Genomic DNA, 128,301 nt, shown 5'->3' with positions numbered 1-128,301 from the left:
AAAATAAAGAGGGGACTGTCCTCAAAGAGTGTGCCAAATTTCACAACTTTTTATCATACGGTTCTAGGGGCTGCCATAGACTCCAATGGGAGAGGAAGATGATTAATAATAATAATAAATATAGCTGCAAGCAGCAATGAGGTGGCCAAGCAGTCATATGACTGATAAAACTTTTTAGACATCCTTAGAACAGGGTTCCGAGTCCATATACCAAGTTTGGTATGAATCCATCAAAGATTTGCTGAGATACGACCCAACTTCCTGTTTGATGGCTTAACTTCACAATTTGATTGGCTGTAACAGGAAAAAGGTTTCGAAAATCAAAAAAACATATGATGGGCGTTGTGAGGCTTGGTCTGAAGATAATCTCTGCCAAATTTGGTGAAGATTGGACAACATTTGTAGGAGGAGTAGAGACAAAACGTTTTTTCAGAAATTCAAAATGGCGGACGCATCAATTCGGCTCTTATCACAAATGATGATGGGTCACACACGGGACATCCCAAGATATCATGAGACAAAGGAATCACTTCATAAAGGCAAACAAATCAACATTTATTGGCCAAAACACATTTTTGCTTCCTGCGGCCACGCCCACTGATCACATGACACCACATTGTTTGGACATCCTCAGAAGAGGGTTCCTAGTCATCATACCAAGTTTGGTATTGATCTCTCAAGGATTTGCTGAGATATGACCCAACTTCCTGTTTGGTGTCTTTGCTGCCGATTTTGATTGGCTGTACCGGACAAACGGTTTTGAAAATCAAAAATCCTTTCGAAATTTTTAGTGAGGGTTGCTTTGACGATGATGTGTGCCAATTCTGGGGAAGATTTGACAGAAATTGAAGGAGGAGAAGCGAAAATACTTTTTTTCACAAAATTCAAAATGGCGGAAAATCTATATAACCGGAAATTGGCGTCATATGGTGTGTTGAACTCGTCTTGATCCTGGGAATCCAACGGTACCTCATTTTTGAAAATCGGTCATACGGTTCAAAAGTTACGTGTGTAAACACAAGTCCAACTTTGACCGGTTGGTGGCGCTAGAGTGCTCGAATGGGAGACATGAAACTTGGTGAAAATAAAGAGGGGGCTGTCCTCAAAGAGTGTGCCAATTTTCACAAATTTTTACCACACAGTTCTAGGGGCTGCCATAGACTCCAATGGGAGAAGTGTAATAATAACTAGAGAGGGTACAATTTCTGGGGAAATTGTAGGGTGTGCTTGCTTGCGTCGGTTGCACAGGGGTCCGTTTTTGGATGACATTTTTACAACTGATATTTCTGTATATTTTATATAAAAATGCATACTTGTTATTTATAAAGATTACATAGATTTAAAAGAATTTTTTTGCTCCTCATTTACAACTGAAAATACGAGTGAAGTGTTGAATGAAATAGATGTCTTCTCATTTCCCCTGCAAGAGGCAGCCTCATCGTTGAATCAAAACGAATAAATTTATTTGGCAGACCGGTGTAAAAATTGACCTAATCTCTATGACTTAAACGTCCTTTTAAGTTTTTCCCTTCTCGTGATATTTTAAGGCATTTAGCCTACTCATATTGCATTCATTCATGAATAAAGAACCCCCTTTGAAGATTATTCTACGACGTTACCGGCAGTAGAAGATGGAATCGCGATTCAAACAGTACCATCTGCTAACTGAAAATATGCCCCCAAAAACGTAAATAAGCTTGACATTTATTTAGTGAAAAATCGCTTTCATAAAAAGCTCACTGGTAGCGATCATTGTCAGTAACAACGCGATAACAGTGCGATATAGCCCTGTGTGGCGAAGCTGCCCCGGTAAATTGTACTACTACAGTACAGTACTACTAGTACAAGACAAACCTTTTGACACCGCCATTGTGTATGTAGTCCAAATATTGACTGATCCTTAGGGGGGCGAAAATAAACAATAATAAATAATATATATGTGAGAGAACAAAGGTTGTGCCCTTGCCTAAGTCAAAGCACACCCAATTATAGGTTACTGAAATGGACGTAAATGACCAATAGATGGCAGCAAAATCACATAGTAATCACCATTATTATGCTGTCATTAGCAATTGGTTGTGTCTGAGATATGTTTATATTAAGCCTGTATGTGAATGTTATGTATGCATACTAATTGGGTGTGCTCAAGCCTTCGGCGAGAGCACAACCTTTGTTCTCTCACATATATATTTATTAGTGTGTTTGCTGCAAGCAAAAACACTATTGTTATTCTGCATACTTATTTAATTTTTTCCGTCGCCTACTGCTTTCACACCGTTTAAGATAGAACCACCGTTCAAACTTCATTTGATAAAGTAAAGAGATTAGGTCAATTTTTACACCGGTCTGCCAAATGTATTCGTTTTGATTCAGCTATGAGGCTGCCTCTTGCAGGGGAAATGAGAATATATCATATTTCATTCTACACTTCACTCGTATTTTCATCTTTATAAATAATAAGTAGGCCCTATGCATTTTTATATAAAATATACAGAAATATCAGTTGTAAAAATGTCATTAAAAAACGGACCCCTGTGCCACCGACGCAAGCAAGCACACCCTACAATTTCCCCAGAAATTGTACCCTCTCTAGTTATAACTATGTTAGTAACGAGCATCTTTGCGGTTGGAATAGAATACTCATTCACATTACTAATAATAATACCCAAAAACTTACACATATTACACAAGTCTAACATACTCACAAACGTCAATAACAGTTCACCTAAACTACGTTTAGAGTAGCCAGACATACAGCTAACGTCTTCACATACTAACGAACTCTACATGCTAGCTCCTAACTAAACCAACGTCATTACAGTCCTGAATTCTCGCGTACATTGACATAACAGAAAAGAACGACTTACGTTTTGTCAGTGACGCACAAACATGTCCGAGAACAGGTAACACAATTTAACTACTTTATATGGGAACAACCGAACCAGCACCGTGCAGACTCCTCTGGTGTTCTTTGCCGCGAACTTCTACAGTCACAAGATGTTGCTGAGGAAACAGATCTCTGCGCATGCGCAACCTGTTCCGGTGTCTGGTCTTTCTAACAGGTAGGCACAGACACACACACCACTGCACTGGATATATTGTGTTGGGATTTGAGCCAATCCCAACATAATAGATGCTCTGCAGTGTCCCTGTTAGAGAACCTGTCAATGAGCTGGGGGTGGAGGGGGCTGCAGGACAGTCTGCAAACAGCAGCCAGACAGGTCAATCAGACAGACAGATCAATGAAGATGAATAAAGTCTTAAACTACTTTGAAGCTATTCAAGTTATCTAACCTTGTGCCTTGTGTTGTTTCCTGAAGCCATATGCTTTCATTTTTTTATTTACCAGATGTTTTCTGTCTCATGTGATGGAAATCCATATCTCAAGCCATATGTTTTATAGCAACTGAACGTCTCAACCCAAAATGAAATGGGCAAAGTTAAACATGATGTTAGTATCTTCATTAATTTCAGCCTGAGACGCACTGTTGCAAAGCAGATGGTGGACAAACTTTTCAAGAAATTGGACAACTTATGGACCGAACAACAAGCTTTAGGTTTTTAGATATGTTTTTGTAAAATCTTTCTCACCATTATTTCATTTTGGTGGTATATCCACCTCAAATTACTCTGAGGTACACAGCAACACTTTTCTCTAAACATTGTATCATGATCCAGAATGAATGCAGAAATTGTACAGAAATCTGCTCAGATATTAAACAAGTGCTCTCTTGAACCGAATGTTATCAATGCTATTATGCTACACAACAGTTGTCTGTTAGGGGTCTAAGAGTGCATTTTTTCTGTGAATGATCGTGAACCATATTTGATTGATGTTAAAAAGGTATGTCTGCTACACTGGGGGAACGAGATTCCGGAAGAATTGAAATCTCGCTCAATAAGTTTGCTTTGTCACAATGATGATTTGGACAGTTTTTCAGTCTGCACAATTCGTTTTTTGCGTTTGGCTGCTATAGGAAATGGAAGTGGAATGGGGTTAGGTCTACTATGTCATAATACTGTGTCGAAAGTATAGGCTACAGAATGGCTTCACATTTTTTATATGGTTGGCTAAAAGTGTCTATGAAGTATTTCATTGTGATGAAACTTGAGATTTACACCCCTACAAGAACCTCTGCACATGAAGGTGTAGCATGAGAGCTTTTTTGAGAATTCACAGTGTGAGATGCAGGGGTATAGGTTAATTTTCAAATATGAGGGGGGACAACTTTTTTAATAACTGAGGATGCGGCTGTTAAATAAAATAATTTTCATAAAAAGTGTGTGGGGGGGGCAGATTTGCCATTTTCAAAAAGTGGGTGGGTCATTTCCCACCCTTGTATCATCAAACCAAAGCCCCTGATGAGAAGTGCACATTTTTAAGAAGCGATTTACTTATTTATTTTCATAGCAAAAGAACTCCACTTCCACAAACATCTCCAATGACTGATCCTCTGGCCCTCCCAGTGATGATCAGGCCACTACCAGTGTGGAGATGTGGAGAACACAGAAAAACAGATGTTAAGTCCCTCAGGGAATGTGGCAACACTAAACATGAAGGTATTGCTACCTCAGCTCCCATCCGTGCACAGTCACCCTGGATAACACTGTTCATGGAGACAGTCACTGGTTGGGAACAGAGAGGAGCTCGGCAATGGGTCTTTAAGTGGTATGTATCTAGCCCCAGGCCAGTGCGACTATGGTCAGAGATGCGGACCTCCAGGATTTCCTCAGTAAATCACTGAGCTCTCTGACAACCTTTTCTTGATTTCAACATGAAGCATCAAAATAGTAGCTCAAATAAACTTTAAGTTCTGCTTTTTTACAGTGTGCATTCTCCACTATTTAATATTAACATATTTTTCGGACAATACAGACTTCTGGTCTGGGGGACTCAACTGGGCAGTCAATTTAGGGAGACCTTTGGATTAATCTCCTCCCAGCCTTCAAGACTGGGAAAGACCACCTGTCAGCTAAGAAGAAGTCTGTTCATCCACAGTCTGGTGGGTGCCATGGTTAGTATTTATTAGGAAAACAGTGAGTGAGTGTTTTGAGATAATGCTGAAGCACATTGAATCAATACTTCTTTACCCTACAGCCATCCGGGAAGAATGGATAGACTTTGCTGACCATTTCTATATTGGCACACCTGTGAGCCGTTTTTTCCCCCCAATAGATTATTATATCTGAGGTTTCAACTGCAACAACAGTGCAAAACCAAATCCTGGAAACATCGTTGTTCTAAGGGTGATGGAAATGGCTTACTCTACTTTAACATGCAGGAAGTAGACAGCCCTATTTCAAGAGACCTGGATAACTTCTGACTTATTAAGGAAACTTTTGGGTAGCTTCCCTCTCAATCCTGTGATTGAGTTTTCTGTGGATGACGTGATTCTGTTCTGACCTAAAGTAATCAATAAAGTCAACTTTCTATGCCTAACTACCATTGAAATAGGATTTTGAGAATACGTGAGAATATGGGAGGCACATACAGTTCGTAATTACACACTGAGCCCTGGAAGGTTAAAAATATAGCAACACCCAGAGTCACTGAGCTTTACATTCCATGCTATAGTCACACAGTCCATTTGTAAACGTTTTATTGACAAAAAAAAATTGATAAATACAAGGCCATGGTATGAAAAAAATTACATTAAACAGTACAAAACACTTGAAAATGTGCAGATACAATATTGCATCCATAAATGAGGCTGCTCTTGTGAGTTAATCAAATATGGAAAAGCAAACAAACAAGCGAATGAAGGGGGAAATTAATCAAGCTGTGGTCGCAAATCTAAGCAGTAACAAATGTAACGTGTTACAAATGAGACGCTGATCTTTGGTCACTATGCTTTGGTGTTCCTGACAGATCAGAGCTATCATGCCTGATGTGAAAATTATGCTAACTGATACAAGAAAAGATACATGCTGACTACTCTGTGGATTTGTGTTCCACAGCATGCAAACAGAACTTTATATTCGAAAAAATACCTCCAGATCTTTATTTTTATATAATGTTTGCTAAACTTGCTATTCCCTGTGGAGTGGATGAATCCTGTTGAATCTCATGACTTCTTGACCCTCTCAACCAACCTCTCCCTGTCTAAATCTTACAACTTGCAATGCAACAACACGTTGTAATATCTCCTCCACCAAGCACCCCTCACACAACCCAGAATCATGCTTCCCCATTACCTTCAACGTTCAACACAGTGTGCCCAAACTTCAGCCTATTTCACACTACCTCCTGCTCCCCATAAGACACCTGCTCACCCAATAGAACCACCTTCCTTTCTGGCAATCATCCCACTGCCTTTGCCAGACCCCAGTCCGCACCACCTTAATCAATGGTTTGACCTTTCTCTTTCCCAACGGCACCTCCACATCCACTCTCTCTCTTGTCCTCCTTGGCAACCTCATTTGCCCTTTCACTCTACCACACCTATGTGAGCTGGCACCAAGCAAAACTGCACCACCACCCCTACCCTCTCATCAACACTTCCATCAACTCCACCAACAGGTCTATTTTGTTTAACCTACCTGACTTTATACTACTAAGGACAGCAGCTGAATCAGAGCACACCATCCAAAGGGGCTGCACCTCCTCCACCCACCTCCCCCCCACAATTAAGGCTACCATCTCGCCTCTATAGACCACCACGCTATCACTCAGTTTTACCTGAATGCTTAGGCTATCCCAAATTCCTGAATCCACACCCCTGCACGCATCCTTGCATCGTCCTTTGACCCATCTGTAAATACCTGCACATATGAACAATATCTCTCTACATACACCTCCACACTTCACCTAACCTCCTCCTCACCTTCCCACTCCCTCCTCCTGTCAATAAATAATTCCCCTATCGACTGCAGGAAAAGCCACAGGGTTTTATGCCCCAGCGCAACCACTGACCCTTGACCCTACCACCCTATCCTCCAAACCGTATTCCTCAGCTAGTGAGGGAGCTGTGTGTATTGCACGAGTGATTGATTAGCAAGTGAACCTATCTTCAGCTTTTCATATAGCTTAAAATATAATGTGAACATGCACACATTTTATTTGAGGACATTTGTGTGTTACCCACTCCCAGCTCCACCTCTGCAACCCTGCTAGTGTCGCAGCCTCGCGCCAATTGCATCAGCGCGCGGGCAACTTACTATCCTCCTCACGGACATTGACAACAACTCGAATAAAATAAAATCACGCAGCCTATTTTCCCAAGGCTAGCCTAGACTTAAAAGAGCCCTACACGACACATACCCACGTAGTAAAGGTAAAAGATCCTGCTGCTTCCCCCACCCAATTCTGTATCATAAGAAAACACAATTACACTATCTTCCTCCACTCTGCTCTTGTGAAAGTTTAAGTTCTTCCTGATTGTACACATTTTAACATGGTTTAACACATTTAACAGGTCCATGCAGGAAGGAATATCAGCTAGATGCCAGACCAAAAGTAGCCGAGTAAACGTTCATGAATAATCATGAAGCATTAAACTTCCCTGACAGTGATATGCTTTTAATGGCCAGCTTGTGCTTCGAATCAACATCATATTTCATATGATACCCAGTAACGGATTGAGCCATTACAAAATGGCCCCTGGCATTTCTAATAATCTCTGCCGCTTTATTGCATTTATGGCCACCTTTCATCAGCAGAACCAGCACTCATATCCTGATCAAATAAAGGTTCTGTGGATGAGACGGTAGGGAAAATTGAACCTATGCTGACTTGTTCTTGAAATTGGACTGACCACCTAAACCACGTCAGGTGTTTTGTACATTGTTCCACCTCACAAGTCCCTCATCCATCTTTACGCCATAAGAGATGGTCATTAAAAGTAAATATAAATGTGCCAAGCATAGCCTGAAACCCATCAGTCCTCTTTGGATGAATTCCCCAGAGCCATAGGCTAAGGGCCACTTAATGTCCATAATTAGAGTCCCATTGACCAGAGAAGGCCGATTCACTGCTGATTTCCTTTGTGACAAGCCCAGTGGAGGGAGGTCTGGAAGGAATATTGATTTTAGTCTCGAAGCAGGTTGATAATAATCAAATGGCCCTTTCTCTCCACTCAGCATTCAGTCCAGTGAGCCACCCTTATCTGTATGCACAGGTTTGTGGGACAGGACAAATCCCCTACTAGGCATAAATCCCTACAGCGGATCCCATCCTATCGGCTGTTTGAGCAAACTAAAGCTATGAATGAATGCGCATATTGCAGGCCCAATCCCATCAGAGAGAAACTCTAAATCCCACCAGCAACCTTGAATCCCTAGTTGAATCTCAAGTCATATTTTTACTGCAGTAATGATGATAATTAGGTATGTGAGTCCGATTACCGATGACTTGCTAATGGGTATAGCGTCAAGTCGACTAGGGAGGCAGGCGAACACTGACATCGGACTCCCTTGGTTTGAAGAGTTTCTCTCTCTCCTCTCAGATCAATACTTTCTTCTGCCACACCTACTCCTTCATATCCCTGACCATATGGCTCCAAGGTCAACGTTCAGTCCCAATCATCACCCCACTGCGGCTTCAAAGTTTATGGGCGTCATCTCTGCCCTGGGACCAAATTATTTTTTGCTATAACTCTGTCTGACTGTCCATTTGGAAGCCCTATTACTGTAATATAGGGCTTCCAAATGGACACCAGGGAACAAGGCCGGATTAACCATTAGGGCAACTGGGCACTTGCCCAGGGGCACATGACATCTAAGGGGCCCTGGACAATGTCAACTAAAATGTTATATCACGTTATGAACGCAGTCCTAACTTTCCTTAATGTGAGTACTTTATTGCAACTCGTTCGATCAAAATATTATGTTAAATCACGTCAAAAACAGTATTTGTAGTCTAGTAGCCAGTGCCGCCGCTCCCATAAAGCGCACTACGCGCTGTGCGTAGGGCACCAACTCCTGAGGGGGCACCAAAAATTAGCCAACTGAAAAATCATCATAGTTATAATACTTATGTAGCCGAGCGTTTGCGTTTAGAATTAGCTGAATTAAGATCTGGGTTGTAAAACAAGGACACGGGACGGGACCAATGCCTGGACCAAGCAATGCCTGGACCAAGACGGCTCCGCACGTCTCCCTTTTATTCTTCTCTCATTCTCAACCTTCAGAACCACAACCCCCCGTCACAATAAAAGCCCACAAGAAAATACCTTACACTTATAATGCCGATATTATTTTAGTATAGGCACGTATATTACAAAACAGGCATAACAAGAGATATAGCCTATTTAAATGCTCAAAAAAAGTTACGATGGTGCCCCCCCCCCCCCCCCCTCCCCAAAAAACAAAACAAAAACAAATACACACAACTTCCCAAGCTCGCTGTGGGTGCCCTTCCCTATCTCAGTGGCCTGACGAACTTTGACAGTAGGCTAGGTCAACTTTTCTAAAATGGGCTTAAAAAGATAACAGGAGTCAGGGGAAGAAAAAAAAGAAAGAAAGAGACTGCGAGATGGTGCCCATGCATCACTTTCAGGTAAGCCCATGTTTAATCATTGTTAAATACGGGAAATGTGCTGCTAATTTAATGGTTAGCCTATGCATACACCTCAAACTAGCTGACATTATTGCTAATGTTAGCACACTCAAATATGTTTTAAGGTGCAAGCTAAATTGAGATGTTACTGTTAAACATTATCTATACACTTTACAAGTAACTGACGCCAACTAGCTGTTACTTTACATTAGATGATGCTTTTATATTCGATTTATCAAATTGTTTTTAAATGAGTAATAAAGGTGGAGAGCTCCTTGGCTAAACCAGGCTAAGAAAAGCAAGGTACGTAGGGCTTAAAAATTAAGAGACAAACAGACATCACCTTCTCTAGACAAGATTTTACCAATTGAAAAACAGCTTGTAAAATGTTTATTTTACATGAAGCTCAAAAAACTATTTTGCGCTCAAAGAAAGGCCCCAAAAAATCGCTCGCGCGCGTTGCGCGCTCGCATTAATTTTTTGAAATCGTAACTAGCATCACATCAAACACAGGGGGCCCCCTTGAGCCTTGTTGCCCAGGGCACAGAAAATTGTTAATCCGGCCCTGACAGGGAACCTAACGAGATGTTGGACAGCAGCATGTTCTTAGGTTGGAAATTGTATGTTTTTCTCTTCAGAGCCCATTTTAACTGAAGAAAGGTATCGGACACAGTTGAAGGATGGCTTGATGAAAGTGCCCAGTGTTCCATAGCCTTAGGTGTCACCACGAATTTGGTTTATTGGCTCATTAAAAAGCCAAGTTGTGTCTCAATATCTTTTTCATGGGTATGATTCTCCAAGAGGGGGCAGTGTGTCATTAAATGTAGTGTGAGTGAAACAGAAAGACGTCTTTCTAGAGCGCACACACTGGATGTATTAAACAGCAGATGATCTCTACTCATTCATAGTTATTGGTGAAATATATTTACTTACATGATCAGTGATCCCTCCAGCAACAGTAATAGTTTTTATTAAGACAATTTCACACCACTCATCTGCAAGAAGTACACTGACGTGTAAAACTAATCATCTTCTTGCATAATTATTTATCATGATATTTAGTCTTCATTGGCGGGGGAGTCTTAAGTCTTCCCCTCATGGTGTTTAATGAGATACAGAGGATCCTGTGCTTCATACAGTGGCCATTGATATTTGATCGATCCCCTGCTCTCTGTTTCTCTCTCTTTCTGTCTGTATTTTCTTGTTGCCTATTACAAGTTTTTGGAAAGTTTTTAGACTTTCAGTTGCTTCTCTGCATTGTTGTTGGGTGGTCCGCTTGGTCCAGTGTGAGATGTACCTGCCCCCCCCCCCCCCAAACCCCTTTGACATGGCTGCCTTCTTCTGAAAGCAACACTAGACCTTGTTCACAAAGAAACAGCTGCTAGTGCTAATGAGCTGAGCAACAACTTCCTGCTGACTGACAGTCTGGGGTTAGCTATCAAACTCTCATGCTGAGCTACAGCTCTTGAAAGACATTCGTGAGTAGGGTTATCGTTATAGGGGAACATTCACAGTTCACCTCATTTGTCTGGCCTCTTGGGGTCTGGAGCGTATTTGGGTGTTATACATACCTCTGCATTTATCTTTGCTTCTTTTAACATTTTAACACAATTTAACACAGTACACAACACATTAATGAAAGTAACAGTGCCCTATTGAATGACTGCCCTCTACTGTTCTTATTATTCATGTTTGTCATTAGTCACATCTGTAATAGGGATTTAATTATTATCGTTTGTCTTATCTCCTGAATTTTCATACAATACTGTAAGTTGGTAATTGGTTGACTGACTTTCCTGCGAGTGTCCCCTGGGTATGAACAGAACTATACAGTAGACTGTCATTATGACAATGTGTGTGTTTTCTTTGGCAGTTAATTATATTATGTAAAAATATGATGGAAGGCAGAATGTTCCCCTGATAGACTATACCGAGTGTGACAGTGAGAGCAGCAAAGAAATTTGGATGATAATTGGATTGTGGATATATTTCCACAACACATCTGAATAAGTCTACATACATACAGTAGCCTCCCCCAACACATACACACACACAAATCAAGATATTGTATTTTGAAAACTCCCTAAGATCTGAAATGGGATGCTACTGTAGTTTGAGCTGCATATAGCTTACTAAGATATTGGCTAGTGGACATGTTTTGTGTTTTCTCTCTAATAAACACAGTAGATAGTGCACTGCACAGTGTGCTTCGTAAGTTCATTAATCACTTAGCCAATTTGCTAACACAAGAGGAATGGAGACGAGAGAAAATAGACTTTGGTTTTAAATCACTACACAACGCCTGACATCTCCCCATTAATTGCCTGTATTTTACCAGGGGAGTAAGAGAGAGAGGGTTTCTATCACTATGGCGTGGTAGCACTGTGGACAGCTTTGTGATCTAAGAGCTCATTGGTTTATATCTGATGACCCACAGCCTAGGTGCTAGCTCTCCCACAACAAGAGTTTTATCATCGGCTCTGTGGGCTTTATTCCTGTGCAGGCTTGGGCAAAGACTATTGATCAGATCCAGCAGTGAACAAGGTTTTGCTCTGCTCCCAACACTGATAACTACTTTCCCTTATAATGTATACTTTATATCCATTCCGAGGTAATCGTTGCCCCTACAAGCTAACAACACTCAGGCTCTTGATCTGTGCTTAGCTGGTGAACACAGTGTTTGAATGACACACAGGTTATTTAATTAGCAACAACCTCAGAAGATTGTTTCCGGGTAAGCTTTAGGAAGCTGTCTGAGAGTTATTGATTATGATGCGGCTGGGCTAGGAAGGCGAATGGCCACATGGGACAATGTGTTAACAAGTGCCTTGCATGTGGAGGGCCCGGACCTGTTTCTTTATCACACCATCGTCTCTCTACGACTGCTGATCCCCCACCTCGTGACTGATTGATCTTAGAGGGGTTTCTAAAGCAGCGCAGCAATCGTTACCATGGAAATTCACAAAACACAGCAGGGAGGTTAAGGGAAAGGAGCCTAAAGGGGTTAAAGACTTTCAGCACTAATGATACTTCTGCAAGCATTACCCAATGTTGCCGCTAGCTAGAACCACTGATGGGCTCTCATCTGACGATGAAGATTCCCATGTCCTGTTTCTTTGTGTGTGTGTCCCCAGCTGAAGTCAGTGCCCCTGCTCCTCCAGTGCATGCTGGTCCAGTAATGAGGAAAACTGTAATGGCATATGCTGCCTCTCAGGGTTCAGTGTTGTCACTGGAGTGCATGCAAGCAGGCAATGGGGGGGCTTCAGCTGGTGAATAGGCCCTCTCATTATCTAGATAGGAAGTGTCATGGGTGACTTGTGCTTCGGGTCGCAGTAGCATTCATCATACTGTCAGACACAGTGGCAACCCCACTTGAAGTGCGGGGGCTCAGAGTGTCACATGTGGATGAACTGCATTGTAGATGACAAGGTATAAGCCTGAGGCTCTGCACCCTCTGATCTTTAAAACACCAGCAGTATACACTGATCTGGCAGAAAACTCTGATTTTGCTGCTTTTTTCTGCTTGGAATGTTGACATTAGCTGGGAATGAACGCCTTAATAAGTGGCCATAATGACAGAGTTACGTGGACCAGGATAGTTGTTTTTACATTTAACACGCAATTATACTTTTGCACATGTACTTGCTACATGCTTCGATGGCCAAACAACTGTCCTGGTGCAAGTAACTCTGTCATTATTGCATTTCGTACTTCTGTCGATCAATTTCTTATTTCCTGTTAGTTACAGCATCCATTCAGCTACAAAAATGTTGTACCAACCTTTCCGGTTTGAGTTAATGTAATGTGGTTTTGAGTTAATGTAATGTGGTTTCCCATTTGGGGGAGTGTGTGTTTGTATTGGGGGGAGGTGAGCAAGTCATCCTATTTGCCCTTTTTATTTATTTTTATCTTACTAGGAATGTCACAGAGGTCTTCACATATGCCATATGCACATATGAACTAGACTCAAACCAACATATAAAAACCTTAGTCTGACAGGAAGCAGTGCGTTAAGCTGGGAACACAAGTCTCTGACTCCCGGTCCATCAGCACCGGATCACCTCAGGGCTGCGTCCTTTCTCCTCTGCTCTTCTCCCTGTACACCAACAGTTGCACCTCCAGTCATCCGTCCGTCAAACTCCTGAAGTTTGCGGACGACACCACCCTTATTGGGCTCATCTCTGGTGGAGACGAGTCTGATTATAGGTGGGAAGCGGCCAACCTGGTGACCTGGTGCAGCCAGAACAACTTAGAGCTCAATGCTCTTAAGACAGTGGAGATGGTTGTGGACTTCAGGAGGAACACAGCCCCACTCACCCCCATCACCCTGTGTGACTCCCCAGTCAACACTGTGGAGTCCTTCCGCTTCCTGGGCACTATCCTCTCCCAGGACCTCAAGTGGGAACTGAACATCAGCTCCCTCATCAAGAAAGCACAACAGAGGATGTACTTCCTTCGGCAGCTGAAGAAGTTCAACCTGCCAAAGACAATGATGGTGCACTTCTACTCAGCCATCATTGAGTCCATCCTCAGAATCAGAAAGGGATTTATTCGCCATGAAAGTTTGCACAGACAAGGAATTTGCTTTGGCAGGAAGGTGCATACAATAAACATATACCTAAAATTTAAATATGTGGACTAACTATACTAAGGGTACATAAACTAGCAGTACTAAGTGGGATAAATATAAGTTGCCGTAAATTACAATATAAAAATACAAAAATACAAATATTACAAAAAATACAAATGTACAAGATACCATGTTGTGGTGCAGTGCAAAAGCAGTGTGTTTTAAGCAATAAGTCATTTGAGTCAGTGTGGTCCCTTGGCCTTGTTGAAGAGGCCAACAGCGGAAGGGAAGAAACTGTTTTTGTGGCGTGAGGTATTGGTCCTGATAGACCGCAGCCTTCTGCCGGAGGGGAGTGACTGAAACAGGGAGTGTCCAGGGTGGGAGGAGTCGGCCACAATCTTCCTCGCTCGCCTCAGGGTCCTCGAGGTGTGCAGGTCCTCGAGGGTAGGCAGATTGCAGTCCTTGGCAGTGGCAGCATCCTCACCTCCTCCATCACTGTCTGGTACGCTGCTGCCACTGCCAAGGACAAGAGCAGACTGCAGCGTATCATCCGCACTGCTGAGAAGGTGATTGGCTGCAATCTGCCTACCCTCGAGGACCTGCACACCTCGAGGACCCTGAGGCGAGCGAGGAAGATTGTGGCCGACTCCTCCCACCCTGGACACTCCCTGTTTCAGTCACTCCCCTCCGGCAGAAGGCTGCGGTCCATCAGGACCAATACCTCACGTCACAAAAACAGTTGCTTCCCTTCCGCTGTTGGCCTCTTCAACAAGGCCAAGGGACCACACTGACTCTAATGACTTCTTGCTTAAAACACACTGCTTTTTGCACTGCATTACAAAATTGTATCTTGTACATTTGTATTTTTTGTAATATTTGTATTTTTGTATTGTAATTTACGGCAACTTATATTTTATTTTATTGTATATTTAATTATATTCTAATCCCACTTAATACTGCTAGTTTATGTACCCTTAGTATAGATAGTCCACATATTTAAACTTTAGGTCCTTATATGTTTATTGTATGCACCTTCCTGCCAAAGCAAATTCCTTGTCTGTGCAAACTTTCATGGCGAATAAATCCCATTTTGATTCTGATTCTGTTTAAAGAAGACAATAACAAAAACTCCCAGAAAGATTTTCTCCTTCAGAGATGGTTGGTGACACACTGAGGTGCAGACCATAAGACAGTTATGTAGACAATTATGTAGCAAGAGTAGAGATACAAATAGTAAAGTTCAAATCGGTGGTGAAACACAGATATCCAGAATTATGAATCAGGATCAGCACAACACCACAGGATGACCAGGTAGATGGACAGGAAGGGACCAGGAACTCAGCATGGTCCATCATAGGTCATGTTGGCGACTCGGTTCAACGTTGTTGGCAGACCAAAGACACACACACACAAACACACCAGGAGAATAGAGTAGGGTTAGAGAATGTGGAAGAACAAATACAGTTACAGTAACAGATCATTATGTCAATTGTATTTTCTCACCCCAACTGAGTCACAACATGGCACATGAAAATATCTTTAGGTTCTGGAACACAATTGAGGATTTCCTGTTTTTAGTTTTTGGTCTACTTTCCTCCAGTATATTATTATGATACTGCCAGTATCATACTGGGTCTTCTCAGCTAGCCTAGCTTTTCCTGCCATGATGGCACAGAGTCTTGTGACAGTACTCATTGACCTTGTTGTTTGACCTTGCTATCAATAGCTGAAGCCAATGTGCCCTGAATCTGTATGTGTTTTTCCCCTTCTTAAGTCCTTGAGAACTATTTTAGTATCCTTTAAATGATTCAGTCAGATGGACAGTCAATTTCCAATGTTTTTACTAGGTTGATTGCAAAATGTCTGAGACATTTTCAACAAACTAAGTGCTGTTTGGACAACATGCAATTACTGGTGACACTGTAATCATCGCAGTAATCACTTTATTCTGAGGGCCACCACAAAGCAGGGTATGTTTGTCTAGTCTATCACTCATTTTTGGGGATAAAGACCTTGGGGAGGAGGGACATTCCAGGATGTTTGTTAACTGTGTTATGTTATGTGTTACGTTGTTAGAATGATAAAATTACATTTACATTTAGCAGACGCTCTTATCCAGAGCGACTTACAGTAAGTACAGGGACATTCCCCCCGAGGCAAGTAGGGTGAAGTGCCTTGCCCAAGGACACAACATCATTTTGCACAGCCGGGAATCGAACTGGCAACCTTCTGATTACTAGCCCGCTTCCCTAACCGCTCAGCCACATGACTCCCTGTCAGGTGGCTGGCAAATGTCAAGACCGATGTTTCTCCAAGACCAGCCTGGGGTTATATATATATATATGTAACCTATACCCCACTGGCTCTTCACTAAGAACCAGGGGTAGCTAGAACGGTATTTCCCACAATGGTTTGTTCAATTAAATGAATGGGGGAGGAGTCGGCGTACTAAAATAATGCACTTTATTCAAAGTACGGTAAGGTGCTCACACAAGCTACTGGTACAACAAGCAGACCAAGGCTGCGATTTCGTTACAATGCCTGTTGCAAAATGTCAAATAATTAATTAATCTCACTGGGCTAGCAGTTTCAGGCCATGGTTGCCATGACTTTTCAGCTTTGTACCTCTTATGCTTGAATTAATATAAATCAATATTCATAATATTTTTAACATGGTTTTCCAATGGAGTTTTCTTTCAAATCCTCTCAAACTTCTTTAAACTTCTTCAACTTCCAAATCCTTCTTCTTCCTCAATCGTTCAGCTAGAGCCACCATTTAAACTTTAAAATGTTGACAAAACCCTAAAGTATTTTTAAATTATTCAGCTTTTTGATATCTATTCAACTTTTTTCAATATCACTGATTATGTTTCATGACTTTTTCAAACCGTTTCTGAGATTTACATGGGTGTGTACGTGAAAGCCTAGAGTGCAGACTGAACGCTTAGAGTGGAGTGGAGCTTCGGATGTCATTGAAAAAATATTTCTAGTTTGCCAGCATTGCCACAATTTTCGCTCTTCATGCTTCGTTTTTGGATCAATAGATAGCTCATTTTGTGCTGGTCGTAGACAGCTGTCTGTTGAATCCAACAGACTTACACATTTGTTCAGAGACCCACGAAAGCGAGACAAAGTCCAACTCTCGCCCCATAGAGACCAATGCAAATCTGGTGACAAAATCGTCAGAGAAAGCAAAAAGAACAAGATTTTGAAACTGCCGGTAGAGTCGTATTTCTGACCGCACAGACATATAAAGGACATCTCTAGTTTCGGCAGAGTCTTGGGTCTCGGAAAATATCCTCATTTTATTGATTGGACGTGTGGTTTTGCGTCTAGGTCAACTTGTTTGAGGTGTGGATGCTAGGTAAATGTTTGTTTTTCTCTCTGCCTAGCTCGTTAGCGATCACAGCTGCTCCATCGCCGTGGCAACCAGACAAACACGCACCAGGAAACGTCATAGAATAATCTTCAAAGGGGGTTCTTTATTAATGAATGAATGCAATATGAGTAGGCTAAATGCCTGAAAATATCACGAGAAGGGAAAAACTTAAAAGGACGTTTAAGTCATAGAGATTAGGTCAATTTTTACACCAGTCTGCCAAATTTATTGGGTGTGCTCGTGCCTTCGGCGAGCACAACCATTGTTCTCTCACATATATATTTATTTTTATTGTTTATTTTCGCCCCCCTAAGGATCAGTCAATATTTGGACTACATAGACAACGCCTGTGTCAAAATGTTCGTCTTGGTCTCGATTGCGTATTTTTATTTACGTTCCGTTGCACGGTTTAGGAGGTTACAACGTTTTTGTGGCAAAAAGTGCCTTTAGTCAACGAAGGGTACTCAGTGCTAGCTACGTCAGCACACGTTGGCAACGACGCATAGATTGATGTGCAGTTGCACAGCGAGTATCGTACTGTGGTGTACTAGCAGCACATGTACATTTAAGCAAATCAAGACCTGCATGTACAGTAAGTAATGTCACATTAAATAATGTATTTAAACTCAAGCTTGTGTGGTGCGTCGCTGTCTTCAATGCCACAGCCTAAACTTTATGTCAAAAGAAACATTCTAATTTCTGGCGCTTTCAAACAATCCCCTCAGTGACGTTTGTCTAGCAACAGCAGCTAGCTTGCTCGTAGCAAACTTCTTTTGAATTAGCCATTTCCCCCTAAATTAATGTCAAACTTGTTTACGTTTTTGGGGGCATATTTTCAATTAGCAGACAGTACTGTTTGAATTGCGATTCCATCTGAACTTCTGCCGGTGACAACGTTGTTACAGTAGCTTGTTTCAAAGGGGGTTCTTGAGTAGGCTAAATGCTTGAAAATATCACTAGATGGGAAAAACTTAAGGGGACGAACCCACCTGCAACCGACGCAAGCGAGCACACCCTACAATTTCCCCAGAAATTGTACCTTCTCAAGTTATTGTTTATTTTCTCCCCCCTAAGGATCAGTCAATATTTGGACTACATAGACAACCTAGGTGTCAAAAGTTTCGTATTGGTAGCGATTGCGTTGGTTGTATTTTTATTTACGTTCCGTTGCATGGTTTAAGTAGAAATTGCGTTTTTGTGGTGAAAAGTGAAGCTAACGGTGGCTAATTTGTTAGCCACAGTCACTGACGTTACTAACGTCACTACGTCACGAAAACACGCGTGACTACCTGTAGCAGAACATTCGTTTCGCATCTGTTAACTTGGGGGATAGCTAGGCTAACTATAGCTTTACTGCAAGGCAGCTGCAGAAACGCCACAAGCAAAGAGGCCAGGGTGATAACTATTGACTCATTTTACTTTGTGATGTGAAACACAATTGTGAAATGTAATGTACAATATTAGCTGATATTATTAAGGAAGTAGGCCCACATCTACTTTCGGAAACGGTAGTCTACTATTTCACTGAAGCATTAGCATCATGACATTAGCCTCTGTTGCCCGGGCAACACATACTACAGTGGTCTATGATGCATCTGTTTTCAATCGTTAAAATAAACATTCCTCACAAATACATTTTCGTTGTAGGATTTATTATGACATTACATTACAAGTAAACAATTTGTTGGTGAAATTATCATTACCTGTGGTTTCAAACCAGTGTGTTGCTCACTGCAACGCTGTAGCCTAGGCGAGGCACACTACAAAAACATCTACACAGCTGTTTAGGAAGTCAAACGGCGACAGAACATGTTCGGCACTCCCCTTACTTAAATCAAAAGTATTTCAATAGGTGAATCGAAGCAGCTAGCTTGCTCGTAGCAAACTTCTTTTGAATTAGCCATTTCCCCCTAAATTAATGTCAAACTTGTTTACGTTTTTGGGGGCATATTTTCAGTTAGCAGATGGTACTGTTTGAATCGCGATTCCATCTTCTACTGCCGGTAACGTCGTAGAATAAGGAGGTTCTTTATTAATGAATGAATGCAATATGAGTAGGCTAAATGCCTGAAAATATCACGAGAAGGGAAAACTTAAAAGGACGTTTAAGTCATAGAGATCAGGTCAATTTTTACACCGGTCTGCCAAATGTATTCGTTTTGATTCAGCTATGAGGCTGCCTCTTGCAGGGGAAATGAGAAGACATCTATTTCATTCTACACTTCACTCGTATTTTGAGTTGTAAATGAGCAGCAAAAAAAAGATGCTTTTAAATCTATGTCATCTTTATAAATAATAAGTATGCATTTTTATATAAAATATACAGAAATATCAGTTGTAAAAATGTCATAAAAAAACGGACCCCTGTGCAACCGACCCAAGCAAGCACACCCTACAATTTCTCCAGAAATTGTATCCTCTAGTTATTTTAATGTAATCTTTAAATTCAGGCTCGTTACATTTCGGGACTTTGTTCTGAACAGGAACGCCCGGCTTCATTGAAAATGAATTGGAAGCCGACGCTCCGCGCCGCCCGCGCCGCTCCGCTGTAGTGGACCCGCACTGTATCTCATAATTATGACTTAGTATCTCATAATTATGACTTTGTATCTTATAATTATGACTTACGTAACTCATAATTATGACTTTGTATCTCTTAATTATGACTTAGTATCTCATAATTATGACTTACGTATCTCATAATTATGACTTACGTATCTAATAATTTCGACTTACGTATCTCATAATTATGACTTATTTTGTCAACTTTTTTTTATTTTTTATTGGCGGAAATGGGCTTCCATACCAACGCCAGTCTCCCTTCTCTGCAGAACGCATTAAAAAAATAAATAATAAAAAACAAGCCCCCCCCCGGTCTGACGGCAAACCCCATCCTACCACATTTTCTGTGGGAAACCCTGAGAGAAGTGCAATGAGCTCCATGATATGAGAGGAAGGAATTTGAGTTTTATCTTGTGATTTAGAGAGGTTAATATGATAGAATATGTATGGACTGAGTTCCATATGGGGCAGCGTGGATCTAGGTCAACCCTTGTGCTGGAAGGATAGGCTCCTTGTTAAAGTCCCTGTGATAAAAAAAAAAAAATGCTTCAACACATAACTATGTAGTACTGAATAGTGGAGTTAGACCGTTAAAACGTTTTTCAAAAAATGTTTGTTCAAGAGTGTAGCAGGGTTTGCTTGTTTAAAGATAGAAATACTTAATTTATCATAAAGTCTCAGGGCACCACCCGAATATTGGTTTAGGACATTAGGGAATCCTATGTTTAATATGTAATAATCAGTCTCATCTTTAGGAATGAATTCGTTGTAAGTGTAGAGCCAATCGTAACATCAGTGAACACGCACGTCAAAATATCTTTACAATGAATTTATTCAAGTAAGGTAAACAGATCTTATGAACAAGTTGGATTATGGGTTTGATATGAGAGATTGGTTTCAATGAACAGAATGAAATGGTCTAACTTAAAGAAAGACAGAAATTGTACAGTCAATGATTACATCCTTACAAATCATAAACAGAGCTCACGCCAATGCCATGTCGAGGAGGAAAGAGCGTTAGCCATAGTTACGTTTGATCAGGGGTTGATCAATGATGTTGAGGGCGGTTTGCGCCAAAGGTCCATTTGAAGAATCTGAAGTCACAGCGCGGCTGCGCTGGGTCATGTGACTGAGTCTGCGGGATCTCAGTGAAGTCGCATTTGGAATTGCGTTTTTGGTTCTTCTGTTGAAACATCCAGATAGTGACGCGTTCACTATGAAGTTGAATCTCAGGAGAAGCTTGGCGACGTCCTTTGGAACGCCAATCCTGATGGCGTTCATGCCATGGTCGGTTTCGCTGGAGTCAGAGATTGATGGTCATCTTAGGGCTTTATACAGTTCGAGAGAGGACCCGTCTGGGGTCAGATGTGGATTGGGGTAAGCTGGGTTCTCAACTCCCCCCTCCTTCCTTCACACCTACCAAAGGTATGATCTGATCTCTGGCTGGTTCATTCGATGGTTCAAATATTGTTCTGGACATCTTGGTACAGTTACAAAATATAGTTGAATGATTGTTTTATTATGATAGCTTCGTGTAGATACCAAGAATGACGTGGTTATCTTTCAGGAAGAAGGAGTTGTTACTAGAATCAAGATTTCAGTGAACACAACATTAAAACAAAGTAACAAACATGACACAAATATCCCTCTCATAATTCTCCACCTTGTACTCTTGTGGTAAAGGTGAAGTCTCAAGAACTTTCCTCAAAAGTTCTGATCAAGGTATGTATTTGTTCAAATCGCCGCCGAAACGGATAGCAAATGGTTGCTGGAGACGTGTTGTCTAAATCAGGCCCTTTGAAGCTTGCAAGCTAGCAGGAGGGCTGATTAGGTAGATTCTATGGTTCCTTTGCATCGGCGTTTGGTGGGTAATCAGCATACTGAGGGTGTCACAAGGGCTGATTAGGTTTGTCTGATGTGATTGAATCACTCTTCAGGTGTGGCAAGATGTTGGCTCCGTGTGGTCTTGCGGACCTCACTACAAGATTTTTTGGGGCGGGGCTGAAATCATGCTCGATGACGAGCCACTGGGTTGCAGCTGCTGCAGTATCTTTTCCTTTTGCCGTGACTAATTAGAAGCATCTGTGTTGACTCAAACACTTCTTTTCTGATTTGTTGTTAAGCCTCCAGACCCTCAATTTCTATCCTCCAGATGTATGCATTGTATTAAGGGACGTTTCTTGGACTTTCGTGGGGTTTGTCTTCTTGAGGACGATAACTAAACTTTTTCTCTACATAGTCCACCTGCTTTGGACATTCCTGTACAGTGAGTGTGAAAATAAAGATTGGCCATTGCGCGGTAGTATGGAAGGGCTTGTTGAGCCAATCACACGCCCACCGTCGTCAGTGCTGTCACGTGTTTAGCCCCAAGATCTGTCAAACAAAGTACAACATTCCTCCAGTATGGTTTAATTTAATTAAACTCTACAATTTTTTTTCCCAGTACTACAATCAAACTTCAGGAATGATGAATACTTCTTATTGTTTTATGCATGACAGGGCTAAGTAAATATCTTTTTTTTTATCTTGCTACAATTTAGAATAGTATTAGACCGATAACTCACATTTAGGACGATTTGTTTATGGATGTGAGTTTGATATTGAAATATTTTGAAAGTAATGAAAATCCACCTAAAGAGGCTGGAGATGGAACACTAACCATGAAACACAAAGTATTTTAACCGTGACTGTGAAACTATAAATGATTAGCACAAATATATTAAGATTCAGCAATTGATGCACACAGTTATTTTTTCTGTATGAGTATTAAGCAAAGTAATGACAAAATCGTATTAAGCAAAGTAATGACAAAATCGTATTAAGCAAAGTAATGACAAAATCGTTTTGCTTTATCCACTTGCTTTCTTCTGCGTTCCTTTCTTTTTTCACAAAGCAGCTCTCAAGAAACATCAAGACCAACCTTCTCTGCACAAATTATAAAATAAAACTAGAGAGGGTACAATTTCTGGGAAATTGTAGGGTGTGCTTGCTTGCGTCGGTTGCACAGGGGTCCGTTTTTTAATGACATTTTTACAACTTATATTTCTGTATATTTTATATAAAAATGCATAGGGCCTACTTATTATTTATAAAGATGAAAATACGAGTGAAGTGTAGAATGAAATATGATATCTTCTCATTTCCCCTTTAAGAGGCAGCCTCATAGCTGAATCAAAACGAATACATTTGGCAGACCGGTGTAAAAATTGACCTAATCTCTATGACTTAAACGTCCTTTTAAGTTTTCCCTTCTCGTGATATTTTCAGGCATTTAGCCTAGCTACTCATATTGCATTCATTCATTAACCCCTTTGAAGATTATTCTACAACGTTACCGGCAGTAGAAGATGGAATCGCGATTCAAACAGTACCATCTGCTAACTGAAAATATTCCCCCAAAAACGTAAATAAGCTTGACATTTATTTAGTGGAAAATCGCTCATTCATACAAAGCTCACTGGTAGCGATCATTGTCAGTAACAACGCAAAATGCGATATAGCCCTGTGTGGAGAAGCTGCCCCGGTAAATTGTACTACTACAGTACAGTACTAGACTACTGCTGTGTTGGTCTTGGCGATTGCGTTGGTTGAATTCGATTTAACGTTCCGTTGTACGGTTTAGGCTGAAATTTATTATTATCATGAACAGATTGACAAAGTTTAGGCTGTGGCAATGAAGTTCAGGTTAGTAGTCAGATAGTTTCACCTATTGAAAGACTTTTGATTTAAGTAAGGGGAGTGCCGAACATGTTCTGTCGTTTGACTTCCTAAACCACTGTGTCTCGCGTAGGCTCAGCGTTGCAGTGAGCAACACTGGTTTGAAACCACAGGTAATGATAATTTCACCAACAAATCGTTTACTTGTAATGTAATGTCATAATAAATCCTACAACGAAAATGTATTTGTGAGGAATGTTTATTTTAACGATTGAAAACAGATGCATCATAGACCACTGTAGTATGTGTTGCCCGGGCAACAGAGGCTAATGTCATGCTAATGCTTCAGTGAAATAGTAGACTACCGTTTCCGAAAGTAGATGTGGGCCTACTTCCTTAATAATATCAGCAAATATTGTACATTACATTTCACAAAATGAGTAAATAGTTATCACCCTGGCCTCTTTGCTTGTGGCGTTTCTGCAGCTGCCTTGCAGTAAAGCTATAGTTAGCCTAGCTATCCCCCAAGTTAACAGATGCGAAACGAATGTTCTGCTACAGGTAGTCACGCGTGTTTTCGTGACGTTAGTGACGTAGTGACGTTAGTAACGTCAGTGACTGTGGCTAGCAAATTAGCCACCGTTAGCTTCACTTTTCACCACAAAAACGCAATTTCTACTTAAACCATGCAACGGAACGTAAATAAAAATACAACCAACGCAATCGCTACCAAGACGAACCTTTACCACCACCGCCGTTGTGTATGTAGTCCAAATATTGACTGATCCTTAGGGGGGCGAAAATAAACAATAATAAATAATATATATGTGAGAGAAAAAAGTAAATACATTCTATTTGAAGTCAACCAGCCATTTATCTCAGATTGATCTAAAGTATTACATATAACTATTTCTTCAGTATACAATAAAAAAATTGAATGTCCTTTGAGGAAAACAATTCTGAGAATGGGGAATTTTTACTGCAAAAGTAAAATTACAACCCCGGGTGTGATTTGTTTGACATGAAGAGAAATGCAGATGGTCACCGTCTGTCTCCTCAAAATACCTGGCCTATCTATCTCAAAACACAACATCGATGAGAGGTTGTGGAAATGGCTATACTGGCTATACTTCTATGGCTACGACCATAGAAGAAAACACAAACACAGTATACTGAATAAAAGTTTTGTAGGCCTACAGACAAATGAACCAGCCACCAGCGTGGAACGTTGGAACGTCCTGACCAATAATTAGCGGCAAGGTGGGGGTTGTTTGAATCTAGGGTTATCAAAAATGTTTACCCAACATTATTAAACACACACACCTGCGCCCACCATATAAATGCTTGGTTCTACCATTTCAAAGTGCGACAAGCTGCTTTAGCCTTCACTGACCACAACGACACATTGCTCTGTCTCTGTGACAGAGAAGAAGAGGTTAAAGAAATCACACATGCCACTGCTCAATCAGCCAATCGCAACGGATCTGTTTCCTGTAAGAGACACTGATGAGAAGCTTATACTCTCAGACAACCTCCTGGCTCTTTCTGCCGATGGCGGCTTCCCTTCGCATGTGGCGGTCACACGCTGTCGTCCCTCTGACACTGTGTGGCAAAAGAATGAACCGGGGTCAGTCATCTGATGCCATTGCAGCCACATGTTTGCTCATGGTTCATTTACCCTGCAGCAGGGGGTTGCAGGGCCCGGTCTACTCGCTGGGGCACAATGGAACTGTTCCTTTAGAATCTTGCACTGGAAAACATCAATAAAGCTTTATAAGTGCTGTTGTACACACCTACTCAGAATAGAACTAAGAGAACAGAAAGTCCTACACCACAGATCTCAATTGAGCAGTGAGTCTGCAGCACCATACTAAAGGGATTTTGTAGTCCTCTGTTCCCTGTGCAGCGGAAATATATGGACTCAGACGACAGGCTTCAGATGGTTTCTGCCTTGTCTACCAGAACATTAAGAGGATCAACTGAGAGAGAGACTGATAAGTGTATCTGCACAGGTTTAGCGTTACGTACTGAAATTAAAAAAGAACATTCCTAATTATGGGCTTGGCCATAAAAGACATTGATGATGTTTGAACGTTCACATAGTAGAAACGGTGCTTTTGACTAAGAGACAGACACTGGAGAGCACATTTCTTGATGGTTTCTCACGTTGGTTGAAGTGATACTCCCGCACCTCTAAGGGGTATCCACTGCAACTGAGCTGTAAAATCGCATTTGTTGTCTCTGTGCACCATCGAAGCGCTTAGAGAATTGGCATGGCAGATTTGCTATTTGGTTTTCAGCTTGAAAGAGCATACAACAGTCAAATAGGTTTGTGTCAGTCAGTCAGTCAGTCTAAAGGACCATGGTCTTAACTCCGTTAGGCTATAACAGCAACAAGACGCACACATGCGTTATGATTATTAGACCTCAGCACCTGCTGAGTCCCTGTGGTGTTATTTGTTTTCCTGATGACTTAGTCATCAGTACAGCAGTACAGGTGCAGAAGAAACAGTTTTCTGGGGGAGAGGGAGAGTGTGTACCCCGCTGGGTTTGGTACTACTGTGAGACTTCCAGCATGGGTCCAAGTGAACACACACAGTCCCCAGTGTGTGTTCACCCATACACATACACGCCACCCCCCCCCCCCACACACACACACACACACACCCTGTAGTGCCTCCCACGCATAACCACAATTACACACGAACCAAAGCTGATGGATGAGAGTAGTGTTGACAAGGGCTCAGCAAGAGCTGGGAGACTTGGGTGTGTACTCAGGGGGACTCGGTATTAGCCTAACAGGCGGTACCAGGAGGGCCTAATTATTACTCCTTAATGATGAATAAGGGTTCCATGACTGTGTGTCCAGAAGGATCAGGCCTTCACCAACACCACAACCTCCATCACAATCAGAACACCCAAGTGCAAGTACTAGCTCCCAGTTGAACAGTAAATGGTACATTAACATAGTGTTTAGTCCTCCCACACAGCCTGACTCCCCACTGAGGCCTGGGGCATGATGGGTAACCTGTGGACGTCATACAGTTATGTAGACTGTGTGCGCCTGTGATTGTGTTTGTGTGCTTGATTAACATATCTAGCACTGTGCTCTGGTAGCAAACACCCAGACTAGCCTTTACGAAACACTGCTTGCCAGCTACGCCACTGAAAAGGTGAAATACAGTGGAGCAGGTGGGCTGCATTTTTGCTGTTGAGTGAGTTACACCCAATGAATGTGGTCCAGGGCAAGCATTTGCCTCTGTTGGTCTCAATGATGTAATAAAATGAACTTTTATCTGTAATATGGTTGCTAGAGACAATTATTTGTAACAATAGAAGAACTCTTGCTAAATATTCTTCACATAACCAGCTACATATAATACAATTCCACACAGGAACCTTTCAGCTCAATAAGGTCTTGAACATTCAATTTGGAATTGTATAGACCTAAAAAGGGTTTTATACTGAGGCTTTTTTGGATTCCTTCTATCGTTCAAAAGGATTCTTTCTAGACACCCCTTGTTGATTCCTTGAGTATATCTATTCGCTAACGTGTTCCATTGATCCCCTATATGGAGTCATATGGCTGAGCGGTGAGGGAGTCGGGCTAGTAATCCGAAGGTTGCCAGTTCGATTCCCGGTCATGCCAACTGACGTTGTGTCCTTGGGCAAGGCACTTCACCCTACTTGCCTCGGGGGAATGTCCCTGTACTTACTGTAAGTCGCTCTGGATAAGAGCGTCTGCTAAATGTAAATGCAAATATGTCATGCTGGAATAGATGTGTATGTCATTTTATTATTCTCAGTTGAGTTGTGAGGCTTTGGTTTGCCCAGTAGTTGGAAACAGGAGATACACATTGGGATGTATTTTTTCCTAAGAAAGCAATAGTGACTGTGTGAGTTACCTTCATGCTTTGGTCAGTGTAGGAGACAACAATCCCAGCTGAATAGCCTCCATTTCCAGCGAACTGACGGTCCTATTATGAGTGATAGGGAACACACACAAACCCATACTGATGGAACATGTGCCAAAGCATGTTCCTTACATAAGAAATTGTAAAAAAAAAAAAAAAAGAACTAAACAAAAAAACTGTTTGTGCTGCTTTGTCACATCTTGTTAATGGTTTTGTAAGGCGGCAAGACCAAAACTTGTTTTCCAGTCAAGGTTTAGTAGCATATATTGCTTAGACAGTATAATGTTGGTTGGTTTTCTACAGATTAGTTAGGTCATTCAACACCTTTGAAAAAATGAATTGCCATTTTATTAGAAAAACTAATGAACCAGGAGTCCAACGGTACTTAGGAATGTTTGGCTGGACTTGATGTTAGTTTCCTCCAGGAACACAATGAGTCTCATAGAGAGACTTGCTGCTCTTGTTGGTTATCTGTAACTGACTCTAAAATGATTGAACTCACTGTGAAATATATTATTGTTGCTTGCTTTTTCCATAGGTACACTCTTGCACTTTTGAGGTTCATGCTGTTTAATTGTAACTTGTCTAACTACATGCTCTTATGGTTCTTCCCTTTGGACTTATTTGGTTTTCACAATGTATGCTTCATGTTTGGTTACCCACAATGTTTGTGGCTATCTGGTTGTTATGTTCAGTGACCTATGCACTTTTATAAAGCTCTCTCTTGGACGTCGCTTTGGATAAAAGCGTCTGCTAAATGCATAAATGTAAATGTAAATGAACCACAATCATGCACAACTTAATTAATCAAGCCTGGTCTTGATTCTGACGAATCTTTACAAAAGTGTTATTTTTCAGTATTTTTTGGTAAGCTGTTTTGGCATCCAGTTTTCTAAAACGTTTGAGTATGAGTGCATTTTCTAGGTACTCTGACGTATCACTGCGAAAGTTGAATTATTATGATTGCTATGATGGAAATGTTCATTTATTACTTGGAGCGTTTCAGGGAGCCCCCAAAATAACATTTTCCAAAAATCCCCCACACACAACTTTTCACCAGAAAGCAATTTTTTTAAATGATAAAGGGCAGGATAAGGTTGAAATAGGCGATTTTAGTATCACTTTGGGTAAAAGAAACGGCTCGAGCGTCAAAGCATGATGGAGCTGTCCTGGAAAAAGGTGCTGAAAGCGCATCAGCAGCCTGTCAATGAGGAAGCTATTGCGGCGTGTGCATTTGGTGTAATCAATATTGCATTAATCGAGTTTATATAATATTCTACGAATTATGAACAGTGCGTTTATTGGTATATCATTGCTTGACGCAGGACAGGCTAGGCTACATGACCTAGATTAAAGCAAATCTAGGAAGAAAAATTCATTTTAAATTATTGTCTATATTTGTCATTCAATACACGCAACAAAGTTTAAGTGAAGAGAGGGCTGGCTGTGCCGTTTGATTAAATCTTCGTGCTTATTAGTCTAATAATGATAAAGCCTATCTTTTAGGACTGAATTGATTAATAATAGGCTTTGTCTTACCTATTAACTTACCCATTAGTGCCACTATGGTGATGTCCTTGCTGGTAATAGTAATTTGGACAGCGAAAACGATCAATAATCAATAATATGAATGAAATTGCAGCCACATTCAGTAGGGTAGCCTATGTGAAAGAATGCATAAAGGGGGTGGAGTTCGAAGCTCTTACTTTCAAGACACTCCATTGCCAGGAGAGATCATTCTTAGCCTGAAGACAGTGAAGTTCATTTCGGTGAGTTGGTGGGACTCTTCATGAATCTCTTACCATTACGGTCGGTTTACATTCAACACACGCTTTCCATTTCGTTTTTAAATCACTTGGAGAACATTTAGGAGATTTGGCAGATCTATTTCCAGCTCCCGCATTACCGTTAGTTATTTATCCGGTCTTTCGTGCGCTCGCTGCTCACCCGCGCCTGGCTGAGGGTGTGAGGGCAGAAGCTAGACACACGTTTGCGGCCAGGCTGTGCGAACCAGGGAGCTGGCCCGGTTCTCCCGCGTGCATGGAGGGAGACGTTATGGACAAACTGGAGGCCATGGCTGCGGTCTGTGACTTCGACCCCATCACAGGGAGCATCCCAGCCACTAAAGTGGAAATCACCGTTTCATGCAGGTAAGTCACAAGAGAGTTTCTTAGACTCAAGACTAGTTTACTTTTATTTGTGCAAAGCTGCAGAAGTTTAAAATACGGCTCTATCGTTATGCGTTCGCAGCTTGGCTTGATAGTATTTCCATTCGAATCAGGCGTTAGGCTATAAGAATCTCCCAACTATAACTTAGAATCAAGTTTCTTTATGGTTCAGCTGTCAGGCCTTATAGACTACTGTACGTTTACAATCTAAAGTAGGCTACTGTTTAGAGATGGCTGCTATACCATCGCCTAAATCCCCTAACCTTTTTCCCCGAATTGCCTATGCTCAAACTGTCGCGTGCCATACCTGAAATCGACCGTTGGATTTGCACTGCTCTAAGTTCACCTCCCGGGGATGTGGCACATGCAGACTGGATAGCCCGGCCCAAGAACGATCTTGTTGTACTAAAAGCATTTGGCATTGTCTGCATTGCTCTAGTATAGCTTTGTCACACGCTCAACCTTGTTAGGAAATCAGTGTGCTTTTTCGGGGTGGGTTATGGACGCACGATCATACAGATAACTGTCGAATGACATCAGTGGCGGGGGGAGGGGGGGGAGGAATTATGTGACATTTTCCTCAAGATCAATTCCTGAGGGGGACACCAACATTACTGCTGTAACACATAGCCTACATTGTAATATGGTAAATGTATATTATTAATATTATTGAAATGGACTTATGTTTACAGTGATTTATTGGGGGGGACAAATCATATTTTTCCCAGGATGGGGGGGGGGGGGGGGGGGGGGGGGTCATGTTCCCCCCGGGATTTCCGCCTATGAATGACATGCATGCTGAACATTGACCAAATTGTCCGCACAAAACCGCTTTGGTTTCTGTGTAGTCGGTTTGACAAGGTGATGGCTTTACATCTTTTGACTTGTAGTCTTCAATTGGTTAAGGTATACTGTAGAGTAGACTGTTTGTTGTGATATGTAGGCTAAATTGTAACAGTAGCCATGGTATTTGAAACACCTTGTACTGGGGACATTTCACCTCTATGCATTTGGTGGGGTATATCTATTTGTAAATAATGTCTAGCCTCCAGTTTTCTCAAATCGAGTAATTGATGCATGCGTCACTGTGATATTTGTAATCCATAGGATGCCAGGCACAGCTTAGAGATGTATTAGGCGCTTTGATGGCCTCCACCGTCCGGTTTATTCGAGGGGGGGGGGGGGGGGGACAGGCTAGCATTTGGTTGAGGGAAATGGATCAAGTCTAGAAAATGGTTTAAGGGCAATTGAGTGTAAGAACTGTTTTCAGATATTCTGAATTGCGTTCAAGCACCCCACAGCCCTCTTCAAGAGGTTCCATAAATTGATCATTCACATTTCACAACACACCCATCAAGTGGCATAAACATCAGAACTCTCCCACCCATTCAGAATTACTGAATGGGTGGGAGAGTGTGGAACATAATTCATTCATTTTCATTAGGATTGACTACTGTATCAAAAGTGCAGTTAGTCAGATGAGGTACATTTCTATTAAAGCCTGCCTTATCACAGTGGGGACTTGGAAACACTGCTGTGATGGCTTACAAAGGGAGTTGTAATGTTGAGCCGGCTCTGCTTTTCATTTCGGCCCTTGTTCCGAGCGGCTATCATTTGGCACAGAGGTGCCTGACTATTCCATTCATGCTATCAGAATAACAATGTTACGGGTTAGCATCATTTGTGCATTTTGTCCAGCGTTTTCCAGACAACTGTGGGTGTGTATGTTTATGTGTTTCAGTGTCTTGCAGACATCACTGCTAGTTGAGATTGTTTTTCGCCTTGTTTTGGTCCATGTTGTTTGGTTCTTTCTGACCCCCCTGACTCCACAGTGAGTCGACTAATCTAACGAAAATTAGAATGATTTATTGACTAATCGCCGAGACATTGTCATTCACCATTTAATTTACTGTATTAACTAGCTGACTGACTGATGCAGCATTCTGCCTAATATCTGCTTTTGTATGTCATATAAATATGGAACAAAATAAAGGTGAGCGATATGCTATCCTGGCTAGTTCTATGTGTCCTCTCGTGCCGGGATGTTTCCGCTTTAAATGCTCCAACATGCACGTTGTGCTCCCATGAAAGGCAAGTTCCGCTCTGCATGTATTATACACAACAGCATTTTTCATTTGAAATTTTGTTAAACTTTCCCACACTCTCTAAGGTCGGCTTCGTTTGCACTCCGACATTCTCATAAGCACAATATCGTCTTGTCTTCTATTGGATTGCATACAGCGTGACAGTCTAGCGCTACAGCGCCGCACTGATCAAATTGCGTTATCGCAGGCCCTTAAAATACGTCATATGAGATCAAACAACTTGTCGACAACAGAATTATTTGTTGGACATTTTTTATTGTCAACCTTGTCGATAACGTCGACAAATTGTTTCAGCCCTACCAGCTGCTCAGTGTAGATGCTCCAGAACACTGTCGATCCACTGCTCTCTTCTCTGACTCCGAGGTTCCCCCAAAACACAATTGCTACTGTGTACATTACACCCAGACAGCTGTTCACACCTTCCCATACCCTCCTATCATCTATGGCTGATTCAAGTCATTGTACCCATATGGATATTTACTGTTATGTCTTTCCCAAAGCTGTGTTTAAGTTTTTGCGTGACTTTTAGATCCCCAACTGCTTTTCCCATTTGTGTATTTGTCAAATAAACAGTCATGTAATAGCATCACTAGGCTCATGTGGGTGTGTGAAGCTAGTATAGGCATCAAGCACCTAAACTCTGTAATTGGTTTACTGAGAGTGAGAACCCTCAGATTGCTGCATACATGGAATTCCCAGCAACCCAATAGTTATGCTCACAACCCGCCTCGGTTATTACAGAAAGGTCTGTCAATCCAGAGGGACTATAACAGAACCACCTTCCTGCCAGTTTGAAAACAAAGTGCATCTCTGTGATTGCAAATTGTTTCCCCTCTCCGGTTCTGATTGGCTTTGTTCATAGGTCAGTCGCCGAGGTGAATGAGAGCCCTTGTTTCCTGGCTGAAAGGGCTGCGCTCCAACCCTAAGACAAGATGGATTCTTGAGACTTGAGTGGGTCTCCATTCCTGTTGCTTGTCTCCCATGAGAGAGATATGGCATTGAATACAGCTCAGTAAGTTAGAGAGGAAGACAGAGGGATGTCAAGTCTTGGCGCTGTTCCTGGGGATTGAGTGTATTTTCAGTAGTTGTGGCCTTGGGTATCTTTTTTGAATAATTTATATCTCTTGTATGTGGCTGTATCAGGATTAACGATGAGACTCTAAATCCAGTACTATTTCAGAATGTGTCTACAATATACCAGATGGTCTTGTTACCCAATCAAAATGACATGTGGTAAACAAGCTTATTGGATGCCATAGATCAATATGAGAAACAACAGATGTGTTTTATTACTAGTAGGCCATCTTTGAAAGTGCAAAAGCAGCCCTGAGACATATACCTCTAAGTTTCTGAGAGGTACACATTTTTATTTCTTCCGTTGATTATGTGATTTCTTCCTTGTTCCTTTTCACTCAAGCAGGGGCGTAGCCACGTGGTGGCCAGGGGGGGCCACGGCCACCATTGGTCAGAGAATGGCCACCCTGCCCTCCCCCCCCCCCAACTTCACAAAAAAAAGGTTTTATTTTATATTTTTATATATATTTTTTTTTTTACATTCCTGGACAGAAACGGTATAAAGCTGAAATAAATGCATTAGTATTTTTTTTATAAAGTCAGCTTATATAGGCATTTGTCACTTATGCTACAAGCCCCATATTCGCAAAATGTTGGGCCACGCCCCCATCAACAGCGCAAGACACAAACCAACATACCTGCATTCTGACAGCGCTTCAATGGAGCGCTAGCAGCTAACCACTGGATACCGTTAAAAAACTGCTGCTCTGAGTGATGCAGTGTGTGAGTTTAAAATAGTAGTTTTTGACAATCAAGTGCCACCCCAAATAAAAGACTGGCCAGAGCTGGCCCCCCCAGAAATAATGTCCTGGCTACGCCCCTGCACTCAAGAAAGACCAACACCCTCCTTGCAGGTAAAAACACAGACGAACCTCCAGTTCTTGTCATTGATATTCCTTCTGGAATATCTGTGGGGTAAGAAAACACGGTTAATTTTAAGCTAGTCTTTCTGTTAATGTTTTGACACAATTTGCCTAGGTGCTTTTCTGGTAATTACTTCTATGAATATTCGCGTACCAGTTTTTGTAAAATGGTCTCTTTCTGCCCTTGCTGTTGGTGCAATCCCCTCTACGGTTGCCACCGACTCGTCATATCACCATGTTATTGCCCTGAAATGTTTTCTTTGTAATATCCAAGATTCATTCAATACACAAGGCAATATTATGCAGAATACAATATTCTCCAAAGGAAGTATTGCATTTTTTATGACTGCATTGTCGTGCTCCCCTTTCCCAACCAATCTAAACATCAGAAACACAATTTCAGGCACCAAAACTTTCTTTCTATTCCTCAAAATATTGATAGCATTGATTGAAAGTGTATTGTCTTGGATAAGTGGTGGTACAGTATGGTGTGAAGAGCCTTTAATGGATAACCACTGTCTCTTCTCAGCCACCTCAACAAGTTAACAATTCATTTATAGAAAATAATTGTGCAGTTTTTTGCATACAGTACAGAAGACCAAAACATTTTGCAACGCAATAAAACCCTTGCGATTTATATACAGTAGGCTATATGTGTAGCCGGTAGGGATGCAACGAAGAACGATTTTTATGGTACGATTATAGTCTGAGGAATATTCATGGTTTAACGATTACTATAGATTAATTTATTTCACAACATTAGGGATGTATAAAATTACATGAATATTCTTAAATTAAAGGTTACTTTTCGTACAGTGCAATGTACCGTATTTTTATAAGCCGCATTTCCTACAAACCGCACCCCACCAGAATGTGAGCTTTGTGTTTGTAAATCTGAGTATAAACCGCACTGGAATATATGAATCAGAATCAGAATCAGAAAGGGATTTATTCGCCATGAAAGTTTGCACAGACAAGGAATTTGCTTTGGCAGGAAGGTGCATACAATAAACATATACCTAAAATTTAAATATGTGGACTAACTATACTAAGGGTACATAAACTAGCAGTACTAAGTGGGATTAGAATAGAATTAAATATACAATAAAATATAAGTTGCCGTAAATTACAATATAAAAATACAAAAATTACAAAAAAATACAAATGTACAAGATACCATGTTGTAATGCAGTGCAAAAAGCAGAGTGTTTTAAGCAAGAAGTCATTTGAGTCAGTGTGGTCCCTTGGCCTTGTTGAAGAGGCCAACAGCGGAAGGGAAGAAACTGTTTTTGTGGCGTGAGGTATTGGTCCTGATAGACTACAGCCTTCTGCCAGAGGGGAGTGACTGAAACAGGGAGTGTCCAGGGTGGGAGGAGTCGGCCACAATCTTCCTCGCTCGCCTCAGGGTCCTCGAGGTGTGCAGGTCCTCGAGGGTAGGCAGATTGCAGCCAATCACCTTCTCAGCAGTACGGATGATACGCTGCAGTCTGCTCTTGTCCTTGGCAGTGGCAGCAGCGTACCAGACGGTGATGGAGGAGGTGAGGATGGACTCAATGATGGCTGAGTAGAAGTGCACCATCATTGTCTTTGGCAGGTTGAACTTCTTCAGCTGCCGAAGGATGTACATCCTCTGTTGTGCTTTCTTGATGAGGGAGCTGATGTTCAGTTCCCAGTTGAGGTCCTGGGAGAGGATAGTGCCCAGGAAGCGGAAGGACTCCACAGTGTTGACTGGGGAGTCACACAGGGTGATGGGGGTGAGTGGGGCTGTGTTCCTCCTGAAGTCCACAACCATCTCCACTGTCTTAAGAGCATTGAGCTCTAAGTTGTTCTGGCTGCACCAGGTCACCAGGTTGGCCGCTTCCCACCTATAATCAGACTCAATAAGGGTGGTGTCGTCCGCAAACTTCAGGAGTTTGACGGACGGATGACTGGAGGTGCAACTGTTGGTGTACAGGGAGAAGAGCAGAGGAGAAAGGACGCAGCCCTGAGGTGATCCGGTGCTGATGGACCGGGAGTCAGAGACTTGTGTTCCCAGCTTAACGCACTGCTTCCTGTCAGACAGGAAGTCTGTGATCCACCTGCAGGTGGAATCAGGCACGTTCAGCTGGGAGAGCTTGTCCTGAAGCAGGGCGGGGATGATGGTATTGAAGGCAGAGCTGAAGTCCACAAACAGGATCCTGGCATAGGATGCTGGGGAGTCCAGGTGCTGTAGGGTGAAGTGGAGGGCCATGTTAACTGCATCGTCCACAGACCTGTTGGCTCTGTAGGCAAACTGCAGGGGGTCCAGTAGAGGGTCAGTGATGGATTTAAGGTGTGCCAGCACCAGGCGTTCGAAAGACTTCATTACCACAGAGGTCAGGGCGACGGGTCTGTAGTCATTATGTCCTGTTGGCCTTGGCTTTTTGGGCACAGGGATGATGGTGGAGGACTTGAGACAGGCTGGCACATGGCATGTCTCAAGGGAAGTGTTAAAGATGTAGGTAAACACCGGAGACAGCTGGTCAGCGCAGTGCTTGAGGGTGGCTGGAGAGACAGAGTCCGGCCCAGCTGCTTTGCGGGGATTCTGCCTCTTGAAAAGTCTGTTAACTTCACCCTCCTGAATGGAGAGAGTCGTCACTGTAGAGGGGGGGAGGTGGGAGGCCTCCTGGGTGGGAAGGGGTAGTTCAAGACTGTCCAATTGTCTTTCAAATCTGCAGTAGAACTCATTCAGGTCGTTGGCCAGGCGGGAGTCGTTAGTGGAGTGGGGGGCTCTGGGCTTGTAGTTGGTAATTTGCCTGAGCCCTCTCCAGACAGAAGAAGAGTCGTTTGCAGAGAATTTGTGTTTTAGCCTCTCTGAGTACAGTCGTTTAGCCTCCCTCACCGCCTTGCTAAACCTGTTCTTCGACTCCTTGAAACTGTCTTTGTCCCCACTCCTAAACGCGGCCTCTTTCGCTGACCTCAACCTTCTGAGTTTAGCTGTAAACCAGGGTTTGTCGTTGTTGTAGCTTACCCTGGTGCGTGTTGGTATACAGCAGTCCTCACAGAAGCTGATGTATGATGTCACAGCCTCTGTGAGCTCATCCAGACTATTGGTAGCAGTCGTGAACATGTCCCTGTCAGTGCAGTCCAAGCACGCCCGCAGATCCTCCATAGCTTCACTGGTCCACTGTTTTGATGTCCTCACAGCAGGCTTACAGCGCTTTAGCTTCTGCCTGTATGCAGGAATCAGGTGGACCATGGCGTGGTCAGAGTGACCCAGTGCTGCTCGGGGGACCGCATGGTATGCTTTGCTGATTGTAGAGTAGCAGTGATACAAGGTGTTTCCTTCTCTGGTAGGGCATTTGATGAATTGTCTATATTTCTGGAGTTCTTGAGTGAGATTGCCTTTGTTAAAGTCGCCTAGCACAATAACCAAGGAATCCGGATTTTCATGCTCCACACTCAGTATCTGGCTGGCGAGCACTCGTTGAGCCTCGTTGACGCTAGCCTGCGGAGGCATGTAGACGCCAACCAGAATGAATGATGCAAACTCTCGTGGCGAGTAAAAAGATCTACAGTTAATAAAAAATGATTCCAGATCAGGAGAACAGTGCTGCAGAATCACTGTCACATCTTCACACCAGCCACTGTTAATGTAAAAACAAATACCACCACCTTTCGTTTTGCCAGAGAGCACAGGGTCACGATCCGCTCTCAGCAGTTTGAAACCTGCTGGCTGTAGCGCAGAGTCTGGGATCAGTTCACTCAGCCATGTCTCCGTAAAGCACAAAACGGAAGATGAATGAAAGTCTCTGTTTTTCCACACCAGTAGCTGAAGTTCATGACAGTTTGTTGCTCAGTGAACGCACGTTGGAGAGAAATATCCCCGGTAACGCTGTGCGTGCCCCACGCCGACGGAGTCGCACCAGAGCACCGGCTCGTTTGCCTCTCCTATGGCACTTCGCTGCTAGGACAAAGCCGAGGGTGGCTTTGACTATAATTCCCACTAATTCCGCCGCTAGAAGCAGAAAAGTGGGAAATAAATCCACAGGAGTTGTAGTCCTGATGTTTAGAAGTACTTCTCTAGTTAGAGAACCCCCGGAAATCTTGGCAGAACACTGAATTAACAGACAAAACAAGACAAAAAAGAGCGCACCTAACGACCGAGGCAGCCATCGTCGGCGCCATCTTGGATACGAGAGCCGCACTTACATTTACATTTAGTCATTTAGCAGACGCTCTTATCCAGAGCGACTTACAGTAAGTACAGGGACATTCCCCCGAGGCAAGTAGGGTGAAGTGCCTTGCCCAAGGACACAACGTCAGTTGGCATGACCGGGAATCGAACTGGCAACCTTCGGATTACCAGCCCGATTCCCTCACCGCTCAGCCACCTGACTCCCGCACTTGATACGGGAACAATGATACCAAGCAATGCACGAGTATAGTCGATCTTACAGCATGCCATTGTGTAACACACTTTGAAAACGAAAGTAAGTGCGTAATGTATGTTTTCTATTGCCCGGGAATTAAGTGTTTATACTGTTGTTTTGTTATAAAATGTGCTATAAGCCTCATCGAAATATAAGCCTCACCACCACAAGAAAAATTTAAAATCAGGGTATAACCCGTGGCTTTATTTCCGAAAAATACGGCACTGTATGTGCGTGTAACACAACTTAAAGTTGTGTTAAGAACAACAAACACAAAAATAATATCATAACATTAAACTACCGTTCAAGACCTAGGCATTTTCAGGGTAACACTGTATTTCGATAGTCCATCTGTTGACACACTATAGGTTATCAGTAACTACTCAGTAGCATGTCAACAATTTATCAGTTTACATTCAACAAAACTGTTTCAACAGATATGTAGTTGTGCATTCAACTAACTGTCTGTAGACTTTCAGGTGCATTTCAAGTGTTGATCTACAGATTTCACTGAATGTGTCTGCTGATTTTCAAAGCTTGTTTTCAACAGGTCATTAACTAATATTCAACTAACTGTCTGTAGATTGTGTGTTGCCTTTTGATTGTCCAACTGTTGGCACACTATAAGCTGTAAGCAGCTACTCAGTATCATGTAAACAATGTATCAGTTGACATTCAACACAGTTTCAACAGACAAGTACCATACATTCAACTAACTGTCTGTAGATTATCATATGCTTTTCCAGGGTTGATATACAGACTTTACAAAATGTCTGCTGTCTTTCAAGGTTTTTTAACCAACATTCAACTAATTGTCAATTAACTGATACGTTTACTATCTGTTGATAATTTATTTATTCTCAACTAAAGATAATGTGCTTCTCTTCTTGATTATTTACAAACTATTAGTAAGCATTCTCCTCTAAATGTTTGTAGACGTGTTTTAGGACCATCCAACTAAAGTGAAAAACCGTTGCTTTATGTACATTTGTACATAAAGAAGAAAGTTTTGCAAAACCGATCACTAACACTGGTTAACTGAAGTCAATACCAGGCTATAAAGTATAGTAAAACAAACATGATAGGCAGCAAATGAAATAAAGAAAGCTCTTTTACTTGTAAAAATGTTTTTACACACATTTTACATAAATACAATCATCACACTGGCAACGTTTCTTTTTTGTACAGTTACAGTAACAATTTACAGAAGAACAGAACATACTGCCAACTGTTAGAAACACTACATCACCCCCCTAAGCTTGAAGCTTGTTACAAGCATTTAGTATTTTACAGTAAAGGGGATGAGCTCTTTGTTGCTTTTCACCTTGTTACCTTTTCTGCTAATTCGCCAACTATTTACCACTTTTGTGAAATAAATCCTCTCCTTCCGTGCTTTTGCTCGGGTGAAATGAGTGGCATACTGCCACCCTTGCTAGGCGAGGGGCGTTGTGTCGAATGGAACACGCGTACCTGCTCAAATATAATTTGAAAACAATACATTCTATACTTTAAGGCCTGTATTTGGAAATTAACTAACAATCAACAGGAAATTTACCCAGTAGTGGAAAATGTACTGAAAATGGGTACTTAAGTACAAGTACTGTTCATTGCTCAGATAATACTAAATTACAAGTAAAAGTACAGGTGTTAAAAAAGTACAAACTACTCTTCTTGAAAACTAGTACTAGTTACCTTTTAGCTGGTGATATTGAAAGCTTTTTCTAAAAACCTTTTAATACAATCCGATATCCATAGAGAAAATAGTTAATTTCAACAACAACAAAAAAATTACCTTATTGATTGATTAAAGACTTTTTTTAGATTAGAGGTTGAATAAATGTAAGTCGAAATTACCGCAGATGGCAAACAAAGTTTGCATTGTATTAGTATGAGCTGCGCTGCTGCATGCATCGAACACATGACATTCCAGTAACTTCATTCCATGCTGTGTGTTCAAATGCTTCTTCATATTAATTGTATTTCCTCCCTACGACAAAATAGACTTTTTTACACGCGTTACAAGTGGTGTTGTCATTTTGTCGTGTGAAATACAACCAAACTTTAGAACACTTCTGCCTAGTTGCCATGTTTGCTGCAGTCTGAATAAACTATAAAAGTTCACGAATGCGCAACGGCACAGAGAACCGTTAGCAGAATCGTTAAAGAATTTGGCTGACGATTCCAAGGAATCGGTTCACTGGGAACCGGTTCTAAACAAGAACCGGTTCTCGATACCCATCCCTACACATGCGGTTCTAGAGGGAGCAATCCATGGGGGATGTTGAGTGTCTTTTAAATCTCCACATGTGTGAACTTCTATCTCAGTCTTGTGAATTTAGGTTGTCAAAGTGTGCATAGTTACTCGCTTCTTTTCACACATCCCCCTTACCGTGGGGCACCTTATTGGTTATAGAAACCAGCCAAATTACGCAATTATTCCATAGTGGGGTTTGTCTCACGAACTTCCGGATTAATTGCGTGTGCAAGATAAATAATAATAAAAAATTGCAAGCCTTAGACAATAGCATTAAATTATACACCAATGTGTTAGCTGCTACCCCAGTGCACTAGACCGTACTTCGGAGTCTTTACAAGTTCTCTGCCTTTGTCTTTTTGGATGACACAATAGCCTAGAAGCAGATCACAGACAAAAAACTGGTAGAGTGCAGCTGCTGACATAGCCACCCAGCTCCAACCAGCACTGAGCTTCAACTTCCTCCAGGCATATTAAAGTTATTTCAACACCTGAGAACAATCTCTGTGGTAGGAAGACATTCTTCATTTTCCACAGATGACTATATCATTAGGGTTGGTAGAGGACGCAGTATTTGTCCGGTATTGATTTACCCTACATTTGTGGCCTCAACACGTGCAGCACATGCCAATTCATTTAGAGAGATTGATTGATTAAAGCACTACTATAATCAATGGATTCCATGGCCGGGAGGGATGCAGGGGACTGCGGTGGGGGAGACTTCATGGTGTCTGGGGGTATTCATTCCTGGCTGAAACACATGGCTGGGAGCATAGGGGGCATATCACATCCAGAATTCTGTGACAAATGGTTAGACGTGAGGGCCATCCCTGCCAGTTCTGGATGAGATTGCTGATTGCTATTCTCTGGGGGGCGTCCTGTGACCTGTGGGTTGGCGCTCCACTAACCCGGCCTTCCTTACGGAATCAATGAAGGGGAGGGGTAACAAAGGTGCTAGGGTGTGTACTACCGGTGCTGTTCGATCGATCAAAAACGATTGTGGCATACGGAAAAATTGGTATTCGATCTGCTTAAACAACCTGGTGGTTATTTGCCAATTGGGTGGTTTTTCTCCCTCAGCCTACAGGTTTTTTTAATCACATAGCAGAAGATTTAAAGTGTTAAAGTAATGTGAGACCATGTTCTGTTCTATTGAGCCATGTTCCATAGTTTGCTAAGTGTCATTTAACAAGATATTTAAAATGGTCGGTATAACATTAGCTAGTTTGTGCACCATCATTGTCCTTAGCAGGTTGAATTTATTCAGTTGGCGCAGGAAGTACATCCTCTGTTGTGCTTTCTTGGCGAGGGAGCTTATGTTCAGTTCCTACTTGAGGTCCTGGTAGAGGATAGTACCCAGGAAGCAGAATAATAATAATTATTTCAACACACCCAACTCCATAATGCATACTCACAAAACGTCAAATTTGTCCATACAGGAAAATATCATGCCAGGCCACTTAAATTAAAACTTTCACTTTTCAAAAAGAGTTTCTATTTCATCGCTTTGCCCATCCGTCAGTTCCACCATTCCTTGTTATCTATGTGTTGTTTTGACTGATGAAAATATCCAGCTCCATTCAGCCCCATGTCTCTGCCGGGTGGCTGAGAGACACAGTGCCAGGAGACAGGGAGCAGACCCTCCAATTTTGGAGATGTTAAGATAGCAAAACAGAGTCTCACAGGTCGTTGAAGCGGATAATTATTATGCATGAACCCCAGACACAGTGAAAATGAGTTTGGATCAGAGGCATTCTGGCCTGTGGAGCCGACAGTGTTATTAATAAAGTTTCAGTTGGGATTGTGTGACACTGGCACTGTGTGGGGCCAACAGAGATCTAAAGATGCACTTAAACCTTTCAGGGATGCTAATGACATCCTTCCTTGATTCTGTGTTTGTGTTGGTGTTTAAATTGTGTGTGTGTTGAATTGTATTTGATTTGTTGGATGGGGTGTGTGGTACACAGGAAATGTTTGGTAAACGTCTGAAATAGTGAAAACATAATCAGTCAGGATTTTTGATATTTGACCTCAGAGCAGTAATGTGTAAATTGGAGGGAAGTTATAATTTGATGAGTAAACATTTCACTATACAAAGATCCTTTCATTTATTGACATGCTGAGCTGAAGGGGTCGTCACAATATGTTACTGTCAAGCATGTTGACATGATTGTGTCTAACTTTTGTGTTATAAAATGTACATAGACAGAACTGTAATATTCAACAAAATATTGAAAAATATTATTAAACTATATTATACTACTATGTTTAACTATTACATTAAAAAACTATACTAGGCTTTAACATTTTAAGTTGGGTTTGGTTTCTAGGTTTTTTGCAGAGTAGCCCTACTTGTTGAAGTGAAAGTGCTGTGTAGTTATGTTAACCAGCTAGTTTGCTGAATCCCTGGCACCTCTCATCTCCCTATACTCCCTTCCAATCTTCTCAGAAGGTTTTTTCTGTAGTTCTCGTTCTTATGGGTCTTATACTTGTGTGTCAGTGTCTGTGCTTGTGTGTGTGTACTCCGTACAGTATGTGTACTTCTGTTTATATCTATTTACAAATGTGACATATTGATAGTTTGTGTGTTTCCAGACAGCGGAGGGAGAGTGATGGGGTGAAATTTCCAAGAATTCTCACTTGGCAAAGTAGAAAGTGTTCTGTCGAGGTTGGTACAGCTAGAGTATCATTATGCACATCCCCCAACTCGTCAAGGCCTACATCTACATCTACAAATGCTTGGTTACATTGGGCAAATAGTAGTAATTTCCTTCCTAATCTAAAATTAACATAGTCATATACAGTGTAAGGGGTTAAATATTGGCCAAACAACCAAAACGAATTCCCCTATGGTTTAAAGGAAGATGGGACCTGAACAGTTTATTAGCATGAACCAAATAATGCCAATACAAATAGAATTACAGTTATTTGACTCTATGGGTTAAATCAGAGCAAGAATGGTCAAAGTAAGGTTAAAATGAAATACGCATTTAATAACATAGCAAATGAATGAAGTCAATTACAAGGCACACATGTTACAAAATGAAGGCTTTAAATCTTACCTACTCTACCATGATCATTGTAAATCAGAGAGAAAGCAAGAGGTGAGGAAGCAGAAGGACAGTAGGACAAGGGAGAACTGGTAACCCTTCCTTTTACAGTCCCTTAAGTACTAGGTATTTACATAGAAAGTAAAGGGTATGTTATGTGTTTTATTGGGTATTACCGATTGGTACCAAGGCGGTAAATACTTAGATAATTAGAAGTATTTACCCATTAACTAAATACTAACGTGCTGGTCATTACTGGGTATGTTTTCTGTATTATTGGGTATTACCGATTGGTACCAAGGTGGTAAATACCTAGATAATCCGAAGTATTTACCCATTAACTAAATACTAACGTGCTGATCATACCTAGATAATGCGAAGTATTTACCCATTAACTAAATACTAACGTGATGGTTATTACTGGGTAATTTTCACTGGTCCTAATTAGGTAAAGACTGAAGACAAAACTTAGTATTTACCTGGAAACTTATAAATATTACTATTTAAATACTGCTGGTAGTAAGTTGGTAACTACGGGAGATATATATGGTAAATTTTAATGTGTTATTGGGTAAATACCACTGCTACTAAGTAGGTAAAGACGGCCAAGCTCCAGCAGAATTACGAACAAAATACTTTACTATTACTCTGCAGTTACCTAAGGTTTATGTCGGTAACAGTCCACGTCTAACGAGAATATAAGATAGTACTTTACAATAAAATACCCTTTCAGATAAATTTATCGATAATGTCCTCATTTACTTGGCTGGTATACCCATAGATATATATAAACACCATGTTTTACCTGGTATCGCCTTGGAACGTATAGTACAAGTTCACACTAAGGGTAACGTTGAAAAGGTGGTATTCGCTTACAAAGAATATGGTAAGAGCCTGGTAACACCATGGAAACAAACACGGCTTCCTTTTACAGTCAAGTTTCAGATTACTTACTGAGTAAATAGTCCAAACATGCGTAAGAACATACCCAGTATCCAAGAAGATTTACCATGACAGTAGAGGAAAACTCTTCCCGCGGAGGTAGGTATACCAGCCAAGTAAATGAGGCCATCATCGATAAATGTATCTGAAAAGGTATTTTATTGTAAAGTACTATCTTATATTCTCATTAGACGTGGACTGTTACCGACATAAACCTTAGGTAACTGCAGGGTAATAGTAGAATATTTTGTTCGTAATTCTGCTGGAGCTTGGCTGTCTTTACCTACTTAGTAGCAGTGGTATTTACCAATAACACATTATAATTTACCATATATATCTCCCGTAGTTACCAACTTACTACCAGCGGTATTTAAATAGTAATATTTTCCAGGTAAATACTAAGTTTTGTCTTCTGTCTTTACCTAATTAGGACCAGTGAAAATTACCCAGTAATAACCAGCACGTTAGTATTTAGTTAATGGGTAAATACTTCAAATTATCTAGGTATTTACCACCTTGGTACCAATCGGTAATACCCAATAATACAGAAAACATACCCAGTAATGATCAGCACGTTAGTATTTAGTTAATGGTTAAATACTTCGAATTATCTAGGTATTTAACACCTTGGTACCAATCGGTAATACCCGATTGGTACCACATACCCTTTACTTTCTATGTAAATATCTAGTACTTAAGGGACTGTAAAAGGAAGGGTTACCGGAGAACTGAGGAGACGGTCTCAGGAGATGAAGAATCCACAGAACAATGCATTACAAGTCCCTTTATACACAAGACCAACCAATCAGACCAAATCTTGAATAGGGTGTGAGAGCCATCAGGTTGAGACCGTCCAGAAACTCCAGACTTTAGCATGAGAGGTGGGGGCAGGTTTGACACCCAGCCTTATAACAGCCCTGTAGTGAAGACTGCCTTGGGGAGTCAGAGGGAGGTTTGTGAGTGCTGGTTGTGTCAGCGTCTCTGAACGCTACTCAGGGAGGAATGCTGCAGGTAGTCTGTACTTATATATATTCCAAAATGAACAGAACTGAATAATTGAACAGATGGGACTGAAAGAAAAAGCAACACCCGGTGCCACAATCACACAGAAAGTCATCAGGGAGCTGTCACTAATAAGGAAAACCAGATTGCTTATATGTGTGATTGATTGGGGGGAAGGGGATTAAGAAGATTACATAAACTAATGTAGGCTCCATACAATCTGGATAGCTCTTTGAAAGATGGAAAGATTCATGCCAATTCAGTGCTTTCAAAATAACAAAAACCTGAAGAGTAGGCCCAAGGCGAACTGTGTTGTAGTTTTCTATAAAATGAATGACGTAAAAACACAAATAAAATCACACATGATCCTCACGGCAAGAAATCTCTATCTTAACGTTGACTTTTTGCTCCCCTTCTCCCATAATCCTCCCCTTGGCCGTATTATCCATGCGTTGCACTTCTTGTCTACCCCAGCCCAACCTTTCCGCGTCTGAGTGGAGAGGGGTCGCAGGCGAGTGGAGAAAGAGTATTCTTTACTCGAGCTTCCTTCAACCCAGCCCTCAAGCCATTTCCCGGTGTCTAATGCACTGTATGGAGGCAACCTCCTCCTCTCCTCCCCTCTTTCTGAGAGAATCCCAGACTTTTAAGATCACATTTGTCTTGTACTCTTAGAACAAACGAGAAGTAAGAAGAAAATACCCAGGTTGCCAGGTTTTCGTTACACCCCTCCACCTATCTCAGAACCCAGAATAGATGCTCTCTCCTGAAGGTGCCAATTATGAGTCTGACAACTTCTGCAGAGTTGGGAAAGGAGCTGTTCTCCGGGATGATAAAGCACTGCAGGCCTGAGTGTTAACCCACCCACCGCGGCATCATTCCATTAACCCCCCCCCCCCACACACACACACACACACACACTTCCTCCTTGATTACTCCTGAGGAGGAGAGATGGCTGCTTACATGTCGAGAAGATCCACATGGAGAAGAAGAATGGGAGTCAGATGGCAGATGGCTAAGCGGTTAGGGAATTGGGCTACCAATCAGAAGGTTGCCGGTTCGATTCTGGCTGTGCCGATTGATGTTGTGTCCCTGGGCAAGGCACTTCACCCTACTTGCCTCGGTGGTATGTCCCTGTACTTACTGTAAGTCACTCTGGATAAGGGTGTCCCTGTTTCTTGGGTTGGTACCGAAACCCGATGCTAATATGTACTGGACCAAATCAAAACGCAGATTTTGGTGTGCCATTTAAAGGTTGTGTAGGCAAGTTATGCAAAGCTAGCTGTTTTAGCTTCAATTCCAAAGGATTCAAACCATAATATCCCACCCCCTCCCTTCAAAGCCATTCCCACAAAACTATAGTAACGCGCATTGAAGGGGCAGAGTGCGCGCCGGTAGGTAGGTGGACAGATAACCCATCCAACCATTAGTCGGGGTACGGCTTAATGATCGGTTGTGTTTATTACAGTCTTGCGACGCCCAGTGTCGCCCACAGATGTCAGAATAATTTCATATTACCGTCAAACCTTTATATTTATTTGTTGCTATCAAGATGTTAAGTTTATTTCGGCACATATGACAAAAAGTGCTTCTCAGCAACACCAACCCTGCATTTAAATGCCTGTCGATTGAAATATTTGCCCTCTGGTGCTCCGAAACGGACGTATACAGGAAGCATCATCACCACACATGATTGCTAGTAAAATTATACTGCATTAATGTGGTGTCAGAATAATCCGAAAAATAATTTCCCGACTGAGAAGATTCACGTGAATGCACGTGAGTTCAAGAACATGGCAATTTTTTTCACTGTCGTTTTGTGGCTCTTTTTAAGTAAGTATTTTTAAGTATTCTTTTTTCAAGTATTGGTTCAGGCACCGTATAGGCACCAGAACCATTTTAAAAGTATCGATTTGGCATCAGTAAACCCAAACGATACCCAACCCAAGTCGTTTCACTCCTTCTAGGAACTGTGATACGTAAATAAACGAATGTGCACTTCTGTGGGTCATGTTTCTTTTGTGGGTATGAATGATAGGCCATGTTCAGGGCACAAAGAACTAAGAAGCTAGTTTCAAAGGTTCGAGCTTCTACTCTTGCTAGTGCAACACCTATTAATTAGTCCTAATCCATGCAGATCTGAAAACTCCCAATTGAAATTCCTGCAGTGATCAATAAGTAAATATAACTGTGTTGATGATGATCAACAAAGATGATTAGACAAAGAACAGACTTTATTAATTCTTCATATTTCCTAGGCGAATTAGATAGTCTTTCCCCAACCCCTAACTGGTGGGAGCCTCTGTGAGATACATGTCAAACTAACTGCCACTGATGAATTTGAATGTTCCAATGATCACAGCGTTCTGAGCTCGGTGTTTCAACAAACTCTGTTTCTGACTGATTAAAGGTAAATTAATTGAAGAGGAATGGGAACCGATGTGACTCTCTTTCTCCCTCTTGCTTCCTCCTACTTTGAATAAGCTTGTCACTTTCTTGTATTCCCTTATCAACAATAGAGCACCACCATTTAATGGACAGCAGATTCATGTATTGACAGGTTGATGTCCATAAAGCACAACCTATCGATAACCTACCAAAAGACAAGATATGCGTTATGACTTTTTGTTTGTTACTTGTTCCAACTATCTAAGTGAGTGGGTCAGATAAACAGTTACATCATATCTGTTGTTCTACAATTTCTCAGTTTAGCACTCCAGTGAACACCTTATCAGAGACAGCACAGTGGAAGCTTCCTGCTCTGTTGGTACGTTCTATTGGAAAAGGTGACAGACAAGCTAATTGGTTGAGGCTAATGGCAGTAACAGGTGGATGAGACGAGTTGGCTCGACACGGCTGACTGTTATCTCCGTGGATAATTACAGCCGCAATGCTGCAACCAGGTCAGCTTTAGACTAAATGGTGACTGTAACCCAAATTAAGTTACAGCTAATGGCACCAGGCACACACACAAGCACACACTTTTTACCAGAACTATAAAATTGTTTTCACATAAACGATGACTCAGAAAGTCAACTTTTGATTTGTTTTATTAATTGCCCCTATTGTCTTCTGTTGGTTCTGTGTATACAATGCTTATGTTGCTAATGCAAAGGTTGTATCAACCTTATTCTGTATTCTGTAGATGACAAGCATTGCAGAGACTATAGACTAGAAGGCTGTAATCTATGATCATGAGGAGTCTTTGCATCTGAAGAGATGGTTTTACGCTGTGGAATTAAATGGAACTCTGTGTTGATACTGAGGATATTTATTTTCCTTTCTTTCAGAGATCTGTTGGACCGAGACACGTTCTCCAAATCAGATCCATGTAAGTACTGTACACCTACACACGTAGTGTTACAAATGTAATAGTAGTATACATATGCACATACAATTGCTGGGTCTGCAGAAATGTTGTCCCAGATAATAATTTGCCTAGTATGGTCTGTAAGTGGGTCTCTGGCCTTCCGTGGTCTGTGGGAAGACAGGTCAAGAAATAAGCGCAGCTAGTTCAGGCAGGGCAATCGGGCAGCGCGCGTCAGTCATCGGGGACGTAAGGCGTCTTACTCCACCTTCCTTTCCTCCGCCCACTACCACACCCAGGTTAGCAGCGCATATCCATTGGGCCACGGCCGATAAGGCGTCTTTAAAAGACGCGCGGATACGCACACACTCACCCCGGTTGTTGTATGATCAGTGCTGCTGCCACCCTCCACCATCCCCTTCTCCCCCATGCTGTCTGTATGTTCTTTCCACCTGGGGGATTATCTCTATTGCTCCCTGCCTCATATGTCAAGTATGGATGTGTTGCATCGAGGAGGCAGGGAGCGCTTCCTTTAGATCATCCACTCCGCCAAAGTTAAATCTACATGTCCATGTCATGTAACAATAAATGCTCAAATCTAATACGTGATTGTCTTGACTGAACTACATATCAGCTCTCAGGGAAGGCAGCAGACGAACACAGGAAGGCTGCAGAGGTCTGGCCAGTTTTAAATAAGTGCTCTTCCTTTGCCAACCGCTGAATTCAAGAGATCAAAGGTCATGGGTCATGGGGCATCTCTTCCTGGTGAAGATGGTAATGATCTTGTTGGTGGTGTGGGAGGAAGTTCTCTACTCTATACAGAGCATTTGGGACTCAGGTCTGGTCTGCTATCGTGCTTTCAAAAATGTTGAAGATTACACACGTTCCGCCGCTCCCTGCACGTGTGTGTACCACATGTGAGACGGATGACAGATTCTTCTTCCCCTCCGTCATGTCTTCCCTCGAAGACAACGTAACTTTGCCGCCTTCTCTTTCTCCTCTTTTTCTCTTCTTTTTACTCCCCTTCTGCTGAGCTTTGCCGTGATTCTGTTTACTCTGCAATTTCAAAGGCGTTCCCTCAATAACCGCATATCATTTGCACAGCAATGTGACAGCATTTCCTTTTAGAGACAGAACGAGGGGAGCCTTAATGCATGCCGCATTTAAACGGCAGCTTTTGAATACAAATGGATTTTTACGCTGAGCCACAGCACTGGCGAGCAAGGGTACCTCGGGGGTCTCGTCATGGCAGCTTTTCTATTATAACCGCCTAGAGGGAGTGGGGTGGGTGGGGGCCCCAAAGAAGCCTGAAGGGAGTTTAGGCTTTTGTATGTGTTTGAACGACTGGAGCGGATGTCGCCCATCTCTTCCCCCTGCTGATGAGATGATTGAACCTGGGTACGTGTGAGAGGTTGCATCCCTCATACCCGCTGTCGGTGCCATTCAAGGCCCATAAAACCCAATAAAGATGTGGAACGAACCTACTGTTTGGATATTGTGTTTGGGTGGCGCCATACCAGGTTCATTTTCTTTGCCTTACAGGGTTTGTGAGTCTCTCCTCACATGCGTCTAGTCAAATGCAAGAGCAGACAGTGAACAATGACAATGCGTAATGCCATCCTGGTGGGGTGTACATTCGATTTGAGGGGGAAAAAAGTGTTGTTTTGCTGAGTTGATTAGGTGTCTTTGTGCTTGCTGAGACCTGTAGGAAATGATTACACAATGACACTATTTCTCTCTCTCTCTCTCTTTCGCTCTCCCCGTCCTCTGCGTTTTTCCTCCAGTGGTCGTCCTGTATACCCAGGGAGTGGAGACCAAGCAGTGGCGCGAGGTAAGCACTGAACATCACATTCACACCGAGGGCATCCTCAACCTTCCTCTCTTCCCCACCTAGTCTGAGTCAGCATCACTCTCCGGCCCTGTCTGTCAGCACATAAACACTATGGCTGTCAATCAACCTCCGATCACCAATGGATTGACTGATGAATATTCATGGAGCGGTTTTAAGCTGTGAGTGATTTGCCATCACAGCATTTGTGATGTGTACGGTGTACCTATAAAGAAAATCGACCACGTCGGTGACCTCTTGGACTGTCAGTCAGAAGACTCTTGCTTGGTCTGTGTTGTTCTTGCTTGGGACATTTTCTACACTAGCTACCGGTACCTTCTGAATGCAGTGTGTAGGACTACTCTACACTATTCCGCATCCCTATACTGTATTGATTACACAGTCTCGTCACTGGTCCTCTGAACAGCATTTGTTTATTGACTCTGATACCCTATGGTTTTATTTCCATGTAGGGAGCACCCAAACAAGGTTTTTGTGCTATTGACACAGGAGAATCAGATTAACTGACTCCCTATGGTACAAATGGGCAATCTCAAGGGATAAATGTAATGGAACCTGTAGTGGAACCTCTACTATAGCAGTGTGGGGGCCTACTCTGACTTTATCATCCTGGCACTGGCTTACAGCAAACCACCTTGGGGTTCAGTCGGTAAATCTCTTCTTTTTAAAAGAGATATTAGCACTAGACTGCTATGTTGGGCGGCTCATGTGAGTTAGAGCAGAGTAAAGCAGAGTGAAGCTGTGTGGGATTGATATAGCTAAGCGCCTTGTTGCCCTGTCCCTTGTGTAATGTGTTTTTGTACCACCCCCCCACCCCCCGAGTAGATACAGTCAGGGCACCTTTTCTAACCGCCAGCAGCCGTCTGTAACCCAATTCCTCCTCTGTTGGTTTGACTGCCCCCACGACCCTCTCTCTCCCAGCATCTCTGACTTTCCTCTGTCAAGTTCCTACAGCCACAGTCCATTCAAATTCAAGTATTTTTTTGTCAGGTACACAGAACACAAGGTCAGACTGGGCACTGACATTCTAAAGACAAGACAACGCAAGCACCTGGCATGACATAACATAAAAAATAAGTACACAGAACATAATGTACATCTATACTAAGCTTAAATAAGTAAAACTTCCTAAATATACAGATAACAATAAATAATACACTATACTAACCCTAAATACTAAAACTTCCTAAATATACAGATAACAATAAATAATACAATATACTAACCCTAAATATACATAAAACCTATTACAACCCTATAACCTATTCTAACCTAGGTGGAGTACAGTGAGTGCAATAGTGCAAAATTACAGATAGTGCAACCAGCAGCTGAAAGTGACAGTGTGTAAGTAACTATTAAGAGGTCAATCAATGACTATGTCAATGACCATACAGGAGCCTGATGGCGAAGTACAGTGAAGTACAGTAGTGCAATGTTACTGATAGTGCAACCAGTAGCTGAAAGTACTACATTCCAAGTAGGAAGAATCCTAAATTCTATGTTTCATTGCATATATTTATTGCTTAAAAGTCAGTGACTTTTTGTTATTTTTGTTGTTTGTTGTTGTCAAGTACATGGCTAAGACCGTAGCCTATAATTCTCAAGTTTTCTTTCCACGTTTCAAGTATTTGGCTTTTGCAATAAGTATAGGCAGGGCCTACATTAGAATTATTGGCCTTGCTCCTCTGCAGTTTTTATATCAATCTAAGTAGTATAATCTCATGTTGTAATAAGGTTACATTTCATGTGTAATCCTTCAAGTTGAATATGTAATTACATTTCTCCCATCAACTATTCTACCCCTTCTATAGTTAATTACCAAAGGTGTGTATAGTTTTAGTATTCTTCTGAGTATGGGTTGTAATGTCAAACCAGGCTGACCTTTTCAGACACTAATTACATGGAGCCTAACCATTATTCCAAGTTTGAACACTACAACTGCAATTCATTCTATTTAAAGCTGGTGTAGGCAAGTTTTGCGAAGCTGGCTATTTTAGCTTCTATTCCAAACGATTCAAACCATAATATCCCACCCTATCAGTTCAAAGCCACTCCCACAACACACATGAACGCACTGCCTGACTACAGAACTGCCGGGAGACTAGTCTAGTTAGTTCACGAAAGAGAGAGAGATTTTGAGAGAGCAGCATCGTTTTTTTCACAAATTACCCCATGTCACATTCACATGTAAGAACACACACAACACTATCATAAACATGGCTAATGTTAGTACTCACTTCTTTCACTACTGGGAAATTCTATAATAGAATTTATACCTATTGCTGGTGAGCTATCAACAGCTGGCAGCGGTAACATTAGCTAGGTACAGTAAGTTATCAGTCAAGTGCAGGGGCAGAGTGCGCACAGGTAAGTAGGTAGACAGAGAGGTAGCCCCTCCAATCATTAGTCTCGGAACGTTCTTAACGATTTGTCGTGTTTATTACAGTCCTGCGATGCCTACAGATGTAGGATTGATTTCATATTATTGTCAAGCCTTTAGATGTGTTATATGTAAAGTTATTTAGGCAAATATGACAAAAAGTGCTTCTCGAAAACATTGCCTACACCATCTTTAATGTCAGAGGGATGGAGGTTATGCACTTGCAGGGCTTTGAGATTCCCCTTAGCAGGTGTGGTCTGGGACTTGGAGGCTACATTAGTCTAGGCAACCTGGTAACCCTGGCTTATTCCCCTTAGAGAAGACACACACAGCTTACTTCTTCAGCCGATGGAGGCTAATCTTAATACCGAGACTAAAGTCAACGTGCTGTTGGCCACCAGCCAGCATCTTTCATCCTTGAAATATGTATTCCGCCTTGTCTTTGCAAGATATAGTTGCCTCTCAATCTATGAGCTAAGGAGCTCTGTGTCTGACAGAACAAGATAGGTGGAGGAGGAATGGGGGGAGAATTAATAGAGAAAGGGGTGTAGAGGTAAAAAAAGGATGCAATAGCAAGAAATAGGGAAGGGCACAGACGGAAAGCAGAAGGACATGCAGTGTTTAAAGGGAGTGAAACTTGGATGGTCACAGAGGACCCCCTTTCATGTTTAATTGTAGTACACACCCATCTACATCCATATGTCTACACAGTACCGTCCGACTTCCCAATCCAATCTAGAATTTCAACAGTGTGGTCAAGGGAATTCTGGGATATATAGTTCCCCAGTCCCGGGCAAGTCCTACTTGTCCTGTCTCAGTTAATTGGAGGAATGCTCAAACTTTTCCTCCATCAGAACGGCACTGTAGTCCTGGTGTTTCATCTTGTCATTAAGACCTAAGTCTGCAATAATGAATTCACTCTGTCATTTTATGGTAACACTTTCTACCCATCATCATTTATTCATGGCATCCCCATGTTGGGTCTCAAGCTATGAATTATTCATTTTGAGCACAATTAGCGCGGAGGACCAAACTGCAGTGTTTCTCTCCCCCCTCTCTCTGCCCCCCTCCCCCCTTGCTGAGTTTGTATAATTTTCAGCTCATGCACTCTACCAACACTGGGGACCCTCTCCCAGTGTTTGCAATGTCCTCCAAGTCCCCTGCAGTCTCCCCTGCAGAGGCATCTGGAGACCTCTGGATGGACTGACAAGTGTTTCTGTTATGTAACGAGAACAAATCCAGAGCTCTCGTGCACACACCCCTCCCCCGCCTCCCCCAAACCCCCCTCTCTGCCTCTCAGTGTCACTCCCTCTCCACTCCACTACTGTACGAGAGGAAGTGGGGAGAAGGCATGATGGAGAAAATGTAGCATTAATTAACTGAGTGGCAACAAGAGCCACGATGCTGCCAGCATCGCAAGCCCTCCACCGACAGACAGGACAAGTACAGAATAGAGTGTAGGAGAGATAGATGTAGAGAAGACTAGGAGACCATCATCCATTATATTTAGATATGATTATCGATTCCTGCCTGAACAAATCTGTTTATCAGCTTATGTGTGTCCACAGAGAGACAGGGAGGGAGAAGGAAAGATGGAAGGGGGGGAATGATTAGTTAGCCAGAGAGAAAGGGAGTGAGAGAGGAAGACATAGGGAGAGAAGATTTATATTAAATATACAGTAACAGTCAAAAGTTAAGGGAAAATGTGTCCAGACTTTTGACTGGTACTGTATAATATACTGTAAATAGTGTTATGTTTGTTACAATGTTTAGATAATGTAAGTGGAGTGAGACATGTACAGTTAAAAGTCCCAGTGAATGTTATCTCCAAATATCAGTAATCATGGAATGCCTCTTGTCCAATCAAATTACTTTGTTGGAATTAATGGTTGTGTAAAATAATGTAAGTACCTGTATGTTATAGTATGAGCGACAATGTATGTATGTGCTGTCAAGTTATTTTCCTCACAGCCCAACTCTATCTTCCGTTCTGTCTGTCATCACTTCTTTTGCTCTTTCCTCCTCTCTGTTCTGATCTAGTTTGGAAGAACCGAGGTGATTGACAACACACTAAACCCAGACTTTGTCAGGAAGTACATTCTGGACTACTTTTTCGAGGAGAAGCAGAACCTGCGCATTGACGTGTGAGTTATTCAGTTTGATCCAGTCCTCCGAGGACAAGGCTGTGTGTGTGTTTGTGTGTGTGTACATGTGAGAGATGTACAGATATGCCTATCCAAACCTTTCTTCCTTCCCATTCCCAATTCTCAAGCTATTATTCTTTTCCTTCTTTCCAACTTCCCCCTCTTTCCGTCCTTTGCCAACACCTCAGCTCTCTCCTGTGTAATTATTAATCGCCTCACCGTTTTGATTGTTGCGTGGCGGTGAGTTAGATTGGTATGGTGCATGGTGGGGTGAGATTTTATAAATATTTTATACGCTGGATTTTATCTTCCATTTTGGAGCTCGCTGAGCAAAGCGAATATCTGAAGGCCGGTCCCCTAAGAATAACACAGTCCTCTGGCATACTGTTGCTGAATAGCCCCTGTCTTCTCTTTAAAAGGCCATATCAGCCGACAGGCGCTTTGACAGCTGAGGCAGGATCATTTTCTGAACTCCCCTCATTGTCAAACAGACCTGAACAAAAGAAAAAAAAATCTGAGAAGCTCCTTAGCCTCTTTTTTCTTCCTTTCACCCGTTGCTGAAACAGGTGCAGACTTCATCTTGATAAACATTTAGTAAAGTATCCGAGGATCTTTTTGCAAATTAACGGCTTTATTGGATGTTTTTCATGATACACCATATCTTCACTTTGAGGAAGGAGAGGAAGCATATCCTCTCCCGATTATCGTACACCACATTAGCATTTCTTTTCTATAGCAAAGGTGGAACTAAGGGCTTACTGAAGTTTAATTACTTTTACTGCAAGTTGACTGACAGCTCCTCCAAACGTGTGTTTCTGAACGTGAAGTCGTCTCTAGCGATGTCAATGATGGAGAGTGTGGATGTAGAAGCTTATAGAATTGTCCTAAACAATGGAAACAGTGAATTAACGGTAGATTAGGTGAATGAATGTGTTGTAATGGTTCTTTTGTTATACCACCAGGGGGGAGCTCTAGTATAAATTAACACCAGTTTAGCACTTCCTCTGATTCTCGTATGCACGAGGAAAGTACCTGAGTATACCCTGTATGGCACCTCGGCTCTTTCATATAAAGATACCGCTTGATATATCCTGTTTCGTGGTCTGTGTCCTTGGCTAGGTTACCACATATTTTGGCGACAAGGTAAATTGGAAGATGTTTTTTTACATTCCGTGTTGTTTGTTAGCGTTAGCTAAAAACAATGTGCGAGTTAGGCGGCTATCTCCATGAGTGGAAGCAGTGAAGAGGAGCTTGGAGACGGGAGCCAACAGCTCAGAGTACCAGTGGCGGCAGGAGAGCCTCGTGTTCAGATGGCTACGTTTGGGACGATCGGTGAATTGGTGGAGGGGGACGAGGACTGGATGGAGTATGAGGAAAGGTTGGGACACTTTTTCGCGGCTAATGGAGTTACAGAGGAGGCTAAACAGCGCTCAATTCTCCTGAGTGTGTGTGGGGCAAGGACTTACAAATTGATAAGGAACTTAGCCAAACTGAGGTAGCCGGGGGAAATTCCATATGCTGACCTGGTCAGGCTCGTTGGGAACCACCACAATCCAACGCCATTGGTAATAGTCCAGCGGTTCAAATTCCACAACAAGTTTAGGAAGTCAGGTCAGTCTGTAGCTAACTTTGTTGCAGAATTACGGCAGCTATCAGAACATTGTGATTTTGGGGCAGTTTTAGATGACATGCTCTGGGACAGATTAGTGTGCGGCATCAACAATGACGCCATTCAGCGCCGGTTGTTGGGGGAACCCCCACCATTGAGTTTCAAGAAGGCACTGGAAATGGCGCGAGGGATGGAAGTGGCGGCGAATAATGCCAAGGACATTCAAAGTGGTCAGGTGGGATCGCCATCACAGGCTGTGCACCACGTCAAGAGAGAGGCTGTGAAACCAGCAAGGAGATTTGAATGTTTTAGGTGTGGAGGGGCACACTATGCAAATGATTGCAAATTCCAAGAAGCTGTATGTCATGCCTGTAATAAAAAGGGACACTTAGCTAAAAAATGCAGGGGTGTTGAAAATAGGCCGAAGAATGAAAGATGGAAAAGCCAGCAGAATCAAGCGCCCACCCAGTATCTTGAAGGAGATGAAGGAGAGGCAGCCTGTGCCTTCAACATGTTTGCTGTGGATACCAATGAGGAACCGTCAATGCCCTATTATGCAACAGTGACTGTCGAAGGAAAGGACATAATGTTTGAAATTGATTCTGGGGCTACAGCATCAGTCATCAGTGAGGAGACCTACAGGAGGACATGGGGACACAAGCCACCTCCTATTAAGCCATCAACACTCCGACTAAGGACATACACAGGTCAGGCTATACCTCTTGTGGGGGTGTTGGATGTGAACATTTCAGCTGGAGGTCAGAGGGCTCAAGGCAGATGTGTAATAGCCAAGGGTAAGGGGCCTAGTTTATTGGGTCGGGACTGGCTTCGCAAAATAAAACTGAATTGGCATGAGGTTAAGTATGCTCACACGACAGAGGACATTTTGCAGCGCTACAGTGAGGTGTTCAGACAAGAACTGGGCACACTTAAGGGCGTGGCGGTGAAGTTGCATGTGGACCCCGAGGCAGCGCCACGTATCTTTAAGCCCAGAGTGGTGCCCTATGCCATGAAAAGCAAAGTGGAGGAGGAGCTGGAACGTTTGCAGGTGCTTGGCATCGTGGAGCCTGTCCAGTTTTCAAGGTGGGCAGCGCCCATCGTTACGGTTTTGAAGGCAGATGGAACCGTAAGGATTTGTGGAGACTACAAGCTGACCGTGAATCAAGTCTCAAAGCTGGAGGAGTATCCGTTGCCACGGGTGGACGACCTGTTTGCAACACGGGCTGGAGGTCAGCTGTTCACAAAGCTGGATATGAGCCATGCGTACCAGCAACTACTCCTAGATGAGGATTCAAAACAGTATGTCACCATAAATACGCACAAAGGATTATTCAAGTACAATCGCCTAGTGTTCGGAGTGGCGTCCAGCCTGGCCATTTTCCAAAGGACAATGGACACTATTGCAAGGGATTCCCCATGTAGCCGTGTACTTAGATGACATATTAATCACAGGGGCTACTGAGGCTAGGCACCTTGAACACTTAGAGCAGGTGCTCAAGAGACTCTCAGACGCAGGGCTGCGCCTGAGACAGGAAAAGTGTGTGTTTATGGCAGAGGGGGTGACTTATCTGGGACATGCGATCAACGCAGAGGGGCTCCGTCCAGTTGAGGACAAAGTGAGGGCTATCAAGGAAGCTCCAAGCCCTAAGAACGTCACAGAACTCCGCTCATTCCTGGGTATGGTGAATTACTATGGAAAATTCCTGCGGGATCTATCGAAGGTGTTAGCCCCACTGTACAAGCTGCTGCACAATGACACAAAGTGGCAGTGGTGCGCGGAGCAGGAGAAAGCGTTTGCCGAGGTGAAAGAACTCCTTCATTCAGCAAAGCTGCTCGTTCACTATGATCCAGATAAAGACATGGTGCTCTCATGTGATGCCTCGCCCTATGGAGTGGGGGCAGTCCTTTCACATGTCATGGAAGAGGGCTCAGAGAGACCTGTGGGATTTGTTTCAAGGACACTGACAGCTGCAGAGAAAGGGTACTCACAGTTGGACAAAGAAGGTCTAGCCATTGTTTTTGCAGTAAAGCCTGTTCAGTGAAACGCGTGGCATTCCGCCGCTAGCATCAGCAAGGATCCAACGGTAGGCACTCATCTTGTCAGCCTACCAATACAGCATAGTGTACAGAGCAGGGAAGGACAACGCAAACGCTGACGCGTTGAGTCGCCTGCCATTGCCTGAGACACCGGTCTCAACATATGTGCCTCTGGAGACTGTTTTTTCATTAGAGAAGACACAGACACAGACACCAGTAAAGGCCGCCCAAGTCAAGCAGTGGACAGAGAGAGACCCGGTGCTGTCCAAAGTAAAGACTTACCTGCTACAGGGCTGGCCCAGGGTGGTGGACAGTGAGGAACTGAAACCATATGACTGAACTCAGCCTACAGGATGGCTGCATTTTCTGGGGTGCGAGAGCAGTCTTCCCTACCCCAGGTCGCTGGCAGATTGTGGAGGAGCTACATGAGACCCATCCGGGGGCGTCGTGAATGAAGAGCCTAGCGAGGTCCTATGTCTGGTGGCCAAAGATGGATTTAGACCTGGAGACCAAAGTGAAATCATGCACACAATGTCAGTCTAATCAGCGCATGTCGCCACCAGCCCCTTTGCATCCCTGGGAGTGGCCAGACCACCCCTGGTCTAGACTACATCTGGACTTCGCTGGCCCGTTCATGGGGGAGATGTTTCTCATAATGGTGGATGCCCACTCCAAGTGGATAGAAGCGCACATCATGAGCAACATAACAGCCCCCAAAACCATAGACCAGCTTAGGCAAGTATTTGCAATTCATGGGCTGCCTGACGCGGTGGTCACGGATAATGGTCCGACGTTCACCAGTGAGCTGTTTGGGGAGTTCATGGAACAGAATGGAATTCGGCATGTTCGTACAGCTCCTTTCCACCCAGCCTCGAATGGATTGGCGGAGCGAACTGTCCAGACGGTGAAGGAGGGTCTGAAGCGAATGAAAGGTGACACGCTAAGCACCAGGCTTTCCCGTTTTCTGTTTAAATACCGTCTGATGCCACAGACCACTACTGCTCGGGCTCCAGCAGAGTTGTTGATGGGGCGTAGGCCTAAGTCAAAATTGGACCTACTGCGTCCAGACATAAAGGCCACGGTGATGAGGAAGCAGGAAAAGCAGAAGGAGGGACATGATCAACATGCACAAGAGAGACAGCTGAAACCAGGGGACAATGTCTATGTGAGAAATTTCAGCTGCAACTCTAGTCAGAAATGGCTGCCTGGGGGTATCCTGACGCAGAGAGGTCCTCTCTACTATGTGGTTGAGCTGACTGATGGACGAGTGTTCCGCAGACATCAAGACCATGTCCGCCTACGTCATGACATCAGCCCAGAGATCATCCGCACCTCCGAGTGCCCCCTGGTGAGCCAGCCTACGGTGGGAGTATCACCAGAGGAAAGGTCACTCGGGGACGGGTCGGCGGTCCCTGGGGGGGACGGACAGTTGACGATGGACCCACAGACCCCTCCGGTGACCCCGTCACCTGAACCACCTGAACCACCTACACCGGCAGTGCCAGCTACAGCCCCGGAGATGGTGCGCAGGTCACAGCGGGCTCGAAAGCCTCCAGACAGACTGATTGTGGGTTAATCACTGTATGGGTTAAATTGAATTGACTGTGCCAGTTGTAAGTGTATATTCCAAATAGAAATGTTGTTGAAATTAGGGTTATGAAAGACAAGGACACTAACTTAGCTTAATTTGACGAGTTGATTTGTATGCAGGGAATGTTGGAATTTGGTGGGGGAGGAGTGTTGTAATGGTTCTTTTGTTATACCACCAGGGGGGAGCTCTAGTATAAATTAACACCAGTTTAGCACTTCCTCTGATTCTCGTATGCACGAGGAAAGTACCTGAGTATACCCTGTATGGCACCTCGGCTCTTTCTTTATAAAGCTACCGCTTGATATATCCTTCTTCGTGGTCCGTGTCCTTGGCTAGGTTACCACAGAATGGTCTTACTGTTTTTAATGATGGCCTGTCCATGTGTTCCAAATTTAATTAACGGTCTTTTAATGGGTCAGGCTGAAATAAACAGCCTGACCTTTTCGAGAGACGTGACTTTATGGTTGACTTAAGTTGTGTTGTGTCCATGTTTACTTTTATCCACTCATTTAAGATGAAAATTCAAAAGTCATGCCTCAGAGTTCCTCTGCCCCTCTAAGATTTGGCTGTCTCTCTGTGTTTTCTTGTGATTTCAGATATGATATTGATTCCAAAAGTCCAGATCTGGCCAAACATGTAAGTGGATGAAGCTTTTGTAAAGAGCCTGCCACACAATATCAAATGCTTGTTGATTTGCTTTGCCCTAGCATGGAAATGATTTGATGGAAACCTTGGTTTCTAAAGCATGCCCCACTTGTTTTGGTTTTATGCAAACCACAGTTTGTGTCTTCCAAATGGTCATATACAATTTGCACCAAACATCTTGACAGAGACACATTTTTGATATCTGTCTTCTGTATTTGTTGGATTTTATATGGTGAAAGTGCAGACTGTTAGCTTTAATTTAGGGTTACTAATCAATACAAAACAGATGAACCACTCAGATATTTGAATTCTTCATGCACATTGTCCTCCCATTCTAGGGTACTACATATATTTGTTCAATTGGCTCTAAAGCTACGCGCAGACAGGTGTAATAATTTGTGTTTGTATGCGTAAAAGAAGTTGTCATGACTAGTCATGTCTAGCCATAATTTTAGGCTTTTGCATGGACTGCTGAGGACATAAAATCCAACATTGTCCATGCAATTGAATCTGTGAAAGTGAAAATACATATTTACGGAACAATAGTCATGTCCAGAGCTGTTCGCTTTGAAACAGAAATAAAACAAACTAGAGAGGGTACAATTTCTGGGGAAATTGTAGGGTGTGCTTGCTTGCGTCGGTTGCACAGGGGTCAGTTTTTTAATGACATTTTTACAACTAATATTTCTATAAAAATGCATAGGGCCTACTTATTATTTATAAAGATTACATAGATTTAAAAGCATCTTTTTTTGCTGCTCATTTACAACTCAAAATACGACTGAAGTGTAGAATGAAATATGATGTCTTCTCATTTCCCCTGCAAGAGGCAGCCTCATAGCTGAATCAAAACGAACAAATTTGGCAGACCGGTGTAAAAATTGACCTAATCTCTATGACTTAAACGTCCTTTTAAGTTTTCCCTTCTCGTGATATTTCCAGGCATTTAGCCTACCGCATTCATTAATTAATAAAAAAAAACCTTTGAAGATTATTCTACAACGTTACCGGCAGTAGAAGATGAAATCGCGATTCAAACAGTAGCCTACCATCTGCTAACTGAAAATATGCCCCCAAAAACGTAAATAAGTTTGACATTTATTTAGTGGAAAATCGCTCATTCATAAAAAGCTCACTGGTAGCGATAATTGTCAGTAACAACGCAAAATGCGATATAGCCCTGTGTGGAGAAGCTGCCCCGGTAAATTGTACTACTACAGTACAGTACCAGACTACTGCTGTGTTCGTCTTGGTAGCGATTGCGTTGGTTGAATTCGATTTAACGTTCCGTTGTACGGTTTAGGCTGAAATTAATTATTTTCATGAACAGATTGACAAAGTTTAGGCTGTGGCAATGAAGTTCAGGTTAGTAGTCAGATAATTTCACCTATTGAAAGACTTTTGATTTAAGTAAGGGGAGTGGCGAACATGTTCTGTCGCCGTTTGACTTCCTAAACAGCTGTGTAGATGTTTTTGTAGTGTGTCTCGCATAGGCTACAGCATTGCAGTGAGCAACACTGGTTTGAAACAACAGGTAATGATAATGTCACCAACAAATCGTTTACTTTTAATGTAATGTCATAATAAATCCTACAACGAAAATGTATTTGTGAGGAGTGTTTATTTTAACGATTGAAAACAGATGCATCATAGACCACTGTAGTATGTGTTGCCCGGGCAACAGAGGCTAATGTCATGATGCTAATGCTTCAGTGAAATAGTAGACTACCGTTTCCGAAAGTAGATGTGGGCCTACTTCCTTAATAATATCAGCTAATATTGTACATTACAATTACATTACAACACAAATGTAATGTACTTGCAGTAAAGCTATAGTTAGCCTAGCTATCCCCCAAGTTAACAGATGCGAAACGACTGTTCTGCTTCAGGTAGTCACGCGCATATGGTCACGCGTGTTTGCGTAGTGACGTTAGTAACGTCAGTGACTGTGGCTAGCAAATTAGCCACCGTTAGCTTCACTTTTCGCCACAAAAACTTAACTTGAGCCTAAACCATGCAACGGAACGTAAATCCCAATAGAAGCAACTCAAACGCTACCAAGACTAAACTTTTGACACCTATATTGTCTATGTAGGCCAAATATTGACTGAGTTTTAGGGGGGCGAAAATAAACAATAATAAATATATATGTGAGAGAACAAAGGTTGTGCTCTCGCCGAAGGCTTGAGCACACCCAAAAAGACTATAGTTAAACTATTGAATATAGTCTGGTAGACCAAGGAAGACCCATTGTGAATGATTGGAAGATACTTTAGATAGATTAGAAACCCTCTTCAAGATTTAGGTGTAGATGTGTCCAAGTCTACTCGATGAGAAGATTTGATGAGAAATTTCCCAATTTCCATAAGAAAGAGCCTGGAGAGTTGTTGAACAAAGGTATACAAGCAGATGAGAAAATAAACTTGTCTGTCTTCTTGGATGATGTCCTTGCTGACGACAACACCAGGATGACCAGTTTACATTACATTTACATTTAGTCATTTAGCAGACGCTCTTATCCAGAGCGACTTACAGTAAGTACAGGGACATTCCCCCGAGGCAAGTAGGGTGAAGTGCCTTGCCCAAGGACACAACGTCATCTGGCACGGCCGGGAATCGAACCTTCTGCAACCTTCTGATTACAAGCCCGCTTCCCTAACCGCTCAGCCACCTGACTCCCCCAGTTTAGTCATCTACCAAGCAAAGACAAACAAGCTCAGGGAACAATCATGAAGTTTTTTACTTTTTTGATGAAAAGGTGAACTTTTGGCTGGTCAATTAGTCATCAAATATGAATCCAGTTTACTGTAGCATGCATTTTACAAGCCTGAGAGGAAACTGAAGGCAAAAGCCCATGAAACAATAAGGAACTGAGGATGGCTGCTCTACAGACCTACAGACTTCAGGCAGTCATTGTATGCAAAGGATTTGTAAAGAAATATAAATAATTTTTTATATACATGTTAGACTGTTTAAGGAGCTTTGCTGCCCTAAAATGGGGGGACTACTATGCTTCTATGGGGAACTACTTTGGAAAGTAAATAAACTGGTTGCATTTATTCATTTAGCAGATGATTGTATCTAGAGTGGTGTACTTAAATGCAAAATAGTAAGTACAACAGATAATCAAGGACTATAAGTGAACAGTTCTAACAGCACTGCAGTAATTAATGCTTAGGAACAGTCTGTGTTCCAAAACAGTACAACAATAGGGTTCATCCAATATGCATCCAATATTGCTGCACTTTCACTTCAAGGTCCTTGTTTCCTATAAAATGGAAACAACACAGGACCAAAATAACAAATAGTGTGTCAGTGTCCAAATACTTTTGCCACTGGACATATATATGTATATTTGATGAAAACGTGCAATGTATATTTTGGGACGAGAAGGTGGTAGTACAGTGCTCCCTGAAGCATCTTTGATTCAGGCCAATGTGTCACATGGAAGCATTGCCATGCATTTTCATGGCTGATGAGAAATCATGAAATACATTTCCAGATGTGATGCATATTCATGAGTACATTTCAGTACGGACTGAAACATTGCCTATCACCATTGTCAAAGCTTTTAAAATTAATTTTCCTCATATTTTCTGGAATGTTCCATAACAAAACAAGGAATGGTCTCTCAGGTATAGTTTAATGAAGACGAATGAATGTTTGTCTTTTTACTTTACTGAAGATGCTTTGATAAAAACCCATTTCTCATACACACACATTACTCATACACACACAATGAGAATGTTTTTGTAGTGCATGGTTTGCATATCACCAGAAAATGTATTATGATTTTTACATTAGTAATTTTTCTGTGTTTTGTGCATTTTGTTATGTATTCACATTGGTTTTACTGAACAACCTCACTCACACACTCAAAACAACTGTTCACCTCTCTCTCTTTCAATTTCTTTCTTTTGTTCTTTCTTTTTTACTTTATTTTGCTCTGTGCTTCTCTTCCCTCTTACACTTGTTTGACATTTTGGACTGTTTGAGTCTATTGCCTCCTGTCCCATGAAATGCTTTGTTGTGTCAATGCTGCTGCCCGGTGTTCCCCTCCTCCTCTTCCTCCTCCTCTTCCTCCTCCTCTTCTTCCTCCTCCATGGAAGCCCTGCGACTTCAACGTACGTGTCCACCTCCTTCAGCCTACTCTTTATATCACAATGCTTTTCAATGAACGCACGCCACGCCACTCTGTTACCTCACGCTCCTCACACAGTGTCTTTGTCATCCCTTTCTTGTCTACCGCCTCACCCCCCCCAAATTATTTCCCCAAACCTTGCTCCTCCCTACTCTCTCTACACTTCCCCCCTGTTCCCCGTTCCAGGACTTCCTGGGCCAGGTGTTCTGCACCCTGGGGGAGATTGTAGGCTCACCCGCCAGTCGCCTGGAGAAGCCTCTGGGGTGAGTAGCGAGCCCCGCCACACGTACCACACACACCACGGACCACACACACATACCACACACACACGCACCACACATGCGGTCGGCACCCGGCCGGATCGGCCTACCAGTTTCCCCGTTGATATCTGGTCCGACATAAAAGCGACTCTTCCGGCATCGGAAAAATCAGCCTGCTGTGTTGAGATCTGTGCTTCCTCATGCATTCAAATGACACTTTGGCTCGCCGTGCGCCTGGCCAAGTGGCTCCCCTGCTGGTAGACACACTGATAATGAGAACTCTTATCAGATACTCGCTATCTCCATACGAGGCTATGTTCAGTCAGATGAGACTCGGTTCCTTATTGGGCTTCACACGTTCTCCTGTTGGAAGGATGACATATATATATGTGTCCTCCATTTTGCAGCCATCTGCCGATTGCATTATCCGAACAGATTAGACTAGTGTGCTTAGATGGGGTAATTGAACATGACCGGGGGCTCCCTCTGCACAATGACTGCCATTAGGGGAGCAAACTGCCATGTAGAGGGGCTGAAAGTCAGCATGACAGCAGGAAAGCCCCCCCACCCCCTTCTCGGTTAAAGACACACACAATGTGCCAGTGTGAAGACTGCTACAGCTGTGTGTGTGTGCCCTTTTATAGTTGTGTGTGCGCACGCATACACACGTTCTCTTGCTGCGGGAGTGGTGTGTCCGACCCTTCTGAAGAACTTGAGGCGTGTTGCTCGAGCCCAGCTAGAGTATTCTGATAGGAGATAAGAACTGATCCCCTTCGGAGTAGAGGGAAGAGGATCAGCAGGTTGTTTGCCGATATGCTCTATAGGCCTGCTGTTTGCCCCCTTGTGATACACGCCTGGGGGCCCCAAAGCAGATGCTGTAGACAGAGTGGAGAAGTTTTCACATATTTCCGAGCACCTTGGTTCTGTTGTAAACTCTTGAGTAGTGTGATTCCAGGTGGGAGTGATGTGTGTTGTGTCAGGCCTGGATGTGTGTTGTGTTAGGCCTATAATGTGTGTTTGCACTGGTTAGCAACTTGGGATTCTTAGCTGTATCTGAGTTAGAGCCTCACCCACCAACCATAATTGTTGGTGATGAAAATATTTAGAACTTACTTTTCTTAAGGAATGGGGTATTCTATAGGATACCTGTGTCACCTGTCACACAATATTTAGGTAGGTAATTGTGTTTACCCTAGGTTGTAACTGTAATCCTGTAGCTCTTTGTAATTGTTCAGTGGTAAAACAGTTTTCCCCCTCTCTTGTAACAGAGAACAAGCAACACACTCAATTACACATACTCTACACTGCCCAGCAAGCATAACTAACAAAGCTCAGTGCATTTTCCTGGAGCCTTGAATATCCTCATGTATTTTCAAAATGGAAATATAGGATATTTAACACTAAACCATTACAGGACTTACAGTCTGTGGTCATAATTAGGGTCATACATCAGTTTGGGAGGGCCTCAAAGGGCGCTGGAAATGGATTGGTGACCGTTGCCAACAGAATGGCATCTTTGATTGAAAATGCTCATTTTAAATGTCATTGTGGCTATCAACCGTATGGGCCTGTTCGAGGAGAATCTTAATGAGATGTGAGATTGTTTAGGAACTGGTCCCAAAGGAATGTTGTAGTTTGTTGTCACATAGTTTCATAATTACCATAGTTTAATAGTGTTCCATATTGGTGTGTCAATGATATCAATATGGCATAAAGCAGATAAAGCTTTGGAGCCATCTCATTGGAACGATAGAGGAGATTACAAAACTGTACTGTAGTCTGTATATGTGTACACATCGTATCCTTGGCACATGGCAAGCCGCTGTGGCAATTCATGGACGGGGAAAAACTTGACAGAAGTGCTTTCAGAGAAAACTGGAGCAAAGCGAAAACCCGTTTGTCTCATCTCGACTTCAGAGCCTCCTGCTTCTTTAAATTGTTGGTTAATATATTTTGCTGGCTGACTGGGGGCAACACTCCATGCTGTTCTCCACAGATGAAAAAAAATAAAACGCTCTGCAGATTTAAATAATGAGAGAGTGAGGAGGGGGGGGGCTTGTAGTCTGTGTACTATAGAGAATGTTTATCTGTAGTTTTTTAAGGGTGATTTTGGGCTGACCTGTAAGTAGTGTTCATCGTGGGCCTCTCTCTATTATGGGACATTTGAGCGGGCCATTAGTAATCATGGTTCTCTAAGCTTTTCTAGGCAGCAATTGAAATACCAAAATTAAGCTACATCAAGCGTCACTCGCTAACGAGGTTGTCTCACTAATGATGCCCATTCCTACTAGATTTGGGAAATTGCTCAAACATTGCTGGTCGTACAATAGTTTTCTCGTCTAATTTCTTGCACTAATGATTTTGTGGTGAGCCGTTAGGAACCAATAATATGCTAATACCCATGCGCATGTTTGCTGGTACACTTTGTGCTTCTATTTTTTTGTGTTTGTTGCCCTTCACAAGTTGACATTTAGTGCAATAAATCGTTTTGTTTATATGTTTGGGAGGGCTTTGCTTGGGTGCCCTATATGGAAATCTCTTGGGTGCTCCACTTCCTGGGAAAATATAACATTTTCTGTTAACTGTATACATTCATTTAGGTGTTATTTTGAAAGGGTTCCGGAGATTATCAGACAAAACAACTATAATGCTCTATTGAAACAAGCCGCCTCAGAGACAAGACCATTAACTGAATATATTTTCAGAACAGAATTAGTGCTTTGGGCCCACAAACCTAAACAAGGTACATGTGGTAAACAAGGTACATACCACATTCTAAAAAGGTTTCAAAGAACCCCCCCTCCCCTTACCCCCCCAAAACACCCCCACCTCAATGTCTCAGGATTTCACTGTGTTGAGTTGGTTACACCACCTCCTGCCCACCACAAAGCCCCATTTCTGTCCCTGGGAGGGTCCATAAGCAAAACCATGACCCGAGGTCAATCTTCCCCCGTGTAACATGATTACCAATATGAATTCTATCAGTCAGTTCTATTCCATCAGTGTCAGGTGAGGCGCCTGAGGGGGCATCCCCCCCCTGACACTGCGAGGATATGAGAGAGAGAGAGAGAGAGAGAGAGAGAGAGAGAGAGAGAGAGCTTGCTCTGAAACCTTGATGTCTTTATCCTATATTGGTGTGTGATGAAATGCGATGCTCTATTTTTTCCACTAGTACATGAGTTTGATTGATGAGTACTTATGTCTGTTGGAGTTTGGGACTTCTCTGTAGAACAGACAAAAAGGATAGGTGCAAGAGAAGGACAGTAGAAAAAAAAATTATATATGGTTTCTGTTAGGAGGAAGTTCTCCCAGAGCATGAATAAATGTTCCAGTGTCTGCAGGAGGCTGATGAAAGCTTTGTTTATTTAGCCAGACAGGGGATCACACAGCCATGGATTTATTCATCAAAGCAGTGTTTCATAATTGACGTAATCAAAGTTAGAACAGCAAACTCATTACTTTGCCAAAATGTCACTTGGAATTGTCAGCACCCCAAATGCCATCGGCGGAGAGTGTGTTCGCACATATTCATCCTTCAGAGACTCATTTGGAAATGCTTGTGGTGTATTAAGGCTTCCTTTGATGCCAATAATACTATTCAGACGATCCCCATTGTGTACCTACTGCGATGTGAGTTATAGTGTGCTGTTAAATAAGTGCTGTATATTTCCCATTTCACAAAGGTAATGAATAGCAACTCACTTTTAGCCTCCACAATGCAAAGAACATTATGCTGTCTTCAAGACCAGGCATTCATAAAATATTGCGTTATTGAATATTACATATTTTATTGTTTACACCTTCCTCATTGACTCAATATTGAGCAGCTTCTTCATGTATTTTTTCAGTTAGGTGTCCTTTTTTAGTTTAACTTTGCTTTTGATATTCAATATTTCATTTATTGGTTTTAAAGCAGATGCATGGTGCAACCCTGGTCTTAAAGGCAGGGTAGGCAAGTTTTGCGAACCTAGCAATTTTAGATGTATTGGTTACTATCAGGATGTGAAGTTTATTTCAGCAAATATGACAAAGTGCTTCTGAACAGCAGTACCTACCCAGCCGATAAATTATTTATTAGTCTTTGTGGACTACTGTTGTTACCCTCTTTCCTTTTTAAATTAGCCAAATGCTCTTTTCATCCACTTTTTAAATCCTGTGGCAAGGTTAAGGTTTACGGATGCCCATCCACGTATGAAGATCAAGAGGATTATCGTATAATCCCATTTTTGAATCCCCACAGTTTCTGCACATCTACCAATTATTTTTGGTTCATGATCTGCCCCCTGCCCCACAGGTTAGCATGGCACAGTGCCCCCTAATCTCCCTCCACTCCATCTCTGTTTATATTAGTTTCAGCTCAAATGAGTGGGACATGCTCTTTGAGACAAATCCTAATCCTAACCCATAGACCAGGATTCAGCGGATGCAATGACCTGGACAACAAATGTGTACTTACTCGTCAAAATAGGTACTTTGGTTCTGCTGCACACTGAAGGCTTAATGTCTCAAGAGTGACAGATATATGTGGACTTGTTCCCTCCTGCCCCCGTAAAGGTAAAGTGACACTGTGAAATTATTTCCCCGAGTAGGTGAGAGGACTATTGATAGAGCCACAAAAATAAGACCTTTAGAAAGTGCAGTGTGTGTCATGAGAAGCAGGGGTGTCGTTGTTCATATCATCCGTCCCCTTCCCCAGTCTCCCACCATGCTTCAGCCTGACGAGAACGTGAACCGCTCCTGCCTTCTCAGCCTCCTCCAAATCCCTTCAACCTCAGTTTCCTACATTTATCATCTACTGCATCCACTGCAGTGTAATGAAGTATATCTGTATTCTAAATGAGGACTTGCAAACTGCCTGAGGAAGGGGCGAAATATAGGACAATATTTAAACCTTCGAAAATGCTTAGTTTTGCATGAAGAACTCAAACGTATCCACTCTATCAGAGTAAAGGAATCTGCCTTTATTTAGAATTCAACTGCATTTATAGTTTATAGAATCTCTCATGGTCGACATATTTGGCCAGCGGTCTGTAAACTGCAGGAAACAAGATTGGTCTTTATTCCAGTTGAAAATGGAGTCAGTTGGCTGAGCGGTTAGGGAATCGGGCTAGTAATCCGAAGGTTGCCAGTTCGATTCCCGGTCATGCCAACTGACGTTGTGTCCTTGGGCAAGGCACTTCACCCTACTTGCCTCGGCGGAATGTCCCCGTACTTACTGTAAGTCGCTCTGGATAAGAGCGTCTGCTAAATGACTAAATGTAAATGTAATGAAATGTAAAATGAAATATTCCCCTGAAATATCTGATTTTGGTGATGCATAAAAATTAGGTATGGGACTTAAGTATTTCTTACAACGTGTGACTGGAATACAGCTTACACATGGGGCCCCAGTGACTTGATGGGTTATGCTACGCTACACAACAGCATAAGAGATAACAGATAACAAAAGATAACCCACAACAGTGTTAATGCTTTTGCTAATGCCCCTGTACTACCAGGATACCTATAGTATCATATATCATCACATGGTACTTTAACCATGATTATATGATATATGAGGCCAGGTCTGATTGTACTGAATGCATCCTCAGTCTTCTTTGTGATACATATTCTTATCAGAACGCTTTTGAACAGTCTTCGCTTAACAAAAATCCAACAATACTCCTTCACTGCTGTGCCGATCAATTCATATGCTTTATGCATTGGTCTGTGCCAGGCAAAATCAGACAGACACAGTAGAATGTATTCATTATCCCAGAAATTCAGATAATATTCACTTATTCAACAGGTTTTGAGTTTTTTGAGTACCTTCTCCAGTTGAGAGAAAGCCAGTCACTGTCTAGGCTAAGCAGTGCAACCTTTGAAGAAGCTCTACACAGAGTTAGGGTAACTGGGGGTTAGCCATGTACTAAGCTAGCCTAGCATAGTTCTCTTGACAGATTCCATACATCACATTCCGCGAACCACTTGCTTTTCAGATATTGCAATGTTGGATGAGAAGTGAAATTAATAGGTGCGATTGATTTGGACCATGCAGTGTGACACAAAAGGCTCGGTGTGCCGTCGGAACATCATCGTTCATCATAGACACACGACCCACGGGCTACATTTCACAAAGTTTCATCATCATCAGCGGCTGCCATTCGTTTCCCATGGTGGCCCAGCTTGTTAACGACTGCTCTGTGAAGGCTCTCTCTCTCTACTGCAGAACAGCCATCCCACCTTCATATGCAGCCCTGCTTGACTGAAGTATTCTTAACATCTTATCGTGCGAGGGAAGACAAACGCAGTACACATCAATGATCACATCCGGCTAGCGCTAACCTTTACGTGTGAGCCGCTACCACAAAATCTGGATCCGCATTCATTAATGTATGCTTGGTTTAATGGCCCTACAACCCCACTGTAACTGAAAATCCCCTCCCTCCCTCATTGGAGGTTATTTCCCCGGGTGATATTGGCTGTGCCCTCCTGGATGACCTAGGGATATGGCTCGACTGCGCTGGGAATAGGTTTGGTTCCTCCATCACGTGCGCAAGCTTCATCGCCTGATTTAAAGACCTCATCAACCTGTCTGGTTAGGCTGACTCGGAAAATAAAACATCAATAATTAAGGGCAAATTAATTCAACTTGAGATTGGCCCCTAACAAGTGTGTGTACTATACGTTTGTCTGGGATCGGTCTTGGGAGGGCTCAAGGTTTTAGCCCACCTTTGACTGTGTAGTCAAGCAGATCTTTAATGTGTTGCTTAGACCTGTGGATGTTACGGTATCAGAGTCCAAAAAGATAAACGTTCTACAGGTAGTTACAGATAGATTTTAGGCTTGAGACGGTTCCATATGAGCCAAGAGTACAGCAGAACCTTCGCAAGAACAATAAAGGTCGATTTTCAATTATGCAGAAAGTGCAATTCCCTTAAGCACTCAACAGACAGATAAGAGGAGGAGAAGGTGTGCTATCTGTCTGTCAAAAGGTCATCATTGGGTCCTTGGTGTTCGCTCATCTCACAGAGAACACGCTCCTAGACCCACGTGTGAGCTTGTGGCAGGTTCCTCCTCTAAGCATGCACAGGTAACATCCCGTCCTCAAACGCAACTGTCAGGCCCATCAGTTGTCCCAGCTGGATGTTTTATTTGCTACAAGTCTGACCTTCTGATGATAGGTATCCAGCCAGGAACACAACAGGGGTCACATGTAATTTCCCAACCAATATCTGGACGAATGACAGGCCTGTCGGTAGCTGGAAAGGATCCATGTGATTGAATGGTAGATATCCTGGTCCTCCTTAATGTAAGAGTGTGGGTGGCTCAGCTCATCATCGAGACTGAGAGACTGAGAAATTGTCTTGACGGAAACCTCATTTTTGTCCCACAAGGGTACAATCTAAGTGGTATATACTGAGTACTCATGAACAATGCTGTGGTGGGTTGCCAGAGCTATTAGATTGGCAGGTCATAAGGGAGATGAGGTATCTGATTCCTACTCGCAAACACACACACACACACAACAGTGGAGTTTCAGCGGAGTCTCCCTTCTTTGGCATAGTGGGACCCACCCAGTGCTCTCATTTGTCTTGATAAGCTGTCAGAGTTGGAACTAATGGTAAACAAGCAAAGGCTTGTGGAACCTTCCAGCTAATCCACCAGTTCCTTTTGGATAAAAAGCACTGTAATACTTTCTCAAGAAATAAGTAAGCTCCTCAAATGACACATACAACCAAAGTTTACTTTACAGCGGCTCTAAAATGTTCATCCGAGATTCTTTTCAAATTCCCTTATTGAATTTCTTTAAAGGTTCCATTCCTTTTTCTTCTTTCTCAGAAATTCCCTGCACGCAGGAGATATAGTATGTGCTTGAAAAGCTGACAGATCTCTGTAATGATTTTTTAATGTGCCTTCTGTCACTTGGTTTGATGAATTGTATTACATTTTATGTGTTGTTGTTTTTTTTTGTTGCAGTGGGATACCTGGTAAAAAATGTGGCACCATTATCTTGTCTGCCGAGGAGTTGGGAAACTGCAGAGTGAGTACAGAGTGTTTTCATCATCATATTTTCTCATAGTTCCTAAATGTTAGTACCTCGACTGACATTCAATCTGAAAAAACACACTTGTGCATTCCATAAGGTGTGCAAACGTTTTATAGTATCAACCAGCCTTAGATTTTACTAATGACGGCATATCCATGTCTGCTAGGGTTGCCGATGGTCCATTACCGTATATGGAATGATTTTCGTGGTGAAGATGCCATGAATATCAATAGCTCCTAAATCACGCCATATTTGTTCCAGTCACTGGAATGGCCATTTGCTCCCACACACGCTGTTAATCTAGGAATCAGTGTTAACTGCTTGTGTCCATTCATTCATTCTCTCTGCACCGTTAAATGAGAGTAGTAAATAATCTCGTTTGAGCTGCTGCTGTTAGCGCAAAGCTGGCAAGACTTATTGGGAACAATTGCCCTCCCAGGATGACTGTAAACCAATCTACTGAGCGGCTAAGAAGAGTGCAGTGCATCCTAATACACCTTCTGGCCATATTAAAACAGATGAGGTTTGTAACCCGTTTGTCCACAATGCTCATGAGCTTCCTGAAAAGGTATGTTATTGTACTGTGGAAGCCCCCAACAGTGAACGGCAGAACCCTGGATACTAAGAGGTTGACCCATAGCTCCTAGACCGTGTCTTACAGTGAGTCCATTGACGTTACCGCATAATCCGTTTACGCAGGGCTCGCAGTAACAGCACGATAACAATTGTTGACCTCGCCCTTTCTGACTGATGTGTCATTATGACACTCGTGGAAACAGTACCAAAGGGCATCTGTGAGTCACAAGGTGCGATGGATCTACGATGATGGGAGTTAGTTTCATCACGCAAAAGTGCCACTTCCACTCTGGATTGCCAATATAAATGCAAATGATCGTTATCACCACAAAGACGATCGTCTCTTCCTCACCCCTCAAGTGTTGATTAATGAAACAAAGGTCTGGAAGCCACCCTCAACCTGCAGGGATTATGTCTGAACTCAATTTAGGAAAAAAAGGAAACACCTTGGCAAAGTTTAATGGCGTGGCAGAAAAGTGGGGTTATGGTTGAATCAGAGGAAACTGGGCAACCCTACTGTCAGCAGAGTTCCCTGGCTGACGACTTAGAACAGTTTTAGAGCTGCCTTAGATCTGTCTATATATTTGGATGCTGTTTACCCAAACAGGTCAACTGTGTGAACAGAGTTGGTGGAGCGAGGTAAACATTCACTCTTCCTATGGACCCCTGAATGACTACCGTTGGAAAAGGCTGCTTCGAGTGGACTGCAGGTGCTTGTCGTGCTGACTAGGTGCAGGTTGGCCCTCACCTGCTCAGAGAGAAGGTTCCAATAGGTGTCATTAGAAAGGCTCTGATCAAAGAGGGTCGACTTGGCTGTCATTACTCACGCTTTGGGTCCACACTGAAGGTTTGTGCATGGAAACGTCCGGAGCTTTGCATCTCTCACATCAAGTTCCAGGCCAGAGTGAGTCCAATATAAGACTGTGTGTGCAGTCTAACTCCAAACAGTTGGTCAGTATTCCAACCTGGTTAAAAAGAATAAAAACAAAAATGAACTGCAGTGCTTTTGACCATGGTTCTAAGATACATCGAGTACTGAGTTTAAAATAAAAATAAATCTCATGGAACACCCCCGTGGAAAGAACACTGGTATACTCAAGATGGTTATTATTCCTTTCAGATTTGCATAATCCATGCATTCTTATTGCTGTGCTAGGACATACTGTAATGATCACCAAGGGTGTACCGGCATCCGTTAAAATGTGAATGGATCGAACAAAAAGTCAGACTGCCTCTGCGCCAACTTCAGTGTGTGCTGCTCCCGTGCTCCAATTCTTTTGAGAGGCCGGTCACACATTTTGAAAGCCCGGCGGTGAATTATTATGCCACACCCACCCTGAGCTCCGATAGCTGCTAGACCAGAGAAGGATGCGTTCTGCATACTGTACTGTAGTTGCATGTTCCCTCATGATCCTGGCACCCCAGTGACTGAGGGAAATGAATGCAAAAATAGAGCCTCAGAGAGTTGAGGTGTTGTCCATGGATTCTGCCAGCTCAGGCCAGCCTGGCAGCATACAGTTAGGCTCTGTAGCGGATGCCAGGCTGCACTGTAAATAGATATTGTTGTTTTAGGTGATGGGAACAGTGAGCCACTGCTAGAGAGTCTCTCCACGGCATCCTAACATAGGAAATCTCACCTGTGAGTTAAAAACATTACAGTCGTGCGATAGATTGCTAAAAAACCACATTAAGGACTGTAAGGTTTACATGCTGTACAGCATCAACAGAACTGACTTCCGTTTTCCTGTCTCTTCCGCTCTTACTGGGAGGAAAACAGTTGTGGACCCAGAGACTGAGACGATAATCATGCCTCAAATAATCGGGTGGGAAAGTGGAAAATGGAAATAAAACAACAGCTTGGCTCCCATTTAGCCACCGCTGTCCTAATCAGTAGACAACCCTTTTTTTCCTCATTCTAATATCCACTGCCACAACTGTTTTCTCTACAGTGATAATTGAATAGAGCGGAGCTTATCAGAAGCAGGCCAATTTGCTGGAAATTTGACTCTTTGACACTTTGATTGAATCCGAGGTTATCTAATATCTCATCTGTCCCTGTGTTTGCAGTGAGCATATTAAAGTTTGAAAGCACAGTTGTGGTTCCGGGTTTTCTGGGCTTGCAGTGTGTTCAGGATGTAGGGGGGAGAGGTCTGTTGAGGGAGTCCTGTGTTCCGAGGGCCTACCAGTGCCCGGTACCATACCAGCAGGTCTTTGTCAAGATTGTAACATCATTCTTTCATTCCTGTATGGTGAATGCTTCTTCAGTAATGGTGCCAATATCCAACCACAGACACCTGGCAAATGTGCTTCCATTCCTCTACAGCCACCTGGCAAATGTGCTTCCATTCCTCGCACACATAATGCACAAAATAGCTTCTATAGAGAGAGAGGTGGGCAGAAAGAGAGAGGGATAGAGTGAGGAAGCTAGAGAGAGTGAGAGGGAAGAGTATGGGGGAAAGGGGAAAGAATCAAGGTCATAGAGTGGAGGCTTGCATGCTTCAGAATGTTTTTTTCTCAGTTATGGGTGGGCAGAATTAATGACACCACCCCGACTTCTCTCTGTTTCCTGGTCCTACTTTGACCACATTCTCATGCACTTCCGTAACCGTTACACTGACCAACACCTCATTTACGGCTACGGATTCCAGAGTGGTATTCATTGTCTCTAAGGGCTGTGAGCAGTGAAAGGGAACCTTAATGAGTATAATTATGGTAATACTATGCCTTTTAAAGTATTATTAGACACACACACACATGCACAGAGAAAGAGAGAGGAGCAGCAAGAGAATATGAGCGATTTTCTCTCTTTTTATGGTAGATTTTCCAGCCTTGTGCTCCAGTCATTTGTGCTCCAGTCATTTTCACATTCTCCATTCTCCAGTTGTGGTCTAGGTTCTTGAATTATTTGCCCAGACACGTAGATAAATGAGTATTAATTATTTAGGTCTGACAGATGTGACATTTGCTTTTTCCTGCATCAGGATGCAGACCGTTCCTTGCTTTTATTTGGTGCTTGGGTGCTTTTATATCTCGACACAAGGCATATAAATCAACAACAGCAAGCATACAGAGGACACTCTAATCTCTCAGGGATTTACTCTGTCCTCTCCCTTGCCTTGTTGTCTCTTTGCCTCTATCTATCTCCCTCTCTTTTCGTACCTCCATCTCTCTCTTTCTGTCTCTATCTCTCCATCCTTCTCCATCTCTCTCTCTCTCTCACTCTCTAGGATTGCGCCACCATGCAGTTCTGTGCAAACAAGCTGGACAAAAAGGACTTCTTCGGAAAGTCAGATCCCTTCATGGTCTTCTACAGGAGTAACGAGGATGGGACGTGAGTAATGAACACACACCCCTTTATTCAGCTGCCGTAGAGAGAGATGTGTGAGGGCTAAGATGATGGATCAACAAGGTGGGAGAACGGAGGAGTCGAAAATGGGTCTGGGAAGCTTCAGGAAGGACCGGCATACAAATATAGTGATGCTGGCTTTAGAAACACTGGCGCAGTCTCACAGCAAACTAAGTACGATTATTTCCCAGAAGGCAACAGCTGGTACTGATGTTTGAGCTTTGGCGTGTGAAGTGAGGGAGGTTGCTTTTAGGACATTGATCATTATTGGGTTTTGGGGTGTGTGCGTCTGCTTGTGTGTACGTGTGCCTCTCCACAGGTTCACTATCTGCCATAAGACTGAAGTGGTAAAGAATACACTCAACCCTGTGTGGCAGGCCTTCTCCATTCCTGTCAGGGCACTGTGCAATGGAGACTATGACAGGTAAGACAAGCACACACACATACGCACACCCACACATTTTAGCACAGGGGATTTGGTGGTGCACAATTTTGATATGTTGTGCAATCATTTGAAAATGGGCCAGGCTCAGCAAATTTGGACACCATTGATTTGTCAGTGTTATTTTATCTGTGGCCAAAATTGGAGACTTACAACAGAGTATTATATCTCTTAACTGCCTGCTCGACTAGGCTGCACACCTATTGATTTGTCTAGGCGCTGGCAATGGCGGACTTTTTGAGTCTCTGATTGGCTCTTCCCATCGTTTGTCTAATCTGTTGTGAGCAAAAATAATACGTTTGGATTGGCCATACGTAGGACTGAAGGTTCTTACCGTAAGGTTGCCAGTGGACAGTGCCACATTTGACAGTCCCATCCGCATTAGTGGTTACAGTATGTTAAGCACTTGGGACTTTTTTATGAATCAATGTTTTATGAATGAATCTGTGTTGAATTATTCCATTGGCCCAGACCGGGCATTCCTCATTGAACACAAATGTGTCTTAATGGACTCGTCTGGATTGATAAAGGCCTAGTAAAATATGTGATGTAAAACGTACACAAAGAGAGGTAGACTAAGAGAGATTCTTATCTCTAATAATACCAGGAATCTGTGTGTGTGTATCTGTGTGTGTGTACAAATTAGAATGGGTTTAGTTTCCCACGATCATCTCAAGAACCAGGCACTCTGCAAAGTTCATATTTTGCAGGTGTCCTTTTTATAATCCAATGGAGTGACGTTGTTTGGACAAGCATTTCGACATAAAATAATGAAAAAACTATTTTCCGCCGGTTTGGCTTGCTCTCTCCGCTCTGGCCATCTTGAGTTGACTGAGCTGCACTAAGCTAGCTCTCGTGAGCCCAAAAAATATGGATATAGTGAGCCGAAAACAGGCATAAGACATAACAATATTATTTATGTCAGTGCGATACAGAAAATCTAAGACTATTTTACAGATGAAATACTGGCCAGCTAACTAAGAAAAAACTATATTTAGCCTTCAAGGAGGCTGCGCTCTGCTTCCCCTCAGTTTTAAGTTTATTGGTTTCACCTGTTGCTTGTTTGACCCATTTTAGTTTGCTATTTAAACCCCAGTATTTTGTAGCTTCTTTGCGAAGTCTTACTCTTTTCTTAAATAGTCAGTCTGAGACTTGTTACATTCAGTGTTGTCCGTTTCTCTGATCGACCATTTGCCTGTCTTCCGACCACGATTTTGAAATACCTATATTGCCCTGTTTGCCTGTGTACTGACTTTTGCCTGTTCCTGGACTACCCCGTTTACATTTACATTTAGTCATTTAGCAGACGCTCTTATCCAGAGCGACTTACAGTAAGTACAGGGACATTCTCCCCGAGGCAAGTAGGGTGAAGTGCCTTGCCCAAGGACACAACGTCAGTTGGCTTGACCGGGAATCGAACTGGCAACCTTCGGATTACTAGCCCGCTTCCCTAACCGCTCAGCCACCTGACTCCCATAAATAAAACACCTCTGCACTTGGATCTGAGTCTGTTCTGGTTACATAAGCGCTGTATGGTGAATTAGGCCTATAATTATGACAACTGGCTAAACCATTGGGCATGTAATCACTTCTGTTATGAACTAAATGTCTAGATGTTTGTGGTGGTAAGACAATTAACAGAGAACCAATATAAAAAAATGTGATCAACATAACATAAGCAATTGATAACGTAGGAAACAGCAGATAAATGAAGGCTACGTAATCATTTGCATGAATGTACTAGAGCATTGGGCATTTGTTTAAAATAATGAGATATTCCTTTAAGATGTGCATAAATGACTAGATAGATGAGGTTGAACAAGTACTTCAGAGATGACAGATAATTTCATTTGTGATCTGAGAAAAATAGGTACCAAAGCCACTGAAAAGACTGTCATCACCAGCTGCATATCTATCTTTAATTCCAGAAATCTGTGTGTGTCACCAACATCATCACAGGCGCTGTGCCCTATCTGTAGTTCCAATAATCTGTATTTGTGTGTTTCACTGCATCTTAATCACAGACGGCATCACGTGCACCGTGCACTAGTTCTATATAATTGTGATAATGGGAAGATAATTAAAGTAACTCTCCAAGATGCTCCAGATAGTGTGATATTGCATCATCCTTCCTAAATCAAAGACCTTCGTTGTAGTCAGAATCCTGGAGTTTTTCCACTTGTCAGAGTTCTGAGAAACCTCCTTGGCCTGTATTCGGTGTTTGATTTCCGGGTCTTGTGTTTCTGTTGTGCTCCCTGCTTCAGACACTCCGTGGGGGATCGGTTTTCATCTTGTCCGATTTCTGACGTATGACATGGTCTCTGGGGTGACTTATGAGTGCCGTCATCACATCCATGGGGTTCCTGGCATGCTGGCGAAGATGCCTTTTTTGTATTTGTTCCTCTTTGTGTTTTTCTGGAAGTGGTAATAGCCTCTTAGTTTTCAGGATCTGCTCTGAGGCCGGCCCCTTGCTGAGCTTGTTTGACTTGGTTCTTTAACTCGAGAACTCCTATCTTCGCATCAGCGAGGAATGATTTGGCTGGCACCCTAATTTCCAACTGATATGTTTATTTGATTATGTCTGTCAATCAGTGGTCTTCCTCTCACTCCCTTTCGTTCTCTCTTTCTCTGTTTGTCTATCTCTCTGACTCTCTCTCTCTCTAGAATATATTCTCACATTTTGTCTCGCTACCAAACACTTTGGTGTGAGGATAGTGGGGCAGGACCACATTTTTCCTCCTCCCCCTCGTCTTTCTGCTCTGTCCCCTCCTCCCCCACCTCCCTGCCCTCCTCCCACCACTACCCCTCCACTTCCTTGTCCTGGATTAACTGAACTTTGATTGACAGGTCCTGGAGGGCAAAGCCACCTGAGTAATGTGCCAGAATGGGAGTACCCCATCCCCTCCCCACTTTCCCGCCTCCATTTCTGTCTATCCCTCTCATGTTTATATTAGGTTCCCATCCCCCTGTTTATTTTGGGATGCTCATTTGCTGTGCTTCTGCTTCTCTGCCTATGTACTTTAGCAGCTAGAGGAAAACGCACATTGCTAAACTCTCTATCTCAGTCAACACAGACTCTCTCTCACTCTTTCTCTCTCTCACTATTTCTAGCTCTCTTCTCTGCTGGGAAGTTTTTCACTTTCCTTCAACTTTTCTCATTGTGTTTCTTATCTTTAAATAATGATTTTTCCAATTCATTGTTAATGTTTATCTTGCCTCTATGACAAGCATTTAGTTGTAAATGTTTGGAGAGCACATATTTCTTCCTCGTTCTGCCAATGTTTTCTACCGGAGTTCATTTTGAACTTTACGTCCAATAACCAATTAACTCCAGGGTTACAAATCATTTTTGCACCGTCAGACTAAGTCCTTTCTTTGGTGAACATAATATTGAGTACATAATTAGATAATGTGGTTTCAAATCGGTCCAGCTTTGTAATGTCCTAAATTTATTTGATGGGATAATTGATTTTTTTTCTGCCCCTAGTTAATTCAAAGAACTCCTTGAATTTAAGATAGAGAAAGAAAGAGAGCACTTTGTAAGATTGATTTAATTCTGTGCTCGCAGATTAATGAGATGTAATAGCTTAGTTTCACCACAAGACCAAACAAACAGCTAAACTCCAACTCTTGGAGATCTTTTAATTACACTGTAGTCGTTCTGGACTGCATTAATAAGAAGACTGCCTCGAAGGTATGGAAGCAAATTGTTACCAAAATTCAAATGAAAATGCATTTCCAGAAATCTATTTGCATTTTAAGAATGTGGCTGCATTATTTGACTCATAAATGAAATTAGTAATCAATCATCCTATTTGCATTTTAATTTTCTTCTTCAAGAGTGCTCAATCTTTCACTTAATTAAAATGAAAAATAAATAGACATTTGAGATTTAATTTTCAAAACATGCCCCAGCAAATAGATACCAAAATTCAATTTGAAATGTAAAATTTGAAAATTAAAAGGAAGATACCGTTCAATAAAGCCCACAAACTTGCTAAAAAATGAGTAAACACACGTCTTTGCAGAGCTTTTTTGCTCAGGGGAAAAGGCCCGCGGAGAAGGAGAGAATCAGGTCATTTTTCAGAATAAAACGTATTTCAGACTGATAAGCAATTAAAAGGAAATAATGTTATTAATTCTTTTTTGTGCGGCCCGGTACGAAATGACTCACGGACCGGTACCGGTCCGCGGACCGGTGGGTACCGGTTGGGGAACGCTGCTCTAAAGACCCGGCAATTCAATCAATTTCCCGGCACATTTGCAATGTAATGCAATGCAGATGTGCACACCGCCCCCTACCGAACAAGATGGATAGCTCGGTCAGCAGGGAGCTGAAGAAGAGCGGCTACTGACGTCACTCTGCTGCGCCGCTCAGAATGCTTTTTCGTTCATTTTGCATTTCTGCAAATGCATTTGAATTTGAATTGTGGTCACGATTTTACAGCCACGTTCTTAAAATGAATTTCTGGAAATGCATTTGAATTTGAATTGTGGTCACGATTTTGCAGCCACGTTCTTAAAATGAAAATGCATTTCTGGAAATGCATTTGAATTTGAATTGTGGTCACGATTTTGCAGCCACGTTCTTGAAAATGAAAATGCATTTCTGGAAATGTATTTGAATTTGAATTGTGGTCACGATTTTGCAATCACGTTCTTAAAATGAAAATGCATTTCTGGAAATGCATTTTCATTTTCAAATTTTACATTTAAAATTGAATTTTGGTATCTATTTGCTGGGGCATGTTTTGAAAATTAAATCTCAAATGTCTATTTCTTTTTCATTTTAATTAAGTGAAAGATCACTCTTGAAGAAGAAAATTAAAATGCAAATAGGATGATTGATTACTAATTTCATTTATGAGTCAAATAATGCAGCCACATTCTTAAAATGCAAATGCATTTCAGGAAAAAGCATTTGCATTTGAATTTTGGTAACGATTTGCTTCCATGCGAAGGACCCTGGTACATGCCTGTTGTTGATACAGTTCTAAGTTGCATACACACTGCCACATGCACAAATGCACACAGACACACACTCTCTTTCTCTCTCTTACTATAACCCTTTGATCTGTTTTGCAGAACAATCAAGGCTGAAGTGTATGATTGGGACAGAGATGGCAGGTGAGGGTTTTACAGTGCACTCATACACACACACACACACACACACACATGTATGGTTAATCCTTTAAAAATACCTTTTTATTTGGTTCCACAATATCTCACAACAAGATGAAGCAGTTTCCCCTACGCACAGCAACCCCCCCCCACCCCACCCCTTCATATCTCTGAAAGCTCTCATTCATCTTGATCATGAATGACACACTACCTCTATCACCAATGGAATCTCTCTGTATAAGCTGCTTGGCCCACCTTTTTCTTCCACACAGACCGATGACAAATAGAAATATAATGTTGGGAATCTTTCCAAAATGACCTGCTACTGTGTACAGTAATACATGGTACAGTTCTGGGAACTGTCATAGGTGTAACAGACCAGCCAACGGATCACATGATTGAGCGGGAAAGAAGCACATTTTACTTCTTGAACCCACAATGCATTTCTGCTTTTGTTGTCCTGTGTATGTGACACTCTGCCTGCTTTGCCTTCCAGCCACGACTTCATTGGCGAATTCACCACCAGCTACCGAGAGCTTTCCCGAGGTCAGAGCCAGTTCAACGTCTACGAGGTGAGAGGTTGAGAGGCAGAGGAAGACAGGCTTATGTCTTCACCTTTCTGCTCTGCCTCTCTGTACAGACGAACCATAATTTACAAATTTTCAGCAATGCCTGTAACCACTATAGGTAGAAAGGGGAATTCGAATTAGCATTCCAATTTTGCCTAACCTCTTGGTGTTGAGCACCTGAGAGCTGTTAGCCGTGTGGCCGGGGAGTGATTGAAGACAGGGGAGGGGAGTGGGTTTGTCGGTGTTAAGGGATTAGCCAGTGGAGGAGTGACTGTTACAGAACCAACACTTCTGGTCAGAGACCCCCCCCCCCCCCCCCCTCAGATTGCCATTAGTCTCTGGTCCGTGGAGGACCCAGGCTGGCCCCTGCTCATTAAAACACTCTGCCACGTTACATTAGGTGGTGAATTAGTCTTGGAGGCGAGTTGGCTTGAGAAGGAGAGCTAGAAGGTGAGTTAGGAGAAAGTAGAAAGAGAAAGGCTTAGTGGGGAAGGGGCTGAGGGACGAAGAGAAAGAGGGAGGGATAGAGAGAGGGAAAGAGGGAGAATGAGAGGGGTAGAGGGAGGGAAAGTGAGGGAGGGAGGTAGGGATGTAGGGAGAGAGAGAGGGAGGTAGGTGAAGAGGGAGGGATAGAGAGAGGGAGGGAGGGAGTGAGTGAGGAAGAGACCAATGGAGTTATATAAAGACTGTGGGAGTGAGGAAGAGAAAGAGGGAATAAGGGAGGGATGATGTTGGTAAGTCAAAGAGGGAAAGAGGGAAGAATGGAGATAGGGAGAGGGGGGTGGGAGATCGGGAGCAGGAGATACAGAGAAGAGGGGTGGTGTTGCGGTGAGTGTTGGGGTTCAAAAGAGTGCTGAAGAGAGTGAGACCGACCATGGAGCCGGGCAGCCGATGCCCTTTCACTCTGCTGACACCACACAACTAGTGACGCATTCATTAACCTTCACAAGGGCAACGTTATCAATCAGCCCACACACACGCACACTCACTTTTCACATTTCACTGAGCTACAGTGACTAATGTATGAATTTCAATAGGTTACCTATTTTTACTTAGTAGTACACATACATCCACCCACACAGACACAGACACACACATTGTATTCTTTATCTGCTCTAGAATTAGAAGGACTATGCATTTTAGATTATGTTAGCCCAGCGTTAAACACTACATTAGTGTTTAAAAGAGAGTGATGTGCTCTAATATACTAGTGATCTAATGTGATTTTGTGGGGGGTGGTGTAGGTGGGGGGAGATGTGCTGTAGAAGATCTGTGGAGAGGGGGAGGGAGGCAGACTCTTGTAGTAGATGAGGAGAGCCTAAGGGCTATGGGGGAGGTAATAGGGGAGGCTTCCAATAACTTGATATTGACTTGAAATTCAGCATAGCTTGTTTGTAGGTGTTACAGTTTGTGTGTGTGTATGTGTGTGTGTGCACAACTTTACAGTGTTTTTGTATAACCTTGGAAAACCATACTCGCATGCCTGGCCTCCAGTCATGAATGAACAATGATCTCAGTTATGCTTGAAATCTCGTAGTCATCACCTCACCTCTCACACGTGTGGGTGGTATTTCCACAACTGTGTGTGTGTGTGTATTTGTAGTTTTGTGTCTTTTAGTGTGTGTGGTTTTGTGTGTATGTGAGTAGGTGCAGGTGATACAGGTGGCCCGTGCAGAAGAGAGTGCAGTTGAGCTTGTGAGCTATGGCATCAGGAGGTGTATCACTGTTGTCTCCAAACTGTGGTTATCTGACAAATGTGTCAACGCAATCTTACCTCCCCCTCCCCTGTTTTCTCTTTCCAGGTGTTCAATGCCAAGAAGAAGATCAAGAAGAAGAGGTACATGAACTCCGGGACGGTGAGTTTCTAGAACCCACCCACCCGCCGCCCGAGCAAAAAAGATGGACATTCATAGACGAGACACATTAAGGGCCGTATCTTGCACCCAGCGCAATAGACTTTGTCAACGACGCAAGTATCATTCCTAGTTTGCAATCGACGCAAAGCTGACTTTTCCCTCCACAGACGCACGTCGGTAAATTAGGGAATGACCTTGCGCTCCCGGGGGCGGTTCAGCAAAAAAAAGAGGCGTGTTCCGGCGCAAACGTTCCCTGGTGCTATTTTGCAGTTTCCGAAAAACAATTCCGCCACACACCAGTAAAAACGTAGTCTAAAGTCAATGGCGTGTTATTCAGATGCTATTTCAAGGGCGCATGCTTGGCCCATGCACGCTGCTGGCGACGTTACATTGTTTTGATTTATTGTATGGCTGTGTTACATTTCCTTCATGTCAATGATTAAAAAGATTTTCATGAGAAATCTCTATGTATGTGAACTAGATTTGTAACAATTGTGGCAATTTCCTCCCACGCCTGTTTAACCGAAGCTAATTTGGGTGGGTTTCTTCTCCCATCCCAATCAGAATCAGAATTCGGTTTATTCGCCATGTATTTTACACACACACAGAATTTACTGTGGCAGGAAGGTGCAAACAATAAACATGTATGGGTCTTAAATTAAGTAAAAAAGTACAATGGTTAAACTAATTCTAAGAACTAAACAATTTTTTAAATATAACGATTTACAGAAATAAAATATATATAAAAATAGGACTATGATGTGATATGAATGAGCAGCATGAGTGGGCAACTTAGTGCAATGAGAAAACTGCTCTGCCTTTCCCATACAATTTAATTTCTCTATCTTTTACGGCCCTGACGAGAACATCGGTCTCCTCGGCTGTGAACCGCTCCTGGCATGCGCCTGGCAAATCCGCCGTTATAATAGCAATCCGCCATGGAACAAGCGCGCCTGATCTTAAAGGGAATGTGAGATGATTTACATTACATTTACTTTTAGTCATTTAGCAGACGCTCTTATCCAGAGCGACTTACAGTAAGTACAGGGACATTCCCCCCGAGGCAAGTAGGGTGAAGTGCCTGCCCAAGGACACAACATCAGTTGGCATGACCCGGAATCGAACTGGCAACCTTCTGATTACTAGCCCGATTCCCTCACCGCTCAGCCACCTGACTCCAGATGATGCTCTGATTGGTTTATTGCACGTTACACCCAAACCACACCCATTAGTAATGTAGCTACTTCAGACCAACCCAATTTTAGATTTGCGCCAGGCGCAAAATCATTTATCCCGCCGGTATAATAGCAACAGCGCCGGAGTACCGCCCACAAAGTTACTTACGCTTTGCGTTTTGATACTTGCGTTTCAGATCGTTAAAATAGGGCCCTAAGAGCTTTGTGCCCAGACGATGCAAATCGGTGAGGGACAGGAAGTCATTACATCATCCCCCCTCCCCCCGCCCTCCCCATCCCACTCTCAGTAAGGTTGAATGGCACACAGTCGACAGACAGCTTTAGGTGCTGGTGAATGACGCGCACCGACATTTGTGATTGTCATTGCATGAGCACTTAGAATGCAATGGCTGAACACGCTGGCTACATAATTTAACTCCTAAAGAGCTCATTCATCACGCTATCAGTGAGCAGTGAGTGGATATCCTTCCTGTTTTGCAAAATACTAATCAAGTGGCCGTGTCATAGGCGCTTTTGGGTGATAAATCACTTCTGACTTGGGTGGGATTTGTTTTCCGAGGGCAACGATTGTGTTGATTAGGTGTCGGTGTTAATTACTTGTGGGGATGATGTGTATCAATTAGGTAAGAGCTGTTTTTTTTTTTATTCCAGGTGTCATTGCTGTCATTCTCTGTGGAGGCGGAGCACACCTTCCTGGACTACATCAAAGCAGGGTGAGTTCAGATGCCAGGAGCTCTTACAGTGAATGCAAACACACACACGTGTCAAATGTATTTACAATGGTGGGGCTCAAGTTCAACTGTGTGTAATTTCCATCAGCAGGTGATATGAAATTGCTCCAAGAACTTATCGCCCACTTTTGTGAAGAAAGCTTTTTAAACTCACAGTTTTCCTAGCAATGTAGGTGCTGGAGAAGGTTGTTGATCTCCAGTTTGTAATCAACTTCACAGACTGGAATCTCTGAGCATTGGAGGTCCTCATGGCAGATCCAATACATGCTGAACCACTATGATATTAGAAGAGAACAGAATCTCTTTCACAGCTGCTGAGAGACCTACTGCTGTTACACAGTACTAGGCTACAGGATACTCCCCTGTTGAAACAAACTGTTCTACTGTATATACGATCATATACGGTTACAGCAATCAATGCTTTAACTTGAGTAATCTAGCATTATCTACATACAGTTTATCAGTACAGTATTAAACGATGCCCAAAGGAGGCAAGCTTCGTCTTACTCTTAACCTGGGACACCGTACATATCAATATGAATGACTGCTGAAGTGCCAAATGGGTTTTAGCGCTTAAGCTTGCCCTGACCTGTCACATAGTGTATGTTCACAAGTTCAGTAATCACACCATAGATTGAATAGATAGCTTTTATTGAAGCAGAGCTGGTAGCAGAGCCGAGCCCGATGGTGGAGGAGGCTGGTAGCAGAACCGAGCCTGGAGCGGTTGGTGGAGGCCGGTAGCAGAGCCGGGCCTGGGGTCCGGGCATGGACTCGGGGTGTGGCGGAGTCCTAATGGGTCACGGCCGAACAGCAGCTCAGCAGATCCCTTGGGAAGCCTGGATAGATGACAGGGAGAAGCAGAGAAGAAAGGGAAGGGTGGGAGGGTGACAACAACATGCTAGCACAGGGACCAGAGGAACGGAAGATATTTTATACAGAACTCTTAATTGACAAAGGGGAGCTTGGTCACATTCTTCCGTGCTTAACTGGGCTGATGCGTATTAGTTGATTGGAGACTGGGCTGATGCGTATTAGTTTGATTGGAGAAGAAGGAGTCTTGTTGGGCCACCTTCCTCCCGAACTTTAGTTAACCCTTTCAGGCCTAACTCCATTAAATGTTTCCCAATGGATGCGTGTCCTGGTTTCAGCCCACGGCACAATTACCAGTGTGGCTAGACTGTCCCAGATCTGTCAGTGACCCTCCAGGTCCCTTGCTGGTATACAAACACACATACACACATACATTCACTTACACACACTCACACCTTCAAACACACAGTGGTAAGGAACAGATTTCTCCATCATCCTTGCTGGACCATCTGCCTTCAAGCCTGTGTTTTCACAGCAGGTTTCCTGTTAATCACTACCCCAGAGAAGAAGTCGTTTTTCTGGATAGGAGCTACACAGGGCACATTTAACACGTTTAAGCAAACATTGAAAAATGCACTTGCTTGGGATCTTAAGTGGGTTCTCCCTTTAACCACCCTGATTATAATAGCCAGTGAGCAAAGCCATATAGAATTTTGTTTGATTTCTCGCTCTAAAGGGTAAATATGATTTATTTTTCTGACGCACAGACACACTGAGCGGCTGAGCGGTTATATTAGGTTTTTATTTGTACTGGAGTGTGATGGGGATTTTAATAGAGGGCATAAAGGCCGATAGGGCCCACACTTGTCAGGCTGAGAAAGTTTAATGCATGATGCATAATTCTTTCACGGTGCAACATTGCCGATTTCTTTTTGTAAACGACATCTTAAACAAGATTGCCCGTGTTAATGATTACCTTAGGGTTTTTATTGTCTGTGTTGTTTCTCCATGGTTGAAGATAGGACACTACAGTGTATTGAGAGAGGATGACATGGTTGTTTTATAATGCCAACTTGGTTTCAAATTTCTGTCCAGGTTGAGAATGCTAAAAACAAGCTGACAGATGAGAATGATGTATAAGGAATGATTTGGAATGATAGAGAAGAAATACAATTAGAAAACGTATTGGCTGTAGCTGATGGTTGTAATTGGGTGTGCTTTGCCTTCGGCAAGGGCACAATCTTTGTTCTCTCACATATATTATTATAATACGGGTGGATGAAATCAAGCATTCTGATTGGTTGAGAGGGAGTTCTGGGGTGTGCATTATTGAGCGATAAAGTACTGTGCGCCTTTTTACATTTACCTTAAAAGGGAAGCGTTCCATATTAGTGCGCACTCAAAGTAACTGTACACCTGTTTACAATTAAGCTGAGGAGCGTTCCATATTGGTGCGTTATCAAAATAACGCGACTGTTATTAGTTGTCATTTCAAGCTTGACAGTAATCACATCAACAACATGTTTCATGTGAACTTCGATCTTTTGGGGGGGGATGATCAATGTGTAATAAACCTTGCCTCCGCTATGGAGCGTAGATAGTCAATGCAGGCTAGTGCGAGTACACCGCTGGACATAGGAGAGGGAACACTCAAGATACAAAAAGGTTACTTTATTTGAATTCATAGAAGAGAGAATTGAGCCAGGCACACAAATCTTCCGGCAGTAGTCAGAGCCCCGCACACAGAAACCCCCCACCGGGCCAACATAGGTGTCTGTCACTTGGACAGCCCCTCTAATTTAAACACCCCCACGGGGCACGGCAAACGTGTCTCAACCTACACACCCACGCTACAATCCCCTTAGGGCACGGCAAGCAATGGCCACACGGTGCTATCACACCCACACTTCACCGCAACGTCACGCGTGTCTCGGGACCGCTGGTGGGGTCTCTCTACTGTACTCCCGCGGTACACTAGCTCGCCGCCCTATGACTTTAAAATGCGACCTCCCTAAAACTGGTCCTAAGCGGTTACATACACAACAAACAAGGGATAGAGTTTAAAAACACTAGGCCTATATACTCAACTCTCCAGGGGTTCGAGACCCTCCCCTGGGGTCTGCGCTTTGTGAGGCCGCTCCAAAGACAGCAGGTGAGCCTCCTCCACAGGCTGGGAGCGGACAAGGGTACGCCTATAGCCCCGCTCTAGGTCACCCTAACCCGCCAGGAACCTCGCCCTGTCCCCCCTCGCTGTCTTCACGCCGGCAGCCCTAAATGGTCTGCAAACGCCGCCACCCCCCGATTGCGTACTGTGTATTTTTATTTCCGGGATATCCACCACAACGGCTCCCAGACCAACACAACACCCTACCGATCTTCTCCCTTTTATATCCCTCTCGACACTCCCTTCAACAGGTGCAGCCACTTGCCTAATTGTCAGCGCACCGCTCCCCTAACTACCCCCGTCATTCACTACAAATGGTTAGCCGAAGAGGATGATTCTAAGCAAAGTCATCAGAGACGAAGGGGACATGAGAAACGTGTTCCACGGATGCACAATTAATGGAGATATCCAAATCAATATAACCAAATCTTAACAACAGCCTTATTCTATCGAGTAACTATAGTATAGCCTATACCCAGTGCCTACATTTGAATGATTTAGAATGTTTAGGCCTAATGTTTAAATTAAATATTATTTTATTGAAAGTGTCCCATTGTCGTTGTTGTTATTTTAAAGGCAACTTTTATAAAATGAGCATTGAGAATGAATGAGATGGTGCGAGATCTAGCTAACGTGAAGTTCACAATGCTGTTTGTCCGTTGCATAGCAACAGCCACACGTACGGGACTATTTTCTCTCGGCTACTGAAATGGATACATATCGTTTGTTGGCTATAACTATTTTGTGCTGAAAGACAGCTTACTTTTTATTTACTATTTATAATTTCGCTGGTAACCGTATTATAAAAGCAACTAGAGAGGGTACAATTTCTGGGGAAATTGTAGGGTGTGCTTGCTTGCGTCGGTTGCACAGGGGTCCGTTTTTGAATGACATTTTTACAACTGATTTCTGTATATTTTATATGAAAATGCATACTTATTATTTATAAAGATTAAATAGATTTAAAAGCAATTTTTTTGCTGCTCATTTACAACTGAAAATACGAGTGAAGTGTAGAATGAAATAGATGTCTTCTCATTTCCCCTGCAAGAGGCAGCCTCATCGTTGAATCAAAACGAATAAATTTGGCAGACCGGTGTAAAAATTGACCTAATCTCTATGACTTAAACGTCATTTTAAGTTTTTCCCTTCTCGTGATATTTTCAGGCATGTAGCCTACTCATTGCATTCATTCATTAATAAAGAACCCCCTTTGAAGATTATTCTACGACGTTAGCCGGCAGTAGAAGATGGAATCGCGATTCAGACAGTCCCATCTGCTAACTGAAAATATGCCCCCCAAAACGTAAATAAGCTTGACATTTATTTAGTGGAAAATCGCTCATTCATAAAAAGCTCACTGGTAGCGATCATTGTCAGTAACAATGCAAAATGCGATATAGCCCTGTGTGGAGAAGCTGCCCCGGTAAATTGTACCACTACGGTACAGTACTAGTAGACTACTGCTGTGTTCGTCTTGGTAGCGATTGCGTTGGTTGAATTGGATTTAACGTTCCGTTGTACGGTTTAGGCTGAAATTAATTATTTTCATGAACAGATTGACAACGTTTAGGCTGTGGCAATGAAGTTCAGGTTAGTAGTTAGATAGACTTTTGATTTAAGTAAGGGGAGTGCCGAACATGTTCTGTCGCCGTTTGACTTCCTACAGCTGTGTAGATGTTTTTGTAGTGTCTCGCGTAGGCTACAGCGTTGCAGTGAGCAAAACTGGTTTGAAACCACAGGTAATGATAATTTCACCCACAAATCGTTTACTTGTAATGTAATGTCATAATAAATCCTACAACGAAAATGTATTTGTGAGGAATGTTTATTTTAAAGATTGAAAACAGATGCATCATAGACCACTGTAGTATGTGTTGCCCGGGCAACAGAGGCTAATGTCATGATGCTAATGCTTCAGTGAAATAGTAGACTACCGTTTCCAAAAGTAGATGTGGGCCTACTTCCTTAATAATATCAGCTAATATTGTACATTACATTTCATAATTGTGTTTCACATCACAAAGTAAAATGAGTAAATAGTTATCACCCTGGCCTCTTTGCTTGTGGCGTTCCTGCAGCTGCCTTGCAGTAAAGCTATAGTTAGCTTAGCTATCCCCCAAGTTAACAGATGTGAAACGAATGTTCTGCTACAGGTAGTCACGCGTGTTTTCGTGACGTTAGTGACATAGTGACGTTGGTAACGTCAGTGACTGTGGCTAGGAAATTAGCCACCGTTAGCTTCACTTTTCACCACAAAAACACAATTTCTACTTAAACCATGCAACGTAACGTAAATAAAAATACAACCAACGCAATCGCTACCAAGACGAACCTTTTGACACCGCCGTTGTGTATGTAGTCCAAATATTGACTGATCCTTAGGGGGGCGAAAATAAATAATAAATAAATATATATGTGAGAGAACAATGGTTGTGCTCTCGCCGAAGGCTTGAGCACACCCAATAAGGTACACGAGGCAGTACATTATCGTCAATAAAGTACGTGTTCCAGGGTGTTGTTAGGCCCGACGTGCACTGCCTCTCGTACCTTATTGCTTAGTTGGGTGTGCTTTGCCTTCGGCAAGGGCACAACCTTTGTTCTCTCACATATATATTATTAGTGTGTTTGCTGCAAGCAAAAACACTATTGTTATTCTGCATAATTTTTTTTTTTTTTCTCCCACTTTTTTCCGTTGCCTACTCCTTTCACACCGTTTAAGCTAGAAACACCGTTCAAACTTCATTTGATAAAGTCTGAACTGCTCTAGTGTGCTATTACTTTTCTCATTGATAACTTTTAAAGTTTTTAAGGTATTAAAGTTTAAAGTGCAAAAAAAAAACTAGAAAGGGACATTTCCTGAAGAAAATGTGTGTGTTTGCTGAAAGCAGTCAAAACGATTGTTTTGATGGCTTGAATAGTGAACGTTTTACAAAATGTTTAAAAGAGGTATGTGCTTTAAAAAATGTTATAAGTATATCTGTCTTACATATTGTTATGCATTGGGATAGTTTTTACAGATGAAAAAGGATGCAGAAACAACTGTAAACTAGAGAGGGTACAATTTCTGGGGAAATTGTAGGGTGTGCTTGCTTGTCGGTTGCACAGGGGGGGGCCGGTTTTTTATGAAATGTTTAGAACTGATATTTCTGTATATTTTATATAAAAATGCGTACTTATTATTTATAAAGATTACAAGCATATTTAAAAGCATATTTTTTTTGCTGCTCATTTACAACTCAAAATACGAGTGAAGTGTAGAATGAAATAGATGTCTTCTCATTTCCCCTGCAAGAGGCAGCCTCATAGCTGAATCAACGAATACATTTGGCAGACGGTGTAAAAATTTACCTAATCTCTATGACTTAAACGTCCTTTTAAGTTTTCCCTTCTCGTGATATTTTCAGGCATTTAGCCTACTCATATTATATTCATTCATGAATAAAGAACCCCCTTTGAAGATTATTCTACGACGTTACCGGCAGTAGAAGATGGAATCGCGATTCAAACAGTACCATCTGCTAACTGAAAATATGCCCCCAAAAACGTAAATAAGCTTGACATTTATTTAGTGGAAAATCGCTCATTCATAAAAAGCTCACTGGTAGCGATCATTGTCAGTAACAACGCAAAATGCGATATAGCCTGTGTGGAGAAGCTGCCCCGGTAAATTGTACTACTAGCTAGATAGACAACGCCTGTGTCAAAATGTTCGTCTTGGTCTCGATTCCGTTGCACGGTTTAGGAGGTTACAACGTTTTTGTGGCAAAAAGTGCCTTTAGTCAACGAAGGGTACTCAGTGCTAGCTACGTCAGCACGTCAGCACACGTTGGCAACGACGCATAGATTGATGTGCAGTAGTGATGGGCATTCTGGCTCTTTTTCGTGAGCCGGCTCGTATGGCTCAGCTCACCAAAAAGAGCCGGCTCTTTTGGCTCCTGAACGGCTCTTTAAAAAATACATGTTTTAACTATGAATTTGACTATGATGGGTGTGAAAACAATTTGAACCGTAACCAAATATCTTTACAAATGCATTGATTTGTCATGGCTCTCCTCCGAGTTTTGACTAGTCTCTGACTGTGTGTGAGTTGGCTCGGCCCTCCCTCATGCAGGATTGACAGGAACAGAATGTGAGGATGATCGTGTGCGCCTTTAAGCCTACAAGTATTTTTTTGCTGTTCTTTGAATTAGTCAATTATTTTAAATACAATTAAAATTCATTATTTCATGATCATTTCGTTTTTATAGGCTGTATTAATCTATTAAAAATAGAGTCGGCTCTTCAGATATGCGAGCCAGCTCCCGACGTTCACCTTCAAGAGCCGGCTCTTAGAGCCGGATCGTTCACGAACGACCCATCACTAATGTGCAGTTGCACAGCGAGTATCGTGCTGTGGTGCATGTACTGCATGTACAGTAAGTAATGTCACATTAAATAATGTATTTTAAACTCAAGCTTGTGTGGTACGTCGCTGTCGTCAATGCCACAGCCTAAGCTTTATGTCAAAAGAAACATTCTAATTTCTGGCGCTTTCAAACAATCCCCTCAGTGACGTTTGGCTAGCAACAGCAGCTAGCTTGCTCGTAGCAAACTTCTTTTGAATTAGCCATTTCCCCCTAAATTAATGTCAAACTTGTTTATGTTTTTGGGGGCATATTTTCAGTTAGCAGACGGTACTGTTTGAATTGCGATTCCATCTGAACTTCTGCCGGTGACTACGTTGTTACAGTAGCTTGTTTCAAAGGGGGTTGAGTAGGCTAAATGCTTGAAAATATCACTAGATGGGAAAAACTTAAGGGGACGAACCCACCTGCAACCGACGCAAGCGAGCACACCCTACAATTTCCCCAGAAATTGTACCTTCTCAAGTTATTGTTTATTTTCTCCCCCCTAAGGATCAGTCAATATTTGGACTACATAGACAACCTAGGTGTCAAAAGTTTCGTATTGGTAGCGATTGCGTTGGTTGTATTTTTATTTACGTTCCGTTGCATGGTTTAAGTAGAAATTGCGTTTTTCTTGTGAAAAGTGAAGCTAACGATGGCTAATTTGCTAGCCACAGTCACTGACGTTACTAACGTCACGAAAACACGCGTGACTACCTGTAGCAGAACATTCGTTTCACATCTGTTAACTTGGGGGATAGCTAGGCTAACTATAGCTTTACTGCAAGGCAGCTGCAGAAACGCCACAAGCAAAGAGGCCAGGGTGATCACTATTTACTTTGTGATGTGAAACACAATTGTGAAATGTAACGTACAATATTAGCTGATATTATTAAGGAAGTAGGCCCACATCTACTTTCGGAAACGGTAGTCTACTATTTCACTGAAGCATTAGCATCATGACATTAGCATCTGTTGCCCGGGCAACACATACTACAGTGGTCTATGATGCATCTGTTTTCAATCGTTAAAATAAACATTCCTCACAAATACATTTTCGTTGTAGGATTTATTATGACATTAAATTACAAGTAAACGATTTGTGGGTGAAATTATCATTACCTGTGGTTTCAAACCAGTGTAGCTCACTGCAACGCTGTACGCGAGACACACTAGTCTAGTAGCTAGGCTAACTGTGCGTTCACACTGCAGCGACGCAAATCGCTTGCCATCGCTCGCCTTCCCACAGTTCACCACGCTCGGGGGCGTTTCAAACAGATTAATGTAGAATGTAGTTCTCTAAAGTCACTGTTGTAGTTGTCATGGCCAAGTGTGCAGACTTGGGTTTACGTACTCACAACATCGATCAAAATACAACTTGTATACAAAATACAAAACTGTTTAATAGACATACACGTTGACATGTGTAAACGTTTTATTAGGCTATATTACTCGAAGTCTTTGCCAATCTGTCTGGGAGTCAGGTGGCTGAGCGATGAGGGAGTCGGACTAGTAATCCGAAGGTTGCCAGTTCGATTCCCGGTCATGCCAACTGACGTTGTGTCCTTGGGCAAGGCACTTCACCCTACTTGCCTCGGGGGAATGTCCCTGTACTTACTGTAAGTCGCTCTGGATAAGAGCGTCTGCTAAATGACTAAATATAAAATATAATATAAATATCTGTCGATACGATAGGGAGTTCCAGCCGGGCTAGATAGCTACAATAGTTACCACAGAACGAAGTTACGTAATGTGACTAGACTGCACCAACTAGTACAAGCACCAACAACTTCGGCAACCTTGCGCCATGCATCGTAAAAAAAACTGTACGAATACAGCTATGTATCGTACAGGACTGGGTAAGCAGCCACACAAACGATAAGTTTCTCCTCCACCTAGAAAGCTAGAAATGTTTACCATGGTTGCTACGTTACGAGAAACAAGAAAACACTCCGATTGGCCATCGCTAGCGAAAATCGCTCCTCATTTACATAAAGTTGAGAAAATCTCAACTCGGTCGCGTCGCTACCCACAGTGCACCACGCAAGCGATTCGCCTGGCTCCATAGAAAATGAATGGAAAACATGTCGTTGCTCGCATCGCGTCGCTGCAGTGTGAACGCACTGTTACAAAAACATCTCCGCACAGCTGTTTAGGAAGTCAAACGGCGACAGAACATGTTTGGCACTACCCTTACTTAAATCAAAAGTCTTTCAATAGGTGAAACTATCTGACTACTAATCTGACCTCCGTTGCCACAGCCTAAACGTTGTCAATCTGTTCATGAAAATAGTTAATTTCAGCCTAAACCGTACAACGGAACGTTAACTCGATTTCAACCAACGCAATCGCTAGCTATCAAGACGAACACAGTCTAGTACTGCAGCTTCTCCACACAGGGCTTTATCGCATTTTGCGTTGTTACTGACAATGATCGCTACCACTGAGCTTTTTATGAATGAGGGATTTCCCCCTAAATAAATGTCAAGCTTATTTACGTTTTTGGGGGCATATTTTCAGTTAGCAGATGGTACTATTTGAATCGCGATTCCATCTGAGATAGCTACTGCCGGTAACGTCGTTGTTAGAATAAGCTTCAAAGGGGGTACTTTATTAATGAATGAATGCAATATGAGTAGGCTAAATGCCTGAAAATATCACGAGAAGGGAAAAACTTAAAATGACGTTTAAGTCATTTTGGTCCGTGTACTTTGCGGCCAATGGATTTTCGTTATCTGATTTTCTTTGATGTGCTTAAACATGGAAATCGGGAATTAAAATAGTGTGTGGAAATCTTCTTTCTCAATTTTGCCTAGATTTTTGTGTTGTGACCCGGAAGTTGCTCCCACGAGCTTAACAGTCACATATTCAGGATGTCAGCAGAGGGCGCATAGCAGAGCAGATGAACGATAAAATCGCTCGCAGAGCAATCAAGCCTCAATGCAAAATTGGATTAGGCCTACATCGGACTGAAGCATGGTTCCAGTCTCATCAGCCACCTCACAAAATAAAGAAGGTTCTACACCAAATTTGAATATTCTTCTAAGAAAGTCAGCGACCGGATATAGGCCTATTTTATAAATTATTTTAAAGTGAGTCTCTTTGACTTTTGGGGAAATGGGCCATTTAATGAATTTAAAATGTTTTTTGTTTTTTTTATGGACAATGCAACCATATTCGGAACCTGTACACACAATCCTCTGTTATCAAAAACATATTTAGATTTCAAAGCATCACTAATATATGTATTATTACATTTACTGTCAAATAAAGTACAATCATGAATAAAAACATTTGGTAAAGTTGGTAATGGCTATTCTTACATCTAACAATGTGCTTTGAACTAACTGTAATAATGGTATCGGTATTGCTTTACAGATATTGTTGTATTCTCTACAAGTACAGTTTAAATTGTATTTGTCGAAGAAAGCTTTATATTCCAAAAGGTTACCAGACATCTATAACATCATTCACATCATTCACGCCCTTTTCATACCAATTATATTTAAACAATGATTTCCTATTGATTACAATGACCCTATGGTTCCATAAGGCTCAAATTCTTTAAGATATAATTTTTGGGGGCACGAAGTTGATAGGCTCAAAATTTTTGGGGGGCTCGAATTTGTGCAACCTGAGTTTCCGAGTCTTGAATTTTTGGGTCAGATTTTTTTTTTTCATTGAAATATATATTCATATGTGAATTTGGTGTTGTTTAAATTTCAATATTAAGTATTCAATGCCTTTTAAAATTCAAAACATGTCACTTATTTGCTTCCATACAAATGTATTCGTTTTGATTCAACTATGAGGCTGCTGATCACCATTCCCTCTTGCAGGGGAAAGACAACTATTTCATTCTACTCTTCACTCTTAGTATTTTGAGTGGTAAATAAGTAGAAAAAAATATGCTTTTAAATCTATGTAATCTTTATAAATAATATGTAGGCTATGCATTTTTAATGTAAAATATACAGAAATATCAGTTGTAAAAATGTCATTAAAAAACGGACCCCTCTGCAACCGACGCAAGCAAGCACACCCTACAATTTCCACAGAAATTGTACCCTCTCTAGTTCAGGGTTGCTAGTTCACAGTCTCTGAAATGAACATTCTAACTGCTTAAGGAACGTCTTCTTGAACTGCTTAGATGTGGCGTTCAAGCTTTGTGCAATCTGCTGCATAATGTTTTTGAGAGATATGGAAATATAGAGAAACAGAGGGGAGAGGAGAAAGGAGGCTCTGCAGGAATCACGTCAATGTCCTGGCTCTTGTTCCTTTGTCTCCCGGTGACCCATCCCCACACAAATAGCCACGGAAAGAGCCCTGCTGTTTCCATCTATGCATGAGATGGTTCTCGTTTGCCGTCCAGGGAATTGGCATGGCAAGGGCTTTTTAAGGCAGATCAATTTGTACAAAATTCCCATCAACTGGGGCTGACGTGCACAAATTGAGGAGAAAGAACATAACTACTTGGGGATGAAATTTAGTTTGGTAAACGAAAAAAGCGGAGGAGTAAAACTGACCACTGAACACAAATCCTTAAAAATCTGCAATATGTCAGATTGCAGATGCATCTCCGGGGTTTGTCTCGAGGTTAGACTGATTGTCCAGATGATCTAGATAGAAAGTAGGCCAGGTACTCCAAATAATACTAGTTCTTCATAATCTGTGAGGGGTCTCTCCATTGTTAGTCTTTCATAGTCAATCCCTCACTTCTCATTGGAGAATATGCCTACACTTACTGTATTCCTAAAATATGAAGGACTAGCATGTGACAAACAACACACAGGCAAACACAGGGAGCACAGTCCTGTCTTTGTACAGCCATGCTGCCATCAAGAAATCAGCCAGCATACAAGAATGACAATATTTCCCTCACCTTCCAGGTAATCCCTTGAACGGGAGATAGAGATGTAGGGAGAAATAGGGAGACAATAATCTGCCATAGCATTCCTCTGAAGATAAATTGTCCCGGAGGTTCTTTATCAGATATTACCTCAGAGGAATTGAATATTCCAGTGAACATATTTGATTTACTGGAGGTCTGACTGCATCAGTATTGGTGTACCAAGAAATGTACTTTAAGGTCAAAATACATTGTCACAGTGTTTCCATGCCACCTGGTGATAGTATTCACCTCACCTTTCCATGTTAGTTAGAATGCTATCATAGCTAACATGAGTGTCCTACAGTTTTCCTATTGTATTGGAATCTTTGCGAGCTGTCTGACCGTTATAAAAAGATCTTGGTTTTGACCAGACTAAAAAACAAAGCACCGGTGAGTTTCAAGGGAAGGCACTGGACTGAGACACTTCCCCAGCTGTGTATTCAGCATGTGAATGTGAATGCAGATTAATGAGCTGGGCTCAGCATTTCCCCAGCAGGAGAAGCTCTGCCATTATCTGGAATACAACGTAAGGCACAGAACTGGCTGCCTAGAAATACTGGATGTGAATGGATGCAAGTGAGGGTTGGGGGTGGAAATCACTGTTAATCACAATGAAAAGGCCTCCTACCAATACCCGGGTCTATCTCCCCCTCCTTGCCGGGGGGTTGACGAACTCGAGGGGGGAGTGGTGTGTGTATGTGTGGGGGGTATCCAGTACCTTTTCAAGGTCCTCAGTTATCATCTTTTGCTTTCCCGCATGAATAAAATATGACACTCGCTAGGCTGTATTCTACAGTACTGATAGGGACACAGGAACCGAAATCCATGATTATTCCCCATTGACAAAATACACATGGGACCTAGGGTCATAAACTACTGATGTGAATGACAACGATGATGATGATGATCAGGCTGAGCTTGGTAATAGTGGTGATGCTGATGTTTTTTGGATGTTAAAGTGTTTGGATAGTGAACATTTTTCTACAACGAGTTCACAGATGTTTTTAAACCACCAGGGAACGTTGGTTGTCACTCTCGTTTTCTCCCCATTACGTATTGCCACTTTGTCTGCTGTCAAATCATTACAGCCGACTCCCTACATTACCGTGTTTTGAGGAAACCGTTTGGGAAATCACGGCTTTAATCTCTGCTTACGAAGTTCTGATAGAAGGCTCTTGTTGTTTAAACTTGCTAAACTTGTTTTGGGAAATATTTTAAGGACCATCATGACGAGTGCTGTTATCAGTAACAGGCTACAACCAATTTAATTGCTAACCACTCCACCAAAACTTTGTAGCGTTTTCAGTCATTAGCTATGTTTTAGCCCTTTAAATTTCTCAGTGCACTCCAGTAAATGCTGAATCGACAAAGAATTATCTTCCTAATACTGTCATTGCCCTCCATCAAACAAAAGCTAAGTTCTGTAGGGAGGTCAGCCGAGTGCATTTTGGTATCCAGGTGCCTGTCCATGCATGTAGTTGAAATGAATTGGCTAACTGGGCTGGAGGCAGCTGTGAGGATCTTCTCCCAGGAGAGGATCAAGATAAAAGTATCTGTAGTGGCTCAGCTCTGCTGAAGGGTGGTAAGCTCAGCGCTGAAGCTAGCCTTATAGGTGTGAGCTGGACCACAGAGGCTGGCCAAGGTCTAAGGTAATTGCAGGTCTCCGAGCCGGACAGATGGGCAGGATTAGACCTCTGAGCTGAACCATTGAGATGGAACCACAACTTGGCGGGTGTTAATGTGTGTGGGTGTGTGTGTGTGCGTGTGTGCGTGAGATGGGGGAGAGGGGGACACTTCTTGATGAGGTTGCCAGCACTAGTTTACCCTAATTGCCCCTCTCATTAATGAGTAAAGTGCTGTGACCGACAGGTTGCAATGTGTGTTTGCAGTGCAGTGCTCCACAGCTCTGGGACTGAGGGTCTGGCCTCTGGCTGATCTATCTCCATCATTCCGTGTCTCTCTCTTTCAGAACCCAAATTCACTTCACAGTGGCCATTGATTTCACAGCATCCAATGGTGAGCACCATAACAACTTCTACTCGACTACTTCTGTGCTGACTGACAGGTTGGAGTGGAAAGACAATAAAGCTCCCCCTTTTACTGAATCATCCAATAGTACCAGAAACACAGTCATTAATTTATTCTTCAAGGATTTCTTTGTCACCTCAGACTACTTTTGTCCATTTCAGCTGTTGTTTTCACGCCCCCAAATAATGTCTCCTCACCCCAAGTTGTGGAGATAGATACCACATCCACCATGAAGCTACAGTGCTAGTACAGTAACATGTCTCATAGTGATGTCAAAGGTCCAGCAATAGTCGCATTAGAGACGCCAGTCCACCCTTCTCCTCTCCATTACTGACCGTTCCATCATCCCCCCTCCTGGCTACCCCAGGTAACCCATCCCAGTCCACCTCCCTCCACTACATGAACCCATACCAGATGAACGCTTATGCCATGGCCTTGAAGGCAGTGGGGGAGATCATACAGGACTACGACAGTGACAAGATGTTCCCCGCCCTGGGCTTCGGGGCCAAGCTGCCCCCTGACGGGAGGGTGTCCCATGAGTTCCCCCTGGTAACTATCTGTCTCTCTATTTAACTGTCCGTCTGTCTGTCTGTCCATCCATTCATCTATTAATCTATTCATCTATCCATCTATCCATATATCTGTTTATCTAACTAGCGTCTGCCTGTCTCTGTTGGTCTGTCTGCCTCTCTGTGCTGGTCGATCTGTCTGACCTTGTCCATGGCCCTCTGGGTTGGGTTGCTGGGTGTGTTGCTGTTTTGCATTGCCGCATCTGTGTATTAGCAGGGCTACAGGGACCTGGTTCAAAGCCAACAGCTTTATTTTTCCTATCTGCCTCCTTTTATGTAACTCATATTCATGAAAAATGATACTGTTTTCCCTATAGAGATGGTATGCTTCCTTGTTTGTGTGTGAGTGTGTTGGTTTTGTTGCCATACTTAGCATTTCATGTTCTCTGCAAACTGCATGATATGTTTGTGTTTCTGTACACGTCTGAGTGTGTAGGCATGTGCGTCTGGGTGTGCAATGCATGTGAGCCTTTGATAGATCCGAACGTGCATAAATTAAAATTGGGTTTCATTTACCTTTTATAGTGCAAATGGAGCTTGCAAATGCCTGAAGGAGTCTCAAATCAATTTGGTTTCTCTCAGCCAGCTAATGGTCTCTGGCTGCTGTACAGCAGTGCTAATGAGCAACCAATCACCTCCCTATCATCTGCATCACACTCTGATTTTCATTAAGACTTGCTTCTTACTGAACAACTAATTCACTTGTGTGGTTTTACAGGAAATATATCTTGTGGTCAGTGGCTGCTCTTCTGACAGAGATAATTCAGTATTTTTTTAATCCGTTCCAAACAACCTCAGTGAAATATATTATACATCTAGTATGTTGTTTTTCTTCACAGAACGGCAACATTGACAACCCCTACTGTAACGGGATGGAGGGAATCCTGGAGTCTTACCATCAGAGTCTGAAGACAGTACAACTTTATGGACCCACCAACTTCGCTCCAGTTGTCAATCACGTTGCGAGGTACGGGGGAACCTCTGATGCACATAGGCATCTCACCGGCTGAAGGACCTGCCTTCTCACCCTTATATACGTTGTTGTGTACTTTTAAGGTGAAAGAGAGATAGAAAGCAATTCACTGTCCTTGACTGAATAAAAGTAGAAAGGCAAACACGGGTGGCTGGGTGGGAAAACAACAATACAGGAACAATGCGTGTCCAGATTATAGCCGTGTTTCTGTAAGCCCCTTGCGTCCACATCCTTACCCTTGCCTGGCTGTTGTAGGAAAAGACCAATCTTCAGCTTGACATGCAAGCACCAGACACCAAACAATCAATTAGAAGCAGCCACAACAATAAAGGATGGTGGTTTTACAGAATGCCCCTGAACTAATGAGTGAGAAATAAACAATTCTGAGGAGATGAATGGTGGTGGTGGTATGTGTGTGTGGAGGGGGGGTCAAGTGTCTGGTTGCACTAATGACTGACCATCATTGTCATCCCGTCCTGGGAGGGGCATGCACCTTTAATCTTACAAACACCCCAAGTTGCAATGCTTGACCTCACCTCCCCTATTTAATTAAAACGCCAGCCCCCAGAGAGACACAATTGACAGGGCAAATTGAAAAGCAAGAGAACGTTCCAGAGAGAGACCTGTAGGTCCACACTGGATGTTCTCAGCTTTGATAATAATAAGCCTGGTGATGGTGTTGCTACAGTAGCACTTTCTCTCTCTCTCTCTCTCTCTCTCTCTCTCTCTCTCTCTCTCTCTCTCTCTCTCTCTCTCTCTCATCTTTCTCTGTCATTCTCTCTATCTTTATCTCCCTCATTCATCCTCTCACAAACACACAATCAAGCTCAAACTCGGCCAATTTAGCGCTGGGCCATCAATAATGCTCTGAAGAAAGAATACCGGGCTTGCATAAACACATTGGTGAATTATTCATTTTGGAAGACACTTGATATTGAATCTAGGCCACTCGCAGTCGTCAGCCTTGTGTGTACTTATCTAGATAGACCTATGGGGGTTTGAATATACAGCTCAGAATATCTATATGTTAGGCAGCTGTCACATGCTTGTGTTTGAAATGTATTTTTGCATGTGTGCAAACACGCACACCTACACTCAGCCTGTTGTAGTTGGCATAAGATGAAATTGACGTGCTTGAATTAGGGCTCCTTTGTCAGGCCTGATCCTAGTCACAGTATCTGTAATGTATATATTTTTTCAATCAGTTTTGATGGATGTCTATCTCGCAGTTGTAAATAGTCTGTCCAGTTGCCTGTGTCTTGAGCTCTAACATGCTCCTCTGCTCCCCAGCTACGCTGCAGCTGTGCAGGACGGTTCCCAGTACTTCGTCCTGCTCATCATCACCGACGGCGTCATATCAGACATGGCCCACACCAAGGAGGCCATCGTCAAGGTGAAGGCCATGTTTCTCTCTCCATCGCTCTTTCTTTTTTAATTCTTTTTTGTCATTCTCTCTCTCTCCCAATCTTATTCTCCACTTTTCTCGCTTTCTCCAATTTTCTCTCTCTGTCTCTCCCTTTTTGAGGGTTTTATGTTGGTATAATAGGTGGGCAGCTGTGAAGCCCTCTGCGGCATTCCTTGAAAAAAATTGCTTCTGGATTTTGATTCAATTTTCTCTCCCTATCTATCTTATCTTTCTCCTTCCCTGACTCCACTTCACGTTACCCCCGGGCCCTAGCAGTGGTGCTTTTTACTCCACAGAGAAGCTCTGCCGCTTACCCAGCATTCTTAGGGACAGAACCTGTGTCTGGGGTGCTGCGGTAGCTGTGAAGGTTAGAGAGTCTGTCGCTGGCTCTTCATTACAGGATTCTACTCTATTTACTCCCACATGCTGGGATGTTGGCCTTCAAGTGTTTTTCACCATGTCAAACTAACTGAATACTTCGTTCATTTATTGCCTGCACTGGACAGTACCATGTGTCAATTACTGTAGTTGAAACATTATTATTAACTCCAGTCTAGTCTAGACCAGTCTAGTTCAGTCCAGTTTAGTCTAGTCCAGTACCTTTCTGTCCAGTTTAGTCCAGTCCAGTCCAACCCAGCGGTCCATGGGAGCGGAGCAGTGATCGGACACCCCCCCACCCCCAGCAGACTGGGTTTAAAGGGAATTTGCGACTGTTAGTCAAACCATTAGAACAGCCACACCTTCCTTTTAAGATCTTGTCTGCTGCTCTAACCTGCCTCTGCTAAGCCTGCTATCACCTGCTGTCAGCCTTGCTGTACCTGCGGACTGTACTACCCTCACCTCAGGGACGGAGGACTGAACAAGCCTCTCTTGTGGGATTAGCAAGGTCTTGTCTTTTTTGCCTTTTCTTTGAACAGTCTATCGGTTTAAAGAGTCATTTAAAGATGTCGAAAGCAAAAAAACACATCCTCTGTATTTGAGCTGAATCATGAAATGTGATGAATGTAAACGTTTTTTTGGCCAAACTGTCGAAAGGGGGTGGGGGCTGTGGTGCTTTGTTTTTCGTCCCCACCGCAAATCTGCTCTTCTTTCAATTTAACAGGATGGCCTTTGGAATGAATATTAGCTCAGGCTCCTCTCTTTGATGTTCAGTCCATCTCTCTTCAGCTCCTCCGTTCAGCATTCTGAATTATAGACGAGGCTTGTCTCACTGACATGATTGGCTGGTATAGCAGAATACTGGCCCATAATTCAGTTGGGCTTTGCTTCTTGTAGGGGGGTTGGGCGGTTCACCGGCATGGCAGATGGGAGAAGCTGCCCACCTGGACTGATTTGTCACACGCAGGTTGCAATCAAACTCATCCACATTTGACAAGTTTCTTGCTTTAATGCCTTGGAGAAAAGAAAAAAATGTTATGTAGGTTAGTAGCTGTGGACCTATTAAAAGTTGCTGCGTATGTGGTTTCTTGAAAGAGAGAGAGAGACAGTGGTATAAATAAACAGCTTGCTGGTGTCAGTTCCCAGGGTTTCCTCTTACTTTGTATGTAAAGCAACTAATGGTTTTGACTAAATACATTTGTGGTTTATTGTTTATTGGGATGTAATGGGATGTTGTGCCTATGGGGTAAATAAAGGTGCAAGTATGTGTGTTTGGGAAAAGAATGCGAGGGGAATGTGGGAGTGAATGATGTGAAATATGCAGAGAGAGAGGGAGAGCAAGGCGGGGAAAGATTGAATGAGTGAGAAAGAGACAAATAGGGGTAAGAGAGAGAGACAGAAAGAGGGGGGAGTTGGTGGGGCGGAAAGTAGCCCTACTCTTAAGTCTGTTTACTCTTATCTTTGACATGCCTTTCTGCCCCAGGAGGCTTTCAAGGAAAGCTGGCCTACTTTCCCCCAGCATCCCCTTTCCAAATGTATTCCTCCACCATAGGCTAAAATCATTCATTCATGCTTGGGCTTTTACGGAGCCCTTCTCTGAGAAGCTCACAGGCCAAACCTGTGGCCTCTGGTGCTCCCTCTGTTCTGAAGCTATCTGCTCGACATGCTGGTGGTGGGGGAAGGGGTGGCATATAGATTGGTCCATTACATTTGTGATGGAATAACTAGCATATTCAGTATATAAATATGGAAAATGTGCTACAGATGTGCAATTGATAATTGATACAAGTTAATGCAGTTTGTTTCTGCTTTAAGAGCACTGGTGCTTGATTAGTTGTTTTTAAATGACCTGCTTCTCCACCAATCCCATATGTCAGACATCATGAATATGAGATGTGGAACGATGTTGTAAACATGACAGGAATGTGTCTGAGTGGTGGTTGTGGGGTTTGAAAACGATTTGACCTAAAAATATAGAAAGTCCTTAGCTCTTCACTCACACTATACTGACACTATTGCCTCAGTTTGGACTGACTGTTTTGTATAGATATATACATACATACATAGGTATTGTACTGTATACATCCGTCGCTTATACATGGTAAAGGAGTATGTTCTATCACATCTGTAACCGTGATGTTTGGTTTTTTCTTTTCAAGGCCAAACTGTTCATCTCACCCTGGTTCATGGTTTTGTGAATGGTGTCATGACATGCATTTCACATGGCAGCCTCTCACCCTCAAATGGTTCAACTATGTAGTGGCTGTATCTGTCAGGCCCCAGAGGCATCACTGCACACTGACAACACTGGCTGCAGTTCACTGTTATGATTTCCCCTGGCTGTCGAGCTAAAGATGAGCAGTCATTGTATACCATCGTCAAGACACCAAGTAAACAACATTCCGGATTGAGAGAAGTATTGAGGGAACTGTCAGCAAGTATATTGTGTGCTTACTTTATGTGTGTCAAACCCTAACATGCACACATGCCCATGTTATAACGTTTCACTATAGTCCAAGGATGCCCATGTTGTCATTTGGTGCTCTGTGTGGGTTACCAGATCATCAGTAAATATGATTACAGCAGTATCCAAACCTGATAACTTGTTGTAAACAGTCAGAGGGTTTACTGTATCTGTATGTATGTTGATAAGTATTCCATCACTGACTGTTCGTGATATCTGGGATTGACTTCCTGGTTCTTGTATTTGTCACAGGCCGCTAAACTTCCTATGTCTATCATCATTGTTGGAGTGGGACAGGCTGAGTTTGATGGTAAGATAATACTCCCTGAGTTCCACGTACAAATGCTTCAGCCAAGAGAGCTGTCCAACACACGCATGCTCCACTACACACCGCCAAATACTCTGTTTACAGAGAATTGGTTTCTGGACTACTTCCATGAAAAAAAAAGAAAATGAAATTATGATACTTAACCTACACTAGGAATTCTTTTTTTTGAAAAAAATCGCTTTCACTTTATATATTATTTGGATGCAAAAAATGGATTATAATTAGGCTCCACTGTCTGCCGTGTTGTCTAATTGGTGGTTTTTGGCGGAAGTCCCTAGTTAATAAGCAGATGTCAACCAGCAGGGCTTGAACCGAGTTCACAGCTGTTGCATACAATTTGAATATTTCAACATATGGTAGCGTCTTTAATGCTCTGTAATTTTGGGATATGCCTTTCTAGCGGAGCTGGAGAAAAAAAATCACTGAAAGTACACTACCGGTCAAAAGTTTATTGAAATTTAAACAGTTCCAGTGCTGAAACCTGAAATTGTACAAAGCGGTAAACTGCCAGAGGTTTCGTTTTTCAGGGATCAAGTAGCTTGTTTGCTTCACCATCAAAAGGCACTTGGTAACTGGAGGAAGCTCTCTGGCAGACCCAAAGACACAACTGAATCTGAAGTGTCTGACAGTCAACAGGCTGGGCCATAGGTGGCTTCAAGGACAACAGTTTCAAGCAGAACTCAACACTGGTCTAATTAAGCAAGTCTTGGTTTCAACTGTGACGCAAAGACTTTGAACTACAGGTTTGACAAGTTGAGTGAAAGTGAGAAAACCATAGCTAAGTTGGCAAAAATAAGAAAAAGAGGTTTGCCTGGGCCATAAAGCACCGCCAGTGGACTACTGGAAACAACTGGTCATAGGTCTGGAATGAACCGATTTATCTACATTTTTAATTTTCAATTCATCACTCAGGGTTTAGTATGCTTTCGAGTAGGCGAAGGATACGACACCAACTGCCAAATATGGAGGAGGAAGCGTGATGGTCTGGAGTTCTTTTGCTGGATCCAGGGACTTTCACAGGTGGCAACCTGACTTAACAGAAACGGCAGAGCCATGCAACCCTGTGTACCCTCTGGTAAACATCTAGATGGACAAGGGCTTAATCTTTCAGCAAGTTAATGACCCCAAACATACCACCAGGCTATGCCAGAACTACCTCAGAAGAAAAAAAAACAAGACAAATCATGGAAAGGCCAACACAGTTATATGACTTAAACTCCATTTCCATCTGGTAAGCTGCTGCCACTGCCAAGGACAAGAGCAGACTGCAGCGTATCATCCGCACTGCTGAGAAGGTGATTGGCTGCAATCTGCCTACCCTCGAGGACCTGCACACCTCGAGGACCCTGAGGTGAGCGAGGAAGATTGTGGCCGACTCCTCCCACCCTGGACACACTGTTTCAGCCACTCCCCTCCGGCAGAAGGCTGCGGTATATTAGGACCAATACCACACGCCACAAAAACAGTTTCTTCCCATCCGCTGTTGGCCTCTTCAACAAGGCCAAGGGCTCACACAGACTTTAATCACTATCTGCACAATGACACCTCGACACCTTGCCACATTGCAATTTGCACTATGTTACACTATATGTATCCTTTGGACTATTTGTAAAAATATATATATATATATTGTAAATTATGGCTACTTTATATTTTTATTTTTATTCTAAATTCCCTTAGTATTAGTTAGTTATATGTTGAATGTATGCACCTTCCTGACAAAGTAAATTCCTTGTCTGTGAAAACTTTTATGGCGATTAAAACCCTTTCTGATTCAGATTCTTTAATTTCAGAGTACAATGAAACATTAAACAACATATATTTAGGAAATTTTTACCTGTAGATTAGTTCTGTTTAAATGGTTTAGGGACACTTTGTGGTTAAGGTTGACATTCATTGTTGAAGCTGACATTAGTCTTATAAACCGTCTTTTCTCCGCAGCAATGGTGGAACTGGACGGTGATGACATCAGGATCTCCTCCAGGGGGAAGCTGGCAGAGAGAGACATTGTACAGGTAGGACAGGCCGTCTTCCCTCCTTTTCATCTCTCTTTCTCCTCTATGCTTTGTATCTTAGCAGCCCAGTTAAGAAGGTGTCCTGAAGGACTGTACCCTGTGGCTCGGGATGTTATGTGAAAAACAATGGAACCTTATCCAACCCTCCCCTTCCCCCTCCTCTACCCTTAGTTTGTCCCGTTCAGAGACTACATGGACCGCACTGGCAACCATGTCCTGAGCATGGCCAGGCTGGCCAAGGACGTACTGGCGGAGATCCCCGATCAGCTCATCTCCTACATGAAGAGCCGTGGGATCAAGCCCTGTCCCCCCCCGCCTACCTATGAGCCCGACAAGGATGAAGATGAGGACGACCACCATGCCCAGACCATGCCCATCTGAGACCAACCCAAACCATGGTGGTGGAAGGAGGGGGAAAGAGCAGGAGGAGGAGGGGTAGGGAGGTGGGATGGGAGGTGGCAGGGGGGGCACTGCCAGACGAACCCCTTGATTCCTAGATCTCCCCCCCACCCCGAGCCCACTTTAATTGAGAAATGAAACACTTGGAAGCACCTTCGTTAATATTTATTTGGTTGTCATGTCGAACAGATTAATAAGACTCCATTTTGTTTTCGGAGCAACATTTTGCTTTTTCTGGGAGGGGGAGGGAGGGAGAGTGGGTCTGAATACGGGGAAACTAGCTGAAGCTGAAGATCAGGGAGTTTCTTCTTTTTGAGCATTCTGTCTGCAGGTTGCACAGAGAGCTGAGAGGAGAAGAACATGAGGAAAAGGCGGAGACGAAAAGCAGTGTGCTATAGAGGGATGTTAGGTGTTTGCTGTCAAAATGGTGAGGTGGTGGATCGCATACCCTTCTAGTGGGGACGATATCAATATATTAGAATGTGCCAGTGTGTATCATGTTTGTGGATATGATCCGTTTGGAATTGGTGTGTGTTGGAATAGGGAAATCATCTGTATGCTTATTTATTTATTTATTGTAAAAACAACTATTTATTCATGTCTGGGATCTAAAATCCAATTTCTCCCACATATATTTCCATACTATTTTCAAATCAGTGATAAAATATCCTTTTTTAACTTTTGAGAATAATATAAAAGCATGTGATAGAGAATTTAGTCATAGTTGTTATTGATCAAGAATGCTTTACACTATTGACCGTAGCCTTTAGTCTACAGTATGCAGAGGATCATGTTCCAGTACGTAATCATATGCTCATTTATCAACCAAATTTTTTTTTTCCAATTCATCAACTTTTTCCAAAAACAAAATGCACTACCAACAGTAACAAATAAGAAGCACAAAGATCATTATAACAAGATAGAGTTCAGAAGAAAAAGTCACCCTTACAGCTACCACAATAGAGGTCCTGGAAAGGACTGCACTGTTTTGAATAGCTTTGTATCATAAAATGTCTTCCAGACTACTTGACTACTAAATTAAGATCAAATGTAACAGTATTATCTAATCCAGTCATATAGCCTACTTGCATTAAACACAAAGATTAATCTATAAGTGGCATTCATGGCATTCCTTTTGGCTGTGTAGACCAGAAAACATGTATAAGCCCAACCTCTTGTTTGACTTTTCAGAATCAGAATGGGTTTTATTCGCCATGAAAGTTTGCACAGACAAGGAATTTGCTTTGGCAGGAAGGTGCATACATTAAACATATAGGAATCTTACATTTAAATATGAGGACTAACTATACTAAGGGTATAGCAATACTAAGTGGAACTAGCAATACTGAGTAGAATTTGAATTAAAGTAAAATATACAATAGAATATAAAATTAAATATAAGTTGCCGTAATTTACAATATAAAAATACAAAAAATACAAATAATACACATTTACAAAAAATACAAATGGTACAAGATACAATTGTGTGATGCAGTGCAAAAAGCAATGTGTTTTTAGGACATTAAGTCATAAAGGTGAGTGTGAACCCTTGGCCTTGTTGAAGAGACCAACAGCGGAAGGGAAGAAACTGTTTTTGTGGCGTGGTATTTGTCCTGATGGACCGCAGCCTTCTGCCGGAGAGGAGTGACTGAAACAGGGAGTGTCCAGGGTGGGAGGAGTCGGCCACAATCTTCCTCGCTCACCTCAGACTTTCCATACTGTGGTAGCGTTTTTTTCTGGGGAGCCCACTATTAGAATGCAAAATTCTCTTTCTTAAAAATGTTATGCGAAGTTGCTAACTGCAACTGCACAGTTTCTGTGGATAGATGTTCCCCATGATTATAACATATGTAGACAAAATCTGCATATGTTATAATTTAGGAATTTGAGCGAATTTTAAACATATGCTTTTAGTGTTCATTCCTGAGCACCTGTTGGGTTCATGACTGCAATTATTTTATTTTAGTATTTATTTAAAGTTTTTTTATTTTATTATAATCAATTCGCCGTGCACACAATGTAGAATTTCACGAGCAGTCCAGACATAACCGAATATCTTTTTCCAAATGTGCCTACTGTATCGACACTTGCATATCTAAATTGAATTAAGCCAGGTTTTGTTTAAGCAACAACACTGAACGTAATCACAACTATGACAATAATTCCATTCAGTATGTTCAATGTTGCAAACAACCGATTCATTCATTGCATTTTGGTATTGTGTGTTATGTACATGTTTGAGGACTATAGATAAATGCAATACAGCTTGCTAATAGAGTTGGACGATGTCTACCGAAGTAACTTGCTATACAAATGCAAAGTATTTGTTGTAAAACCTATAAGTCAACCATTGTTTACAACAGTTGTAGACATTTCTTCATGGAATGCATGAACATTTTGGAAAAGGAGGAGGCATTTGATGAGAGAACCTTCTGAATCCTTTCACATAGTTCTGGATGTCCCATCTCCTTGCCTTGATACAAATATGGTATCGTAGTACTCTTTTTTACCTAATTAAAAATGGTGTGATTTATTTACAACATGAACAAATACAAATAATTTGATATATCCGAAACAACTGTTTTTGTTGTTGTTGTTTGTTTATATCCCTTGAATAGAAGGTTGTTACAAGATTGTTCACCTGTATTGCTGTACCAATTTGGAACTGTTTCATTGGATACTGACTGTGTGCATAAGCCCTGTATAAATAGTGGACTTTGTATACAGTGCCAAAAGATGTTCTGTTGCACTTAGACTCTTTAGAAAATGTGCATGTTTGTGCCAAAAATGGCAACAGGTTTCTCCCGTCATCTTAAATGAAACTCTCTAAGACATCCTGCTACTTTAGTCATTTGTTGCTTTAGGATGATATTTAGGATTGGCAGTTAATCCAGCATGTTCCATGACTCTCTCTTCTTTTCATTCCTTTTCTAGTCGTCTTGGTTGCCCCTCTTGTCACTTGTCATATTTATACTTGAGTTGTTTACAAACTGCTCTTGGTCTCTTTTCCTGCATGCTGTATAATTTCCAAACCAGATGTTGGACATGATTGTCGTTATACTGTGGTTTGTGAAATGCTTTGTAATGGATTGCCTTAACTGAAGATTAATAAAACAATGACAACTTTTGCAGAATTGAAACTGTGGTCTTTATTTAGCATGGAGTTGACAAACAAAGACAACATAAAGATTGTACTTATGGCTATTCAAGATGCTTTGAAGAGAATCTAACATTGACATACCATTGTGATGAATCCTGTCCCTTTTACAAGATGTATTTCATCCTGACATATTTGAATATGTTCCACACTCATGTGCGACCTTCAACCAATGAGTGAGTGTCTCTGCATGTTGGCTTCAAAGTTGTGTTTTTCTCAGCCTTATGAAATGCATTGCTGACTAGTCAAGCTGTCCACCTGGGGGAGAGCGACAACTGCTTGAACTATAAATTACCAGCCAATTGGTTGCCGCCACTGCCTTCCTCAGTGAAGCAACTGAATATTCACTAAAGAATGGGTGGAAAACAGAATAGGTATCTAATGAGACAGAATGATCATGTTCCAGTTTTGATTTGAGCCGGTAATTCATGGAGGGGATTAATGAAGTAGTTAATGCTGATTTTAGGGCTCATTAACTATAGGATGATTTTTTATTGAATCCAAGCAACAAAAGAAATGCTAAATGAAAGCTTAGCTTTAATAATCTTGTTCTGCCACATGACCATATTGTTGCAAAAGGTTAAAGCTTCAACCAGATTGTTGGATTGTTGGGATGAGACTGGTTCACAGGTTTGAAAAAAGATTCAATTATGTGTGCAGCATTCTCAAATTAGTAGAGGCAATTAAGAGGCCAGCATATATTTCAAATGTTTTATCCCATCATCTCTAAAAATAACTGCAAATTGTGTTTAAGTACATTTGCAGTGAAGTTTTAGATCTAATTCCTTACAGTGAGACTGAGAATTACGCCCAATTTAAGGTTGCAGGTAGATACTTCAAAACAATGGATTTTATAAAATTACAGATAATGTTTCTAACGAATGGGAATAAAAAGCACCATGTAGGAGTAAATGATCTCAATGGCCAAACTGCTCAGTAGGGACTGTTATAATGATTGCCTCTGGGTGTAATTCTGAGCTCTAAGCTTCAGAGAGGCTGGTATAGGAGGACGTGTTAACATGCTCCATCGGACCTGATCGATGATCTCAACCCCTACTTTCTCTGCTTACAAAGGGATGACCCAATATTGACCTGGCAGCCAACCAAGACTGCTTATCCTTTGTGTCGTGTCAGCACTGTGCTCCTGTGCACGGAAATTGTCTAACAGTTTGGTAGCAGCAATGTGGCAATTTTCTCCACATTTTTTCCCAGGGTGAAGCGGTTAGTAGCAAAGCTTCTGGAATCCTAATCTAATAACCTAATATCCTTGTGTGGTATTTTACAAATACACATTCAAAAGTTTGGGTTTCTCACAACCTCTTGCACTATGCTGGTTCAGTGAACCATTTACTCCTCAAGTCTCCCCCAAGACCACACAAGCACCATTAACAATTTAATGCTGTCCCTTAAAATGCTCATTTACGTGCCACTTACGCCACCGCCAGACAAATAGAGTACACGTCCAAAGCACTCCAAAAACTCATGAGGGCTTTGCTTGCCATTAGCAGGGAAGTGTGATAGAGGCTGTTGTATCTGGGTTAGGCACCTAGACATGAAATATGATTTATTTGAATGCAACCAAGAGTTTAAAGGTTATATTTACAGAGACAGACTCAAATGGTATGATGGTTTGTTTGCTTATATTAAAGCTGGTGGTACTGGCATTGCAACTAAGACATTTTGTGTAAAATTGTTTTTATCACCCTCTACCAATACAATACATGTATACAATACATAGTATACCATATGTATATATAAAATAGTAAGTAACTTTCCTTTTAGCTATCAAACTTTAACTTTTATACTTGCACTGTTACTATTCAAACATTTTTTTCTGGTAGAATTTCCATACCTAATCACAACTGTTATGTGGGTGAGGATGGCCCTTATGTTGTTTTAGCAAAGTGGGGGGAACAATCAGTGTATTTTATAATCTCAAGTTGGACAGAATGAATCGTATTTACTATTTGCTCTGTGAGAACAGCCTTTTCCCCATACCAACACATTCATTATAGAAAAACAACTCTGTAATTGAAAGTGTCAGGGATGCGTTAGTGATTTCACTGCACGTACAGTCTCCGCCACAGCTCGCGTCCACAGATCACTCTGTATATATATATATATATATATATTTACTCTATATATATATATATACAACTACTGTTATATACACTAAAGTTGATACATCAATAACAGTTATTTACATGCTGCAGCGACCATAACCCATACATATGTGTACATTTGTGTATGCAGAAGTATTTGCTCAGCTGATCTCAGGAGCCGTAGGACGAAAACAGGTCCACGGGTCCGAAGAGTTGTTGATCAGCGACCAATTTGTAGAAAACGGGATCACGGCACCACTGTAACCTGCGTTGTGTTTGTTCTTCAAGGACTGCAACCCTCAGGATGGACGAAGATGTTTTTTTTTCTTTCTGTAGCAGTTATCTTTTCTTCTGCTGCAAGGCCAGATATGCTACTAACATGTGAACAATATTTCCAAATAAAAGTCTTGACCCAATGATGCAGGATTTAACAACCGCTAGCAAGGACTGTATATACAACTCCGTTACATACACCCCCCTTAAATTCTGCTAAATTGGAGACATACCAGAGAAGTACTAACAGACAAGAAAAGAGAGAAGGAAAGAAAAAGAGAAAATAATTTTACCAGGATGTCACTAAAAAGTATCACAAGCCGTCGATTAAAACAATCCTCCAACTAAGGAGTACTTAAAGAATGGAATGGCGCCTTACCCCAGACTGAAAGTAGACCCAAGAGATGCCTGTTACACCTCAAATTCTGCTATTCTATATCTGATACTCATCTCTAACTGTTCCTTAGTCAGGTCAGACCGACTAGAATGACATCTGTTACTACAACAAGAATTTCAAAATAAGCTCTTAACTAGAGAAAAAAAAGAGGTCACTGTGGACCCTGAAGTGTCAAGCACCTGCTCATTCATCTCACAAACAAGTCTCTGTGGTGGATTGATAACTCTGCCTTGTCTCGTTCGGGCAACTGTGTTCTCAAAGCCCCAAGGTTGAATGCACACAACAAGCTCATCCGAACCTCTATCTTCATACGGGAGCACTACTTGTTGGGACTCAACATCGGATGGGTCACTGTTTGCAGAAGGAACATCACTGTTCTGCTTCCTAGCTTCACTCATGACGCCACTGGCTGAATCAAACGGCCCTGGCACACAATCAGCTACCTCACACACTTCAGAGAGACAAGTCTGATGATCCTCCATCTCAAAATGGTCATGGCTAGAGAGCACCCAGTGCGCAGTTCGGTCACTGCTGCCATCCACCTCGGCTGGAGGGTTGACTTCAGGAACCATCTCGTCACTGCCATCCATCTCGACTGGAGGGTTAACGGGGACAACCTCATCACTGTCACTGGTCTGGGATTCCTGTCCATCGTCAATCGGTAAGAAGTTCACAGGAAGCAGTAGATTTCGATGGATTACTCGCAGTTTGTCTGAGTTGATGTCTTTGATCTCGTAGACATGGATGTCAGGCTTAACAGCTACAACTTCATACAGAGCAGACTCCCATTTGTCAGCTATCTTCCTTTTACCTCTTTCACCTCTGTTTGCAACGAGTACTCTGTCACCAATGGCAAGTGGCGAACCCTTGATCTTCCTGCCTGGCGTGGCGAGTCTGCTCTTTCTGACTGTGTTTCTGTGCAATCTGAACCGCCTCACATAGATCTTTCCTTAGGCGTGACACAAACTCATTGTGATCCACCACTACGCCATCAGAAAGTACATGTTGGAACAGAATGTCAACCGGGAGACGAGGGACTCTGCCAAACATGAGATAGAACGGTGCAAAGCCGGTTGTCTCGTGCTCCATGCAATTGTAGCAGAAGGTGAGTAGCTGCAGCATCTGAAGCCATTTGGCTTTGGACTTGGGTGGCAACGTTCTTATCATGGATCTGAGGGTCCTGTTGAATCTTTCAACCACACCATTGCCCATGGGGTGATACGGTGTTGTGTGAGATTTTTCAACACCTGAAAGAGTCAACAGCTCCTTGATCAGCTTGCTCTCAAAATTCGCTCCCTGATCAGAATGAATTCTCTTCGGAAAACCATAGACGAGAAAGAAGTCATTCCAGAGTCTGCGGGCCACTTGCTTGGCAGATTGATTCTTGCATGGGAATGCATGAGCCATTTTGGAAAAATGATCAGTCACCACAAGCACATCCATGGACTTCCCATCACTGACCTCTGCAGACCAAAAGTCGATGCAGACCAGCTCTATCGGCTCTGATGTGCGGATGCTCTCAAGTGGAGCGCAAGCATTTGGCTCTGGTGTCTTCCCGACAACACAGCGATGACAGTTTCTCACATAATCGTCAATGTCTCGTTTCATGCCAACCCAGAAGAATCTCTGTCTCGCCAGAGACAGCGTTCAGCTCTTCCCTTGATGACCAGCTGCATCATGAATCCCATCGAGCGCTTGAGCCTTGAGAGAGTTGGGCACCACAAAGAGAAAAAGTCGCCTGTTTGTGTTCTGGTCTTTCTCGTCTTGCACAGTAAACCATCGTGAACAACCAGCTTGTCCCAGTATTTTAGCAGCTGACACACACTGGAGGGCTCATCTGCTCTTTCATACTTAGATGGCTTTCGTTGTCTCTCGATGTAGTAGAGGACTCGGCCGATGGTGCCATCCTGCCCTTGCTGGTCGACGAGGCTGCTGCGGGGAAAGGGGGAGTTAACCTGCTGCAGTTGAGGAGTAGCTGGACTCGCACCCATGACTTCACTCAAGCCACCAGAGGCATGAGCATCCAGAACAGCTGAAATATCTGGAGCTTCAATTGAACCAGTGTCTGAGGCTTCGTTGGTAGATGTATTGTGTGGATCTTTGCCCAATCTCAGGACCATCTGATGATTGTTGGTGTACTTGAAGGCATGTTGCACTATATCACCCACAACAGGGTAGTCATTCCACCCACCAGGGCCCCTGTACTTCCACTCCTGTAAATACTCTAGGCATTCTAGGTCAGATGGGTGACATGGTACAACACATAGGTCAGCAGCTGGCAGACAGCGTTCTCACACACTTGAGTAGGTCTAGTCCAGTAGCACCTTTGCCTGCTCCTAGTGTTCAAAGTGGTAGCCACACTCCAGTTCATGACTCTATGGAAGGTTCCTCATCTCAGCGTCACGTAGTGAGTCAGAGAAAACTGAGGGATCCCCCTACTTTTAGAGGTGACAATTCAGATTCTGTTACATTGGAAGAGTGGATTGAGATCATGCGTACTTTCATTAGGAGGGGAGGCCTAGCTACTGAGGAGCAAGGTGAAGAGATCCTCATCCATTTAAGGGGCAAGGCCAAGGATGTCGTGAAAGTGGGCGTGAAATCTAGTGGGGTTGACATCGGACGTAGCCCAGATTCCATATACAGCCTTTTGAGGAAACATTTCAGTTGTAAGCAGTTTTCACCCCTGCCTCTGCAAGACTTCTACACGACCCTCCCTGAGCCACAGGAGGATCCCTATGACTACTGGCTTCGTCTAAACCGTGCTGCTGATGTCGCTGCTGAGTGTCTCAGGGAACAGGGTAAGCAGCAAGACAGTCTGTCTGTTGAGGTCACACGCATGTTCATAAGGAACTGCCCAAATTCAGAATTAGCTCTCACGTTTCGTTCTAAGACCATTGACAAGTGGTCAGCTTCGGAGGTGCAAGAGATCCTGAATGAATACCACTCAGAGACATCTATCAGAACAGTGTTGACAAAGAGAGATGGGGCTGTTATGGAGAGGGCCGTAGCTGTGAACAGGATGGAGGTGAACAGTAGTCCGGTGCCTCTGTGTAACGTACAGTCTCCGCCACAGCTCGCGTCCACAGATCACTCTGTATATATATATATATATTTACTCTATATATATATATATACAACTACTGTTATATACACTAAAGTTGATACATCAATAACAGTTATTTACATGCTGCGGCGACCATAACCCATACATATGTGTACATTTGTGTATGCAGAAGTATTTGCTCAGCTGATCTCAGGAGCCGTAGGACGAAAACAGGTCCACGGGTCCGAAGAGTTGTTGATCAGCGACCAATTTGTAGAAAACGGGATCACGGCACCACTGTAACCTGCGTTGTGTTTGTTCTTCAAGGACTGCAACCCTCAGGATGGACGAAGATGTTTTTTTTTTTTTCTGTAGCAGTTATCTTTTCTTCTGCTGCAAGGCCGGATATGCTACTAACATGTGAACAATATTTCAAAATAAAAGTCTTGACCCAATGATGCAGGATTTAACAACCGCTAGCAAGGACTGTATATACAACTCCGTTACACATGCATTGAGATGCTGTGTGAAACAATGGAACACGCTATTGGGCTTCTGAGGAGAAAAGAATGATCCAGACTAAACAGTAGAATTGAATACAAATGAGTTTTTAATTGCATATGTGCTGGTTGGAATACTGTCAGAGATTTGCGATTGTAATAGAAAAGGCAGAGATTGCACGAGGTTACACCTGGATGAGGAAATTGTATGCGCACTGTGAGATCCCTGTAGGAGGAAGACGAGTGAGAGACAGGGGGAAGGAGGAAGACTCTGAATCTATGAAAAACAAGTGAGGCTAAGGTGGGAAGACCTCTTAGTCTGTGTGATTATGGTCTGTACATACAGTACATCACTGTTACACAAACAAACCGGGCTGCGTTGAGAGGCATGTTCGCAACAGGCTAGCATGAGTCTGCATTGCCTGCCATGCCAGCTGTCCTGTACCCACTGCTGTGACTGCGTCTCAGGTACTGCATGGATTACCCCTGCTCTCCAGGTGCTGGGAGCTAGCTCTCTGATCTCACTGGCAGGGGAAAAGAGAGGGGGGGAGGGCAGAGGAGGGAAGAGAGAGAAGAGTGAAGAGATGAGAGAAGAAAGTTGATAGAAAGGTGAGAGTAAGGAGTTAGGAGATATGAAAAGGAGAGGGGGGAGAGAAGTAAGGGGCGAAAAGAAGAAAGAGTGGCAAGTGTGAGAGAGGAGATAAGGGTACGGGATGAGAAGAAAGGGTGATGTGAGGAGAGAGGTGGGGGGTCTAGCTGAGGGGTGGCGGTGGGGGGGGCGACCCCATAGGGAAGCACCATGCTCTGACTCAGCGCATCTGGTTGGTGCCCTGACTAAGCCTGAGGGTTGGGATTATGCTACAGAGAGAATAACTGCCATGCTCGTGTGAGTAGACTTAGAAGCCACTGATGTTGATTCTACTGTTTTCATAAAATAGTTTACTACTTTGAAGAAGTGTTAAAAAGGGTCATGTTGTTTCTACAGGTTGTCATCTTTTCCCTAACCAACAAGTCAGAATTTGTGATGTATCATTAACTCTCTCACAACTTCCAAAATTAGGTCAAAACAGTATTCTAAGAGCTTAATATTTAATTGTGCTTTTGGAATTCAAAATGAACAATGAGTATTGGAAAGTCACAATATGGTGGCGACTGATAGTTGTTATGCTTGAAGTTGGCAGCTCTCAGCTTTAGTCCCTCAAATCCTTTTTTCTTCCTCTCCGCTGTACTCTTCTGTGGCCGCTGCGCTTAGTCTCAGCTCAGATGAGTCCTACTCATCCTGCAAAGTGCCCCCTTGAATGACACTCAAACACAAGCATCTTCTTTATTTTTTACTGTCTCTCTGCTCTGAGCCTCTCTTGCTCATGCACACTCAATATCGTCTTTCTTGTTTACTCGGCCCCTCCACTTTCTCGCTCGCTCTCAAACACGTGCATACTCTCTCGCTCTGACTTTCTATCACACACACACCTCATTTTTGTCTTTCTCACACACACCTGCGCATTATTTATGTATTTCTCACACATGCACACACACACATAAAGCAGGCAAAAGACACACTTGGAGAGTTGTCGTCCCAACAGGTCTGGCACAGCTCAACCTTATGCCACAATATACCCTGACCCTGCTGTTCAGCCTGGTTTTGTCTCTCCTCCACAGTCTCCCTGCCTAGCCGGGGAAAGAGCCCCCGGCTCTCTACAAAGTGAAGAGTAGAGATGATATCCATCTTAGCATCGCGTGCCCTAGCTGCTTGTAGCTCCCCTGCTAAGACTGGGTATCGGCTGCACCCAGCTTCCTGCTCTGACTCCTGTCACCCAATGAGATGAGGCTCAGTGAGGTTGACTGTAGAAGAGTAGTTGTGTTGTCAATTTTCATAGGAGCGGGATTCACAAAGAGCTATCCATGGTGCTGAAATGTTCGGAGCTAGAGGGCAGTGGTGCTGTGTTATGTGTGCGTTACCTCAAATACCTTTTATTGAACCGTTTGTCTTTGTCGCAACAATTAAATCGCGTGAGACATTCTCTCTCCTTAGCCATATCCTAATCTGTGCATTATGATTCAAGAGTAACTTCTCATATGGCTTCTTGCTAGAAAAGCATATACTTAGCATATGACATTGCTATGAATTTTGCACAATTGTCTGATTTTGAGCTAAAGAATGGAGCCCTATCTTGTTACCTTAGAATTCTGATGACTTATAGACATTTTAATAAGCCCAAATGTATCTTACGCTAACAGGAGCATATGATAATAAGATTACCGGTAAATATTAGCTTTAGCTCAAGGAATGTCCCTCTGAATTCAAATAGGGGTATTACTCTGGATCTGGTCCAATTCTCTTGGCATAAAATGGTGGCCTTTGCAGGTAACGTCTATGTGGTCTTGTCAACAAACTAATGGTCTAGTCCACAATTCTATTACGCCTGTCCAGATGTCCTGCTAAGATTTTACCGCTGTCTGAACCTCTTACATTGGAATATGTTGATCATTCTCTATGTATACAGTATTTTTATACTGTATGTTTATTGATCGAGTCCTGATACATGCTGCCCATGCACTCTCTATCCCCTGTGTTTCTGCTAGTCCTCTTGGCTCTGCTTTGACCTTATGCCTGTGTCAGCTCCTTTGTTCCCCCAACATGTAAATACACACACATACCCATACTAGGCTGACTGCTAATCCCTAGCCCCACCTCCATTCATCTCTCATGCAAAGACTCCTTGTGGTTATGAAGTCAGTCATTCATCCTTTATGAAGACAAGAAATTCCTCTTGGTCCAGCATGTGAATTAAACATCCCCCTGACAACACTGACAACATCCCCTCTGTGATGATGTCACATGGCTGGAAATGGATGAGGCTCTTTACGGAGCCAGCTTTTTAGATTTCCCTAAAGACGGACCCCCTCACTGAATGATCCATCGAGACTATAGGATGTATTCCTGCCTGTCTGTCACTCTCTACAGATCATTCGGAATCAGTGTGTTTTGATGCGTATGATAAATACAGTCACACACTGTGCAGTCACAGTGAATCCCATTAATAATGCATGCCAACTGTATTCATTCTTCATTTAAACATGTACAGTTTGTAACTTTTATATATGTACATGGCCTTGTTTCCGTTCTGCAGAACACCTACAATATTCCACCCTTTCCTTCCCTCTCCCGCTCAGAGTGGAAAAGATTGTGTTTCATTAGACCTTGTTGGATGAGGAACAGGGTGATGGGAGACATGGAGGACAGGGGTCTAACCTGGGCAGGCTGGTTGTAGTGACAGACAGGTATACACTATAATATAATATACAATAAAAATATAACTATAATGAAGTGGGTGTGCTATTTATTTTCAATCTTATATTCCTGTTGAATTTTTCATCCATGCTATATACGTTTGTACCTAATCTAGAATTAATGAGGTTCCTTTAACATGTCTTTAAAATTTAAAATGTTCTTTATTTAATATTATTAGTAAGCGACTGCCATCTTCAGGTGGAATTATGCTATTACAAGCTACCCTTTCATTACAAAATCAAGACAAAAATGGGCATCACATTTTACATTTAACATATCTTTCAAAAGCTTTACTTCTTCAATACAAACAAAGTTACAGATGGGAGGAGCTCACAATCATTTACCAATTCCTTCACAATGAATTGGTGTTTCAATCCTTGCAGCAAACAGTCAGTATTAGGAAGTCAACATATGAAGTAAAGAAGTATAAATACTGTTGTGTTCACAGATGAGTATCTGGTTCACTATTATGATCGTAGGATTAATTATTGATGTACAATTTATGTATATATGGTACACATGCTAGCCCCCAAAAAACACTTGAGGGGTGGGGGGGAGAGAGAGACTGAAATGGCTAGTGTTCAATTCCAAGTCATTGTAGAAATGTGGGGCTTGTAATTCAATCCTTCAAAAAGGCTCACATAACAAATATCCTCCACTAGTAGAAATGTCGTCTGTCAACTAATGGTTACAGCTTTTCATTGGCAATCATGTTTTAATCTCTCTATTAAAAACTTGGTGAACCACTGCTGGCCTTCAACATTTTCAGAAACTACCGATTATCTTGTTGTGTTGACATTGTTCAACAGCTCAAAGTACAAGAAAGAGGTTTCTATTAGAAGACAAACACTTAGATAATTGTAAAAAATACATAAAAAATTATGTTTTAACCCTTCTCGTTATTAGAGCAATCTCAGCAGCAGAGGGTGCCATTTCCTTCCTTGACGACATGGTGTGGTTTCAGGCTGAACTTCTGTACCAGGCTTTTGTCAAGGAGACCACTGCACACAGACAGATCCTCCTCAGAGAATGGTAGCTGCAGCACCAGAGCCTGTTCACACTCAGTCAGGAGCTCAGACTGGGTTCTACTGTTGCAGGGAGAAGCTCTCACTAAGCCATCCCACTTACAGCTGACCTGTAATAGAGACTCACTGTTTTCTAGTTCTTCTGGAAGTCCATGGGGAAGGCTAGGGTCGTCGGACTCACTAATATAGTTCAAGGCAGTGACACTGTCGCAAGGAACATACTGTGGCTGACTCACACCTTTAGGCTTCAAGGAGGTGACGGTGTTCCTTAGTATCTCCTTGGGGGCAAAGTTGCTCTGGGTGAACTGGCTAAACGACACACTTTCCATTATCTCCATCTCATCAGAGACTCTCTGGACAACCTTCAGGCTCCACAGGTCCCCAGCACCCACACTCTCGCTGGTGGGAGAGGCATCGCTTGGGTCCATAATGGTGCAGCTCTCTCCACCCACCTCAGCCTCTTCCACTAGGGAGCCTCTCTCCCAGGCGCAGTCTATCAAGGGGGTTCTGGAGCTCCGGCTGGGGGACTCGAACACCACCCCCCTGAGTGTGGTTCGGCTGTGCCGGCGGGGTTGGTTGGGGAAAGCAGTCACAGCGAACGGGACCTTGGGTTGGGCTGCCATGTAGTTCTGGACAGACTCTGGGACCAAGACCTCATGACGCTTCCTGCGGGGCAGCAGGGCAGAGAAGGATGGGACGCAGCTCCCCACGATGGGAACCACGGAGGTGGGCCGCAATGCCGACACAAAGTCCTCCAGCTCCTGGTAGGAGGAGTGGTCTGAGTAGGGCACTACGTGAACGTCAGGGTGGAAAGAGACCAGGGGCCTGCTGGTGGGCAGGATGGCCAGGGTTGGGTACTCCTGGTTCCACAGGCGCAAGTTGGCTGAGCGGATCTGCGACTGGTCCACGGCTCGGATCCGGCCGGCTCCCGGCTCAGTGGTGAAGACATCGGGCAGCTCTAGGACTTTCAGGGTTTCCAGTCTCTCTGGGCTCACCTCCACCCAGGTCTTGAATTCTAAAGCCAGTTCCACCAGTAGGCACTCCTTACCAAGGGTATACATACCTGCAGGGAACACAAAAGTCACAGAAATCATCAGTTGTCTGATGTTTACATCAGAAACACGATGATTTATTTGTTAGTTGCAACTCTGCAGTGCTTATGAAGAGAGTCCACATAGATGAGGCCCTCACCGATGACCAAATTGTGGCTGGGGTGACTGCGGATGATCTCCTTGATCTGCTGGGTAGCTCGTTGTCTGGAAGGCAAGGTGCGTGTGGGGTCGCAATTGGTGTTGTCCAGGTACAGGACATCTATAGTGGTGTTGGTCCTCAGGCATTGCTCACGAAGCATGGACGGAGTGTATCTGAAGTCACCTGGAATTTGTGAAGTTTATTTCTTTAAGATGGAAGTTAATTTGAATATTTTTCACATTCATTTATTATCTGTAAACAAATTAAAAAACATGCCAGTGTAGAGGATGGTGCCAAAGTAGCCTTGGAAGAGAAACATGACAGCCCCAGGGCAGTGGTTGGCATCCAACAGGGTGACCGTCAGCTTCTCCTTGCCAATATCATCCAGTGGGAGTAAGTATGGCTCACCCAACTCCAGAGGGTGAATCCATTCCTCTCTCACCTGGAGAGAGGATATACCATTGATAACAAAGTAGCCAAGAGTCCAAAGGATTATGATTTTGATACATTACATTTGGAAAATGTGTCTGCCCTGCTGTATCATGATGATACTTGTTCTCACTTGTAGTTTAAGTTTCAGCAGTGTGGCTGAAACTGGAGAGCAGTATATGGGTCGGTTGCTCCAGGTGGACGTCAGACAGGCGGTGTGGTCACTGTGCATGTGGGAGAGGAAGAAAAGGCGTACGTGCGAACACTTGCGCACTTGCCAGAAGTCCACGGCCAATGGAGTGTGGGGAATGAGTTTCCCGTTCATTTTCAGAGTTCTAGTTTTCAAAAACAACAGCAGGAGAGTGAGAAACAAGCTAGTGAAACAATGGCTTCGTAAATAATGCTCTCCATCTTTACTACCATACAGTAACATGGAAATCAATTTAAACATTATTCAACAGAAATGGGGCTTACTGTCGCAGATAGCTCCCTGCATAGCCTGTATGCAGAAACATACAGATGTTCCTACTGTATTATTAGCCGATAGTGCTAGCTACAGTACTGTATTTGTGCAACCAAACGGTTATTGGGATTGGGAAGCCTTAGCTACTTAACAATTAGCACAAAAGCATGATACACTTTAACGTTTTGAGTTGTACTCACCTGTGTAGTGTGGCATTTCATAGCTAGTTAGTTAGCTGAATTGGCTGAGCGCTACCTAGCTAGCTAGCTTACTGCTGAGACTCCTGATTTGTAGTTTCCAACGTCATGAGCCACAAGCCGTTTCTTCTCAATGTAAATTATGAATGCATAAGGTAGATATCAATCTAGATGTCATTGCAATGCCAGTAAAGGGGGCACTTTTGGCCCTTTAGAACTGTAAACAGGGTTCGAGGTTTTCATGTCGCTGCTCTTTCACAGCCAGCCACCGCCCCGCCCAGATTAGCTGCGCTCCGCTCTTTTTTGTAGAATTGACTTCAACCATTGTCAATGTTATGTGCTCACATATAATCTGTCATATTTGTTAGAATCTCATATTATATGGTTTACGACTAGAGTTACCGTAGTTTTTTGAGCAGTTATAATCCTAAAAAGTAGGTCATTTGACGTGCACCGTATAAAAACGGTGACCATGGCCCATACAAGGCTATCATTGCAATTGATGATTTCCAACGCCACTTGGAGGAATACAATTATTGTCTCTGAAAATGTGCTCTGCGTGATTGTATTTGGGAAACCCAACATTTAAAAAGGAAGTTTTTTTTTATTTCAGGGCTGCAACCAAAACATTTTATTTCAGGGCGAAAACAACCAAAAGTTTGCCCCTTGATCTAATGGAAGAGGGGTAAACTTGACAGTGTATATTAACCAAATATTCTGGAATTGCAGTTATTTGACTATTAAATCAGAGCAAGAATGGTCAAAGTAAAGTTTAATTAAATTGATAACTTGTAACATTGCAACTGAATTAAATCGAGTACAAGGCAAGCATGTTAAAAAAGTAAGGTTCCTGCTCTATTATTGGGTGTACTTGACTTCGACAAGAGCACAACCTTTGTTCTCTCACATATATATATTTATTATTGTGAGAATGCTGTTAAGCATTCTCACTATTGTTTTCCTGTTTTTCTTTATTGTTGGAATGCTGCTTCAGCATTCTAAGTATTGTTCTTTGAATCAACTTATTGGGTGTGCTTTGCCTTCGGCAAGGGCACAACCTTTGTTCTCTCACATATATATTATTGTGAGAATGCTGTTCAGCATTCTCACTATTGTTTTTGAACTTCTTAGTTCTTCCGCCGTTTTTTGGCCTTTAACTAGTTCTGCATACTTTCACCGATTCCTACAATTCTTGTATCAAAACGTTCAGCTCCTTCAGGAGATGTTGGCTATGACTTTTGGTATTTCTCACTTTTATACTTTTTAAGACATTAAGGTTTTTGTGCAAATTATTCTCCCATTAAAAGTAATGGTAAATACTTTCAAATCATTAAAAAGCTTCCTCCTCTTTCAAACGTAACTACTTCAGCATACTTTCAGCTAGAGACACCATTCAACCTTTACAATGTTCACAAGACATTCAGCTATTCCCAAATGATTCAGCTTTTTCAAATATTCAGCCAATTTTGAATTATGACAGTTTGAAATACATTAAAATGTTTGCTCCTTCTTGATTTTTATGAATGAGCAGCAAGCAGAGTGGCACACTCTGCTGGCTGCTCTTTTTCTGATATTCAACTAAATTGTCAAACAAATTCCTCTAACGTTCATATAGTTTAACTTACAGAAACAAGTTATACCTTAAAATGTATGAAAAATTGTCATCTTTCAGCCAATGTAACTACTAAAGAGCTCACCTTGACAGTTTTTCAGCTATGAGCCTTGAAGCGAGAGCAGCCTTTCAAATTATCTCACTAACTTCAATGGAGAGGTGGGTAAAATCCGTCAGAGAAAGCAAGAAGGAAGACGATTTCGAAACTGCCGGTAGAGACATATTTCTGACCGCACAGACATATAAAGGACATCTCTAGTTTCGGCAGAGTCTTGGGTCTCGGAAAATATCCTCATTTTATTGATTGGACGTGTAGTTTTGCGTCTTGGTCAACTTGTTTGAGGTGTGGATGCTAGGTAAATGGTCGTTTTTCTCTCTGCCTAGCTCGTTAGCTATCACAGCTGCGCAATCGCCGTGGCAACCAAACAAACACGCACCAGGAAAGCAGAAGGAACACGTTTTTGAAACTGCAGGTACAGTCGTATTTCTGACTGCACAGACATATAAAGAATATCTCTGGTTTCGGCAGAGTCTTGGGTCTCGGAAAATATCCTT

General features: G+C 42.6%; 2 protein-coding genes across 3 annotated transcripts; one reads left to right on the top strand and one right to left on the bottom strand.

The window, feature by feature from the left end:
- Positions 1–29,618: 29,618 nt before the first annotated feature.
- On the top strand, positions 29,619–110,047 carry cpne5a (copine Va). Its single transcript, XM_067240901.1, has 21 exons — positions 29,619–29,728; positions 48,715–48,755; positions 50,516–50,562; positions 55,001–55,104; positions 60,938–60,977; positions 65,096–65,110; positions 65,314–65,390; positions 73,347–73,410; positions 77,220–77,323; positions 77,658–77,762; positions 82,866–82,907; positions 83,398–83,473; positions 85,273–85,326; positions 87,174–87,235; positions 101,476–101,522; positions 101,902–102,083; positions 102,943–103,070; positions 104,367–104,469; positions 107,576–107,633; positions 109,593–109,666; positions 109,838–110,047. The coding sequence occupies exons 1-21, from the start codon at positions 29,619–29,621 to the stop codon at positions 110,045–110,047; spliced, it is 1,743 nt and encodes a 580-aa protein (XP_067097002.1).
- Positions 110,048–122,975: 12,928 nt separating this feature from the next.
- dclre1b (DNA cross-link repair 1B) lies at positions 122,976–126,387 on the bottom strand. Of its 2 annotated transcripts, none has more exons than XM_067240065.1 (5): positions 126,138–126,387; positions 125,608–125,809; positions 125,322–125,487; positions 125,046–125,228; positions 122,976–124,917 (listed from the first exon to the last, which is right to left on the bottom strand). In XM_067240065.1, the coding sequence occupies exons 2-5, from the start codon at positions 125,797–125,799 to the stop codon at positions 123,743–123,745; spliced, it is 1,716 nt and encodes a 571-aa protein (XP_067096166.1). In that variant the 5' UTR covers positions 125,800–125,809; positions 126,138–126,387; the 3' UTR covers positions 122,976–123,742. The 2 variants fall into 2 exon arrangements, with proteins under 2 accessions (XP_067096166.1, XP_067096167.1); XM_067240066.1 differs by lacking the exon at positions 126,138–126,387 and adding an exon at positions 125,949–125,953.
- Between the last annotated feature and the right edge of the window lie 1,914 nt (positions 126,388–128,301).

Source organism: Osmerus mordax, chromosome 7 (genome assembly GCF_038355195.1).
Source record: "Osmerus mordax isolate fOsmMor3 chromosome 7, fOsmMor3.pri, whole genome shotgun sequence".
Lineage (NCBI taxonomy): Eukaryota > Metazoa > Chordata > Actinopteri > Osmeriformes > Osmeridae > Osmerus > Osmerus mordax.
The sequence above is the reverse complement of the archived record's forward strand: the minus strand, read 5'-3'. Positions and strand labels throughout refer to the sequence as shown.

Bases quoted from the DNA above. Each gene is read 5' to 3' on its own strand.
- cpne5a (XM_067240901.1), top strand. From the start codon at position 29,619: ATGGAGGGAGACGTTATGGACAAACTGGAGGCCATGGCTGCGGTCTGT. The intron at 77,324-77,657 runs GTGAGTAATGAA...GCCTCTCCACAG, and splicing joins AGGAGTAACGAGGATGGGAC to GTTCACTATCTGCCATAAGA. The intron at 102,084-102,942 runs GTAACTATCTGT...TTTTCTTCACAG, and splicing joins TGTCCCATGAGTTCCCCCTG to AACGGCAACATTGACAACCC.
- dclre1b (XM_067240065.1), bottom strand. From the start codon at position 125,799: ATGAACGGGAAACTCATTCCCCACACTCCATTGGCCGTGGACTTCTGG. The intron at 125,488-125,607 runs GTGAGAACAAGT...TCCTCTCTCCAG, and splicing joins TGCTGAAACTTAAACTACAA to GTGAGAGAGGAATGGATTCA. The intron at 124,918-125,045 runs GTGAGGGCCTCA...TGTTCCCTGCAG, and splicing joins CAGCCACAATTTGGTCATCG to GTATGTATACCCTTGGTAAG.